Source organism: Rhinoraja longicauda, chromosome 8, assembly GCF_053455715.1.
Source record: "Rhinoraja longicauda isolate Sanriku21f chromosome 8, sRhiLon1.1, whole genome shotgun sequence".
Taxonomy (NCBI): domain Eukaryota; kingdom Metazoa; phylum Chordata; class Chondrichthyes; order Rajiformes; family Arhynchobatidae; genus Rhinoraja; species Rhinoraja longicauda.
The window spans coordinates 37,625,066-37,769,244 of record NC_135960.1 but is presented as its reverse complement, the minus strand read 5'-3'; the positions used below and the strand labels follow the sequence as shown (position 1 = coordinate 37,769,244).

The 144,179-nt window shown below is 44.9% G+C and overlaps 1 protein-coding gene across 2 annotated transcripts; it reads right to left on the bottom strand.

Annotated features, from left to right (window-relative positions):
* Positions 1-26,517: 26,517 nt before the first annotated feature.
* Positions 26,518-123,541, bottom strand: LOC144595863 (neuropilin-2-like). 2 transcript variants are annotated; one of them, XM_078403669.1, is made up of 18 exons: positions 123,465-123,541; positions 120,448-120,557; positions 99,578-99,761; positions 95,469-95,650; positions 87,970-88,200; positions 86,704-86,859; positions 86,151-86,320; positions 81,488-81,643; positions 69,777-69,921; positions 66,531-66,889; positions 62,971-63,115; positions 55,351-55,467; positions 51,285-51,446; positions 50,432-50,694; positions 50,221-50,317; positions 48,353-48,400; positions 28,534-28,611; positions 26,518-27,617 (listed from the first exon to the last, which is right to left on the bottom strand). In XM_078403669.1, the coding sequence occupies exons 2-18, from the start codon at positions 120,524-120,526 to the stop codon at positions 27,310-27,312; spliced, it is 2,880 nt and encodes a 959-aa protein (XP_078259795.1). In that variant the 5' UTR covers positions 120,527-120,557; positions 123,465-123,541; the 3' UTR covers positions 26,518-27,309. The 2 variants fall into 2 exon arrangements, with proteins under 2 accessions (XP_078259795.1, XP_078259794.1); XM_078403668.1 differs by lacking the exon at positions 123,465-123,541 and having other exon boundaries at positions 120,448-121,288.
* Positions 123,542-144,179: the final 20,638 nt, after the last annotated feature.

Here is a 144,179-nt window from a genome sequence, read left to right as displayed (position 1 = left end):
ATTGTCAAGCTTGAAAGGGTTCAGTAAAAGATTTATGAGGATGTTGCCAGGACTAGAGGGTGTGAGCTATAGGGAGATGTTGTGTAGGCTGTGTCTCTATTCCTTGGAGCGCAGGAGGATGAGGGGAGATCTTATCAAAATCATGTACAAAATCATGAGAGGAATAGATCAGGTAGATGCAGTCTTTTGCCCAGAGTAGGGGAATCGCGAACCAGAGGACATAGGTTCAAGGTGAAGGGGGAAAGATTTAATAGGAATCAGAGGGGTAACCTTTTCACACAAAGGGTGGTGGGTGTAAGGAACAAGCTGCCAGAGGAGGTAGTTGAGGCTGGGACTATCCCATCGTTTAAGAAACAGGCAAATACATGGATAGGACAGGTTTGGAGCGATATGGACCAAGCGCAGGCAAGTGGCACTATTGTAGCTGAGACATTGTTGGCTGGTATGGGCGAGTTGGGCTGAAGGGCCTTTCTCCACACTGTATCACTCTATCATTCTATGAGTCTATGACAGTGTATGTTACCACTGCTCCCTCTTCTTTTCATGGGATCCACTTCTCTGGATGTTGTGTTATGTCCTTGCTGCCATTGAGAGATACAGCATAGAAACAAACCCTTCTGCCCACCGAGTCCATGCCGATCAACAACCAGTTATTTCTACTAGTCATACATTCATTCCATGTTTTAGTCACCCCACTTTCCTATGAACTAACCCCCCCTCCCAGATTCTACCACTCATCTACAGAATAGGGACAATTTACGGTGGCCAATTATCTGACTGACCGCATACCTTTCGAATGTTGGCAGAAACCGGAGCACCCGGAGAAAACCCATGCAGTCGCTGGAAGAACATGCAAACGCCATTTGGACAGCATCAGTGGTCAGGTTCGAACCCGGATCACTGGAGTTGTGAGGCAGCAGCTTTACTGCCACTGTGTTCACCCACACTGTATCTGTATGCAGTGCAGTTTAGCTGCAAAGCCATTCACTGCCACAACAGCCAATGTTTCCTTGACACTCTAGGCTCAAGCATTGCCTTGTCTCCGTGTATCTACACACACACGTTTCCTATCAAGTATTTCACTTCTCGACATTACAGTGATTCAGGAGCCCTCTGAGCCCAGCATTACCTCCCAATGTGATGAATGTAGGCACTCCAGCATCTCTAGCCTCAAGGAACTTGATACCACTGTCAAAAAGCAGGCTAATCTCAAGTCAAGTCGAGTATATTGTCTGATACACAAGTACAATGAGGTAAAAGTACAATGAAAATCTTGCCTGCAGCAGCATCACAGGCACATAGACACAGATAACACACAAACACATCAATTACACATAAAATGCACATAAATTCTACAAGTGAATGAAAAGAAAAAGATTGTGCAAAAGACAAGATACTAGTGCAAAACACAACTAGAAAACAAGTCAAATGGTGGTGTGACTGGGGTCCCATAGTGTTCCATTGCCAAGGTGGAATTAGGATTGTGCAGGTTGGTTCAAGAACCTGATGGATGGAAGAAAGTAGGTGTTCCTGAAACTGGTGGTGTGGGACTGCAAACTTCTGTATCTCAACCTGACGGTAGCAGCGAGAAGAGGACGTGACCTGGATGGTGGCAAAACTTCATAGATGCCTCATGTAGATGCTTTTGCTGGTGGGCAGGATCCATGATGGGAAGGTGCTGTCCACCACTCTCTGTAACCTCTCGCATTCATTTGCATTAGAATTGCCAAAATTGGCCATGATGCACCAGCCAGGATACTTTCTGCAGTGTATCTGTAGATGTTTGGTGACGTGCCGAATCCCTTTAAACTTCAAAGAAAGTAGAGGCACTGGTGGGCCTTGTTTGCTCTTTTCACTGGTGCCAGTGTTGGTGGACAGCAGTGCAGCCCATACACAGTAGATGCTTCGTGGCTAGTGTTGGCTGGGTGTTGACAGGTTGTATGTGAGGCGTTATCTGACGAGAGCTATGTTTGCGGGCTCCTTGACACTGGGGTAACATTCCTGTTGGCGTTGTGCTTTGGGGCCAGGCTTAAGGAGATAACAGCGAAGGTTAGGTAGTGGTCAGTTTAACAGTCTTTGGTGCCTGCAGGGCATGGACGATACCCACATCCCTGCGTCTTTCACCACAGCCATGATGCAATCTAATCAGAACTATGATGCCTTACATGGCCCTCCGATAAAATAGGTTAGAACAAAACTACGCTCCCAGCACTGTGTCAGGAAGAGTACCTCATGAAGCCAACCTTACATGCACCTTATGCCTTTCCAGATGGTTGCATCTTTCATATGGCACCAAACTCCCCTGGGAGGGTTGGGAATCAGTCATCGTGGTTTCTCTGCGGCTTGGTGAGGATTTCTCATCACAATCACTTCAAGGTGTTTTGTGATCAGTCTGCATGTACACACACCTCTTACTGGTGGAACCCCTTAAGCTTAAAAACCATAACCAATAGCTGCTTGGCAATTTGGGCATGATATTTTACATCCATGCAATTGTACAATTGTTAACAGTTATACTGACAAGTCAAGCTTCTCCATCATGTCAAAGGAACGTAATTAATACATTATTATATGATGGCCCACTGTCCATCTGAAATTGAACTCCTTCTTCTGCTCTCCCATGAAGCAAAGATCTGTGTTGGTACTTGGCCTCCTGTACCTTGTTCACCTCTTCCATTCCTCTCTTCCTGGGTTCAACAGCACAACTTTGATCTCACCATGCCCTCCCTCAGACAGCTCCCAGGAAGAATCGTCAGTTAGCCATCTGTGAACGGCCCTCATGCCTTCACTGCCACTCTTCCCTTTTCTATCACTCTCCGTTCCTCTGCACAGCGATGAAAAGTGTTTATCCTCTTGTCTTTGTGGCATTCATTCCCAAGAGCTGATGGTCTCTCCTGAATTTGGGCATATCTTCATTGGCTTTTACCAGTTTCTACAGATGCACCATAGAAAACATCCTATCAGGATGCATCATAGTTTAGTTTGGCAACTGCTTTTTCCAAGACTGCAAGAAATTGCAGAGATGTGGACACAGCCCAGACCATCGTACACACCAGCCCCACCTGACAGACTTTATCTGTGCTTTACGCTGCCTCGGGAAAGCAGCCAACATAATCGAGGACCACCTACACCTTGGTTATTCTCTCTTCTCCCCTCTCACAGCTGGTGGGATATACTTTCAAAACGTACCACCAGATTCAAGAAAAGCTTCTTTCCTGCTGATATCTTATTCCTGAATGGTTTTCTCGCAAGCTAAAGAAATGCTCCCGATCTTCCAGTCCACCTCGTTGCAGCCCCTGCAATTTTTAATTTGTATTTTTTGTGCAGCCGTAACACTGTATTCTGCACTCTAGTTATTTTCGGTTTTATATTACCCGGTGTTCTCATGCGTAGAGCAATCTGCCAGGATAGCATCAAAGAAAGTATTTCACAGTATAATGATAAATCAATATTAATACCAATTCAATATTTTCTGCTCCTGCCTGCAGTATTTACATATTTAAACTGTTGTTGTCCTTTCCTACAGGTTGCATGGACAGAAATTTAATGTATGATATTCAGTTCACTGCCTCTAGATTTGATTCTGAAAAGTCGTTTGAAGTTCTTGGCCAGGGCTCTGTCAATTTCTCTCAACGAATGTTCCCTCAAGCCTGCAGCTTGAATGCTGCACACAAATCCCAAGTGGATCGACAAATCCTCCAGTCACAATCTGCAGCCAGCAACTGCAATTCTGAGATTAATTGGATCTCCTCTCGCCTGGCATTCTCTGCAAGCCTTGAGTCCAAGAATCGCCACCTTTCATGAAGGGTTGCAGTGATTCATTTAGTCAGACCACAGTGGGAGAACATTTGGCCCATTAAGTCAGTACTGCACATAAAAGGCCTAGTTCCACTTTCCAGCACCAGCCCTGTGTCACCCATTCCTTTTCTCCAGAGATGCTGCCTGTCCTGCTGAGTTACTCCAGCACTTCGTGTCTACCTTCGAATTACTGTAAACTAGCATCTGCAGTTCTTTCCTACACATCCGAGTACAAGTCTTCCTTGGATTACAAGGGTCTGGTTTATGGACAACCGAACATATAAACTAGGCACAGCAGTCAGGGGCTGGGTCGAGCAGACAGACCTAAGTCAAGGATGAGCAGACTCCATCGCTTACTCGCTGGTGGCCACTCTTCCCACATCTGCCTGCTCTTCCATCACAGCTGTTTCCATGATCCCCTCCGACAGACTGTTTATGTTCATTTCTGACCAACAGTTCGGGTTCCACACCTTCTCATGAACACAACCCTGTCCTAACCTGGGGACTGCCTATTTGGCGTAAACACGATGAAGCTTTCTGCATATCCTTTCAATCTCTCTAGATTTCTGCCTCCCTTTCAGTAAAGAAAAAAGTTTCCTTCATCACCTTTGCAACCCTCCAATTACTTTAAACTACTGCCCCCTGATCTTTCACCCCTCTCCTATCTGTTTATTGTAGTCAGACTCTCACTTTTTCATACACCCACTCTCAGTTTCCCTTCAGCCTCCCGTGTCCCCAGCTCATCCAACTTTCCCTTTGATTAGAATTTACCAGTCACAGTATAATCTTCATATATCTCCTCAGCAGTGTAGTCCTGCCTCACTTGTAAAGTGGTGACCTGACCTGGTGTGAAGAGATGGGAAGATGTGACTATTGGTGGGATCCCATTGGAGGTGGTGAAAATGTTAGAGGATTATGTGTTGTATGCAACGCTGATGGGGTAAAAGTTAAGGACCTGTTGCGACTAGGGGGAGGGGGAGCATGGACGGAGCTGCGGGATATCGAGGAGACACATGTGAGGGCCTCATCAATGATGGAAGAGGAGAACCCCCATTCCCTAAAGAACACCTCATCTTGGGTGCAGATGCGGTGTAGACGGAGGAATTGGCAGTAGGGAATAGAGTCTTTGCAAGAAGCAGAGTGGGAAGACGTGTAGCCGAGATAGTTGTGGGAGACAATGGGTTTGTAATAGACTTTAGTCGGTAGTTTATCTCCTGTGACGGAGACGGTGAGATCAAGAAAGGGGAGGGAGGTGTCGGAGGTGATCCAAGCGAATTTGAGTGCAGGGTGGAAATTGATGGTGAAGTTAATGGCTGCCTCTTGACCTGCTCCATCACTTTGCGTCTTTTTATTTTTTTTACTTTTGGAATCTAATTTGCCTTGCTGCCTTGGATCTAGTGGGGTTTTGCATTTTCAACCAGTTTGACAAAATAAATCTGGTCAATAGGGTGGCACGGTGGCGCAGCGGTAGAGTTGCTGCCTTACAGCGAATACAGCGCCGGAGACCTGGGTTCGATCCCGAACACGGGTGCTGTCTGTACGGAGTTTGTACATTCTCCCCGTGACTGCATGGGTTTTCTCCGAGATCTTCGGTTTCCTCCCACATTCCAAAGACGTACAGGTATGTAGGTTAATTGGCTTGGTAAATGTAAAAAATGTCCTTAGTGGGTATAGGATAGTGTTAATGTGCGGGGATCACTGGTTGGCACGGACCCGGTGGGCCGAAGGGCCTGTTTCCGCGGTGTATCTCTAAACTAAATAGCCTTGAAAACATCTATTTCCATAACATCAAACACCCTAATCGATCCTTGCTGTTGGCTCCAAAAAATCTCAATGTTAGACAGGACTTTCCATCAACAAATCCTTGATCACTGTCCCTGGCTAATTCTACAGACAGGTTTGCAATGTCACTAAGAATTAATTCCTATGATTTGCTCACTACTAATTTAAAACTAACTACCCTGTAATTACTCAGTTTTTCCTTTCCTCTGCAATCCTATTTATTGTGTGCAGTTCTATTCGAGCCATTACAGGAAGGATGTGGAGACTTTGGAGAGGGTGTGGAAGATGTTTACCAGAAAGCTGCCTAGATTAGAGGGGATTAACTATAAGGAGAGGATGGACCAAATTGGATTGTTTTCTCTGAAGCGTCAGAGGTTGAGAGCACTTAGGCTACAGAGAGAGGTTGAACAGGTTGGGTCTTTATTCTTTGGAGCGTAGAAGGTTGAGGGGGGACTTGATAGAGGTTTTTAAAATTTTGAGAGGGACGGACAGAGTTGACGTGGGTAGGCTTTTCCCTTTGAGAGTGGGGAAGATTCCAACAAGGGGACATAGCTTCAGAATTGAGGGACAAAGGTTTAGGGGTAACATGAGGGGGAACTTCTTTACTCAGAGGGTTGTGGCTGTATGGAATGGGCTTCCGGTGGAAGTGGTGGAGGCTGGCTCGATTTTATTATTTAAGAGTAAATTGGATAGGTATATGGATAGGAGGGGATTGGAGGGTTATGGTCTGAGTGCAGGTAGATGAGACTAGGTCAGGGAGAATGGTCGGCGTGGACTGGTAGGGCCGGACAGGCCTGTTTCCATGCTGTAGTTGTTATATGTTATATGTTATGAGAGGCATAAATAGTCTAGGAAATCAGAACTTTTTTCTCAAGTGGAAATGCCAAATATTAGAGAGCATAGCTTTTAGGTCAGAGGGGGGGAAATTTATAGGAGACACATGACGCAAATCTTTTACACAGAGAATGTGCCTGGAACCCGCTGCTAGGTGTTGTGGTGGAAGCAGAAATGATAGTGGCGATTAAGATGTGTTTAGATAGGCACATAGATATGCAGCAAGTGGAGCGATCTGGATCAACTGCAGGCAGAGGAGATTAGTTTAACTTTGCAGCATGTTCAGCACAGACATTGTGGGTGGAAGGGCCTGTTCCTGTATATACTATATATGAAAAACATACATAGAGAACTTCTTCCAATGTCCCTTTTGCTGGTCACTCAAGAGGGACCTTTCTGACTTAGTGGCCAGCCCAGTTCACCTTGGTTTTTTTCCTCCTTATTCACCACTGCTGACTCAAAGCAGAGGAAAGTTTGCTCCCACTATGTTTTACATATTTGGGAAATTATTGCCTCAAAGCCTGGCTCAGCAGTGGATTATCCAAGACAAGGAATGGTAGCCTGGTGTTTCCAGTCAAATGTCCATCTGCCTAACAAGCGTTCACTCGTGGGATTGCATTTATCTAGCATTGGATTACATGCCCCCATTCCTTCATCGATGAATCCAAAATATGCTTCCTTTAAGCCTCATCATACAATTTCTTTCCTCTACAGTATCACTGCAGTATTTTCCAATAGCAAGCACTCAGTGTTCGTTTCCGTAACCGATTTGCAGAGCACCTCCGCTTTGTCCACATAGGGTACCTTAAATTTTCGGTTGCATGCCCTTTCACTACAATACAATATACAATACAATATATCTTTATTGTCATTGTACAGGGGTACAACGAGATTGGGAATGCGCCTCCCATATGGTGCAATAAATTAATTAGCTAATCAGTATTAATTTAAACAACCCAATGAAACAAATTAGAAACAGTTTTAAAACAGAATAAAGTGCAAGTAGATCTGTGCCGGTTCACTGTGCGATGTGACCATCCGGCTCAGCAGGACCGGTTCATGGCAGCTATGGCCCTGGGGATGAAGCTGTTCCCGAGTCTGGAGGTGCGGGCGTAGAAGGCCTTGTAGCGTCTGCCCGATGGTAGAAGTTCAAACAGACTGTTGCAGGGGTGTGAGGAGTCTTGTGTGAATGCTGATGGCTTTTCTGAGGCATTGTGTGTTGTAGATGCCCTCCAAGGCTGGTTTTTCTCCCCTTCTTCCCCTCCCTTAGCCCACTGACTCGTCCGTCCTCGCTCGGCCTTCTCCATTTCTACAGAGTGATCAAATTCAAATTGGAGGAACACTCTCATATTCCATCTCAGCATGGACGGCTTACAACACAATGGTATTGATTTTGATTGTTCCAGTTTCAGGTAATTCCACCCCTGGTGCTCCCCTCCCAAGCACTCTCACCCCTCCATCTATTTACTTGCCCCTCTGTTCACCTCTCCCATCCCCTTCCCCCATCGAGTTCCATCTGCTCATCATCCCCTCCCCATCTGGTTCCACCCATCACCCACCAGTCGCTGCCCCCCTCACCTGTAGCTTTATACTGGCAATCTTTCTGCTTCCCTCTCAGTCCTGATCCAGAGCATCATAGATGCTGCTTGAGTTCTTCTAGAGTTCTGTTCTTTCTAGATTGTACCAGATTCCAGCACCTGCAGCCTCTGTTGTCTTGAAGGTCCTCAAGCTGATGTAACTCTCTCACACACACTTGTCGCATGCTTAGTTATTAGTGTTTTCCCTCCTGCTCTTGGTTCACATGAATAAAAGAATAGTTTACATGACCAAAAAATTCGAGAACCATTCCTTCACAGTTCCCAACACACAAACCTTTCTGAAGTTTAAGTGGAAAAGGAATATATTTAGGGCAGCATAGTGGCACATCTGGTAGAGCTGCCGTCTCGCATTGCTAGAGACCCAGGTTCCAATTTGACCTTGGCCGCTGCCTCTGTGGAGTTTGCATGTTATCCCTTTGATCCCCTGGGTGCTCTGGTTTTCTCCCACATCCTAAAGTCATTGGGTTGGTAAGCTAATTGGTAATTAAATTGCCCATAATATGTAGATAAGTGGTAGAATCAAGGGATATGGGGAGAAAGCAGGTACGGGGTACTGATTTTGGATGATCAGCCATGATCATATTGAATGGCGGTACTGGCTCGAAGGGCCGAATGGCCGACTCCTGCACCTATTTTCTATGTTTCTATGTTTCTAATCTGAAGTTAATTAATGGGACTAGGGGGAGAGTAAAATGTGGGAATTCACATTAATTGGTGCTTGATGAACAGCATGGACCCAGTGGGCAGAAAGGCCTGTGTTAGTGCTGTATGGCTCAGTCACTCAAATGAGAAATTAGGGGAACAGTTGATGGAAAATTTTGGTCTTGAATGGTCCTGAGATGAGCATGGAGATTGTGAATTTGAAATAGGAATCATACGTGCAGCAGTGAGAAGCTGAGTCAGACATCCACTGGAAGCTTTGGGAGCCCCACAAGGGAAATCAAAAGATATCCTTTATCTCGGTAACAGAAATACAAAAGTTAAATGCAGCTTATTAATTCTCATAGTGTAATGTGAGTATTTCAATGAAAGATTAACTGTCAAGAGGCACAGTTTAGTTCAGTTTAGAGAAACAGCGCGGAAACAGGTCCTTCAGCCCGCCAATTTTGCACCGACCAGTGATCACCTCACACTAACACTATCCTACACACACTAGGGACAATTTACAATTTACAATTTACTAAGCCAATTAACCTACAAACCTGTACATCTTTGGAATGTGCAAGAAAACCAGGGAACCTGGAGAAAACCCATTCAGGTCATGGGGAGAATGTACAAACTCCGTACAGACAGCACCCTTAATCAGGATCAAACCCAGGTCACTGGCGCTGTAAGGCAGCAACTCTACCGCTGCACCACTGTGCCACCCCTAAAGTGGGTGCAACTGGTAGGGCCACTCACTGAGACCTTGGTTTGATCCTGACCTCAGGATGTGTGTGTGGATTTCTCAAGTTCCCCCTGTGACTGAGTAGGGATTCTTCCGGGTGGTTTCCTTTTATTTTCTAAAGATGTGAGGGTCAGTCGATTAATTGGCCACTTTAAATTTATTGCGGTTGAGTGGTTCAATTTGGGGATGGGGAGGAGGTGGATGGTTTTGTGTAAAGGGTGGTTGATGGTTGATGCAGACTCACTGTGCCAAAGGACCTGTTTCTGTACTGAATCTCTGTGTGACACCAGGACCATTCCACCAGTCATAAGATCATATGTGATAGGAGCAGAATTAGGTCATTCGGCCCATCAGGTCTTCTCCGCTATTCAATCATGGCTGATCTATCTCTCCCTCCTAACCCCAATCTCCTGCCTTCTGCCCTCAACCTCGGACGGTCGGGGCTATTTACACAAGCTTCTGTTTCCATGGTTACCTATTCCAGGGAATGCTGAGCATGCCCAGAGGAGGAGAATTTCCAGGACAGCAGGAAGCTGAGTAACAATGTCCTGATCTCAAATGATTCTAAAAGGGCCTTCTGCAATACATTCACTCCCAATGCAGACCATGACTCCATCTACAATGTATGCTGCCTCAGAAGAGTAGCCAACATTATCAAAGACTTGCCCCTCCCTGGTCATTCCTTCTCCTTGCTCCCATCGGGCAGAAGGACCAAAGCTTGAAACCGCACACCACCAGATTCAGGAACACTTCTTCTCCTCTGGTATCAAGCTTCTGAACGGTTCTCCCATAAACTAGGGTACTGTTTGATTCATCTCGACCCCATTGTGAACATTGGACTATGTTTATGGAATTGAGGTGCTACAATGCTGAGAACTATAGACTGCATTCTGTATCTTCCCCTTTGCTCTACCCATTTTCCTTGAGTTTGACTTGATTGTACTATGTATAGTATTATCTGATCGGTTTGGATAGCATACAGAACAAGGCTTTTCACTGTACCTTGGTACACATGACAATAATAAATCTAAACCTAAACCAGTGCTGAGGAAGTGCTGCACTATCAAAGGTGCCAACGAGATATCATCTACCCTTTCAGACAGATGAGAGAAGGCGCATTGAGAACTATCTCCAAATGCTTGGTCACTCTCATTAGTGGCCAAGATCAGTGAATAAGATTGTCTGCTTATTTATCTCCTTGTAGATTGTTCTCATTGCCATGGGATCTTGCTGTGGATGGGAGGTTGCTGCTTGTAACAGTGTCAAGCCGACTTTGTTGGCTGTCATGGGTTTAGGCCAGCCCAACAAGGAACTCTAGGGTCCAGGAAGCTGGTTACCACCCCCTCCCAGAGTCCTCTGAAGCACATGCCTGAACCCAATCATTCACCTGCTGTCAGGACTTTTTGTTTCCTGATAATCTGTTCTTCAAAACACAGGCTTGGTGAAAGACAAATGGATGCTGCTAGTTTCCCAGGTGAAAATTATTCCGTGCGTTGGCTTGTTCTTCTCAGGAATCGTGATGAAGGATTGTCCCAGTGGACTGTTGATACCGAACAGCTTTATTAGACAAGCACAGGCGCAAGACTGAGCTGTAACCCACTCACTGTTAAAGTAGCTGGCAGATGCTGTGACCAGGGTAACGTACGCTGCATACTAACTATTCCCATGATCTGCCTGGCATACTAAGTAAGTATGAAGCTTTTTAAAAAAATGCTCCGGTTTTGCTTTGAGGGAACCAGAGTATTAAATATCAAAGTAAATGCTGCAAAAAAAAATGTACTCTGTTCAGCAGATATAATGACCAACTTCAAACAGCACCTTTGCAACCTGCAGTCTCCAGCAGCACAGCAGAGGCATTTTGTGAGAGACGAGCTGCCTGCTTCCACCCCCACACCCCTAGTCATTGCCAAAGCTGAGATAGATGGGCTTTGGCAGAATCAAGGGGAATGTGGACCAGGCAGCTCAGTGCAGTCAAGGTCAGATCAGCCATGTTGTGGAAATACTCCAGTGTCCTTGTGGGCAAATCCTGCTCCTGTTTCTTATGTTTTGGTTCTGTTTTGTTTGCTGTGGAGACTCCCATGGTGTTGTTTGGAAAGAGCTCCAGAATTTAGATTAACTGGCAAAGAAGGAGTGGCAATGTGTGGCTTGGAAAGGGAACCTGGAGGATCCTGGGAACATTCTCAACAGTTGAATCAAGGATTTTTGGAACATGCTGCAAGGAAATGTTGGCGAGTTGCTGCAGCACATTTTGTTGTGGTCAGTGAATTACAGACCAGCATAGAGTCTGAACATACGGTGTGGATGGAGGCAGGATCATGAATGTATGAGTCACCAACATTGGCTGCAGCACTTGAGGTGGCAGAGGGAGGGAGGGAACGGTTGGGGTGGGCATGGGGATTTGTTCTTGGCTTCGAGCTTCCTGAGTACAGTTGGCACAATGCACAGAACTGTGTTTGGCTTTGAATTCCTAAAGACATTGCTGAGAACTAGTATTCTATATAGGTTCAACATTACTAGCAGTCTTGGAGTACTCATGGAGTTGTACAGCATGGAAACAGGCCCTTCAGCCCAACTAATCAATGCTGACCAAAGTGCCATCCTGAGCTACTCCCTAGACCTCAGGCCACTGTTCTTAATGTCCAAGAAATCCAACCACTCTACTGTACTCTTCTGCCACCTTCAATGATTTCCTTATGTATCCCACCATTAAAATGGTCTTGTGAAGGGAGGAACTGCAGATTCTGGTTAAAAACGAAGACAGACACAAAAGCAGGAGTAACTCAAAGGGTCAGGCAGGAGAAAAGGAATAGGTGACGTTTCAGGTCGAGATCCTTCTCCAGACCCATTGTTGTCTCATTTTTGGTGATTGGTATTGGTTTATTATTGTCATGTGAACCAAGATTCAGTGAGAAGCTTTGTTTGCACATTATTCTCTCAAATCATACGATACATCTCTTCCCACTGCTTCTCCTCCATTCCAATGTGCACACATTTCTCCCACCATTTCCCACCACCCTAGACACCCTGCTACTTTCACCTCCTGCTCATCTCCCACCCAATGGTTCACTTAGGGCGACATGGTAGCACAGCGGTAGAGCTGCTGCCTTGCAGCGCCAGAGATCCCGGTTCGATCCTGACTATGGGTGCTTGTCTGTACGGAGTTTGTATATTCTTCCCGCGACCTGCGTGGGTTTTCTCCAGATTCTCTGGTTTTCTCCCACATTCCAAAGATGTACAAGTTTGTACATTAATTAGCTTGGTAAAATTGTAAATTGTCTCTAGTGTGTTTACACCCCAGTTTATGGGAGGACCATTTAGTCGTCTGATAAAAGCAGAAAGGAAGCTGTTCTTAAAACTGGTGGTACACGCTTTTAAGCTTTTGTACTTTTGCCCGATGGGAGAGGGGAGAAGAGGAAATGACCAGGATGAAAAAAGTCCTTGATTATCTTGGCTGTTTTCCCATGTCAGTGTATAGATGAAGTATAGATGAAGTCAACAGTGGGGAGGGTGGTCTGCGTGTGATGGATTGGGCTACATCCATAATTCTCTGCCATTTCTTGTTTTCATGGGCAGAGCTATTGCCAAACCAAGCTGTGATGCATCCCGATAAGATACTTTCTACAGTGCATTGAATTTGGTCAGAGTCATTGGAGACATGCTGGTCTTTTTAAGACTTCTGGGAAAGGAGAGATATTTCCTGGCTTTAGCTTCAATGCGGTTGGTCAAGAACAAATTGTTGGTGACATTTACGCTTGGGAATTTGAAGTTCTTGACTATCTCCACTTCACCAATGGTGATGCTGACTGGGTATGCACCAATTCACTTCCGAAGGTCAGTGACTAGCTCCTTCATCTTACTAAGATTGAGGGAGAGGTTGTTGCCTTGACACCATGTTACCTTACAACCATCAAGCTATTAAACACTACAACCTCCAAATAAGCTGCAAACTGCTTAGACGTGAGGGCATTGTTTTTCTCTTTACCTACATATATATAATAACAATCACAATAATACTTTATTAACCAAGCATGTTTTGCAACATACGAGGAACCATTTGCCATACAGTAAAACAACAGGACACACAAAATACATTTTAACATGAACATCCACCACCGTGACTCCTCCACATTCCTCACTGTGATGGAAGGCGAAAAAAAATTAAATCTCTCCCTTCTTTGTCCTCTAGCGGTCGGGGGCCTCTGACCTTCCATTGACGGGACGGTCTTGACTCCCGTGGCAGGTGGCAGGCCTTCCTCATCGGGGTGATCCAGCTCCTGCATTGGGGGGGGGGGATTTCAGCTCCTCCGTGCCAGGCGATCGGACCCCGGGAGGGGGCTATCAAACCTCGCACATACATAGACATTTTGATATATATTAAAATACACTTAACTTTTCTTTGTTGTTTATTATGGTGTTTACAGAGTATTATGTTTACATATCTGTTGAGCTGCTGCAAGAGAGAATTTAATTGTTCCATTTCAGGACATATGACAATAAAACACTTTCTATCTCTCTCTCTTTCTCTCTCTCTAAGCTCTCTATCTCCTTCCTGTTCTCCAACTCGTCATTGTTCAAGATCTGGCCCATTACTGTGGTGTCATCTGCAAACTTGCAAATTAAGTTAGAGCAGAATTTGGCAGCATACTGTGAATGTATATGAAGTATACTAAGCCTGAGTACACACCTATGCGGGGCACTGGTGTTGAGAATTTGTCACAAATCCTCCCTGGTTTTGGTCTATGGGTCAGAAAATCAAGGATCCAGTTGCAGAGACGAGTGCTGACTTCTAGGTCCAGGGGATTGGAGATGGGTTTGGTTGGGATTATGATGTTGAAGGTGGAGATGTAGTTAATAAATAGAAGTCTGACATAGGTGTCCTCATCTGCGTTTGATGTATCAGCTTTAGCCAGAGCTGAATTTCCGGAAGTCTGGAGGGTGATTTATGTCACACTATTATTTAAGAAGGGCAGCAAAGACAAGCCAGGGGACGACAAGCCGGTGAGGCTAACATCAGAGGCGGGTAACTTACTGCATTCTGAGAGACAGGATCTACCATCATTTCGTAGACCAGGAATGAATAGAAATAGTCGCATGGCTTTGTGAATGGGAACTCGTGTCACACAAATGTTCTAAGAGTATTTTAACGAGGTATCCAAGAGAATTGATGAGGGCAGGGCCATGGAGTTAGTCTGTATGGACTTTAGCGAAGCCTTTGACAAGGTCCCACATGGCAGGACAGTCTGGAAGATTCGATCACATGGGATCCAGGGAGAGCTAGGTAACTGGATACATAATTGTTTTGATGCTGGGAAGCAGATGGTGATGGTGAAAGGTTGTTTCTCGGACTGGAGGCCTATGACGTGGTGTGCCTTAGGGATCAGTACTGGGTCCATTGTTGTCTGTCATTTATTCAAATAATTTGGATGAGAATGTATAAGGAATGATTAATAAGTTTGCAGCTGATATTAAAATCATGCCATTGTAGACAGTGAAGAAAGTTGTCACAAATAACAGCTGGGATGTGATCTGCTGGCTAAGAGGGCCATGGAATTGCAAATGGCATTCGATTCAGTTAAGTCTGAGGGGTATTGCATTTTGTGAAGCCAAACCATGGTGTGACTTTCACAATGCATGAAAGGGCCCTGGAGAGAGTTGCAGATGGACCTAGGAGTACAAGTACATAGCTCCCAGAAAGTGGCACCACAGGTAGACAGGGTAGTGAAGTAAGCATTTGGCATGCTAGCCTTCATCAGTCGAGGTGATGAGTGCAGGTGTTGAGATGAACACAAACTGCTGGAGTAACACTTTGCGTTCATCTCAACACCGAGGGTCAGGCAGCATCTCTGGAGAACATGGATATGCACCGTTTTGGGTCGGGATCCCTCTCCAGACTGATTGTCATTGGGTAGAGAAAGCTGGAAAAGGGGGGGGGGAGGGGGGGGGAAAGCAAAGTGAAAAAGAGACTAAAGGAGACAAAAAGGCAACAAAGGGATAAAATGTTCATAGGGAAGTAGAGGAGTGAAAGAGGCCTGAGGGAGGGATATAGATGGAAGGGGACGGGGGGGGGGGGGGGGGGGGGACGGGGGGAGGGAGGTGGGATATTGGGAGAGTGGGTGTACGCAAGGGTCAGGAAAGTGAGGGGGCGGGGGAGAAGAAGAGAAATAAATGTGGTGAGATGTTTCTTAACATTGCCAAGTTCAATGTCGATACAATTAAGTTGTAAGCTGCGCAAGTGGAACATGAGGTGCTGTTCCTTCAGTCTGCATGTGGCCTCACTCTGGCAATGGACGAGGCCCAGACAGAAACTTCAGTATGGGATGAGAGTTCAAATGTTTTGCAACAGGGAGATCTAGCGGACCTGGATGGACTGAGCAAGTGTTCAGCGAAACAGTTGCCTATTCCACGCTTGGTCTGTCCGATGTAAAGGTCGCCACATCGGGTGCACCAAATGCAGCAGATGTGGATAGAGGAGGTGCACGTCAACCTATGTCTCAACTAGAAGGGCTTCTGGGGTCCCTGGATGGAGGTGTGAGGAGGTGTAGGGGCAGATATTAGATCTCCTGAGCTTCTAAGGGAAAGTAGCTGGGGAGAGGGCAGAAGCAGAAATAGGCACAAGGTGGTATAACAGGCAGCATCTCTGGAGAAAAAGGGTAGGTGACTTTTTGGGTCAGGACCCTGTTTGGGTTGGAAGGGATGAGCCCATGGTGTCCATACCAACTATTGATCACCCTTCGCTACACACGTTCTATCTCATGCACTTACTAAACGCTAGAAGCAATTTGCAGAGGCTAATTAACCTGCAAAGCTGCATATCTCTGGGATTTGGGAAAACTGGAGAACCCAGAGGAAATCCACCTGATCACAGTGAGAATGTTCAAACTCCACACAAACAGTTTCCAATCTGGAGCACTGGCGCTGTGAGGCAGCGGCTTTGCCACTTACACCACTGGGCTAATGGACAGACAACAGTCTGAAGAGTCCCGACCTAAAATGTAATCTGTTCATTTCCCCCCCACAGATGCTGCCTGACTCGCTGAGTCCCTCCAGCAGTTTATTATTTTTTTGCTCAAGATTCCAGCCCCCGCAATTCCCTTGTGTCTTCATTGAACATTGTCAAGTGAGTTGATAGAGGTGTTAAGGTGCACAAAGGGACCCAGAGCTGGAGGGGTTGGAATCAAAAGGCAATTAAGACAATTGAGTGTCAAGGCAACAGGAGTAATTTTTTCCATGCAGTGAGTTGCGATCTGATTGCAAGGTCGGTGAGAGCAGACTCAATAATTACTTTGCTTGGAAGAGAATACATTGTAAAACTGTGGTGACAGTTAGAGGAGTCCACTGACCTCCCACTGAATTTCCATAACATTGAACTGTATCCAATGAAACTCAACCACTTGGAAAACAAAAAAACAAGAATGTTTTTATGATGGCAAGTGGCTGGTGCGGTGAAGTGTTGAGCTGCCCTCTGCTATCTGTGTTTCATTCCAACTCACACCCACGGGATGGAAGGTTGTTGTCTCCAACAATCTCTGTCCAGGTACTTGTGGTGCAGTGCACAGCTCTGAGCTTGGCAATGATTAGGATCACATTGGTTGCAGTGTTCAGAGAGCAGGAGCTGGTTGATAGAGGGAATGGAATCGCAGTGCGGATCCAGCTGGGAATACTCTAGGATCCTCCCCTGCCCTCAGTGATTGATCCTGGGTTTAGTTTAGTTTAGAGATGCAGCGTGGAAACAGGCCTTTTGGCCCACCGATCCCCGCTCACCAGCACTATCCTTCACAGACTAGGGCCCATTTACAATTATACCAAGCCAATTAGCCTACAAACCTGTGCGTCTTTGGAGTATAGGAGGAAATCGGAGAACCCGGAGAAAACCCACGCGGCCACAGGGAGAATGCACCAACTCTGTACAGCCAGCACCCGTGGTCAGGATCCAACCCAGGTTCTCTGGTGCTGTAAGGCAGCAGCTCTATCACTGCGACAACGTGCTGCTCATTTAACTGACACTGTGCTTGATTTGACAATGTCGAGCCAGGCTTTGGAATTCAAACTCGAGTCTGAAGAAGGGTTCTGATCCGAAACGTCACCCACCCTTCTTCTCCAGAGATGCTACCCGACTCACTGAGATACTCCAGCACTTTGTGCCTATCTTCGGTTTAAACCAGCATCTGCGGTTCCTTCCTACACAGAGAGCACTTGTGTTCGGTTGGGATGGGGGGGGGGGGGGGGGGAGCTCGAAAGTAGCAGAAGGGCAGCACAATCCAGCAAACAATCAGTGAATGTGGGTGACAGGGCAGAGCCTCACAGCCAGCCCCAAAACAATGTGTGTGGAGTTTACATGTTCCCACTGACCGTGTGGGTTTCCCCAGGTGCTCCGGTTTCCTCCCACGTTCCACTTATGTGTGGGTCTGTAGGCAGCTTGGCTGCTGCAAATTGCCCCTAGTGTATAGGTGAGAATGTGGAGAGAATAAAAAGAATGGGATTTATGCAGGATTAGTGTAAATGGGTGGTTGATGGTCAGCATGGATTCAATGGGTGGAAGGGCCTGTTTCCGTGCTGTGTCTCACTATGACTCTCGGACTGAGATCATCACCCAGCCTCTCCAACACATCCTGCCTTTCAGACATGGCCACGTTCGTATCTGTGTCTTTATTCCCTTGGCTCAACATCAATGCACTTACCATAATAATCAAGCTCAGCTTGAAGTTATCAATTGGCCCCCAATTGTTGTAAATAAATTTCAGTTTTCCATTCCCCTTTATGTGGGGAAATGGCTACAGGCATCACCCTGAGCAGCTCAATTCTACTATTGAACCGCACTGTGCTGGGGTCCTCCACTAAACTCTATCTCTCTATCTCCGATATCCAACCCACACACTAAGCCAGGCTCAGCCACCTCTGCACCTCACCTAATACTTAAATCATGTTATTTTTTCATTCTTTTTCTTTCCACGAGTTTTTAAAAATTCTGTTTTTCTTAAGATACAGAATGTAGAAACAAAAAACTGTAGGTGCTGGTTCATACCAACGATAGACACAGAGTGTTGGAGTAGTCAGCAGGTCAGTCAGCATCTCTGGAGAAAATGGATGGGCAATGTTTTGGGTTGTGACCCTCCTTCAGGCTGATAGTGTAGAGTGTAGGGGGTTGTAGACAGAGAGAAATGAGGGAAAGGGGTGGGGCAAAAACTGGCAAGTGATAGGCGAAAAATAGACACAAAATGCTGGAGTAACTCAGCGGGTCAGGCAACATCTCTGGAGAAAAGGAATAGGTGACGTTTTGTGTCGAGACCTTTCTTTAGACACGGGCATCTGCAGTGCCTTCTTACACAAGTGATCGGTGGAATTTGGTGAGGGCGGATGACTGGCAGCCGGACAGAGCACACTGATGTAACTATAAAGAAAGCACATCAATGCCTCTACCTCCTGAGAAGATTACGGAGATGTGGTATGTCAGAGAGGATTCTCTTGAACTTCTACAGGTGTACAGTAGAGAGCACATTGACTGGTTGCATCATGGCCTGGTTTGGAAACTTGAACGCCCAGGAGCGATGAAGACTGCAAAAAATTGTGAACACTGCCCAGTCCATCACCGGCTCTGACCTCCCCACCATCGAAGGGATTTACTGGACTCGCTGCCTCAAAAAGGTAGCCAGCATCATCAGAGACCCACACCACCCTGGCCACACACTCACATCACCCATGCCATTGGGAAGAAGGTACAGGAGCCTGAAAACTGTAATGTTCAGGTTCAGGAACAGCTTCTTCCCGACAGCCGATCGGCAATTAAACACCACCTCAAATAAGCTCTGAACTACATAGATTATTATTGTTATTATCACACTATTGCTGGGGTTTTTAGTGTGTACGCATTTGTGTGTGTGTGTGTGTATATATATATAATCTATAGATATGTATATTTGTGAGTGTGTATATATACACACGCTGAACTTGTTTTTCTCTCTTGTTTATTATATTGTTTACAGTGCACTATGTTTACATATTCTGTTGTGCTGCTGCAAGTAAGAATGTCATTGTTCTATCTGGGACATATGACAATAAAACACTCTTGACGCTCGTGACTCTCTTAAGATAGTAACATAGGATGGAGGTGAAGTGGTGACAAAAGGATGCCAGAAGGGTCTGAAGAAGGGTCACGACCTGAAACGTCACCCATCCTTTTTCTCCAGAGATGCTGCCTGAGGTACTCCAACACTTTGTGTCTATTTTCTCAAAATACATGTACTGTAACTGCAGCTCGGTCTGGAAACTGGCTTGATCCAGTTGTGGACTTTACTACAGGATGCCTGCCTGCCGATATCCGCCATTTTGATTTGAAGCAAATCACCTTTCCTTCAATATCTCTGGAACTCAGTACCAAGCAGCACCTCCGTTGCAAAGAATGTGTCAGTTCAAGGTGGCAACAGTTCACACGCACCTTCCCTAGGATCCAGAAGTGAAGTGATGCTTTTTGCCGAAGAATTTCTTTAAAAATTTGATAATGGTTAAATCAAACTGTTCATCCGTGCACTGTGACGCTTCTGGAATTTGTCCTTGAAATGAGAGACAAGAACTCCCTGGCACGTTGACAAGCTGACACTTTCATTCTCTCCCCCTGAAGTTCCCAGTTGATTCAAATCATTGAGTTACACCACTGGCATCTTCACAATGACTACAGTGTGACTTTAATAAGTGTAAATTGGAATAATTCTGCAGCCGGCTCCATCTGACCACTTGGCTTTGATACATGTGTTCAGCTTATTAATGATCTGGCAAATGACAGCCTTCCGGGGCAGTGCTGCATTGACTTCTCCAGTGGCGCAATGCGGGGGTGTTTCAATTAGACCGAGGAGATTGACCTTGTTTATGGATAGAGGGGAGATTGGCTTCGAGATTTATCCCTCCTATACATTGAATCAAACCTTCCTAATGTGTTTTTTCAGCACACCTTACATTACACATTTCCAGCCGCAAGATTGTTATCAGCTTCTTCCACCTCATTAGACATCAGGCTTTCCCCCAGACAAGAACATCTTGAGTTGTAACTGCACTCAGCTCCAGTTCCTCCTCCTCCAGAATATGTCGTATTGTCATTACCCATTCAGTGATGGATTGCACCCATCTTCACAAACTCCCTTCTCATTCCAGCAAGTTGTTAGCTCAGCATCCATCGGAAGGAATCTGATGCTGAGCTGCCTTAAGACATACTCGGATAGGTGACATAAACTTTGGTTAAAATATTTGAGGACTATCTTAAAGAAGAAAGGAAGGGGAGAGGGCCAGAAGCAGGGTGGTGTAAGGTAGAAGGCAGTGTGGACAAGAATTCCAGAAATCGGGTATAGCTGTTACGCTATAGACACCAAAATCTCCAATTTCAGCACAGTGGTGCAGCGGTAGAGTTGTGGCCTTATAGTGCCAGAGACCCAGGTTCAATCCTGACAATAAGTGCTGTTTGTACGGAGTTTGTACATTCTCTCTGTGACCGCGTGGGTTTTCTCCAGCTGCTCCAGTTTCCTCACACTTTCGAAAGACTTACATGTTTGTAGGTTAATTGGCTTCAGAAAAATTGTAAATTGTTCCTAGTCTGTAAGATAGTGCTAGTGTCTGTGGTGATCGCTGGTCAGCACTGAGTCGATGGGTCGAAGTGCCTGTTTCTATGCTGTATAAGAAAATAACTGCAGATGCTGGTACAAATTGATTTATTCACAAAATGCTGGAGTAACTCAGCAGGTCAGGCAGCATCTCGGGAGAGAAGGAATGGGTGACGTTTCGAGTCGAGACCCTTCTTCCGACTGTTTCTATGCTGTATCTCTAAAGTCTAAAGTTTAAAGTTCAGGTTAGCCCCCTCCATCTCCTCCTTTACTCATCTACCCAGTTCTGCCCTGCCCTGTCACATTTCCTTCTCCTCCTCCTTCCACTCACCTCCCATCCCTCCCCACTTTGAGTCCCCCATTTTATTTTTATTTCCTTCTCCTCATTCCACCTCAGCCCACCATTCCCTTCCACCCACTAGTATCTGCCATCTGTCAGTCATCACCCCTCACCTCTCTCTATCACCCGCCCCCATCCCCTCCACTCCATCAGTCTGAAGAAGGGCCCCAGCCCAAAATGTCATCTGTCCAGTTCCTCCACAGATGCTGCCCGACTCGTTGAATTCCTCCACCACTTTGTTTGTTGCACAGATGCTGAAATGGTGCACAGCAGGTGGCCAGGATTGGAAGAAGACTTGTTAGGAAGCCAGTAATCTCTCCCTGCATAGGAAGGAACTGCAGATGCTGGTTTAAACCAAAGATGGGCACAAAATGCCGGAGTAGCTCAGTGGGACAGGCAACATCTTTGTAGAGAAGGAATGGGTGACATTTCGGGTCGAGACCTTTCTTCAGATCTCTTCCTGGCTTCTGCAATTTTCTTCTATTTCCTCAACATTCCTGCTTTGTCTTTCCTTCCCTCCACTTCCAGCCCCAATCTCTCTGCCTGTCACCATCTTGGTTACGCAGGATGTTGGGAGAACTGCTCATATGGGAGGAAACCAGAACCAATGGCAACCTGATTTACATGGTGTATTACCTCAGAGCTCAGCCATCTCCTCCCCTCACCTAACGCTTCCCATTATCACCTTTCTTAGTTCAGTCTGAAGAAGGGTCTCAAACCGAAACATCATCCATTCCTTCTCTCCAGAGATGCTGCCTGTCCCGCTGAGTTACTCCAGCATTTTGTGTCTGTCACCTTTATTTCAGCACTAATAGCCTTAGCTTCTACTTATCAATCTGCAGCCGCTGTCTGCACCCCTTCATCCACCCTACCCTGCACCCGACTCCAACTATCCTTGTCTGCTTCCACCTATCACCCACCTGCCTTTGCCACCCTCCTCCCTCCCCCACCCAGCTCATCTGCTTGTATCCATCACCCCTCAGTGGACCACATATCACTGACTGGCCCCTGTCCCAACCCTCTAACCCCTTTCTCTTTACACTGCTATCTCCTCTCTCAACTCTCAGTCCTGATAAAAAGGTCTCAACTCAAAACATTGACAATTTCTCCCCACAGATGCTGCCTGACCTGCTGAGTTTCTTCAGCAGTTTGTTTTTATGGTCCATTCATTTCCTGGAAGTGCTTACAGTCAGTTGCATACTCTGTCTAGGTGCAGTTTCTGATGATGTGAGGTGAACATGGAGGCCAGTTGTGAAATTTAAACCCCCAAAACCTGTCCACCATCCACAAGACCAAGTCAGGAGTGTGATGGAAATACTCTCCACTTAAGCGCAGAATAGAAAAGTGCAGAGGAATAGATTGGGTAAATGCACAGAGTATCTTGCCCAGAGCAGGGGAATTGAGAACCAGAGGATGTAGGTTTAAGGTGAGGGGGGATTTAATAAGAATCTGAGGGGTAACCTTTTCACAAAATGGGTGGTAGGTGTAGGGAGCTGTCAGAGGAATTAGTTGAGTCAGGTACTATCGCAACGTTTAAGAAACATTTAGACAGGTACAAGGATAGGACAGGTTTAGAGAGATACTAGACCAAGTGGACCCGTTGGGCCCAAACTTCTGCATTGGTGCAGCACCCTCTCCTCCCCCACTCCCCCCCTCCCTCCCTCCTTCCCCCCTCCCTCTCCCTCCCCCCTCCTCTCCCCAACCCCCCTCCCTCCCTCCCCTCCCCCCCCATTCCGCCCTCCTCCCCTCCTCCCTTCATACATTCCTGTATTGAGGCACAGTACCAACTACTGGACGCCTTGCAGTATCTTACCAAGACTCCTCAGACAACACCTTCTAACCCTCCACCTCCACCAGCTAGAAGGACAAGGGCTGCAAAAACATGGGGAACATCTCCATCTGCAAGCTGTCCACGAATCACACACCATCCTGACGTGGAGATCTATCGCTGTGCCTTCACGGTCGCTGGGTCAAAATGTCACCGTTAACAGCATTTAAGTTTATATCACACTACAAGGACTGCAGCAGTTCAAGAAGACAGCTCACCACCACCCTTACAAGGGTAACTAAGGACAGACAATTAAATGCTGGCTCAGCCTGCAAAGCCTGCATCTCCTAAATAAATAAATAAATAAATAGATGTATTGATTGATTAATAGATAAACAAATACATAAATGGATAGACAGATAGATAAATAAATAAATAGATAGATAAATAAATAGATAGACAAAATAGATTAAAAAAATACAATAGATAGACAAATAAGAAAAATTACTTCAATGTAATTGAGACATGATAAGTTGTTTTAGAAATGTTGATTAACTCACTAATATATCGCTGGTTATGTCTTCTAGAAAATAGTGTAATGGGATCTCATACAAGCTTCTGCGAGTGTAGGCTGGTCCTTGGTTTAATGTCTCCTCACAGAGTCAGTACTTGCAACAGGACGGCATTCCCTCAGTGCCACTGTGGGTTTGGGTTTGTGGGAAATGAGCTTGAATCCTCCATTTGTTACTCGGGAATCAAGAGTAGCAGGATGGGTTCAAGACCAATGCTGAGTTATGGGGAAGCTGCAGTGTGTACATGTAATGAGATGTTCAGGCTGGCAATAACCCAGATTACTACATTTTCACACAACATTTGAGATGAAAAAAAAACACTTCAATGTGCAAATCTTCTCATTTCAACATTTTTATGACGACTTTTTTTTATTGAGGCATTTATCATATGGAAATATCTCTTCAGTAATGCATTCAGCTTGTGGAGTAGCTGTTCCATTACAATGACTTTATTAAGACAGTATTTCAAATCTACAAGGCATACGGTCATTTACGTCATCACGGGAGACTGAGTGATGTGGGTACCTCCAGCATTGATCTCGTCATTGCTGCTCTTTCCCATCAGTTGGCAATGGGAGTTCAGAGAAGACCAGCTAAATGCAAATCCCTTGTCAGGGACAAATCTCCTCTCCTGCAGGGCAGGCACAGCTTTGACGATCCACCCAATAATGCAGGCAAGTGCCACCACCCTAATTCACCCTCCTTCTGTCCACCGTTCAATGGACTGCCGGGAAGGCACTGAATGCCCAGTCACGTGGAACTAGAGACATCACCTCAAACAATCCTACGCAAGCACGCTCACTGATATACACACAAGCATCAGTGTACGCACATATATATGTATGCGGACTTCACACACTGAAGTGCACACACCGATGCACGCACACTCTGTCACACACACGCAGTCACGCAAACGGGCTTGCACACACACACTCACATAGGCGCATATTTACATCTGCGCACATTTGCATGCGCACGCATGCACATGAACACATATGCATGCACATCACCTATGTACATGCACATGCATGGACTCACACGTGCGCACACATACACACACACATACACACACACACACAATATTGGCAGCACAGCTACAATTTACATATGGTCTACAATCCAGCTTGAATGTAAAATGGCATCATAAAAAATACACACATACAGTGGCACACAAGAAATGGTAGAAATACGTAGCACTTACAGCACAAGAACAGTCAATGTGGCCCTACAGGTCTGCGACATTGTTTAATGTTTCTATAGAGCACCCACTTTGCTTCATCTCATCCAATCAACACATCCCTATCCCTTCATCCCTCCTGTACATCTAAAATTTCCTTAAAGACATTTGAACTTTGCGTTTCAGCTTCTCGCTGTCGGAGGATTGAACGCATACTCAGCATTTCCCGCTTGTTAAGCAGCGAGATGCCAATCCACTACTGCATTTTACACAGCCTTTTGCCTCTGATGAGTTTACACAGAGCAGGCCACAAGGTTTGGTGAGGTTCAGTGAATCAGGGCCAGGAGACCATGGGTGAGAATTAGCACCATATTGTCTGCACCGTCGGATGTGGTGTGATGGCTGTGTTCATGAGTAATGGACAGTAGATGTGAAATGGCCATTTCAGGTATAAACTGTGCACTATGGATATGTAAGAGATATAACACTGTACACAGTCTCATAAACAAGGATGTGCAAGATATACATGATATAATACACAGTATAGTCCAGGGAAAGTGTTGTGAACAAACTGGATCTTTACATGCCCTTACTGCGGCAATAAATCTTTGAATTGAGTGGGGAAAGATGATATATTAGCCGTATGTGTCTGGGGACCTGTCTTCCAGTCTCCTTCCCGCTGTTAGGAGAAATGAAAACTTTACGAGTCCAACCCACAAGAGTTTGGCTCTCCACACGCACTTCTCAATGGGCTGGGCTTATTCATCGGTCCTGGAGTATTTACTGGTAGGCTCTCTATTTGACCAGATATTGTGTCTGAAAGACGTGCTGGAAATATCTCCCTACGACCTGCTACAAAGACTAAGGCAACTGTGCCAGCTTCTTCTCTGGTACCTGCATCAGCTTGACTTGGAAATCCAAGTCCCTGGGTCAATATCCTGGGTCAATACCCTGGACCGTCCAGCCGAGCAGCCTAGTGAGAACATCCACAACACTGGAGTGCAGTAACACAAATGTGAAGATGACTCACCATCAGTTTTTTCAGTGGAAAGTTGGGGCAGGCAATAAATGCGATCAGTATGACTGATACTCCTAGTTCCAGAATATGTACATCAGTGAGAGGCTTGTCTTCCAAACTCATTGACTGGTCTTCTAACGTTGTTACAGATGAAGGTGGTGCCTGGGCCAAAACACCACAGGAGATGCTGGTGTCTGTGACACCAGGGTCTCTTCAGGAAGGGGAGGTTAGAGAGAAGTTGCAGATTTCTGGGAACGATCAGCATTGTACAAAGGAAAGCACAAATATACCATCGACAGTGGGTTGTTGAATCATTTGACACTGAAGCCTATTCAACCAAATATAATCCTGTAGACTCTCATTTGAACCATGACCTTGCAAGACCAATCTTTCAGAAGCCAGCAGTTCTTGCCTGTGAAAGGCCGATTCTACCTTTCTGGGTTGGAGGCCTTTGCCTTGTGATGAATGAGGGTGGCTGGGCCCATTTTGTGAAGAAGGCCTGGTGAAATGTGGCATTCAAATCTGCCTTGAGCCATCTAAACCCTCCAAACTTGCCTCAGATTAAAGCTTCTGTTGTGCGGTTTCCTTTCCACCATATGACTTGCTCCCAAAAAGTAATAGCCCCCACCCCCCTCCCCTCCCACGGCCACCACCCCTCACAAAGCAGACAGAAACACCATCTGGAATGTCAATGCACTGTATATTAAATAATAATAGATAAAATCTTCTGACCAGGCACTGCTTAGACATCAAGGCAGCGCCCAATAAAACACTCTTCTGTCCCGGACAGGAAGAATGTCAAAACTATTTTGCCAAAGCTAATAGATCACACTTGTCTAAAGGCACTCTGCATATAGTCCACAATTTATTTTAAGCTGCTTAAATGGTTGAGGTTGCTTGACACCAACGAACCATGAAGTTGCAGGCAATGGTGTACATTCCGGCCTATCGGGTCTCAATGGTAAACTTGAGGTGATAGCCGACTTGAATTCTCTTCCAGTTAGGGCCCCCACCAAAGCTTTGCAGGCATCAGCCATTGGGTCGGAAAGTTGAAGGGCGAAAGCAAAGCACGAGAAAGCTACATGGCACACCAGGCCAACTTTGCGGCTGGTTTGAAAGAAATGATGCTTCCCTTTGCAGCACAGAGCAGAATTAACCTCTGTTAACAACCAATGTCTAGTTGGCCCCCACTCTTACGTCACCCCAAAGGTCACAGTCAAGGCAGTAACGATGGCTCATATCCGTGGGAAAATAGTCAAGTTAAGGCTCTTTAGTGCTGACCAAGTGTTAATTAAATAGACCCCTCAATCAACAGGGGGAAATGTGACTTGTTCTGAGCACGTCAGAATATAAATGGTTACGATTCAAAGGCAGTTCTTCACTCACTGCACCTTTGTGTTCGTTGGTTCCAAGTTATTAATAACAACAAGGCCTTCTGCTGTGAGGTGGATCAAGCCTCTGAGCAGCACTTCTGCTGGTTCATCTTCACTTTATGCTTGATCCCGTCGTACAGTTCAAAGTTGTAATTCTCCAGGGTGGTTGAACTCCGGCTGGAGAGGCCAGCGTAGGAGCAGGTGCAGTACAGCAAGAGCCCGGCACAGACCGCTCCCAGGAGGACCCCCACAGAGCTCATGACGATGATCGTGACCAGGATTGGGTCCAGGGAATAGAGCCAGTTCTTGTCTCGTCCTGACGTTGGCGTGACCGACATCCCATTGGAGGGCAACATCGTGCTCGCGTCTCCTTCAAGCCCCATATCTATGAAGCAGCAAAAGTAACCGTTACGTTTTTATATAAACAATAGAAGGAATAGAGTCATAAATATAGGGAGCTAGAGTACTGTGTCTAATCCTTCCAATTCACTATCATCATTACCGATTCAAATTCAGTATCTTCTTCCTGGTTTCTCCCCACATCCCTTGATCTCTTTAGCCATTAGAATTATATCCAATGCCTTTTTGAATCCATTTGATATTTTGTCATTAGATATCTTCTGTAAAAAGGAAATTCCACAAATTCACCATTCTATGGTGAAGATGTTTCTCATTCGAGTTCCGTATCCTCAGGCTGTGATCCCCTTCCTCTGGGTTTCATCTCCATCCCACATCTGGTCAGTCCAATCCCATCAGAGTTTTATAGGTTTTAGTGAGAATCCCACTCATTCCAGTTAGCACAATTGTCCTAATCTCTCTCCATACATCAGCCCTGCCATGCCAGGCATCAGTCCATTGGGCCTTTCCTACAATATCTGCATTGCAAGAGCTTCCTTCATCAGATAAGAGGACCAATGCTCAAGGGCATTGCATGATTGCAGCAAGATATCACTGCTCCAGTGTTTAATTCCTACTACAACAAAGGTTCACATGGCATTTTCCTTCAAATCCCTTGAGCCTTGCCTACAATTCAATAGGATCAGTGACACATTCCTCATCCAACTCCATATCCATTGATTCCCTTTGCATTTAGAAATCCATGAAACCCACTCTTTAGTATACTCAGTGACTGAATCTCCTGGGCCACCTTCACTCTGACCAAACTTTGCATGTTATGGATGCAGACAAGTGACTGAGCTGGTCTACCTATCACAGTTTCTCTTTTAAAATCTTTTGCTAGTCTACAGAAGTGGATTGTATTGACCACCAGTTGGAAGTGCAGGGTCTCAAGGTGAGTTTACCTTTCCTGTAAATGTTGAAGTCAGCTTCCCCATTGGGTTCAAACCGGGTCCCTTCATCCACGGATATCATTTCTTTTGCTATAACACAAAGAGGGAAGTGGAATATTACGTAAGGGTCAGGCTAGGTCATGGAAACATCTCCATCTGAGGTAATATCCAGAATGGCACTCAATTCAGAACAATTTAATAGGAACGGAGGATTTTGAAAAACTGAGAGGTTTCACCGACCAACATCTTCAACATAAATAAAATGAAAAAAGCTGCTTACACTCATTGTGTTAGAACCATGATCTTAATGCATCTTAATTAATCATAATCTTCATTGAATCCATTAAACATCCCTCACCCGTTAAGCAGATTATAGTTTTATTCCACCCATTCACTTTGATTCCACATCTCTCTCTATAGAGAGGACTTGCCTCATAATTCGCAATCTTAAGCCCTGGAATCCTCAGTGTTACTCCTTTTATCATAATTTTCCAGTGTTATGTCCTTAAAGGTGGTGGATTGGTTGTAGATGTGCTGTTGAAATGCCAGAACATACTCTGATCACAAGCAAATGTACTTGATAATAATTCCAAGGAGATGGGTGATGGTGGCTTCCGATCGACAGAATCTTTCACTGTTTCATCAATATTTCCACACCTTTCCCTATCCATCTTCAGGCTTTGCTAATGGGCCTTTTTTCCTCCAATAATCCACGTTCTCCATCCATTGTTTTTTAATCCATTTGATTAGTTGGCCTCAATCTTCTGGAGACTTAATCCCCACAACAATAAACATTTGGCCTCAGATGTAGTGGTTTCATTGGCTAATGGGGTAAACTGTTTTTATTTGTTGATTAGAATGGATACAGGTCTCTCTATCTGATCAGTGTTCTGTATCTTACAGCTACCTTCTTTAGTAACTGCCATGAACTGCAAAACACACTACAAATTTTGGATATTGAGATATACGTTGAATCTGTTAGAAGAGGTGAGTGTTGGCGTGGGCTCTTGAGAAGATGGACCCAAGCAATCATCAATTTACTGCATTTTAAACATACATACGCAAGCTCGAGGTGACATGACTTCACTGTGTCCTAAATCAGATTAACGATCAATTTTTTTGCTCAATCCATTCACCCCTCCCAAAAGCTATGTGGATTGCTTAGCTGCAGCTTCAAACAATGTGATCTTCTAGTCTGGAGTCTCAGTAATATCAGTCTGAAGAAGGGTCTCAACCCGAAACGTCACCCATTCCTTCTCTCCTGAGATGCTGCCTGACCTGCTGAGTTACTCCAGCATTTTGTGAATAAATACCTTCGATTTGTACCAGCATCTGTAGTTATTTTCTTACACTCATCGGAAGATAAAATCAGTCTCAGGGTCTCATTCTCCATTGGATAAAGAAATTGGAAATTACATTTTCAGGCTGTGCATTGAAGTGAACATGAGCATGAATGTGAAGGACACAGGATTCTCCAGAAAGAAAAAGTTGAAGGAAAGTGGGAATAAGTAATCTTGCTAAACTTCATCTGGCATACCGAGCCCAGCCCTGAGTGAGACAGTTTAGGAAGAATATTAACGCCTTGGAAAGGGTGTGGGAAAAATATCACAGGAGGTTCTAGGAATGCAAGGCTTTCATCACATGAGAAGATTTGGATGAATGAGGCTTATTCTCCAGCAGAGAAGGGCATGGAGAAATTTAATTATAGTGGCCTACTGTGATTGAAAAAGTAGGAATTGTTCCCAGGGTAGGAGCATTGTGGAGGCCCAGTCTGCTGGAGATACTGCAATTTGGATCAACAAACTATCTGCTGGAGAGTGTGTCTTCTCTCTTCACTTTCAGCAGAGTGGTTGAATCCTGACGCTGGGTTGATACAGGGTGATTGATTCACTGATGCAGGGTTTCGACCTGAAATGCTGGTAATTCCCTTCCCCTTACAGATGCTGCAATCCTCCAACAGTAAATGGAAACACCGATGCTGGAATATTGACCAAAACACTAAGTGTTGGGGAAACTCAAGGGGTCAGGCAGCATCTGGGGAGGAAATGTAGAGGTGATGTTTTGGGTTGGGACCCTTCTTCAGGCTCCAGACTGAAGGGCCAAATCTATCTATTCCCATCACAGATGCTGCTTGACTCGTTGAGTTACTCCAGCAATTTGTGAATTCCTCCAGAAGATTGTTTTTGTAGGAAACCAGATGAAACAGTTCAAGCAAAAGAAAAGGCTACCCATATATTTTCTGGTTAAATAACACAAAATACAAACATAATCTTGTCCAGTTACTTAATGAGAATGCAGAATAGTACAGCTGTTATGCCAAGTTGAGTCATAATGATTGAAACAGGAGGCCCCCTCAGGCTCAGTCGGGCCAACTATTAGTGAGCAGTTCTAGGAATTAGGGACAATTATGAGCCAGCAGTGAATTTGGCAGAAAACAGCGATCTCTTGGCTAGCAGGACATGAAGACTTCCTATTCATGAGATGTCACTCCAGGTGGATTATGTTTCTATGTTGCTCAATTGGGTTGAGGAACAATATTTCTGGAAGGGCGTGACAACCCAAACCTTATATGGGCACAATAATAAGTGCTTGGTTTACCAAAATATTGTCGACTGAGGTCTGGATCTCTGTGAGTTTGGATACTCTTTTCCTGAGCTGAGATTTTCTGGGATGGACGAATGTATGGAATTATAGATGGTGTGATTCACGACTTTAATACAAGGCAACTGTGGGCACTGGAAATCCATAGATGGCTGAAATAAGATGGCATGAACACAACGAAGAGTCGGAATCACCAACCAAGCAACTGAGTTTGATCAGTGCACATATACTTGACCCAACTTTCAGCAGCCTTTCTTGTCCAGAGGGATCTGGACAAAGTTTGCTCCCCAGGCCCGTAAGAGATATTAGACGGCACATCATTTGTATTAAAAAATAGCATCTTTATTCCATTCCACACAGTACATCTCCAGGGCAGCCAACTTACATTCAAAAACACAAGGAAACAGAGCAGCCCCGCCTGCAGTGTGAGTACATCATGAGGCACAGGCACTAAACACACCATCTCACTGTAACATTCACATTCACAAGCACTTAACAGTCCCAACCGCAGGAGCCTAAAGTAACAAGGACACATGGAAGTGGGGGGGGGGGGGGGGGGGGGGGGGGGGGAGGGGGTCGGGAAGTGGTGGTGCGGGGAGGGTAAGATGTATGCAGCATTGGGAGATGGTGGGGAAGAGTCGGCATGCTGACCGCACACTGGTTGTGAAGGTCTGGGAGCAAAGTCGGAATCGCAAATAACCAAGAACCACATTAAAAGAGGCACAGTGCATCCCAGTTTATGTAAGGCTCCCACTCCAAGCCCCCCACCTCCTTGGGACAAGGCTTTACACATGCAGCTTTGTGAGGATTGCATGGCATTACTTCACCAGGGAGCAGAAGAGTTCTGCCCTGTTGCCTCCGTCCACATCTCCTAACCAACACCCCCACTGCAACACATCATCATCACACTGTTGCTGGTAAGAGTTTGCTGTTAACAAACTGGCTGCTGGATTCCAATAACATTACTTCTGAGAAAGTATTTCATTAGCTAGAAAGTCCTTTTGAGACATTGTGGAAGCTACATTATAAATGCAAGCTTTTCTTTTACTTATGGCCTTTATGTCGTCTCTTGGTTGCATGGGAAACACTCGAGTACCCACACAACTTCTGTCTTCCTCAGTAATTGGCGGGAATCCTCCCGAAGGAGCTGCACTGGCACGGAGGCAAGACCCCACGTGTGTTTCTCAGCCCACCCCATTATGTGCAAGGCTACCATCAGGGGTCAGAGCGGTGAACGAGGGGAGTGTAGCACGTTTGTTAATCAGGGGTAACTAGCATAAGCAAATTCAGAGTACTTAATTGGGTTATTGGCAGGACCGGTAACAAATATTTATCTAGAGGTATCAGATGTGGAGTCTTCGCACGTCAGGCAGCATTAGCTCAGGGACCTAGCAGAGGAGTCACATTAAATACTTTCCACCTTAAGTAACAGGCTAGAAGGCTTTAGATCATTAAATGTCATCAAAACACACACTGTTACATATAAGGATGTTACTAGTGACAATTATCAATTTCAAATGGACACAACTTTTAAGATGAAAAATATTTTGCACAACAATTTCCTATCAGAAGATTATGGTGGACTCCTGTTATAGAGCATTATATTCTCACAGAGAAAGGCTCATTAGTTGATGCCAGGAATGATCCAAAATAACACAGTGGAAAGGGGTTAGGCCATTTAGTCCTTCAAGCCTGTTCCACTATTCAATCAGACGTCACTGACCTCTGCTTACCCTAGTTACACACCTCCTTCACTTCAGGAGAAATCTAACAAACTCGCTTTTGAAAGCATCAATTAAACTCAACAGCTTCATGGAGAGATAAGGCATAGAAATAAAAACTTTTAAACCCTTTGGCTCACTGAGTCCACACTGACCACCAGTTACCCATTTACGTTAATCCTGTTTTATGCTCCACATGTTCTCATCAACGATCCCACCCGCCCCATGGATACAGCCTACTCAACCTCTCCCTATAGCTCAGACCTTACCAGTCCTGACAAAATCCTTGTAAATCTTTTCAGTACCCTTTCCAGCTTGATAACATCTTTCCTATACAACGGTGCCCAGCACGGTAGCTCAGCAGTAGAGTTGCTGCTTTACAGCGAATGCAGCGCCGGAGACTCAGGTTCGATCCTGACTACGGGTGCTGTACTGTAAGGAGTTTGTACGTTCTCCCCATGACCTGCGTGGGTTTTCTCCGAAATCTTCGGTTTCCTCCCACACTCCAAAGACTTACGGGTATATAGGTTAATTTGACTGGGTAAAATGTAAAAAATTGTCCCTAGTGTGTGTAGGATAGTGTTAATGTGCGGGGATCGCTGGGCGGCGCGGACTTGGTGGGCCAAAAAGGCCTGTTTCCGCGCTGTATATATATGATATGATATGATGAACTGACCTACACGCCAGAGGCAATGTGCCCAGAACTCACCTACACGCCAGAGGCAATGTGCAATGTGAGAGAGATATGGAGGAAACCCATGTAGTCACAGAAAGAAGATGCAGTATCTGAGCCTAGGACTGAACCCAGGTCTCTGGTGCTGTGAGGCAACGGCTGTACCAGCTGCATCACTCTACCAAATGGCTTCTGGAAGAGGGTGGGGAGGAGGAGGTGGTGGGAAGGGAGATCCAATCTTTCACCTTAGCTGTGTAACCTGAGGTTCCTCACATGATCTTTATGTGACCTAGCCTCTAATTTTGAGGTTGTGTCCCTTGTTCTGACTTACCCCACCATGGTAAATAGCTTCTATTTACCCATAATCTCTGGACCCGAGGGAAAACAAGACTGGCCATTGTGATCAGCTCTTGGTCATCTCCCACCCGCTCCCTCCACCCCATTCTCGAGGGAAGTGACAGTGCAACGTGAGAATTGAGTGTAAGGTTAAGAGTCCAAAAATTACTGTTTTGACAAGTGCTTTGCACATTCTTACAACATTCTTCCACATTTTCCTTTAAACAGAAGTTAACTAAACGGATTTAAAGCTGAGTTAAAAAAAAGGAGGTGGGATTTTGCATAAATGTGTTAAACATCATCCGCAGGGAATGTCAAGAGTAAATTCCAGGCAACTGTAAATGATCGAACAGCTCTTCTGTTGGAATTAGGGGTCGCAGAATTAATGAGAGCGTCAGCTCTCCTGTGGTGATTTAATCAGCTCTCTTTCTCCATCCTAATATAAGCCCCTTTCAGATCGAATGCTGCAGTCTGACATTTGAATCCAAAGCTTTAATTAACTCTGCTCTGCTATTCCTGCATAAAACCTGCTGTTTAAAAGAAAAATCATGTTGCACAATTCCATCTATCTAGTTCCATGCCAGCTGTGGTCCAATTCAGCCGTACATAACAGGCACTTGCCATCTCATTCCCAATCCACTTGGTGGACACTGTGGCGGTGCCCGGGCATTAGGCCACTCCTTGGGTCATCCCCCTTGGCACTGAGTGGACAGGGCTGGGGAGGGGTCTGGAGCTAAGGGGTTTGCCTGAAGGGGCTAGTTAACTTGTGCGGAAAACTGAAGAGAGTGGATGTTCTGATGCTACATTAAAATTACTGTTAATCCTTACCTGGCGTCTTGCCTGATTCCTGCTGCGTCCAGACCCACTACAACACTATATATAAGGCCAAAAGGTGCCCACTCTGGGATCTGCCACATGGTCAGTGTTGGAGGATCGGTGGTGCTGCCCTTCAGTTGACGGTGTTGCAGTTAAATTGCTGGACCAGCAACCAGAGTTCTAGACTACTGAATCAGAGATGGGTTCAAATCTCACCATGGCAGCCATGGACACAATATAATTACACCAATCTGAGAATAAAGCTAATCATAATGCTGACCATGAAATTACTGGATTGATATAAAAACCCATGCATTTCACTGATGAGAAAGGAAATCTGTCTCCTTCCCTGGTCTGTCCTACGTGGAACTGCAGGCACACTGATGTGGGGTACTCTTAACTGCTTCCTCAGTTCAGGGGGAATTAAAGATGGGCAATAAATTGTAGCATTTCCAGCAATGATCAACTTGCACTTTACCCTGTCCAAAACTGTTACAACTGTTTCGTTTCGTTGGGTTGCTGCTGTCTAAATTACTTAAATTATTGCATCGTATGGGAGGCGCATTCCCAATCTCGTTGTACCCCTGGGTACAATGACAATAAAGATATATTGTATTGTATTGTATTGTATGTCCACCCTATTCAATAAATAAATCTAGAAAATACTTTCTCCTGTTCTTGGCGAGACTTGTTAAGACCAGGTGAAGAAGAGCAGCATGTTCATGTTCATCAACCTGTGTACGTTCATCAGCTAACACAGCAATGCCAAAAAAGCTATAGCGTCAGTGTGTGGATAGGTTATACATGGTGTACATGAAGAAGCAGAACAGCTTCATCCCCACTGCTATCCAACTCCTGAACTTCAGAGAATTCAAAAGGTTTCTGACCCAAAATATCGCCTATTTCTTGTCTCCAGAGATGCTGCCTGACCCGCTGAGTTACTCCAGCATTTTGTGTCTATCTGTCCATCCTGAACCAATTACCTCGTTCACACCCTGTTCATGGAGGCTGTGACCTTCTCGTATTCTTAACTCTATACCTCATTCTGTAATTCCATTACTGTAGTTTAATATTCTTTTGCACCAGTGAGATTTTACATTACACCTTTCTGCTGCTTTGTTCTTATCATTGTATTTATTGTTGTATTAATGTATGTTTGCTGTTTACTCTGTGAACTTCAGATGAACAGGGAATTTTGTTGCATCTGGTGTATGTCAATAAACTAATCTGAGATATGGGATGTCCTGAGATAACAGAAGGCACCAAATTAAAGCAAACTTTTCCCTTCCATCCGTTACCCACTTCACTGGCTTCATGTAAGAGCACAGGCCCACCCCACCTCCAGCCTGTATAATCAACCAGAAGAATATGTAAGACACGAGCTTAGAGACATCTGGGCAGTCATTAACTCCCTAAGTGTTCACTCACACCCCTCTAAATCCAATAAAGTTAAAATGACTTTGAGGTCCCTTATCTCCTAAACCATTGCATGTGACTGTGCATAATTGGTTGGTGCCACTAAAAATCACCTTGTGATCCTGTGTTAAGGTGTGTTGCTCAGGCATATTTTCCACCATTCCCTGTGTTTTCCCAACAACCTTTCACTACACCAAATACCAAGGAAAAGCATAGCCAGAAGTAGCTGAACATATTTCCATTCAATTATATCTTTATGACATAGAAGGAGGTATTTTGGCCCATTGAGACTCTAGGATCTTGCACAAGCCATTTCCCACCAGTTTACCTTATTCTTCCCAACATTCCCATCAACTCCCACATAGTCCATCACTCACCTACACATTGGAGCAGTTTGCAATGGCCAAATAACCTACCAACACTCATGTCTTTGAGATGTGGATGGAAACGGGAGGACCCACATGGGAAACCCACAAGGTCACTGGCAGAACATGCAAACTCCATGCAGAAAGCATCCGAGGTCAAGAATGAACCCAGGTCTCTGGAGCTGTGAGGGAACAGCTCTACCATCTGTGCCACCAAACCCTTTTGATGTCGGTTTGAAATATTAGAAAACTCTCAAGCTAAATTTCAAGCTTTATCTTGACCACAGCAGCAGCTTAGAAATGCCAGCAGTCAAGTCTGACTAGCAGAGATGGGACATGGTTTTACTGCTGAAAAGAGTTACGAGAAGGGAACCTGTAACTTGATGTAGGGGTTTAAGCCGAATTGTCTACAATTCCCCCCCCCCCCCCCCCCCCCCCCACAGATGCTGGTGGACCCGCTAAGGTCCTCTAGCAGATTTTTGTTGCTGAAACTTCCAATTTACTTCAGCCTAGATGTTCCAAGTAAACCATTCAGCCATGACCCTCATCCTTCTGCACAAGAAAGAAAGATGTAGGAAATGGTGGTTGGACAACATTCTGACTGGGGACCCCCAGGATTGGCTCTTAGCATGGAGGATGATTCCATAAGGCAAGTTTGGTGGACAGTTGGCAATTGCTGGTTATGTATGAGATAACAAAGTGAAAAATAGAAAGGCATTTACTCTGAACATTAAGTGTCCCAATTGCAAGAAGCATTCTGCTGGAGGAACTCTGTGGATCAAGCAGCATCTGTGGGGGCAAAGGAATAGTCAACGTTTCGGGACAAAGTCATTATATGGCGACTGAGAGGGAAAATGCCAGTCTAAAATGGAGATGGAGAGTGGTGAGACAGGAACCAGAGGGGATTGATACACTCAGGAGTAGTGAAGGATGACAGGCAGATGGGGCCTTGTAAAGGAGGGGGTTGGGTGTAATTGGGAGACAAAAGCAGGTGGATGATGGACGATGACAAAAAAAGTAGGAAGACTCATTTCCCCTTTTCTCTGTCTGTCTCCATCTATCATTTATCTGCCTCTGTCTCCCAACTCCACCTCTCCCCAACCACTACCTGCCTTGACCTACCCAAAATCCATCAGTCCTCCCCTATCCATTAATCACATCTGGCTCCTGCCTCACTCCCTTCCCCTCTCACCTCTTTAAACCAACTATCTCTTCTCTCCATTCACAGTCCTCATGCATGGTTTCAACCTGAAATATTGACCTCCAGCAGGTTGTTTATTGCTCCAGATTCCCGCATCTGCAATCGCCTGTGTTTGCACTTTTCCAAAAGAATGCAATAGCAGAGATATTTACAGGTATTCTGTATCTTAGAGTAGAATCTATTTGGAAAGATAGGTACCAAATTTTAAGTAATTTGTCAGTGTAAAGCTGGCTTACTCATTCTGTCTATAAGCACCAAATCATTTTCAATTTTTAAGCATTTGGATGTTTCAAGTGCTTTCCCATTGTTTGAACGTTGATCCCTTAAAGCACTCCCCCATCCCACGCTGAGATCACCTTTGCACTGTAAACTAATTGATGGAGGTTGATTGCTCCACTGGTGAATGACTGTTATCTTTCTCAACAACCACCATGAACATTTGTAAGGGTGTATTTTTTTCCACTGTGCATGTACCGCATGTCCCAGAATGTCAATGGGGTGCAATTAAGAAATCTTCTCTGTTGTACAAACGTGGCCTGGGATTCTGGCAAAAGTGGAAATATTGTGTGATGTAAATCTCTTTAGGTTTTGTTGGAACAGATCATGTTGAATTCCCCACTGCAGCTGAGCCATTCCCCAATGGAGTGTTCTGACATTCCACGAGCACTATGTCATCTGGGCTATGACATCATCACTGTGACATCATAGAACAGGGGCAATGTCATAAAATGGGACACTGTCCCTGTGAACTAAAACTGGCCTTGTGTGCATTAATTTGAGTGAATGTTTAAATTCCAAGAGACTTGATATACCATGCAAATGCATGGGCCAGTGCAGGCAAACACAGCAGCAATCCCTCTCACAAGCAGTCACGACTGTTTAAACACAGATTCGATTTTAAATCTCTTAATGGAGAATCAAACACAATATCTATCTCTTAAAGCAAGGATGCCCAAAATGCACCGTGACTTCTGATTTGCCTGAATTGCAGCATGCAGCACTAATTTAGTGAATTAAACATGCATCAGGATCAGTTGCAAGGGAAATGCACTCAACAAAAAGTAAAATAGGTCAGGGCATTAGAAGATGAAACGTCTTATATTCCTATAGTATCTGACTCATCCTCAGAACATCCCAAATCACTTTACAGTCATATTATATTGTTTTATAATATAGCCATGGCCAAAATATAGGAACTCGGTGCATCGCAGGATGCCATCTCGGTGAGATGAAACACTGGTTCAGAACTGTTGAAGGGCTGCATGTTGGTCAGGACATTGAGAAGAACCGAAAATTCTGATGGTAGATGTTCCACACCCCTCCAAGACAGCAGACACTGGTTTAGTGTTAACATTTCACTGAATAAAGTCATTGTACTGACAACGCAGCACTTCCTCAGCACTTCCACACCTGGAAACATCAGTACATTGTACTCTGCAGTCTCACAGGGCCAGGATCAAACCCACAACCTCCTGACTCAGAAGTAAAGAATGCCACTGTGCAGCCACAGCTATCAGGTGGGTGAGGTTGAATTTGCAGAAATATCTCCCTTATCTAATGCTGATGATTATGTGGCAATCACATGATGAGTTAAAGTGTGGAGAATATGAATAAATGTGACATTTGGATTAAGACCGCTTTAGAAAGCACATTTGAGAGTGAAGGATCATCCACTTACTGTGAGTAGTGATTGATTGCCAGGCAGAATCATTAATGGCCTTTTATCAATGGATGGCAATGTCACACTGCTCGCTGCAGACTCTAATTACAGCCAAAATGCAGAGCTGCAAGCGTTTTAAATTCTTTGCTTTTTCTTCTCCCCTGGAGTATATGATTACCATTAGCACAGAGCAAACTCCTCTTCTGGTTAATCGCTGGCAAAATCCTGTTTCAATCAAATCTTTCCCAAGACCATCTTCACGTTGACATTTATTTCTCGTCAAAACTGGCAGTCAGAGTGACATCATCATCTGGTGACAAAAGGCTGGGGAACTGTATGGCCAAGGAACTAAATGGGTGAAATGGGTGCACTTAGCAAGCGGAGAAAATAACTAGCTGTGCCTGTATGCATCTGTATGTGTTCTGTCTGCCTACAGGTGCATTTATGTCTGTGTGTGTCTGTGATATAATGTGTTGGTTTGTGTGTCAATGGATGCATGTCTACTTATATGTGCATGCATCTGTGTGTCTGTCAGTGATGCCTGTGTGTGTGCATGTGTACAGATATATGATAGTGCAACTGTATGTATTGGTGTATGCACACACATGTTTATCTTTCTGGGTGTGAGTATTGTTCTGTCTCTTGTGCGTATTGTGGTGTGAATCTCACTAATGCAGAATTCACCCTATTGTGATTTCAGCATTATACCTGGGTTAGCCACACTTATCATGGACTCAGGTTTCCCTTGCTCTAGCTGAAATCTAACTTGCCCGGGAACATAATAATGAGACCATTCAGCCCTTTTAGCCTGTCCCACCCGATCCTTCATTAACTCGCCTCAGTTCCATGTTGCTTGATTTCCTCACCTATTAAAAATCTATGAGGATGCAGATACTATAACCCGGAACCAAAAAACAAAGCAGTTTGTTGCCAATACAAATCGGCCTTTTGAAATGTTCAACTGATTGAAGAATTGTGGGGAGAAGAGTCACAGGTTTCACTCATATTTTAACAGGTTATCCTCCTGAACAGCCCTCAACAGCATGGCTTTAATTTCTCCCTCACCCCTCCCAACTCTTGTCTCTGACTTCTTCATTAGAACAAATAGTTTATTGGTTTCTGATGCTATCAACCTTTAGATTCCTTGATTAGATCATTTCTACATTCACAAATCCGAGGGATAGGATCCAGTAGCATTTAAATCGACAAGGAGTGATTTGGGACAGTCAGCATGGAATCGTGAGTGGGAAGTCGTGCCTCACTAATGCGTTTTGAGTTTATTGAAGAGGTAACCAAAGGATTGATGAGGGCTGGGTGGTAGCCAGGATCTATATCGGCTTTAGCAAGGCCTTTGATGAGGTCCCACGTGGTAAGCTAGGCAGAAAGGACGAGAGTTAACTAATTGGATACACAATTGGCTTCATGATAAAAAGCAGAGGGTGATGGTGGAAGGTTGTTTTTCAAACGGATGCCTTTGATCAGTACTAGGCATATTGTTGTTCATCATTTAATTAAATGATTTGGACAAGGATGTAGAAAGTATGGTCAATATGTTTACAGATGACACTTAAATAGGTATCGTGGACAGTGGAGAAGGTGATCAAAAATTACAGTGGGATCTTGATCAGCTAGGTAAGTGGGCTGAGTATTGGCAAATGGCATTCAATTCAGATGTGCAAGGCATTGCATTAGGGAAGGGGTTTTATAGTGAATGCTAGACCCCTGGGGAATGTTGTAGAGCAAATGAACCTAGGAATACAAGTATAGACCCCCATGATAGTAGCGTCACAGATATTAAGGGAGATGAAGAAGGGATTTGACATGCTGACCTTCATCAGTACAGGAGTTGCGGTTGTACAAGACGTTGGTAAGGCCGCACTTGGGAGCATTATGTCCAGTCTTGGTTACCTTGCTATAGGAATGACATCTTTAAGCTGGAAAGAGTGCGAAGAAGTTATACAAAAATGTTGCCAGGACTCATGAGCCTGAGTTGTAGGGAGAGGTTGGGCAGGCTCGGACTTTATTCCTTGGAGCTTAGGAGACTGAGGGATGAACGAGTTGGAACCTGTTTTCACGCTGCATTACGCCATGACTCTATACTGTTGCAAATAAATTTAAAATCTATTCAACCTGTCCTTAGAGATTAACCCTTCAGTTCTGGCACCAGTCTAATGAATCGTTGCTGCAATCGCTCCAAATTCCCTCTACCCTTATTCCAACCCAGAGCCAGAACTAGACACGACTCCAGAATAGGTTTTACCAGAGCTCTGTACAACTGCAGAATACCTTCCACCCCACCCTCCGTTACACATTTAAATCTGTCGCATTTCCTGCACTAGTGCCTGCTGGGGGGGTTTGAGGAAGAACATCAGTTTGTTGATTGGCGTACAGATCATCCCCAGGTTACAGACACCAGACTTACAGACAGCCTGTACAAATGATCGAGCATTTGGGAGACCAGAGGGATGCAGGGCATGGATTTGCTGGCTGCTGTAGGGCTGAGGGCATTTTCTACCAGGGGGAATTGGAACATTTCTATGTGCTTTCTCCCCTCACACTGAGCTGCAAAAATCAGGGCCTGGGCTGAGCTGAGAAGAGCTGAGAGGCTGAGCAGACACGTCCGCTCACTCACTGAGTCTACTCCTGCGCCTGCTTGCCCTCCCATCCCAGCTTAGGGCAGCACTGAGTTGCAACCTTACAGCACCAGAGACCCGGGTTCGATCCTGACTACAGGTGCTGTCTGTGCAGAGTTTGCACATTCTCCCTGTGACTGTTTGTATTTTCTGGGGTTCTTTGGTTTCCTCTCACACTCCAAAGACATACAGGTTTGTAAATTAATTGGCCTCTAAATTGTAAATTGTCCCTAGTGTAAGAATAGTGGTAGTGTATGGGGTGATCGCTGATCGGCGAGGACTCAGTAGGCTGAATGGCCCGTTTACACGCTGTATCTGTAAAGTCTAAAGTTGTTTCTGTGTTCCTCTCTCACACAGTTTTATTTAATTTCCGCCAACCAAGTGTTTGGATTATGAACGGTTCTCAGGACTGGGAACCCATCCTACCCGAGGCGAGGGGCTGCTAGTACAGTGCTGCATGCAGTGCACACTGCAGACAATGGATTGGCCTAACGGGAATAACTCATTCCCCTTTCCAAACAGTGTGAGGAGACTGCGGGGAGTTCCCCAGCCCACCTGGGCTGCACTCAAACAATCTCTCACAGGTGACAGATCTGTCTGCTGGCCTGACCTGTCATATTTTTCTGATGTGAAGGAGTTAAATAAATAGCTTTCATGAATTTGTCAAACTCCGGACTCTTGCAAATGCTTAGTTCCCTTTTGCATGGCAGCTGTGGGAATATTGGGGAATTTTCTTCCCCACCTCTTTGACCAAGTTCTCATCAAACTGTCAAAGCATCTGGTCGTCAAGGTTTCTTTGATAATACTCCTGCGTAACTCTTAACATTTTTCCCTGTCAAAGGCACAGTGTAAGTGAATGTTTCTGAACACATGGAGCCAGCAGTTAATGTGCATCACTAACTGCCCCTGAGGAAGATGCTGTTTCTGACAGGAATTCAGACAAAAATATCTGCAGGGAACGAGTAACACTGAGACATGGTAATTATAATCTGGTTTGTTGCTGGTGTTAGATTGGAGGTCAAATTGGATTGGCACTGTGGCACAACTGGTGGAGCTGCTGCCTCCCAGGGTCAGAGACCTGGGATCAATCCTGATCTCAGGTACGATCTGTGTGTAGCTTACATGTTCACCCCTCACTTGTCTGGGTTTCATCCAGGGGTTCCAGTTCTCCCTTTTGTCCCAAAGATGTGCAGGATGGTAGGCTAACTGCCTGTTGTTAACTGGGCCTAGTATATGGATGAGTAATTGAATCTGGGAAGTTGGGGAGAATAAAATGAGATCAGTGTAAATGGGTGGATGATTGTCAGTGCGGACATGGTGGACTGAAGGACCTGTTTACATTGTGTATGACTTCATGAACAAGGCTTTTATAGCGTTCTGCTTCACACTGATGCACAAAAAGCTGCCAGAATTTTAGGAAGGTCGATGGATACCCCATGACTCAACTTTGGCAAATAAATCCAGTGGTAGGACAGGCATGGCCGATGAGGGAATGGGCTTTCTTGTTTCGACTGGGGAAGCCTGTGTTGTTCTCCTGAGCGTCTGGGTGAAAATATACCCGATGGAGTATAATTTGCCGAAGTGTGAGGGGGTGCACTTGAGTAAGAGGAATCAAAAGGTAAGAGGAATCAAATGGAGAGGGACTGCAGATGAGTGAAGAACAGAGGCATCCAAATGTTTAAGTTTAAAGTTTAAATTTAAGAGACACATTGGGGAAACAGGCCCTTTGGCACACCAAGTCCACGCCGACCAACGATCTCCATACACTAGCACTATCCTACACACTAAGGATGATTTACAATTTTTCCCAAAGCCAATTAATCTACAAACTTGTCCATCTTTGGAATGTGGGAGGAAACCGGAGGACCCAAGGAAAACCCATGGGGAGAATGTCCAAACTCAGTACAGTCAGTGCCCGTAGTCAGGATTGAACCTGGGTCTCTGGTGTTGTAAGGCAACAACTCTACCACTGCGCCACCGTGCCACCCTCTAGCATGTTCTAATGCATGAATCACAAGGTCCAACCAGTAGCAGAGAAGTCAGACTGCATTTCAGCCTTTACTTTGAAAGGGTTGTAAGATTAGGGATATTTTGTTGCGGTAATACAGGGAGATGGCAAAGTCACACTTGGAATATTGCGCATAATTTTAGTCCTCAATCTTTAAAAAGGATATAGTGGCATTGGAGGCAATCCAAGGGAGATTCCCCAAGTTTGGTCAATTCCTGAGATGTGAGGGTTATCCTATGAAGAGAGGCTAGACAGTTTGGGTCTATATTTTTTGGAGTTAATTTTAAAAAATGAAGATTTACCTTATTCACACGTTTAAGATCTCAAGGACGATGAATTGGGTGGATATTGAAATGTTTCCACTAGTATACGAGTCATCGACAAAGAGATTTGGTTACAAAATAAGAGACTGGTCATTTAAAACTGATAAGTATAGACATTTCTTCTCTCGGAATCCTCTCTGGAATTCTCTGCCCCTGAGAGTGGTGGAGGCAAGGTGGAGATAGACATTTATTTGAAAGATCGAGGTTATGGGGAACTGGCACAGAGGAAGAGTTGAGCCCAGCATAGGTTAGTTATGATCACATTGAATGGTAGGGCAGGCTTGTGGGACCTGGTTTCTTAGTCCTGCCCCTGTTTTCTTGCATTTTTGTGTTTCCTGTTGTTGGAGCAATGAAGGTTGGATGGAGATTTAGATAAAGTTATACTTTGATCAAACTGGTTTAAATGGAGGGAGGGAAGCTGCTCCCATTAGAAAATGGTTCGCGGATCAGCACACACAAATTTACAGCCTGATATGACGGATATGAGGCGGGTGGAGCTGTGAAGGAAAGATATTTCTGTAGTCTGTGCTATAGAATTCAATTTTAAGATTCCTGAGGCCTACAATTGTTTTACTGCCCTACATTTGGAACTGGGTTTTTTAATCCGATGAAACCATGATATCATATTATAGGTGGACTTCAGAAGCTCCTACAAAAGCTTACACTGGAAGCTGCATTCGAGTCAAGTCTGAAGAAGGGTCCCAACCCAAGACATCACTCATCTATGTTCTCGCGGGATGCTGCCTGACCCACTGAATTATTCCAGCACTTTGCGCCTTTTTTTGTAAACCAGCATCTGTAATTCCTTGCTTCTGCAAGCTGTCTTCCTTCCTATTCCGAGTTTGTTCTGGAAGGCAGGGGTACTTCAGGCAGATTTGTTCCTTTGCCTTCTCATCCTGATTACGTCTTTCAAAGACGTGTCTTTCAAAACAATCAAGCACAAGAGTGATCTCCGTTCAAACATCTAAAGCATTCTTTTAAACATTCGCAGCAATTAAATGTGAATTACTATCCCCTCCATGCAAAACCCAAGTCAGATCATCATATTAATCATACTTCCTGGCTGGAGACTGGAATTTGTCCAACCCCTGCCAGCCACAAGCTTGAGGTTTTCTATTTTCCTCCAGCAAAGGTACCATTCAGCCCATCGGGCCTGTGCGCTCTCATCAGTCCCATTCCCTTACTTATTTCCCTGACACCCAGTCTCTCTCTCATGCAAACCAACTACACACTGATTCTCCCACCAGCCCCCTACACAAGGGGAAATTCACAGCAACCAATTAACCTAGCAAAACGCCTTTGGGAAGTGGGAGGAAGCCCGAGTACAGGGGAAATCCACGCAGAGACAGGGAGGACATGCAAACTCCACATGGACAACACCTGGGGTAAGAACATTTGTGTCTTATGCTTTATCTACCAGCAGCCCTCAGTTTATAGACACATTTGATAATATCTTCAACGGATAGGCTGGGATTGTTCGTTCTGGGGCATAAGAGGCTGAGACTAAAATTAGAGGACAAAGATTTAAGCTGCGAAGGGAAATATTTAAAGGAGATCTGAGGGGCACATTTTTCACGCAGAAGGGGATGGATATATGAAATGAGATGCCAAAGGAGGTGTTAGAGGCAGGTACATTTACAGCGTTTAAAGACATTTGGACAGGTACTTGGATAGGAAATGTTTAAAGGGATATGGACCAAATACAGGAAAGATGGGCATCTTGAAGAGCCTATCTCCATGCCTTATGACTATTATCTCAGTGTTCCATTACCAAATTGTAAGGCAGGTTACCTCAATTGTTTGAAGAACCAAAGTTGCAATTGTGCAGCAGGAGGTTGGACAATGAACACATTTGTCTAGTCTGAATTCAACAATAAGCAGCACAGATCAAGACAAACTCTTCAGTTCCTTTAAACATGAGGATCTTCAGAGGCTAAGTTGTCCAGGTATTAATGGGAGATGAACAAGTCAAAAGACATCATTCCCACAGTGGGAGAGAGAATAATCAGAACCAGAGTGAAGTTAGAAAACAATTGGATGCACAAAGATGTATGCAAGTTTGCACAACATATTTTTGTCATTCATGGGTGTTAAAGGATACAAGGCTTTGATCAGATATGAACAGGCCTTTAGTACCCATGTCCCAATCTGTATCATATCCCACACTCCCTGAATAAGTATCGTGAATTGCTTTGGAGTGTAGGTAAAACCAATCTCATGAAAACCAACAGGATGCCTGACTAATTACCCAGCTATGATGGTGTTAGATGAAGGGATGGAGGGAACAAAAGAGCACAACAGATAAAACAGTTTTATCTATTCCAAATGTTAGAAAGTTAGAAGAGGTAGTTTATAAAGGCTTGTGAAAAATTAAGACAGATAGAGATAATGAATATCGACAATCATGGAACCCAGCATGTATTGCCTAGAATTACCCCGCATTAAAGCAACCACTTTGCCCCATTGTCATTAAATAAAAATGCAGCTTGTCCCTGCAACAAAAATGACCTCAGTGGGAACTGTGATGCAATTCCTCGCTTTCTTAAAAAATACTTTTTCATAGATTATGATGGCTGGTTCTTTTCCACCCAAGATTACAGAGGTATCAGCAAGTCTTCACAAAGCCACTCCTTCCAACACTGAAGGGTTGTCCTTCCAGTCTGCCTTGCACGCTACTTGTGGAGATCTTGCATAACCAGTTCTCTCAGAAGAAAGGGAAAATGTACACGATATATGAGATCGTCACTTTCTTTCTTTTCTATTTATAATCCACAAGCGCGATGTAGAGTAGAGAGAGAAAAAAGTAGCGGTGTTCCCATGGCGATTGCAGTGGAGAGTGCAAGTAGAGCTGGCAATATGATTAACCTTTCTCGGTTTGTTTTTGTTTTTAATTTTAATGGGTACTCCTAGCAGTGTGTTCTCTCAGTTTGAACTGTAATCTTCCTTTCCCACTTTTATAGTGAGCCCCGGCTCCACACCTGTAACACAGCCGTTGGGGAAATGGACGTTTACCGAGTGAAGGCTCTTCTTGGCTGCAAATCCGTAGCGTTGGCGGTACAGCACCATGCTCAGAGAGACACAGAGCAGCACTATCAGAGCACCTCCTCCTGCCATAATGTAATACCAGAAATTGGGCATGGGTTGTGCTGACACGGACTCCACTGTGGGTTCACTCCCCGCAGGGCTCCCCCCTGGTGGAGAGACACAAAATAGCACTGGGACCAATCTCATTGACTGACAAGAGCATGCTCAGCGGGCCCGGTGCATCATGGGAGTATGCCGTCACAATTTACGGCATCCCTGCCGAGGTGGAAGGGGAAGGATGGAGGTTTGGAATTAAGTTTCCACTCTTTGGTGGCCACCTGACTCTGAATGCAGCAGGTCGCCCTTGCATGGGTCGCGAGGTGCTACCCAGCTCATCTGATCGCTCAAAATGGCAGGGCTTCATGGTGATGGCGGTAGTGGGCCTGGGAACCTCCCAGAATCCACCGTAACCACAGCAGGCAGTGAGGCCGAGCAATACCCCATGATGCACAATGGCTTCACTTCTGTTGTTTCTGCGCAATGTGGTCAATGACATTATAAAAGCACATCCTCAAGCACAGCAGCAAACACTAAAGCAATCAGAAAACAATCTAGGAGATTACATTTACCATTGTAGGCCAATCAATCAGAGCCTAAAGTACAGAAACAACACTATGCTGCACACAGTGAGTGTACAAACACTTGGTGTACCTTGCTGAATTTCCTCCCTCTGCTATTTTTCAGAGGGAGCTAACCATTCAAAAAAAATATATATATTAACTGAGATGGAGCAAGGAGGAAAATTTCAGACAAATTCATCAAGTGCTCGGCCCACAGAGTAATTTAAGAGCATTCCTTTTTAGTCAGTTCCAGATTACTTTCCACTTTTGCAACTTTATGTCAAGCCTAAACAGGCCAAGAGAAAGCTTTCAGACATGGAGAAACAGCCCTTACATTTGCTCATGCATTTCCGTGTGGTTAAATATCTCCAACTGGCCATTGTCTGAGAGTTACAAGTATCTAGCAACCTCAGTAAGAAAAATAACACACTTACCTGTTGGTGTCTCACTAGTGTGGATCCCAGGAAAGGCACTGATGGGCTCTGAGAATAAAGTATAACAACTGTTAACCTTCTGGATACCCAGCTATACTTTGCTACAAATGGCCAAGAGATTAACACAGGTAGGAGACGCGTTTATGCCCAGGAGTGGCATAATGGGGCAATTGATAGAGACCTGGATAGAGTGCCAGAGACTCGTATTCAATCCTGACCCTTGGTGCTGCCTGTGTGGAGCTTGCAGGTTCACCTTGTGACAACATGGGTTTTCTCCTCTCACCTCTATCACCCTCCAGCAGTTGTCTCCATGGTGACTCTTCCCTCCACCAACCTGGCTTCATCAGCCTATTATTTTATTCTTTAATTTTCCTCCATCTGTCACCCGCCTGCATCTATCTCCCACCCCACATCCTCCCCTTCCCCTTCTTGGCTCTGTTGGCCCATCATCCTTCACTGGTGCTTAGTCTACCAATCACCTCCGGCTCTTGTCCCACCACTCCCCCTATCCTCTTTGCACCAGCTGTCTCCCCTCTCCACTCTTAGTGTCAGATTAGTGCAACTGCATGGTTTATGTGCATGGTTGATATGGACTCAATGGATGAAGGGCCTGTTTCCGCACTGTATCTATCTATGACATCTACAATGCTGTCTTTGTCATTCTCACAGTGGGAATAACCAAATACAATATATTGGCTGACTCTCCAATGAGGTACTGTGGGATTGCTGTACGCTTGTCATTGAGACATTAAAGAAAAGCCCCATCTGCAGTCAGACAAGCATAAAAGATGCCATAAAAGACCCATCTGAAGAAGGGTCTCGACCCGAAACGTCACCCATTCCTTCTCTCCCGAGATGCTGCCTGACCTGCTGAGTTACTCCAGCATTTTGTGAATAAAAGCATAAAAGATCTCTGCAGTACATCACACTAATGTTAATTTCTCAACCAACATCATGAAAGAATAGACTCTCTGGTCTTAACTTCATGGCTAACCGTGTGATCATGACACATACAGGCAGATTGCCATGTTTCAGATGTTAAGGCACTCATTAAAACTAAAGCTGTTTCCAATCTTTCTACATGAACTTCCAGCTCTGTCATTCACAAGACAATTCCCATGCCCATTTAAAAATATCTTCATTCTCGTTTTGTACCCTAACAGTGTAGCATTCCTCTGGCTTGTTCTCCCAAAGCAGAACACTCTTATCCTGTGTGAGTGCTGGGTATTGTGGCTGCAGATTGTATCCAGCCAAGTTACCCCACACGACCCGTCATATCATAATAATGATATTACTCATATTGTTGGAGTTCAGAGACCTAAGGAAAAAAAGCTCAGAAGGGATGTATAGATGAGCCCAGGTCAGGGGGTGTAACAAAGTGTAAGTTTAGTTCATTCATCATTAATAAACGTGAACATTGTATGTTTTCTCATATTCTACACCAAAGGCAGCCATTCAGCCCATTGAGTTTATGGGTTCCCATCCATCCATCCATTCCGTCTTTTATCCTTTTACTCTTGTGACTTTTTCTTTCTTGCATACTCATCAACTGCAGCCTCCTAAACTATGGGTAGTTTACAGTGGTGAATTAATCTACAAACCAGCCCATCTTTGAAATGCAGGAGGCAACCAGGGCATCTATGGTGAAAGGTAGAATTTGCAGACTCCACACAGTCAGCACCAGAGGTCTGGATCAAAACCAGGATGTGCGACAATAAACCTATCTACTGCGCCACGCTGCGGTCGTTGATACATCAGCTTACAGAAGCTACTAACCCCGTCATATTTTTCCCCTTCTCACTCTTTCCCTTCCAGCCCATAGGTAACAGGAGATAATTTGCAGTTGACGGAGAGACTCAGGTACTTACGAATGCATTGGTCAATCGAGACATGAGATGCAATGGCAATGTCATCAATGGCCATCTCTCTACTCGTGCTAGTTCCTACAATGCCTTCAATGATGACCTAGGAGGAGAAAGAACATACATTAATGGAATATAATGAAACGGAGAACTCCTTCGTCAAACTCAAAAAGGGCTGGTAATGCACAGTGTGACTGCAATGTAAGTGGCAGGTTACCTGATAGTCACTGTTATATCCTGGTAGGATGATCCTTCCCTCTTTCCACTTGTCGCCCTGATCTCCTCTCAATGACCAGAGCACCACGTCATCTGTTTTCTTCCTCAGCAGTACCCGTAGGGTACCTACATTGGCACCATGCATCTGATACCCAAACACCATGCAACGGTGGCTGTTCAGGGGCGGCACTATGGGACTAAGTAGCCTTGCTCGCTGCCCTTCCAGCATCTTATAGGTTTCTAAGTGCAGGTAATTCCATTTATCTGAAAAAAGGGGATATATGAAAGATTCCATGTGACAACAAATTTCTTGCAATCAGTTCACGAGATATTTGGACAAATTAGGTTGTTTGTAAGTGGCGTTAAAGAATGAAAGAGGGGTATGGAGGTGCAAAGGTTGAGAGAAAGGATACCAATGCTTCGGTCTTTGGCCAATGATGAGGGATAAAGACTAGGAATATGCAAGGGTCTAGAAATGAAGTAGTGTAAAGATCCCAGACGATTGTCAAAGGTTGCTGAGTGATTAAGGGAGAAGAGCACAAAAGTATTCAGGTACAGCTTATGGCCTAAAATCAGGCTTGGGAAGGAGAAAATCTAGGTAGACTTTGTGACCGGTCTCTTTCAGGACATTCTGGCATTGGATGATGAAAGGTTGGACAAGAGCAGGGTTGTCTGAGCTCTGCTGCGCCTTCAATGCATTCATGGTAGAGCCAAGCAGTGTAAGGTGAAAGGGTAAGACCAGGCTGCTGCCCAACATCAACAGCAAATGTAAACCCCGACAACCATTAGAAATTATTGAAGAGAGGGACGCTCCAAGTGAAGTTACTCTCACTCGCCTTTGTCTCGCCACTTACCTGCTTGGTGGTGAGAGTTGAGCCCCAGGTCTTCAGTCGTTGGACCCCCAGAGTGGACAGTCCATTTTGTCAGGGCTGAAGAGTCAGGGTACCAGCCACAGAGTTCATTGCCTTGTGTGTCCCCAAAACTGCAGTTGAAGCCCTCGATGCTGGAGTTGATTTCTGCAAAATGATAAGCCAATTCCTCCTCAGGTGATACATGAATTCCATCTCCTGCTACCTCTACAGCTGATCTACCACTTTTGCCCCCGAACAGAGGCACGGAATGAGGAAGACAATATTGTTGGCGGTAAGGTACTAATAATTCACCACTCCTTCTCGACCACGTTAAGCTCCTCTTCTTACCCACTGAGAGGAACAATGTTGATTAAGCAACCACAGATCTACAGGGAGGGGAGTGGAATGGGTGCAAGGAAGCTGGATATGTTTGTGAGGGACATGGGAACAGGGTGAGAAAAATAACGTGTGGCAACACTCCATGGAACATCAACACCATTTCTGTGCCATAATTTCGACAATCCCATGTGGCCAGAATACTTTTTCTACTTTCTCTACACACTCTGAAGGGTCTCGACCTGAAACGTCACCCATTCCCTCTTTCCAGAGATGCTGCCTGTCCCACTGAGTTACTCCAGCATTTTGTGTCTACCTTCGATTTAAACCAGCATCTGTAGTTCTTTCCTACATGTGAAATTCTGCTGTCTGTTTGTTTTCTTTTATGCACTACCTGATGTGCTCATGTGTACGTAGAAACATAGAAACATAGAAAATAGGTGCAGGAGTAGGCCATTCGGCCCTTCGAGCCTGCACCGCCATTCAATATGATCATGGCTGATCATCCAACTCAGTATCCCGTACCTGCCTTCTCTCCATACCCCCTGATCCCTTTAGCCACAAGGGCCACATCTAACTCCCTCTTAAATATAGCCAATGAACTGGCCTCAACTACCTTCTGTGGCAGAGAATTCCACAGATTCACCACTCTCTGTGTGAAAAAAAACTTTCTCATCTTGGTCCTAAAAGACTTCCCCCTTATCCTTAAACTGTGACCCCTTGTTCTGGACTTCCCCAACATCGGGAACAATTTTCCTGCATCTAGCCTGTCCAACCCCTTAAGAATTTTGTAAGTTTCTATAAGATCCCCCCTCAATCTTCTAAATTCCAGCGAGTACAAGCCGAGTATATCCAATCTTTCTTCATATGAAAGTCCTGCCATCCCAGGAATCTGGTGTAGTTTGATTGGACTCGTATATGGAATGATCTGCTACAATGATCAGCTCGCGAAACAAAGATTTTCACTGTATCTCTGTATACATGATAATTTTTTTTAAAAAACTACTGAAGCACTTCGCTGGTCAGTAAAATACCGAAAGCTCCCTCTTCCTTACTCCAATGATGCACAGCAGACCAACATTGGAAAAGGCAACTCTCCCAGTCTCCTTCCGTCATACCAAAACACAAAGTGCAAGAGGGACTCAGTGGATCAGGCAGCATCTTTGGAGGTATAGACAGACGACATTTCGGGTCCAGACCCTTCTTCTCCTCTCGACCTGAAATGATCTCCTATCCAATTCCACCAAAGATGCTGCCTAACCCCCATTGAGTTCCTCCAAAAGGTTTTGCTCAAGATTCCAGCATCTGCAGTTCCATGTTTCTCTATTTTCCTTATTGCTTCATTTTCAGTGGGAAACCCGGATTTACCTCAAGGAAATGTTTCAAAGCAGCCCCCCAATGAAATAAACCAACATCCCTCCAACGAGCAGGAACAGAAAATCCCAAGCAGATCACAAAGTTGATAAAGGACACAAAGTGTTGGAGTTACTCAGCAGGTTAGGCAGCATCTTTGGAGAACATGTTATCCATAGATATTGCCTGACCTGCTGAGTACTCCAGCACTTTGTGTGCTTTTGGGTATGAACTAGCACCTGCAGTTCCTTGTTTCAGGCTGAAACATCCTGCTAATAATCATTTGTTTTACCAGTCATTGAGAAATAAACTATCATCCACAACAAATTTTGTGTCTCACATTACTGCTACTTGGAAAATACCATTAAGTGGAGAGTCTCCCCAGGAAGACTATTTAACGTGACACCTTGAAAGGGGAACATGATCATTAAGAGCTCTTAATGGTAAAGCTCTCTCTTCAGCAAAGGTCCATCAGGAGTGCAACTGAGCAGCCAACCTCTCTTTCTCTTAATAGGTATTGCGTATATAATACTTTCATCGGCTGCAAATCCTTTTACAGTTACCTTTTAAGGTTTGACCTTAAATATGCAGAAAGTGATCAAGCAATTATTACGGGAAGCCTTGCAAACACAAAGCAAACAGGGTCCATGCTTGTGTGCCGTGTGTAAGTCAATACAAGACGTCTGAGTGGTGAAGGAAAGGAGAGCGAGAGAGTGACTAAGACCAGCAAGAGGGGTGGAGGGGGGGGGGGGGGGATGGTGGGGGGATGCAAGAAGGTGGGCACAAAGTAGAGACAAAGGGTTTGAGAGGTAATACTCACGGAACGTGAGAGAGAGAGACCTTGTCAAAGTTCAATGCTTCCTGCTGTCACCATGGAAACAGGGACAAGGGAAGCAAAATATAGAGAGAAAAGTAGTGCAGAGCCTGAGAGATCTTGTGCTGGGGAAAGCTTTATCTAGTCAACAATGAGAGACGGAGTTAGTAAAGCGGGAAAAAAAAACTCCCTGACGAGAAAGGCAAGAGGCAATGAGACCTTTCTTATCCTTCCTTTCAGTGGCTGACGGAGATTTGGCTAGACTGAGGGATGGTCACACCAAGCCTCGCCCGGAATGGGGATGGGCAATCACGGGAACACCCGCAGGACAACAGACCCACCCCGTCATGTGTTTCCCTCGCCTCCCTTGCGTGTGTTGTTCGCCTTCACTGGCAGACACGATTCAGGTTAGGTGCTGTCCGCTCAGGATTCAGACAGGCACCTGACGGTCAATGAGCTGGTTGGTGAGGTGGGACAGGGCCCGGAGCTGGGGAGGAGTCGGGGAAATGCCAGGAATGCCAATGTACCAATGTACCTAACAGTAGCAAGGAGGGGAAGACAAGCAGGAGTGGCAGGAGGGGGTGCTCCAGTGGGAACAGTTGTGTTCTCAATTTTGCACTGAGCATTCTGAAGTTGACTGGATATTGCTTTTCTGACCTTGCTTGTGGTCAGGTGAACAGTGGTCTTACACACATCCCACTCGCCCAGCCTGGCCATTCACACCCTCCTCAATCTATGCTCCCTGCTGAGATTACAAACATAGGTGTTACTACTTAAGTGGACAACCCAGTTCCATGACCGTGTTGTTTTTCCAATTCTTGTCCTGCACAGCTAAGGTCAGAAGTGGCAGGTATGGCTCCCGTTCAGAATATGTTCATTTTAAGTTCAGACCTATCCACAGCTCACTCACTTATGGGGAATAGATTCAGCCCATTGAGCTGTCGTTTCTCTGACTTACAGAATTATTGGCTCAAGTTTCTGTAAACTTTGTTTTATCCTGGTGGATACTTAGATTGGTTGCACTCTTGGATCACTGAATTTGCTGGATTACCAGTCCAGTATCTGTCTGCTTCTTTTAGCTTCCTTGATCTGCTTTCCGTGGTTTGTTTGGAATACTGGCCAGAGTTTCTTATTTTGTTGTCCCCCTGGGCTATTGCCCAATGTGATTGTGAGTTACTGGCCCAGCACTACTGTGAAGAATTGGCCTTGTTTCTCTGGTTTATGAACAAACATTTCTCTGGATTACCAGCCTTGATTATTGACCCAGTGTTTCTCTCGCACACAGGCCAATGTTTTACTAGACTTGGGTCCTGTGTTCCTCAGGATGCTTGGCTCATTGCTCCATGAGGATCTGTCTGATCCACTTGACTGAAGCTGGCATTATATTAAGGAATTGGAAGGAAACAACTGCATTGCACTCTTTATTTCCTGCCACCTTCTGAACATGATTGAAGCTAATACAGACGTAACAAAAGCGTTAATGCATTTATTTGTTGTGATACCGAGATACAATAGGTGGTACAATACAAGAGATACAATACAATACTGAGATGCAATATAACTCACCGAGAACATGGGAGCCGACCATACATGCAGGGTCAGCTTCGTCCACACAAGGAGCCTCCGTGGCATTCTCCGCAGCCCACTGTGTGGACACAACAGTGGCAGCAGACGTGGTGGTTGCTGGAAAGACGGAATGCTCGGTGATCTAATTGTCAACTTAACATTGCTTTTTTTTACCATACACAAAACCTTTGCACATTTTCCCTGTGAAAAACGCTCGGGTTTTCTTCGGGTTTTCTGGCTTCCTCCTACATCACAATGACACGTGGTTGGTGGGTTAAAAGATTGCTGCAAATTGCACCCATGTTACATTGTTACGTTGGACATAGAGGAGTACAGCACAGCAAAGGCCCTTCGCCCCGTCTTCTCTAATCTAATTATTCTCATCTGCCTGTACATGGTCTGTATCCCTCTGTTCCCTGATTGTTCACGTGTCAGTCGAAATACATCTTAAATGTTGCTATGGTATCTGCTTCTCCTGTCTCTCCAAGTACCTTTTTCTCTGTAAAATACTTGCATCGTACATCTCCTTTAAACTTTCCCTCTCTCACCGTAAATCTATGCCGTGCAGTGTTTGATCTTTCCACCCTGGGAGAAAGATTCAATCCATCCTATCTGTGCCTCTTGTGAATTTATATACAGTACTACCAGGAAGGTCTTCCCTCAGCCTCCCACTCTCCAGAGAAAACAATCCAAGTTTGAAGAGAAAGTGGAGAGAATAAAAAAAGGGATAAATGTAGAATTAGTGTAAAGGGATGACTGATGATCAGCGTGGACTTGATGGGCTGAAGGATTTGATTCCATACTATATCTCAAGTATATGACTCAAAACCTGCTGAGATACCTTGTCAAGAAGACATGTTGTGGCAAGTGGAAGGTTAAAAGATTTCACCGCAGCGACCAAACAGAGAAGGGAGGAAGAGAGAGTAAGGGAGGTCAAGAAGTTTATGAATTCTAGAATGTGTGGCCAAAACATGGCGGTACTGGTGGCCAAAAATACTGGGAGAAGTTTAAGCAGCTAGGATTGGAAGAACATAGTGATCTCGATGACCAAAAGAGGTTGCATCATTGAAAGAATATGTGCTTCAATCCATCATTGTGTTGCCAACTCGCAGCGTAAGGATTTCTTATTTTGATTAATCTTTCTGCAAATGCATTTTATATAAACCCAGCATGGATCTTATACCTAATTACGTTATAATAACCCCCTGACAAATTGACAGATGATCACCACTTTGTAATAAAGTAAAACTCTTGCAAATCTGCCCAACACGAAGTTGTTATGAAAAAAGACCTTCTGCAAATGCATGTGTTATTAGGAGACAGTTATTACACACACTCACACACACACAGAAAACAAAATCTGTGACTAATTTAAAACACAATGAACTCTGTTAAACATCTGAATTTATATTTAAAATTAATGTGCCTGGTCTGTGTTTGAACCTCAAGGCATGAAGGGTGGAAGGAATTTAAAAACCAGTTAGTTTGCTGGATAATGTTTATTGTTTCATATTAGAACAATTCTATTTTAAATATGAATTAATCTCTTTATTTCATTGTCCATCTTGGCATTCATTCAAATATTGTCTGCACCAAATCATTACATGATCACAATAGCTTTTTAAAAATGCCTCAGAAGCCTTGTATTAAATCACTGCAAAAAAGCTAACTCCTGCCAATTTCCCAGAGTATCTGGTCTGAATTTTATAACAGAGGTTACATGTCCTAATAAAGCAATGAGAACGAAGTTACAGAAGACTGTACTGCTTGGCGAAAGGAAGAGAAAACACAAACTGACACTTCTGTGCCAAACTGAGAACTTACGTTTCAGAGCTGAGGACTTCTGGATGAACCATTTTCATTTTCCTATTTATTTTTGACAAAGGAGGAGGCAATTCTGCTTATGAAATCCATGCAAGCCCATAAAACCAATTCCTGAGCATTTCCGCTAACCTTCTCCCACTCACATACCCTTGATCTCTTCTCCCGTTCTGCCATCCGCCTAAAGTAGTGATGATTTTATAGTGACCAATCAATCGACCGCACATTTTATGTGGGGACCTGAGCAACAACACTTTGTGTGCACGACTCAACCCTTTGAGGATTTCCCTCCCGTGGACCTGTAGGTGGATAGCAATGCATCAAGGTTTTCATGGGGATGGTCCATGTTAGGTTCAGGGATGACCTTCAGGGATGGGCTCCAAGTGTAGGTCAGAGTTTCTGTTGGGGAGAAGGTGATGTTGGGTGATTGCCATCACTGTGTCAGGTTTAGCCACCAAGACATTGAGGCTTGCCTGGGAGAGGTGATATGGCAGTCTGGGAAATTAGGAAATTAGGGGACTGCTGATGTATCCACAGCAAGGGATGGAGCATGGGGAGCAATGGGTGAATGAACATCTTAAAGCAGAAAATCCATGCACTAGGCACATCATTCACTGTCAGCTAAGGCAGATCACTTTGACTTTCTCTAACACTTTGGTGTTGTTCAGGTTTTGTTTCAGTTAAGCAATATTGGTTGCATTGGTTAGGAGTGAAAACAAATGGTGAACTCCCTACTCTTCTGTGGACAATACCATGGGATCCACCTGATCAGACAGATTCCCTCATCTGGAAGACCATGTCAATAATACAGAACACCCTCAGCACTTTTCAACTAGATAATGTCTTCCAAGTCCTAATGCAAAAATATGAAAATTACATCTATTGTTAAAATGTGGATGGATGCTACTAGTTCAATTAGATGTGGGTGGGAAACTCACAAAATAATGATGAATGGGAATTTAACAATGCTATATTAAGATTTATTCCCAGCACAAGTTTAAAAATGACAATCCTATCCACCAAAGAATCAGGTCCATATTTTAAAATACATCTCCTCATGCTAAACTTCCTTCATGGCCTCAGACCTTTCCTATCTCTATAATCTTGGAGCATTAAATCCTTAACATTTCTCTAGTCTGACCGCCTCAACATCTGTCTCTTGTGTCATTATTGGCGGCCATTGCTTAAATCATCACTGTCCCAAATTCTGGAATATAGTTCTTAAATCTTCCCACCCATCTAAGATCTTTCATGAAGCCTTTCTTTGACTAAGCACCTGACAGGTGGAATTGATGGGCTGAATGGCCTCCTTTATTGTACGAAAATATGAGGAATATTCATATTAACAGGATCAGAGGGTTGGGAATTGAGGGGAGAGAAAACAAGGAAAATGCAATTCAGGTTGGTCCTAGGAGACTCGGGAGACTGCAGATCCTGAAAACCTGAGTAAAAAACAAACTGCTGGAGGATCTCAGGAGATCAGGCAGCGTCTGAGGAGGTAAATGAACTGATGACGTTTTGGGCCGAGACTTGAATGAAATCTTCAGAACTTGACAGAAGGCCTGAGATATCGTCTCTCAATTTCGTTCCACAGATGCTGCCTGACTGCTGAGTCCCTCCATCACCTTGCGTTTTAGGTCAATAGACAATAGACAATAGGTGCAGGAGTAGGCCATTCAGCCCTTCGAGCCAGCACCGCCATTCAATGCGATCATGGCTGATCACTCTCAATCAGTACCCCATTCCTGCCTTCTCCCCATACCCCCTCACTCCGCTATCCTTAAGAGCTCTATCCAGCACTCTCTTGAAAGCATCCAACGAATTGGCCTCCACTGCCTTCTGAGGCAGAGAATTCCACACCTTCACCACTCTCTGACTGAAAAAGTTCTTCCTCATCTCCGTTCTAAATGGCCTACACCTTATTCTTAAACTGTGGCCCCTTGTTCTGGACTCCCCCAACATTGGGAACATGTTTCCTGCCTCTAATGTGTCCAATCCCCTAATTATCTTATATGTTTCAATAAGATCCCCGCTCATCCTTCTAAATTCCAGTGTATACAAGCCCAATCGCTCCAGCCTTTCAACATACGACAGTCCCGCCATTCCGGGAATTAACCTAGTGAACCTACGCTGCACGCCCTCCATAGCAAGAATATCCTTCCTCAAATTTGGAGACCAAAACTGCACACAGTACTCCAGGTGCGGTCTCACCAGGGCCCGGTACAACTGTAGAAGGACCTCTTTGCTCCTATACTCAACTCCTCTTGTTACGAAGGCCAACATTCCATTGGCTTTCTTCACTGCCTGCTGTACCTGCATGCTTCCTTTCATTGACTGATGCACTAGGACACCCAGATCTCGTTGAACTCCCCCTCCTCCTAACTTGACACCATTCAGATAATAATCTGCCTTTCTATTCTTACTTCCAAAGTGAATAACCTCACACTTATCTACATTAAACTGCATCTGCCATGTATCCGCCCACTCACACAACCTGTCCAAGTCACCCTGTAGCCTTATTGCATCTTCCTCACAATTCACACTACCCCCCAGCTTAGTATCATCTGCAAATTTGCTAATGGTACTTTTAATCCCTTCGTCTAAGTCATTAATGTATATCGTAAATAGCTGGGGTCCCAGCACCGAACCTTGCGGTACCCCACTGGTCACTGCCTGCCATTCCGAAAGGGACCCATTTATCCCCACTCTTTGCTTTCTGTCTGTCAACCAATTTTCTATCCATGTCAGTACCCTACCCCCAATACCATGTGCCCTAATTTTGCCCACTAATCTCCTATGTGGGACCTTGTCGAAGGCTTTCTGAAAGTCGAGGTACACCACATCCACTGACTCTCCCCTGTCAATTTTCCTAGTTACATCCTCAAAAAATTCCAGTAGATTTGTCAAGCTTGTTTTCCCCTTCGTAAATCCATGCTGACTCGGAATGATCCCGTTACTGCTATCCAAATGCTCAGCAATTTCGTCTTTTATAATTGACTCCAGCATCTTCCCCACCACTGATGTCAGACTAACTGGTCTATAATTACCCGTTTTCTCTCTCCCTCCTGTCTTAAAAAGTGGGATAACATTTGCTATCCTCCAATCCACAAGAACTGATCCTGAATCTATAGAACATTGAAAAATGATCTCCAATGCTTCCACTATTTCTAGAGCCACCTCCTTAAGTACCCTGGGATGCAGACCATCAGGCCCTGGGGATTTATCAGCCTTCAGTCCCATCAGTCTACCCAAAACCATTTCCTGCCTAATGTGGATTTCCTTCAGTTCCTCCAGCACCCTAGGTTCTCCGGCCCCTAGAACATTTGGGAGATTGTGTGTATCTTCCTCAGTGAAGACAGATCCAAAGTAACGGTTTAACTCGTCTGCCAGGTCACAGAGCATCTGCCCAGCTTCACCTCTCAACATGGATCCTCAGCTGTGTGGAGCCCAGTTCATGGAGGTGACCTTGGCCTCCTTTTTAACCGCGACTAATGGAAACATAATTACTGAGCGGGAGGGAATAGGAAGCAAGGAGTACGGGGGCTGGGGGTGGGGGGTGGGGGGAGGTGGTAGCAGGGGATAAAAGAAAAGAGGAGGCAACAGAATGTAAACTGATGAAAGAGAATAAAAATAACTAAGAAAGAGGGAAGAGGATGGGGGTGGGTGGAGGATTACTCCAGGATCTGAGGAGCTACTACTGAAGTCTGACAATGGGGCACAGTGCTGTTGTCTCACACAAATCACAAGCAGATGGCTGGGAGTTATCGCCAAAGGCTAATTGAATGAAACCACAAGGCAGTGGCCCGTTGCGTGTGGTGTTGCTTTCATAACAGCGTGCAGGGATAAATAGACTGCCCTCACTGGTGCCCCAGCTGCAACGTGTCACAGTTCAACAGCCTGCATGCTGGCCGTGCAGTGGAAGAAGTGGCCTGAAGGGGCAGAGGCAACCGTGACTGGTGAATCAGGGGTGACAATCTTGTAGCTGGAAAGCTTGTTCGAGGAGTGCATAACCAACTCCGTGCCTGATTAGGAACAGACTCTTTCTCTTGATGACTTCCTGCACTGGAAACCAAGAGCCAAGTACTTGAGATTTCATTCCACACCCAAACATCTGGAGAGCAGCCCCAGGCATGAACTTCACTGTTTTTTTAAAAGAAAAGTTTAAATTGCCAATCCATAATGCAGCTAGCTGAACTTCAGAGTGAAATGTAAGGGGAAGAAAGTTGCCTTATTATGCTTTTCTAAATGTGATAAGGGCTGCACATTTTTCTCATCTCCAAATATCCATGACACCAAATTTTGGAAAGGAACTTAAAATCCACACCCACCACGGCTTTGCATGTTTAGCACAGGCAGCCAAGAACAATCTTGAATCCTCCTCCACCATTTTTTCAAATGATTAGAAGATTCATTCCACACACCCAATGCAAGTTCTTGCATTAATCAAAATGCCCAATCATGATATTGTTACGATGTACTGTAGGAGAAGGCCATTCAGCCTGCTGAGACCATACTGGCTCTGTTCAGGTCTATCCTCTTGCTCCTTCCACATCGCCCTACAAATTACTTCCTCTCATTAGCCTATCGCATTGTAAAACTTCAGGTTAACTCTGAGTTACCAATTATTACCACCCAATGAGTGAAAAATAATTTTCCTCCAAGCTTATTATGTATTTTGCTGATCGTATAAATATCCCAGCAACTTAGTTTTTAAAGATCGTTTTGGAAGTATTTTTTACAAGACTACTTGGAGTAAGAATGTCCAAATTATGGTGTCCATATGGAGGTAGCCATCAGTCAACTGTCCACAAACAATTCTCTCTCTCTCTCTCTCTCTCTCTTTCTCTATTGCTGGCAAGAGAAATGGTGTGCAGGTAAGATTAGAGTGAGTGGAATTGTTTAAGTTCATCCAATGTACATTGAGTAAGATATATGGCGAGTAATCCTGTATTGTAGATTGCGTTGTAGACTGTGAGCTTGTATGCATTTCAAGTGCATATGTGAGAGTTTGGTGGTGAGTGGGAGATTACGGTGAATGAAGATGTGTCATTGGGTTTACAACTCTGAGTGTGATTATTTAAGTGTGTGCATGGCAATGAGTGACTGTGTCTTGGTGCTACGCGTGGGATTGCTTTCAGGTGCTCATACTATGTCGAAAGATTACAATGTTGTGTGCAAAGAAGAGTGAGATCCTATGTGAAAACATTACATTGCTCTTGATGCTAACTGAGCTGTGTGAGCAATTACTGAGTCTGCAGAGCACTGCAATGAGCTAATCTCACTGACATCGATCAAGATTCTTGTCTCTTCACACAGATGAAATATGTCAAGATTGTAAAATGTTATTTGTGGCTTAACCTGGGGCCACTTGTTACTGCTACTTTGTTGAACAATTTGAACTACTAAGTGCTGAATCCCGTGCAGAAAACAAACACAGACACACACACACATGCAAACATATATACACACGCAAACCACACAAGCATGCATATATATGCACACACATGTCTACACGCATCTGCACAAGCACACACACACAAATACATACACATTTGAACAATTTTAAACTAAAAGGGTGTTGAAAGTAAAGCCTAAAGTCTCAGTCTAAAGTAAAGTCTAAAGTATAAAAATATGTACGTATGCATTAGCCAACAAATGCACAAATGTAATTACATATATGTAAACATGCATGCACAAATATATGTACATGTAGAAGTACATACACACACACACACACACACACACATTCAAACAGCAGGGCTCACCACACATCTGGGGACATCTCCCCAAGGCACCTACCCAGTAAATCACAGCCCTGCAACTCCAAACGCATCCCAATTCCAGCAGGAGACCACCTCTCCGGATGCACTCGGACAAACCGTGCAGGCACAGGATCAAATCGTCGAATCTCGGGAGTGTCGTAATTCATGTTCCCTTCAAACATCTGAGGAGGAGGAAGAGAGGCGGATTAGGGGAAAGTAACCAAAATCCCACCATGAGTCTCTACTGAACAAGCTAATCTCCTGTTGAATGACGCAGGTTAATAGAGGGACCGACCCTTGGGCTGAAAAAAAAGAACACATTTGTTTTGTACAATATCGTTCATTTGCTCAGGATATCCCAAGCATTTTACAAACAATGAAGTAATTTTTATTTAAGTAATCATGACTGCAATGAAGAAAATGGACAACTAATTAAACTAATTTGTAAAGGAATATGTGACCAGAAACTTAATTGGTTGGGAGAGGGAGAGGGTTAATATTAGCCAGGGTACTTGACTAATCACTTATCCAGAAGTGGTGGCCGGTAATATCAGGTTTGTGTCCGGGAGGAGCTGTTGGGGTTCAGTTTAACATCTGAGGCACTCCCTTGGTCTGGCCTTGGAGTGTTGGCTTCAATCAAGTCTCCAAGGCAGCAAGGATCACCCCCAATGTTCAGGCTGGTGACTAAACACTATGGAGAGACAACATCACTGAAGGCAATAGATCTGGTCACAATCAGGTTGCTCTGGGCGGAGCTGTACCTTCATCGCAGCACAGATTGCACGATGCAAAGGGTTTTATAGCTTGGAAGACACTTTGTGGCATCTCTGGGACATGGAGTTTGTCAGTGGAATGGAAGGCTCTCCTTCCTGCCTTTCACTGTTGCCAGCGGAGAGTTTGCAAACATTATCATCCCCTCTGGATGTTAGACTTGCAACAAGTTGAAAGTTAAAAGCAATAAGCGGGAAGTCGAATGAAAACAAATGTTATAATTGATTAATTAGCAAAAACAAGGCAACCAGTAGGTTTATTCCTCTCCTCTGGTATCAAAAAGTCTTTATTTTTAATTGAGAAAGGTATTTTTCTGCTTGCTACTTGAATTCTTCCTCTCTTGGTGATGTTAACCCACAGCCACCATCTCCAAGCCCTTTATAACTTACTGGAGTCTTGAAAGCACTTTGATAGAATGATCCAATTAATCCCGCTAACATGCCCTCTCCCCTGAAAATGTTCCCCAAACACTATAACTAATTCCATTATAGGAGTTAGTGTTGGTGCTTCTTTATCATTCTTTGGAAACTTTGAAGTGGGTGCAGAGGTACCAGGATAATTCCTAAATTAGAGGGTATAAGCTATAAGGTTAGACTAACTTGGATTGTTTTCTCTTCAGGGTTGGATGCAGAGGGGAGACCTTATAGAAGTACTGTATATAAAATTATGAGAGGCATGGATAAGGTAGACAGTCAGAACTTTTTTCCCAGGATAGAAATGTCACATTCTATAGGTGTAAGGTCAGAGAGGGAAGGTTTAAAAGGAGATGTATGGGCAAGTGATTTTACACAGAGAATGGTGGGTGTCTGGAACGTGCTGTCAGATGTGGTGGTGGAAGCAGACACAGGGGTGCCATTTAAGAGACTTTTATTTGGACACATGGCTATGCAGGGAATGGATGATATGCATCAGTCCATAGGCATTGATGTCATGGAGTCATAGCGTCATAGAGTCTTACAGCATGAAAACAGGCCTTTTGGCCAAGCATGCCCACACTGGCCAACATGTCCCATCTACCCTAGTCCCCCTTACCAGCGTTTGGCCCATAACCCTCTGAACCTGTCCTATCCATGTACCCATCTAAATGTTCCCTAAACGTTGTGATAGTACTTGCCTCAACTACCATCTCCGGCAGCACCCACCACCCTTTGTGTGAAAAAGGTACTGCTCAGGTTCCTATTAAATCTTAAACTACGTCCATTGGTTCTCGATTCCCCTATTCTGGGTAAGAGACTCAGTATGTCTGTCCGATCTATTCCTCTCATAATTTTGGACACCACCATAAGATCAGCCCTCATCCTCCTGCGCTCCAAGAAATAATAATCCTAGTCTGCTCATCTGCTCCCGATAACTCAGGGCTTGGAGTCCTGGCAACATCCTCATAAATCTTCTCTGTGCCCTTTCCAGGAGATTAGTTTAATTTGGCAGCATGTTCAGCACAGACATCATGGGCTGTAGGGCTAGTTCCAGTGCTCTACGGTTCTATGTTCTTCTTTAGAAGATGTCTCCGTTCAATCTCTATCCATCCAGTGTGAGGAGAACATCTCCAGTTTCTCCAGCTCCTGAACATAACTGAGATCCCTTCGCCCAGGTTCAGCTTGGGAAGGTCCCCTTGTTCCTTCCCCCTCCCCCTCTCCTTCCTCTTCCCCTTCCCCTTTCCCCTTCCCCACCCCCACCCGCTCCCTTTCCAAGGTCCTCACATTGCACGGCAAACCAGCACGTTTGCGAAAACACACAGCCTCGATTCCCAAAACAGCTGTTTCTGCCCAATATCGATTGCCTGTAGATTTTAAAACCCAGCATATTATTTTAATTATTATAAAGAGGTAAAATCACTCAGGTTAAAATTCCAAGTTGCCTCTTCACTTAATGCTCAAATTACTTGAAATTAATTTAATTATGAAGTGCTTTGATAGAGTAATTAAGGAGAATCTGCTTCCACTTGTAACTGGGTTGGTAACCAGATGACACAGATTTAAGATAATTGGCAGACGAAGCCAAGGAGATTTTTTTTTGATCTGGAAAACATCGATTGAAAGAACGGTGGAAGTGAGTACAGCATCCTGTGACATCCCAACCAAGTTTAGGATCCAGAGAGCATCTCTTTACTGGCAACCAGTTAATTCAGCAAAGGTGAGATGGGTCCATAAGGCTATCCCTGCATTACCCCACCGAGAGAAGCTCATGAGTTTCAGGGAGGTGAGGATTCATCATAGTTTATTTTCCAACAAATGCTGTCTATTTAAACAGAATTGCTATGCAATCTGTTTGGTGAGCAAGCTTGAGTCATTTCACACCAGTGACTTGATTCTATGAAGTACAGCAAATAGAACTAATGCTGAATCCACAGCAAATTTTCCAGATAAAAGCGGGATAGTGTTTTCAGTAAGATGCAGTGAGCACAGGATAGCTTCATACTTCACATTAAGTGTGTCAGTAGTCACTTACAGCAGGCCTCCAGCCATGCATCCAATCATTCCCTCTACAAATTGTCGTGTCAATGGGTGTAGTTAATGGGTGGGCTGGCACGCAAATACGTGCAAACACAGATGCACATGCACACACATGCATGTGCTCAGATACACAAACACACATGCACTGATGCATACACGCACACATGCATAACGGACAGACACAAAGGCACACACAAGCATGAATGCACACACATGCAAACACACATACACCAGACCCACACGCATGACACACATGCACACACACGCAGACACAAAAAGGCATACACACACTTTCATATGCATGCACCCAGACACAATCATACATCCGCACACTTGCACATAACAGGAAGGGGAAGTGGATGGAGGAGTGTACCTTGTGCTTCTGTCCTCCGGATTCCTTGACGAAGGTCCAGTTGACTCCGTTCATGCTGTAGGCTAATTTAAACTTCCGCACAAAAGCCTTATTGTCCCCGCCCATGCCACCACCCACGGATGATGCTCCACGGGCCCCCTGGATGATGATGGCACTGACGGCCTTGGGGGTGGGTAGGGCCACCTGAATCCACTCTGTGCCAGATAAGGGGTGGGATTGCCGTGGGTACCATCCGGAGCGGCTGGCAACGAGCCGGGCACTGCCTGATGACCAATGATAGTCCCGCGTGGAGGAGGAGGTGATCAATGAGTCAGGGATCAGCCCGGAGATCATTCCCAGCATGTCGGAGCAGGGTGCATCTGGTAGAACAGAGGAAATCTGTTAGAAACGGTGGCATTTTCGCAGGGTTTGCAAAGTCTGCATTGGCACTAGATCAAGGAGAAAAAGCCATCTTCATCCCACTTACTAATCTAAATCATGGCTGATTATATCTGCCTTATCTTCATCATCAACTCCCTTCCTACATTTTTCTGTGATCTTTATTTCAATTGCAGACTCCACAGACCATCAGCATGTCTCCAATGACTTTTACAATTGTTTACAGATACACCAGAGAAAGTGTCCTATCAAGGTGCATCACAGGTTGGTTCAGCAACTGCTCTTGCCCAAAACCCGAGAGTTTTTATGGTTGCATGCCCTCCCGCCCGCACACACTCACACCCTCCCGCCCGCACACACTTCCCACCCTCCTGCCCACACACCCTCCCGCCCACACATACTCACACACTCACACCCTCCCGCCCGCACACCCTCCCGCCCACACACACTCCCGCCCGCACACACTCACACCCTCCCGCCCGCACACACTTCCCACCCTCCTGCCCACACACCCTCCCGCCCACACATACTCACACACTCATACCCTCCCGCCCGCACACCCTCCCGCCCGCACACCCTCCCGCCCACACACACTCCCGTCCACACATACTCACACCCTCCCGCCCACACACACTCCCGCCCACACATACTCACACACTCCCGCACGCACACACTCACACCCTCCCGCCCGCACACCCTCCCGCCCACACATACTCACACACTCCCGCCCGCACACCCTCCCGCCCACACACCCTCCCGCCCACACACCCTCCCGCCCACACCCTCCCGCCCACACACACTACACACTCCCGCACACACACACTCACACTCCCGCCCACACACCCTCACACCCTCTTGCCCACTCACCCTCCCGCCCTCACACCCTCCCGCCCACTCACACTCCCGCCCGCAAACACTCCCGCACACACACACTCCCACCCTCCCGCCCACACACCCTCCCGCCCACTCACTCACACCCTCCCGCCCACACACCCTCACACCCACACACACTCCCGCACACACACTCCCGCACACACACACCTGCACACCCTCCCTCCCGCACACACTCCCACCCTCACACCCACACACACTCCCCCATCGACTCCATCTACACTTCCCACTGCCTTGGGAGAGCAGCCGACATAATCAAGACCCACTCGTACTCTAGTCATTCCCTCTTCTCCCCTCTCCCTTTGGGCAGAAGATACAAAAGCTTGAAATTGCGTATCATAAGAAGAGCTGGTGCCAGACTCTTGAATGGACCTTCCATAAGCTCAGAGTGTATTCCTGATCTTCCAATCTACCTCAAAGCGGGTTTTACACTTTTTTAAAGTGCATTTTATCTGCAGCTGTAATGCAATATTGTTTTCTCTTTATGCAATACCTGTTATACATATATGGTTTGATTGTACTAATGTATAGTATGATTTGTTGGATAGCACGTAAAGCAAAGTTTTTCATTGCAAATTCTAAGACAATAATAATAGATGGTGGGGCTGTCATATGAGGAAAGATTGAAAAGACTAGGCTTGTATTCACTGGAGTTTAGAAGGATGAGAGGGAATCATAGAGACATATAAAATCATATAAAATTATAAAAGGACTGGACAAGCTAGATGCAGGAAAAATGTTCCCAATGTTGGGGGAGTCCAGAACCAGGGGCCACAGAATAAAGGGGAGGCCATTTAAAACTGAGGTGAGAAGGAACTTTTTCACCCAGAGAGTTGTGAATTTGTGGAATTCTCTGCCACAGAGGGCAGTGGAGGCCAAATCACTGGATGGATTTAAGAGAGAGTTAGATAGAGCTCTAGGGTCTAGTGGAATCAAGGGATATGGGGAGAAGTTGGGCACAGGTTACTAATTGTGGATGATCAGCCATGATAACAATGAATGGCAGTGCTGGCTCGAAGGGCCGAATGGCCTCCTCCTGCACCTATTTTCTATGTTTCTATGTTTAATAAACAATGACCCTACTTTTCTCAGCTCCGCCTGGTTGGCTGAACTTCCAGTTGTGATGCCATAAAAGTTTTATGTTAATAGATGGATTGAACTCTGATGTAACTTCTTCCTTGAGCTTCTTTTCCTCTCCACTGTTCCCATATTTCTGAAATTGTGTCAGCAAACTCACCTGATTAGCAAATCGTTTGGCCATCCCCTTGTGTACTCTGTAGTTTAATTTATACTTTTGTGAGGCACCTCAAAATCCTTCACTGTTAAATTCTCCAGAGGCACATACGATAGTGGTGTTTGAAAGGCTCCGAGATAAGCACGTGGATGCGCAGAAAATGGAGGGGTATGGATCATGTGCAGGCAGAGGAGATTAGTTTCACTTGGCATCATGCTTGGTATTCACATTGTGGGCCGAAGGGCCTGTTCCTGTGCTGTACTGTTCTATGTTCTAAATGCAATCATATTTTAATTCTGGGCCCTCACTGAACAAATATGCTTGGGAATTCAAATTGAATTTAACTTTTGGCTGTGTTTTAGTCAAGTGATAGCACTTGGATGAGATACAATACTGTAATCCTTTCTAGGATATTGACAAAGTCAGGACGGAAAATCCTGAAAGCAAAGGAAAACCCCAGTCCATTCAAAAGTCTCCACATCATTTTGTGACATATTTGCTTTGATTTAACTCAGAAAGAAAATCTGGAATTCATGATCTCTGAACATTGCAAAATGATTTACAGCAAGGAAATACCTTTGAAGTTTAATGCTATGATATCTGCCTGAATGATGTTGACACTATGGGATAAGTACTAGAGAGAACATCAGTGAGAACACGAACTAAAGCCATTAGCTCTCCCCAGCTGAAAGGTCACTGGGGGGACACTGGGGGCAGCGAAGGGTCCGGGTGAGCCGACCTACTTGTCATCTGGCAGCCGTAGACTTCGAAACGCATGGAAATGCCCTTTGTCCAGACCTGAGGCCTAATACGAACAAAGCGAGTGACCACAGGTGGGGTCAGCGTGTTCATCACCACCTCGTTACCATCCGTGTTGGCCGCAAATAACTGAGGGGGAAAAGGTATGCATTAGTGCACTCACAGACACATGGTCCCCTTTTCCTTAGCTGGTTCTAAATCATGGGAGTTATGCAGCACACAAACAGATCCTTCTGCCCAGTGAGTCCATGCTGACCCATTAAATAAATCCCCTTTTACTCTCCCCCCGTTCTCATCCATTTGCCTTTCCCCACCCCCCCCCCATTTCTATCACTCACTTACTCACGAGGAACAAATATTATCAAACAGCCACACCACCCTGGCAGTGCTCTCATCTCACTTCCAGTTCCACCATTGGGAAGAAAGTACAAGAACTTTGAGAACTGTTACCGCCAGGTTCAAGAACAGCTTCTTCCCCTCATCCATCAGGCTCATGAGCCACCCTGCAAACCCTAACCACAACCCTACCTCAGCACCAAAGTATGGCACAGTGGTAGAGTTGCTACCTTACAGTGCCAGAGACCCAGGTCTGATCCTGACCAAAGTGCTGTCTGTATGGAGTTTGTATCTTCTCCCTGTGACTGCATGGGTTTTCTCTGGGGGCTCACCACACACTCCCCGCACTCCAAAGACGTGCAGGTTTGTAGGTTAATTGGCTTCTGTAAATTGTCCCTAGTGTGTAGGATCAAATTCGTGCATGGGTGATCATTAGTCGGTGGGGACTCAGTGGGCCAAAGGGCCTGTTTCCACGCTGTATCTCTAAAACTAGAACTAAAACTACCACGGACATTACACTACTAAGGTTACACTATGACAGACATTCCCAAGGGAATACTGTAGGGTGCATTTAAACAAGCGCCTGTAACCCCTCAGGCCCAGTTTGCCCTTTACTAAAAATGTGGCACCAGGACCTGGGAGTGGTGGTGTCTCATGCACAAAGCATCAGCAAATGTGATGGCTAGCATTTTGTCATGATGGTAATAGTAAGACAGCATTGACCCATAGTGATGGAGTTAGAACAGCATGCTCCAGAGTACACACACAAGCAGTTAGAAGCAGAGATCTGGAAGATGTGTTTCTAAGTAACATTAGAATTGATGAGTTCAGCTTAGTTTAAAGATACAGTGCGAACAGGCCCATTGGCCCACCTAGTCCGTGCCGACCAGCGATCCCCACACACTAACGCTATCCTACATACTAGGGACAATTTCACAATTTTACCAAAGCCTATTAACCAACAAATCTGTACGGCTTTGGAGTATGGGAGGAAACCAGAGATCCCGGAGAAAACCCACGCTGGTCATGGGGAGAATGTACAAACTCCACACAGACAGCACCCGTGGTCAGGATCGAACCCAGTTCTCTGGCGCTGTAAGGCAGCAACTCTACCGCTGCACCATTGTGCTTCCCGTTAGTTGGTGGCCGTTAGAAGTTTGGTGGGGATGTGCGGGCCTGGGACAGAATATTAGGAAAGGTGCATGATTGGTGGGAGTAGGATGGTTTATAGATTGGTGAGTTCAGGAAATGTAATTTTCTGATTATGTTTGACAATGTTTGTCTTCCTGATGTCTCCTTGTTGGGGGCCCCAATCCCTTGGAGAAGGAGGTTTCCTAATCATTGAGGCCTTCCTGATTGTGGGATCCATTGCATGGAGGATTTGTCTTGATTGTGGTATGGGGGGTCCAGTGGTGGTTGAAGAACCAACAGTAATTGAGCTGTGCAGGTGGTGGTTCGGATGGGGGAGGTGGAGGATGGGTGGTTCGAATATTTAATGGAGGGGGTGTCAAAGGTTCTGCTGGTGAGTTAAGAGAATTGGAGATTGGATGTGAGATAGCTTTTTGAGTCTGGAAGACAGTCCTTTCCTTCTCCCTACACTATCCCACAAGTAGAAGAGACAAACTTCCAACAGTGTCATTGGATATCTGCAAATCAAGAGAAGATTAGGGATGCAGAGTTTAGGTAGATCTTTGGGAATGGCAGAGCCAGCTCAAGGAGCATGCACCCTACTGCTGCCCCTGTCTCTTATGTTGCATTCTCAGTTTCCCTTCACCACCATGTGAAGGAGAGGTTCCCAGTTCATGAGAGGTTGTCACTGTTCATTTTATTGGGTGCACACAACCAATTGAGTGACCGCAAAGGGTGACAGATGAATCAGGATGGCACAGGTTGGATCAGCTTGTTTAAGTGGGGTGGAAATGGGACCGTCCAGGAGAGAGTTGCAATCTTAACTACCCACTCATTTGCAACCCCATTCATCCCCTGCTAACTCACCCCCAACCAATAACTGAGCGGTCACAGGCTGGAATGAGAAGGGTAAATTGAAAGTCCATCGCTTAATCTACAAAGACACCTATACAAGTATGATTTCCCAGCTAAGAGTCAGACATAGAAACATAGAAACATAGAAAGTAGGTGCAGGAGGTCATTTGGCCCTTCGAGTCAGCACCGCCATTCATTGTGATCATGGCTGATCATGCACAATCAGTAACCTGTGCCTGCCTTATCCCCATATCCCTTGATTCCACTAGCCCCTGGAGCTCTAACTCTCTTTTAAATTAATCCAGTGAATTGGCTACCACTGCCTTCTGTGGCAGAGAATTCCACAAATTCACAACTCTCTGGGTGAAAAAGTTTCTTCTCACCTCAGTTTTAAATGGCCTCCCCTTTATTCTTAGACTGTGGCACCTGGTATGGACTCCCCCAACATTGGGAACATTTTGCCTGCTTGTCCAGTCCTTTTATAATTTTATACATCTCTATAAGATCCCCTTTCATCCTTCTAAACTCCAGTGAATACAAGCCCAGTCTTTCCAATCTTTCCTCATATGACAGTCCTGCCATCCCGGGGATTAACTTTATGAACCTACGCTGCACTGCCTCAATAGCAAGGATGTTCTTCCTCACATTAGGAGATCAAAACTGCACACAATATTCCAGAAGTGGTCTCACCAGACTGCAGAAGGACCTCTTTACTCCAATACTCAAATCCACTTGTTATGAAGGCCAACATGCCATTTGCTTTCTTCACTGCGTGCTCACACTTACTTTCAGTGACTGGTGTACAAGGACACCCAGGTCTCGTTGCATTTCCCCTTTACCGATTCTGACACCATTGAGATAATAATCTGCCTGCCATACCCTGCAACTTCCTAACATCCTCTTCACAGCTCACACTGCCACCCAGCTTTGTGTCATATGCAAACCTGCTAGTGTTACTTCTAATTCCATCATCCAAATCATTAATATATATTGTAAATAGTTGCGGCCCCAACACTGAGCCTTGTGGCACTTCCACTCGCCACTGCCTGCCATTCTGAAAAGGACCCGTTTATTCCTACTCCTTGCTTCCTGTCTGCCAACCAATTCTCTATCCATGTCAATACCCTACCCCCAATACCATGTGCTCTAATTTAGCCCACAAATCTGTGTGGGACCTTATCAAAGGCTTTCTGAAAGTCTAGATACACTACATCCACTGGCTTTCCCTCATCCATTTTACTTGTCACATCCTCAAAAAATTCCAGATTAGTCAAGTAGGATTTCCCTTTCATAAATCCATGTTGACTTGGACCAATCCTTTTACTGCTGTCCAAATGCGTCGTTATTACCTCTTTAATAATTGACTCCAGCATCTTCCCCACCACCGATGTCAGGCTAACTGGTGTGTAATTCCCCGTTGTCTCTCTCGTTTCTTTCTTAAAAAGTGGGACAACATTAGCTACCCTCCAATCCACAGGAACTAATCCTCAATCTATTGAACATTGGAAAATGATCACCAATGCATCCACGATTTCTAGACCCACCTCCTTGAGTACCCTAGGATGTAGACCATCAGGCCCTGGGGATTTATCAGCCTTCAGTCCCATCAGTCCACCCAATACTATTTCTCGCCTCATGCTAATTTCTTTCAGTTCCTTTGTCTCCCTAGATCCTCTGTCCTCTAGTACATCTGGAAGATTGTTTGTGTCTTCCTTAGTGAAGACAGATCTGAAGTACCTTTTCAACTCTTCTGCCACTTCTTTGTTACCCATAATAATTTCACCTTTGCTGCCTTCAAGGGACCCACATATGTCTCTACTAATCTTTTTTTCTTAACATACCTAAAGAAGCTTTTACTATCTTTCTTTATATTCTTGGCCAGCTTACCCTCTTACTTCATCTTTTCACCCCGTATTGCCCTTTTTGTTACCTTCTGTTGACCTTTGAATGTTTCCCAATCCACTGGCTTCCTGCTACTCTTTGCTATCTTATTCATCTTTTCGTTTAGTTTTATTCCATCTCTAACTTCCCTTGTCAGCCACGGTTGCCCCTTACTCCCCTTAGAATCTTTCTTCCTCTTTGAAATGAAATGATCCTGCATCTGGATTATGCCCAGAAATCCCTGCCATTGCTGTTCCACCGTCATTCCTGCTAGGATCCTTTTCCAATCGACCTTGGCCAGCTCCCCTCTCATGCCTTCATAGTCCCCTTTGTTCAACTGCAACACTGACACTTCTGATTTACCTTCTCCCTGTGAAATTGCAGATTAAAACTAATCATATTATGGTCACTACCTCCAAACGGTTCCTTTACCTTGAGTTCCCATATTAAATCTGGTTCATTGGACAACACTAAATGCAGAATTGCCTTCTCTCTGGTATGCTCCAGTACAAGCCGCTCTAAGTATCCATCTCGGAGGCACTCTACAAACTCCCTTTCTTGGGGTCCAGAACCAACCTGATTTTCCCAGTCTGCCTGCATATTGAAATCCCCCATAATCACAGAGGCATTACCTTTGTTACATGCCAGTATTAACTCCTGCTGCAACTTACACCCTATATCCGGGCTACTGTAGACGACAAATGACTTTCTAAACGTACAGCACCCGTTTTGTTTTGGCTGCCGCCGATAACGTTTATGGGGAAGAGTGAAAACATTACAGCTCGTGGTCCCAGTAATAAAACTAATCTCTTCTTTTAGGGAGCAGTTAATTCAGGTTTGGTTCTAGCAGGCTGTGTGAATATAAATGGACCAATTATGCATTTGAATGCTGCTGGAACTGATGAATTTAACTTACAATTCTAACCTTTCCAGCACAGTACCTCTGGGGATGAAAGGAATTCAAGGAAATCTAGTGGAACATTAGTCTTATTCAAACGAGCAGGGCTGAGGTTAGCCAGCAGTGAGATTTACTGACTTTTCCTTTTGTTTAAATTAGAATGTGGTGCTGAGGAATTTTCCATGAGAATTTCTAGCCCAGCCCCCACTGTACACGCTCTTTCTGGAAAGGGTAATCTACCTCTGGTTTCATTCACGTCCTTGACAATTATTTTAACCTTTCTGAAACCTGGGATGCATTGAACCTTTGCTCTGTATGTTGAGTGATTGGTTTCTGGTTTTACGCTGGTCTTAGCATTAGATGTATCGCAGAGCTAGAGTGACATGCAATTGGATACTCTTCTTCTCTCTCCCAGGCGGTTCCTTGGGATCAAGAACAACTTGCATCAGCTCCAATTCTGCAGCCACTGAGGTAGCTGAAATGGTTACTGTGAAACCACAGACTCATTGGTGATACTGCACTTAGAGTATCGCGCACAGTTCTGGTCGCCAGGCTGTATGAAGGCTGTCACTAAGCTGAAAAGGGTGTAGAAAAGATTCACAAGGATGCTACTGAGATGGGATGGCTTCATTTATAAGGACACCCTTACTTTGATTAGTAAAGGTGTCAATGGATTATGGGGAGAAGGCAGAAGAATGGTGTTGAGAACAGAGATCAGCCATGATTGCATGGCAGAGTAGACCTGATGGGCCGAATGACCTATTTCTGCTCCAAGAACTTATGAATTTACAAGAGTGTTTTGGCCGTGATTTTTCCCCCTGGAGTGTAGGAAGCTAAGGGGTGATCTTATCGAGGTAGATAAAATAATGAAGGGCATAGATAATGTCACAATCTTTTTCCCAGGGCAGGGAATTCTAAAAGTAGCAGACATAGATTTAAGTTAAGAGGGGATTCATTTAAAGGGGACCTGAGGGTGGTGGTTATGTGGAACGAGCTTCAGGGGAAGTGGTAGAGGCACTTACAATAACATTTAAAAGATACTAAGACAGGTACACAGATAGGAAAGGTCCAGAGAGATATGGTCCAAATGGGACTAGATCAGATAGACATCTTGGTCAGCATGGATGAGTTGGACTTAAGGGTCTGTTTCAGAAATGTACAGCTCCATGACTCTGCAACAGATGCATAGGAGATGGCTGATGGGTAGTTTTTGAGATGGGATGCTCTTTATTCCACTCGTACTGGGTTCTGTGTTCTCCTAGTGAATGGACTCAATATCCTCACTGCAATTTCCAATGATCCTTCTCTGCTTTATGAGCCAAGGATTCTCCTGTCACTGACTGCCGTTAAAATGATGCAATTGTACCCGCCTCTACCACTTCGTCTGCATCTTGTTTCTCATGGAAACAAATATTTAAATGCACTCAGGAGGCGGTGGGGGACTTAGGCAGCCCTCCCGAGATAACAAGGAAACTTAGGAAGTCTCGCCATCAGTACCACAGTTTAAAGGGGTGATCTCACTATTGTGGCGCAGCGGTAGAGTTACTGCCTTACAGGCCCAAAGACCCGAGTTCGATCCTGACTAGGGGTGCTTGTCTGTACGGAGATTGTACGTTCTCACCGTGAACTGCTTGGGTTTACTCCGAGATCTTCGGTTTCCCCCCACACTCCAAACACATACAGGTTTGTAGGTTAAATGGTTTGGTATAAATATAAAAATTGTCCCTAGTGTAGGATAGTGTTAATGTGTGGGGATTGCTGGTCAGTGCAGACTTGGTGGGCCGAAGGGCCTGTTTATGTGTTGTAACTCTGAACTAAACTGAATTAAACATGACCTCACCTTCCTGATCCCCTTTCAAAGGGCTGAATTCAGCTTCCATAATTCCAAACCTAAGAGTTGAAGACATCACATGGATCCTCAAATGGATGGGGTGCTCATCATTCATGCCCCTACTTGGTGACAATCTCATCAAACATTCCCTCAGTAGAGGAGTTGGTCTTTCCATCTGAACTCCAATTTATTGAATTAAACGTTGCTATATTTTATAAACTGAGGTAAACGGGATGGGAATGGGGTTACTATCTTGTTTGGATTCCTGACATATATTTAGTCACCTCCCACCAACATCCCTCCCTCTGACTTTACATTTCACTCCTCTCCTTATCTGATACGCTTTTGTCCCCTTCTCTTCTCTAGCCTATGTCATGTAAACCCCCCGCCCTCTACCTGTATCCACCTATCACTTGCCAGGCTTTGTCCTAACCCAACCTCTTTTCCAGTTTCCTACCCACTACTAAAATCAGTCTGAAGAAGGGTCATGATCTGCAACATTGCCTGTGCATTCCCACCACAGTTGCTGCCTGACTGGCTGAGTTACTCCAGCGCTTTGTATTTTGCTGTACATTTTTTCACTTGTTTTCAACTGAAGATTAAGCAATGACAGTGATATTTTACATGGAGCATTCCCAGAACACTTCAGTGGATCATGCTCTTGTCTAGTCTAAATATAAAGCACATAATTAATTCAGCTCCATGGGAGAGGAGATGTGATTTCCCCCCCGAGACCTATTTTTCACAACCACCTGCTACAGTAAAGGTGTGTCAATGAAAATTGTGTCATGAATGAAATCTTGCTGCCTTGTGTACAGATGTCCCTAGTTACCCAAGGTATTTTGCAACATGTGTGCCAGAAAGCTTTGGCAGTTAGCCTGATCCTGCCTTTAGGGTCTTGTTTGGGTCATGTTTCAATGGACTGTGCTCTGATTCCTCAGCTACCCCAGCTCTACCCTCACTAACTCAGAAAACTCAATCCAATTTAGTTCAAATTATTTTCTTCTATGTTTTAATTCCAAAGCATGTTACAGTGGCCAGTTACAAGGTGGTGCGGCGGTAGAGTTGCTGCCTAACAGCGCCAGAGACCAGGTTTGATCCTGATTACAGGTGTTGTCTGTACAGAGTTTGTACATTCTCCCTGTGACCTGCGTGGGTGTTCTCCTGGTGCTCTGGTTTCCTCCCACACTCCAAAAACGTACAGGTTTGTAGGTTAATTGGTTTCGGTAAAATTGTAAATTGTCCCTAGTGTATGTAGGATAGTGTTAGTGTGCAGGGATCGCTGGTCAGCCCCGGACCCAGTGGGCCAAAAGACCTGTTTCTGCGAAGTATCTCTAAACTAAAAACTAAAAACCTAAACTACAGTCAGGGTTGCCGTCTACTGTACATATCATAGCCTCTTAAAATTAGAATTGAGATATATTAGCAATTTTGAAAGAATTGACACCAAACCAATATTGCAACAGAAAATTGAGGGAAACACTTACAATATATATACTTACTGCTATCAATTCTTTCATTGCTAACTAACGTCCAGTAAGTTTTTTTAAGGATGGCAGTAATGTTGGGAACTGTTGCAGACATTTTGAAATAGATAGATATTATCAGTGAGCTACCTTAGAATTTAAAATAATTTGTAGCACGTAGATGAAAGCAAACAAAGAGTCAGGAGAAATAACAGATTATTGTCTGTAACACTGTTCTGTCAACCTTCAATCCACCTTAGCCCCTCTCAATACCTACAGGCATTCTGGGTCCCTTTAGGTTTCAGAGCGCAAGGGAAAGCTTTAACTCAGGAGCAGTAAGGATGGGAAGGAATCCCAAAGGGTTCCCAGTGCAAAAATCCACTGAAAGCTGATTACACTTCAAATTTATCTGCCTCCCCAGAGCATGGAGTCTCTTGGGTATTAATCGCCACGATGTTCCCACAAGCAAAAGCCCCGAAGGAAAAAAAAAATCCAGAAGAGCTTTTGGCTAATTCTGCTCATCATTTCTTTGAATCCTTTTATTTATGACGATTGAAGATTGAGGTAGTTTGATGAACAAAGAAAGGTGGGGAGACACATGTAGATCCTTTGGAGGGGTGGCAGGTGGGTGGGGCGGAAAGTAAAATGGGGGATGTGGAGTAGGGATGGGTGAGTGATACCAGGTAGAGGGGTGGAGAAAGGGAATGGGTGATGGGGGCAGGGAGTGTGTGCAGGGTGAGGGGGAGCTGGGTGTATGAGATGGGGATGAGGTTACCTAAAATTGATAAATTCAATGTACATGCCTTTGGTTTGTAAGCTACCCAAACGGAATATAAGATGCTGTTCTTCCAGTTTGTGTGTGGCCTCATTTTTTAATGGCGGAGGCCAAGGATAGACAGGCCAATATGGCAATGGGAAGGGGAGCTCAGCTGCTCCCTATCCACCTCTCCCTATTTTGGTTCCAGGGTCCCCATTTTTCTTCGTTCATTCCAATCTACCCACTATCCCTCCCTTTGGTTCTACATTTCTTATCATATTCCACAATTTGCACCTGTACTTATCATCTCCAGTCATATCATCTCCACTTATCACCTCCAACCTTCGTTACTATCTCCACCTTTCTCTCCCCCACTTGGCTCATTTGCCAATCGACTGTTCCACCCAGATCAATCTATCGTTTGTGTAAGAAGGCACTGCAGATGCTGGTTTACACCAAAGATAGACACAAAATGGTGGAGTAATTCAGCGGGTCAGGCAGCATCTCTGGAGAGGAGGAATGGGTGACATTTCGGGTCAAGACCATTTGTCAGACCTTTCTCGACCCGAAATGTCACCTATTCCTTTTCTCCAGAGATGTTGCCTGACCCGCTGAGTTACTCCAGCAGTTATATAATATATATAATATAAGAAAATAACTGCAGATGCTGGTACAAATCGAAGGTATTTATTCACAAAATGCTGGAGTCACTCAGCAGGTCAGGCAGCATCTCAGGTAAGAAGGAATGGGTGACGTTTCGGGTCGAGACCCTTCTTCAGACTGATGTCAGGGGGGCGGGACAAAGGAAGGATATAGGTGGAGACAGGAAGACAGTGGGAGATCTGGGAAGGGGGAGGGGAAGAGAGGGACAGAGGAACTATCTAAAGTTGGAGAAGTCAATGTTCATACCACTGGGCTGCAAGCTGCCCAGGCGAAATATGAGGTGCTGTTCCTCCAATTTCCGGTGGGCCTCACTATGGCACTGGAGGAGGCCCATGACAGAAAGGTCAAACTGGGAGTGGGAGGGGGTGTTGAAGTGCTCAGCCACTGGGAGATCAAGTCGGTCCAGCAGTTTGTGCCTATCTCTATCTATCATTCACCAGTTTTGCCCCACCCTTTCCCCTCACCTCTTTCTACCAACCATTCCGCCAGGCTGATGAAGGGTTGAGACCTGAAATGTCGTCCGTTCACTTCCCTCCACAGATGCTACCAGACGCACTGAGTTCCTCCAGCAATCTGGTTTTTGCTGAGATATTAAACTGAATTATGCGCATAAGCAGAAAGGGCATTTTTTTTCCTTCTCTCACTGTTTTGGCCTTGTTCTTTCCTGTCAATCAGATACACTGTGCGGGACTGATTGTGGAACATTACGTTGATTTTGACAGAGAATAGCTACAAGGCGGCCCCCCTTGTGTGAAGTGATTGCTCCCTGGTGCACTGCTACAGACAGAGATCACCAGATCATTATCACAGTGCTGCTTTACAGGAGCTTGCCACACATAATTTGGACATCTCATCTCCTGCACCACCACAAGAACGATTCCTCTACAAGAATCTCACCAATTTGACACGTTGTATATAGAAACTCAGGATTTATTTTCCCTTTTACCTCTCATCGGTTATTTGCTGTTTTGTTCCTCCAAGGTCTCAAATGTCACCGGGTTCTGTTGACAACTGCACATTAACAATGAGGTGGGCTTCCCATGGGGCCCAAAGCAACTGCAGCTCTAAGTAATATTCCAGCTGCCACCATTTGATCAGGGACATTACTGCAGAGTGCCTCTCCCTGCTCCCTCGACCTCTGCCCTCTCACCCCATCCCATGACTCGGCAAACTACAGGTCGACACCTACCCCTCAATACTCTTGCACGCAGCAGAATTAACGGCAGGATTAACACTTTAATTGGGAATGTGAGAGAAACAGCAGGTGAAGTTCTACATTTCACATTCCTCAAACTATTTACCGAGCTATATTTCTCAAAGAAATCCTTGTTGTCTAGACGAAAGATCAGCGGCACAAGTTTATAATTCCTGCTGTGTTTTGATGCGTCATATTATCTGGGATCCTTCAGATCCAAGGAAAATTCTCATCCTTGTAAGGTGACTGAAAAGCAAACAACTCAAAGGGAATGTAAACAAACTTCTCACATCTCATTCCTTATTCCCACTTAAGTTGAAAAGAATGATTTTTGTTTCGGTGACTGTAGGGATTGATTTATTGTTACTGAGCTGAGAAAGTGGACTAACATCAGCAGATTAAAGTCCATGATTAACTGTTGTTTAGTTTTAAATTAGAGATACAGCAAGGAAACAGGCCCTGTGGCTCACCGAGTCCACACTGTTCATCGATCACCTGTTCACTACTATATTATCCAACTCCATTATCCTGTAATGTTCTATGTACTATGTTCCATTTCCTTCTTGCCATGCACCACTACTGAAAAACAAAATGCAGGGCAGAACAGGTTGGAACAGGACACCAACCACCCTTTCCAACTGATCCACACGTTCAGTTCAGACGTTGTTGCACTCCTCGGCCTCACCTTGTGGTTCTTCCCTTGTCGGTAGGTCATCCAGTCCTCACCGTTGGAGCTCACATCCAGTTTGTAGCTGCTGACATAGTAAGTCTTGGACGTATCCACAGAGATCGCCCCCTGGGTGGCAATGCCAGTCAGGATCTTTAGAATCCCCAGGTCCACCTACGTGAAGAACGGAATCAAACACCAACACTGTAAACAAAAGAAAAACACATTCTTCTAAACTCCCTAAACTCTTCTAAACTGTTCGTAGAAAACAGTGAAGTCAATTATTAGCAAACTCGCTCGAAGAAACACTTGAGCAAACCTGGATCTGAGACTGTACCAAAGTTGAAACAATTCATCAACAGTAACTCGCAAATAATTTTGTCCTAAAATGTTGGTGGGCGGTGACGGGGGAAGGGGGAGGGGGCTGTGAAGTGGAATTATTAAACCACACATCTCACTGGAAAGCCTAGTGGTGAAGCTAATAGAACTGTTGGCTCACATCAACCCCAATTAACCGGGTTCAATGCAGACCTCCACTGCTATCTGTGATGGCTTTGCACGCTCTTTCTATGTGATAATGTGTGTTTCCACCGGGTGCTCCAGTTTCCTCCCACATCCCAAAGATGAGCGGGTTGGTAGGCTAATTATCCATTAGTGTATAAACGAGTATTAGAGTCGGTGAGAATGTGGGGAGAATATAATGGGATTTGTATAGATGTGTGGCTGATAGTAGGCACAGTCTCAATGGGATGAAGGCCCTGTTTCTACATTCCATCTCTCTCCATGATTCCTTGACTCATTCATAACATAGCCTCTCTCTCTGTGCTGCTGTTCACCCTCCACTAACCTAAGCATCGCACAGGAGTGTGTAACCGATGCAGGGTGCATGGCCTCTAGGAATCGGAGCCCTCCAGTACCACAAGCTCTCCACCAGGAGCTTTCTTCACCTCCTGCTCATGTCTGCTGACGGCTAATTGATAGAGTTTGGTTGCTACAACTAGCCGACAATTCCAGGGCTGGTCTGACTGTCAGGATGGTGAAAGTGGACCGGAGCCACCTGGTCCTATTCAATGAGCTGGATATATTGCTCTGCAGGAACTGTGGTCAAACAGCCTCTGCTGTTCACCGATGAATGAGATGAACACACACAAACGCAAGCCACTTGGTCCAATACATCCAGGATGCTACATATGCTCCACCCTAATCTCCTCACCATGTCTTTTATTCACTCGATTGACACATCGTTTTATTCTTTTTTCTCTCGTGCATGTATCCCAAATCTTTTCAAAAGTATTTTCCCTGGCTACACTACATTATGCAATGAATTTCCCATCCTATTGTACTCTGGATAAAGAAAAGACTTCTGCGTTGCTTATTGGAATTATAGGTATTAGTCATAATATATTTGTGGCTCGTAATCTCTGGACTCTCCTGCAATGGGAACATCATTTCGCTGTTTATCCTTTTGGAATCACTCATAAGCTTATGATCCTCCCTGATATCACCTCTCTTCTCGGTTATTCCCAACACTTAAAGTACCAAGTTCCATTACTGCATTATTAAATTCAACTCACAGCTTTAAAATTATGGGTCAAGAGATACAGATGTTGCTGGCAATTGCTCAGCATTCATTGCCCGTATCTAACTGCCCGTGAGAAGATGGTGGTGAGCTAACTACTTAAATCAATGCGGTGGGTATTGGTTCTGCTGGAGGTACTATCAGGGAGAGAGTTTCGGGATTTAGATGCAAAATTGTGGATGGGTTCCCAATCTTAGCGCTCACTGTCTTGGAATGGAAAGTCTGACGTGTTTAAAGTTGCATGCATCAGCTATCTCTGCCCTTCAAGGTGCTGGAGGTTGTGGGTTTGGCAGACTTCAAAGAAGTCTTGCCAAGTCGTGCATTGTCCAAAAATTAATCTGCAGTGCAGCTACAATGCAGTATGGAGTGGGGGAGCGATGTTGAAAGAGGTGAGGGAGCTGATGCTTGGAGTAATGGGGTGGGAGGGGGCTAATGAGGCGGGGTGCAGTAATAGGGAGAGGTGTTTGAGGTATTGTGTAGGGGTATGGAGAGGGCGAATGAGGAGATGGGGGGGGATGTTCGAGATAATGGAAAGGGGTGAGGTGATGGGCTGGGGTGTTTCAGGCAATGGGGAGTGGGAGGTCTGAGGGATGGGATGGGGTGATTGAGATAATGGGGAACAGAAGGGCCTTTGAGGATGTGGGGAGGGGTAGCACTAATTGAGGTGATGGAGTGGAGAAGATGGATGAGGTGAGGGGTGGAGGATGAGAGTGTGTGAGGTGATGGTTGGTGGTGCTTGAGGTAGCAAATGAAGAAATGTTATTGTATGGATTGATCGTGGATTCGGTGGGCTGAAGGGCCTGCTTCCATGCAGTATCTGAACTGAACTGAACTGAAAGTGGTGGGAGGTTGAGGTGATGGTGATGTCGGGGTGTAGTTAAGGCCCAAACATATCTCAAGGCCTTTGGGAAGCAGAGATTCCCTATCACCATACTACACACAATCAATTTTGTTGGTGATTTCTAGCCAGTTTCAGCTCCCTATGCACCACCTATGACTTTGGCAGAGGTAGTAATGTCTGGAAGACGCAATGATGAGACAACATTTCCATCTGGAAATATCGCTGGACGCACAACCACAGAACCTCCTGCCTCCAGCCCCAGCCACATGCCCATCTTTGGCCACCCAACATGTCCTCCCTCCCCAAGACCTGCCGTCCCCAACATGATTGGTGAAAAAACACTCTCTTCCGAACCTGAATGGTTATATTTTAACAGTCACTCAAACAGACATTTTTTTTCCATCTACTTTTCTAACCAATGAACAATGTTTTACAACTTTTTTAAAAAATCATAGAGATTGGCCGTTAACTGCACGGTGACCCAGTGGAGCCAGGAGCTGATAGGTGGGAATGGAGAGGGTAAGAGGCGGGTGTGTTCAGTCTACCTGATGCTGATTCACCCTGCCTGAGAATAGAGTAAGGACTTGAAGATCAATACAAGAGTCGATTCAGCCAAACAAGTCACTCAGTTTAAAAGCTGCAATGAATCTATTGCCAGTTTGCACAAAGCCCACAGTCTGGAACTCTTAAGTACTATTGGTTAATGGAAATGGATCAATGCTAATTTAAATGTTGTCTAATGGATGAAGCATCCCAGTGCTTTACTTAACAGTCAGACAGCTAGGATCTCATGGAGAGAAAGAGAGAGAGTGGGAGAGAGAAACAGAGAGACAGAGAGAAAACACGTGAGAGAAAAAAAAACAGAGACAGAAAGAGAACGTGGGAGGAAATCTGAATACCAGGGAGGGGTGGGGGGAACTCACCCGGTCACAGGGAGGATGTGCAATCTCCTCACAGACAGCACTGAATGTCGAGATTGAACTGGACCTGTGAGTCAGTGACTGCACCATTGTGCTGCCCAAATAAACACAATGGATAAACACACACACACGTGATAGAAGGTTTTGTTAAAAGTGTTGGTGTCCAGAGATTCATGTGCAACAATACCTCTGCATGGCCATTAGCACCAAATGGTTTGTGTTTGTACTGTGTATCCTTTTATAAACCCCAGCACTGGAAATGTCAGTATAGTCATTTATAGTCATTAAGTCATACAACATGGAAACAGGCTATTTGGCCCAACTCATCCATGCCAACCAAGATGCCTATCTACGCTCATCCCATTTGTCCACATTTGACCCATTACGTACTAAACCTTTCCTATCCATGCACTTGTCCAAACGTCTTTTATGTTGTTATATTATCTGCTTCAGCCACTTCCTCTGGCAGCTCTTTCCATATACCCACCGTCCAGTGAGTGAGGAGGTTGGGCCTCGGTTTCCCCTCTCATCACATGTTCTTGATTCCCCAACCCTGGGCCAAAGACCAGGTGAATCCACCCTATCCATACCAATTATTATTAAATAATTAAAGTAAGGAACTTGACTTAAGGGAGCACCTTTCATCACTGCAAGACATCCCATAGCACCTTCACAACCAACGATGCACAGCCATTCATGAGAGGTAGGTAACATCGCAAGTTGCTGCAAACCTTCACACTGATAGTATCAAGGGTTGCTGGGCAAGGAATAATGTTGGCTGGGAATCTAGACAAACTTTCTAGTTCCTCTTCGAATATTGTCACAGGGATCTTAATCAACATTTCAGAGGACAGATTTAAGTAATGTCTTCCCTGAAAAGACAGTCAATATCAGACGTGCTGAATTCTCTGGAGTGGATTATGAACATTCAGCCTTCTTACCATAACCCAAACAGTTCTCAAATTGGATGTGCGACTGTGATGTGAGTTTTTACACAGCAGAAGATACCTGCAGCCCCTTGGCAGCCAGCAGGTTCATTCCTGCAAGTCTCCCAAACATCTGTTCAAATGTATGGGCTGTGCATAAGTTGGGAAGACCTACTGTATATACTTAATATTGGCAAACACAATACGATTTTTCAATGTGTTGGGAGTTGGTTTGTAGTCTCAATTGCCTGTCCTTCACTGGGATCTATGACTGTTTCATTCAACCAGCTCAACAACCAACATGCTGAGCAGATCATTGGTCAAGGAACATTATCTTTCCCTACATTTAAGACTGTGTTGGGATTCTACTCTTCTAAACTAAACTAAACTAAATTCAGCTGGCTCCCTGACTTACCTGGATCCATTCCCTGGTGTTGTCGTCACTGGGTGTCCAACCGTTGATGTGGTGATTGAGTCGACCTTGGCTGGCGTCCCAGTTCCCCAAGGTATAGGAGGACGAAGCCGTGATCTGCATGTTGCTGATCTGACCAGACTCCATACCCAGCGGGCTATTACACTGGTAGGCTGCAAATACAATGAAACAACTGTAACCTTTGGCCCAGCATGTGGCTGAAGTTAAGCACTGTGGATTAATGAACATCCACAAAAGATGTCAGGAAACTATTTGGTAAACTACAGTCACATGAGATGGCTAGCGGTGCCTTAAAATGACATTATTTGCATATGTGTGGGGCAAAGCGGTTTCATAACAGTTGCCCCATTTGCACCTAAACACTAAACAGTAGCCATTTGACACTAAACTCCTTACAGAGTCAATAAGAAGACCCAAAAAACAAAGTGCATGTAAGGATGAGGCCTATGCTGTCGATCTTCTCCCTGGGCAGATTACTTTGTCAGCGCCCCCTACCGCACAGTTTAATCGTGTCAATGCCACATGCTCGACTCACAATCCTGAGTTTCTTTCGTGGTGATGTTGTACTCAGCCGAGAAGCCGTCTTTCGCCACAGCCATATCTGTGTGGAACGTCAGCGACATGATTCCAGTATCAGAGCGGATCACAGCTGGGATCTTTGAGCCACAATAGCGACCGATCAGAGGACTTACTGTGGGGGAGGTGGAGAATAAAACAGATGAAGCAGCTTCCAAAAATTATTTCCTTTCTGCACTTGAAACCTTTTCCAGATGCCAGAAATGCACATCAACTTGAACTGTAAAACAGGTTGACACATCAGGTGAGATCCTTTGGGGCATCTATTCTTTGGCAGGGTGGAGCGGGCGTTAAACTGCAAGTACTTTTTGGAAAGAATCAAAATGAGCAGTATTGGCAAGTTGCCTCACCTTCCCCCAACCCAACCAGCAATCTATGTTTAGGAATGTGCAGGAAGGAACTGCAGATGTTGGTTTACACCAAAGATAGATGCAAAATGCTGGAGTAACTCAGCGGGTCAGGCAGCATCTCTGGAGAGAAAAGGAATAGGTGACGTTTCAGGTCCAGATCCTTCTTCAAACTGAAGGGTCTTTCCACAAAATGTCACCTATTACTTTTCTCCAGAGATGCTGCCTGACCCGCCCATGAGTTACTCTAGCATCTTGTGTCTATCAGCAACCTATGTTACTCTATAGCCAGTCCCCAAAGTGACCAACCTCCACTGACCCTTCACCTTTGCACACCCCAGGAGTTACATGTGATTGTTTTCCTTGCCTGGCAAGCCTGACCTTTAACCCTTCACCTCACCATAACATTGCAATTGAGATGTTGAACCCATGATCCCTCTGAGGAAAGGCACCTGGGGGGGGGCAGGCATGGTGGTGGAACTTGATTCAATCCAGCACCTGACTGTAATCTGAAAGAGCCCAGTTTTAATGACGACATACAGGGGTAGGGGTAGTAATGAAGGCATACAGGGGTAGGGGTAGTAATGAAAGCATACCGGGGTAGTAATAAAGGCATACAGGGGTAGGGGTAGTAATGAAGGCATACTGGGGTAGGGGTAGTAATGAAGGCATACAGGGGTAGGGGTAGTAATGAAGGCATACAGGGGTAGTAATAAAGGCATACAGGGGTAGGGGTAGTAATGAAGGCATGCAGGGGTAGTAATGGATGTAACTCCAATTCTTTGTTTTATTAAACAATATTTAAATAGAAGCGTAAGTGGACAATGCAACATTTCCTGCTGTTTCTTTGGCTCTTCTGTGACTACCAACACTCTTACCTTCAGGAAATCCATCCCAGATATCAAGATGGTCGTATTTGCAGTCGGTTGGGCTTATCTGCAGAGGGTCAAACTCCAGGTCAAAGATCAGCACGGTGAGGGTCACCTCTGACCTGGGTGGAGTCAGGATGATGTAAGTGCAGTACAGGTTGTGAGGGTACTTGTCGGGAAAACTGGGAGACTCGATCACGCCACTGAGAGCCGTGAAATTCTTGGAGCAATCATCTGACCCTGCAAGAGAAAGTAAAAATCAGGCAACTAATCAGAATTACATTGTACCCAATAAAAACAGGCATTATCTCTGATATCTCCAGATAATATCAATGATTTTTCCCATCGAGTCAAGGGTTGTACAGCACAAAAACAGGGCCTGTGGATGGCCATGTTCATGCCAAACTTTCCGCCCACTGTTTGCCTGCACTAGGAAAGTACCCTTCTCTGCCTTGCATATCTAAGTGATTGACTATATGCCTCTTAAATGCTGTAATTCTATCTGACTCCACCAGCTCCTCAGACAGTACCTTCAACCACTCTCTGTGTAAAAACATCATGGAGCCTCAGGGCACTGAGGCCAAATCACTCAGCTCAAATGGCCTATGTAACTTGATGATGCCAGCTCTTCCATGTCAACTTGGCCTGAAGTCAGACCAGCTTCCAAGACAATTAACTTATCAAGCTGGACAATTGCTGGTGAGTTCAACACTCAAATGCAGTGGGTTCCCCGTTTATAAGGCAGACACTGTGGTGAGGTGCTACAGAGTTACGAAATGACACAGCATAGAAACAGGCCTTTCAGCCCACCGAGTCCGCACCAATCATCTGCCACCCAGTGACACTCTTCCTACGTTAATTCCACATTTTATTCTCGCCACATTCTCACCAACTCCCTCCCTACAGATTCCCAACACACACCTGGGGCTATTTACAGTGGCCAATTAACCCATTGACCCGCATGTCTTTGGGATGTGGGAGGAAACTGGAGTACCCAGAGAAAACCCGTGTGGTCACAGCGAGGATGTCCAAGCGCCTCACAACAGCGGTTGAGGTCAGGATCGAACCTTGGCCTCTGGCCGTGTGATCCAGCAGCCCCATTGACTTGCCCCTAGGTCGTGTGTGCAAAGCTGGCAACCTAGTAAACTGACTAGCAAGGTCTTGCAATTTGCAACCTGCAACGTGACTCCCTGATGGCTGATTTGAGCATTAATGACAGGCAGCATCACGAACAAGCTGTTAGTTTGCAGCAAGACACAGTCCATTGACTTTGCAGCCCCACCTCCCACTGCTCACACATGTTAAATACAAAATGCATTTGTCTGGCAGCCCAGCAAAGTTGTGTCTCATTGACTCTTAACAACATAAGAGTCTGCCCCATTGTCACAGCATATCACCATAATTGCCACTGATCCCTCAGGATGTACAGTTAAGTGTGTTTGAGTTGAAACGTTGCACAACACAAAGGAATTGAACCCTTTATAAATAACACCAGCTGGCTTGGATCTTGTGCTACAAGAGTAGCGCAGTCACCGACAGTTCAGGCAACTTACAAACCAACTTGAGTTTCAGTCTTTATGGCCTGGCTACTATTCCATAAACTTCTGTTTTTCTTTTGACCGATCTTCCTAATAGTGCAATAATAGTAATAACTCTGTGTTTTGAATGACCACAATATCACATACACTACCACATACACGTAAGCAGCAACACACACATGTACACACACAGGCACAATTTATGAGATCTCCATCTGGGTACATTTGGTAGTTATTAGCTCACATGCATGGCAACATAACAAGAGCCGGCCTATTTCCTGCTGCCGGTCTCTCCCTGGTGACCCTTGCTGGGAGTGTGTTTGCCTGAGCTCTGGAAATGGTCAACAGCAACAACCTGTTCTTCACTCTGCCTTCACCAGTATAATGTCCCTCACGAGGTATAGGTCAGACAAAATATAACATCAGACCTCGCAGAAGGGCAGCTGACAAACTTGGTCAATGAGATGGGTTTTAGGCAGCATCCTGAGAGCGGAGAGAGAACAGTAGGTGGGATTTCCAAAACCTTAGGTGCTGGACAGCTGAAGGCACACGCGCTGCCAGTGGTAGGGGGATTAAAAATGGGAGGGCCAACAGGCCTGAGTTGGAGAACTTCCAGAGACAAAGGCCTGGAGGAGGCTTCAGGGTGAGGCAGCGGGAGGCCCTGAGTGAAAGTGAACACAACAGTGTGGAGATTAACCTCTGCAAACCAAGATCGGATGGATGCAAGTCGGTGAGCAGAAGGGGACATTTCTCAACTCTTGGGCAGGATTAGCCTTGGTTGCAACACTTCCCTTGTTCTCGTTTGGAGCAAGTCATACATGCTGGGAGGTGGCCTTGGTGCTGTGGAGAGTGGTGGATGAGAAGGGTTGCTTGCCCCCCCCCCCCCCCACTGAATCAGCCAGTCAGCGCCCCCCAGTTACTCTCCATTGTTTCTGAACCCCCCATATGCTGTAAAGATATGTGATTCATTTTTGAAAGTGGCAAAGTACTTTTGTCTCAGAACAGAAGTGTGAAACATTTCCACTCTCTCCTCACTAATCTGTCCCTCCTCTCTCTATAACCATGTATTAATGGCTTTCTGATGTGAAGAAACATGGTTCATTTCTGAAAATGATGCTTTAGTCTCATGATAGAGATGTGATCTCTTTCCATTCTCTCCTATTGTCTGTCCCTCCCTCTCTCTACCAAAGCATTTATGTTTTCTCCATACATTTCTCTGCCTTTATCTCTCTCTGATTCTCCCCCTCTCTCTCTAAAAGACACAAACTGGTGGAGGAACTCCACGTGTCAGGCAGCATCTGAGGAGGGAATGGAGAGGTGACATTTTGGGTCAGGACCTTTCCTCAGACTCTGAGGTCTCCCCTCAGATGCTGCCCGACCTGTTGGTTTCCTCCAGCACTTTGTGCTATGCTTTAGCTTAAGGCATCAGCGGTTCCTTGTGGCACTTTTCCCCTCTCTTCATCTCTCTGTCTCTGTGCTCTCTGCCTCCCCCCCTGGCTGTTCAGCTGCTCTCCCCATTACATCTGCTTTGGGCTGATTTTCACTCTAGTTTTTTCATAGAGGGGAATGTTTAGAAATAAATAATGATTCATATTCCTTGGCTGCCAATCGGCCACAGAACATAAACTCAGAAGTACAAGAAAATTCAAGGAAAAGAAGCGCGAGGTGAGATGGGTCACATATTTATCCCCCCTGACTGATGGCGGTTCCACGATTAAATAAACAGAAGCTATGTTCTTGGCTTAAGCTTCAAGCACTGAACAGACCAATGAGTAAATCCAGCTCTCGACTGCCCTGATTTGTTATAGTCTCTCATGACAGAGGCACAATATGCTGAGCTTTCCAAATATTATTTCTGTTGATTATCTCCCCCTTTGTTTTGTTCCTGCCTTGTCGAGCTCACAACTTCCTAGGGCGCTCTACTGTTGCCATTCTGGTGGTAGAGTTGCTTCCTTACAACGCCAGAGACCCGGGTTCGATCCTGACTACAGGTCCTGACTGTACATAATTTGTACGTTCTCCCTCTGATTGTGCGGTTTTTCTCTGGGAGCTCCAGTTTCCTCCCACACTCCAACGACCTACTGGTTTGTTAGTTAATTGGCTTCAGTAAATTGTCTCTAGTGTATGAGATTGTGCTAATGTTTGGGGATCACTGGTCGGCATAACTCAGTGGGCCGATGGGCCTGTGTGCTATATCTCTAAACTAAACTAAAACTAAACCTGGTTCATCTGCAAATTAAATAAACTTTATTAAAAGGAAACGCCTTTGTTTTTAAAACAAATTCGGTTTGAACACTTCAATTTGGATGTTGGAGGGATGGTGAGGTGACGGATAATTGGGATTAATCTAAAGTTACCTTTTCAATTGGCTATGCAACTGGAGGACAAGCCAAAGAGGGAGTTTGTGGTTGGGTGGATCGAGGCAGGTCATTCGATCAGAAGAACACAGAGATGGCAACAAGACGACCTAGTCCCAGCATGTATACAGTATACTGTATATGATCTATATATATGTGTATTTGTGAGTATATACACATTCAACTTGTTTTTTCTCTCTCGTTTATTATATTGTTTACAGTGTACTATGTTTACATATTCAGTTGCTGCAAGTAAGATTTTCATTGTTCTAATTGCGATATATGACAATGAAACACTGTGTGCCTGGGTCCTGGACTTTCTCACCGCCAGGCCCCAAGTGGTCAAGATGGGGAGACATACATCTAACCCCCTCACCTGGAACACAGGATCCCCCCAGGGCTGCGTCCTTAGCCCCCTACTGTACTCCCTGTACACACATGACTGTGGGGCCAGGTTCAGCTCCAACTCCATCATCAAGTTTGCTGACGACACTGTGGTGGTGGGCCTGATCTCCAATAACGATAAGAAGGCCTACCGGGAGGAGATGGCTGATCTGGCACTCTGGTGTCAGGACAACAGCCTCCCCTTGAATGTCACAAAAACTAAGGCGCTGATTGTGGACTTTAGAAGGGCTCAACATCCGAGGACGTACACGCCACTGGAGGCAAATGGGATTACTGTGGATAGGGTGAGCAGCTTTAAATACCTGGGAGTCCACATCACAGAGGATCTGACATGAACAACACACATTGCCGCACTGGTGAGTAAGGCAAGGCAGCGCCTTTAGCACCTCAGACAGTTGAGGAAATTCAGAGTCTCTCTGAGGATCCTTCAGTGCTTCTACTCTGGGGCTGTAGAAAGCATCTTGTCCGGAAACATCACAATCTGGTTTGGGAACAGCTCTGCCCAGGACAGGAAGGCTCTGCGGAGAGTAGTGCGTTCGGCTGAATGCACCATGGGAACTACACCCTGCAGGACCTATACATCAGGAGGTGCAGATCCAGAGCCAGCAACATTATGGGGGACCCCTACCACCCCTGCAACGGACTGTTCCAGCTGCTACGGTCAAGCAAACATCTCTGCTGTCACGCTGTGAAAACAGAGAGGATGAGACGGAGTTTCTTCCCACAGGCCATCAGAACTGTTAACTCTCATATCACCAGGGACTAATTTAATTTACTGCATTAATTTATTTTTTGTGTTAATTTTTTTTTTTCTATTCTGTTTTGTAGTTTTAGCACAATCCGCAGGCATTGCCACTTTCATTTCACTGCACATCTTGTATATGTATGTGACAAATAAACTTGACTCTCGTGACTGACCCTTGTCTGCTCACTCGCAACCAAGTGCTGACCGAGAAAGATAGTCACTGAACCTGTGACCAGTGGTATGGACTACCGACCCAGACACATGTTTGTTCAAATCCCACTGCAGCGGCAACGGAGCTGAAATGCAAGCGATCAACTAAATCTTGAATAGATAAGCCAGCCCCGGTGTCAACATACATGGCAGCACTTGATCGTGGTTGAAACCCTGTTACGTTCCCAAATGTCCTTCAGGGAAGGAAAATCTCCTATCCTCACCCCACATTCTCCTAGCAACCTATTCTCCCCACAATCAGATTCTATCACTCACACATGTAAAGGACATTATGGTTGGTGAGACAGGAGAGGCAATTCAATCCATCGTGTTCAAGCTGGAGAAAACTGAGCTCTTTAGAATAGTCCCAGTTCTCGGTCCTAAATATTCACCCTGCATAAATTAGCAGGTCCCAACCACGATAGTGCAAGATCCATTGCTATTAGAATGGTTCCTCACTAGCTGGTGGTGAGGACGGGATGGCACCAATAGAAGAACTGCTGAATGCCCCTCATTGCTTCACAAGTTCGCAAGTTATAGTAGTAGAATTAGGCCATTCGGCCCATCAAGTCCACTCTGCCATTCATTCATGGCTGATCTCTGCCTCCTAATCCCATTTTTCTTCCTTCTCCCCATAACCCTTGACACCTGTTCTATTCAAGAATTTGTCTATCTCTGCCTTAAAAATATCCACTGACTTGGCCTCTACAGCCACCTGTGGCGGTGAGTTCCACAGATTAACTACCCTCTGACTAAAGAAGTCCCTCCTCATCTCCTTTCTAAAAGAGCGCCTTTTAATTCTGAGGCTATGACCTCTGGTCCTAGATTCTCCCACCAGTGGAAACATCCTCGCCACATCCACTCTATCTATGCCTTTCATTGTTCTGTAAGTTTCAGTGAAGTCCCCCCTCAACCGTCTAAACTCCAGTGAGTCGAGGCTTCAGACTCTTGAGTGCAGTCACTTCACAATCAGCATGTCACATGGACTATACTTAATCATCTTAAACACCTCAACTCGACCTCCATACTGAGACATTCATGGATTTGATAGGTCCGATAGAAACCATTTTCCCCAGCAGGACAATCAGAGGTGAGGGACATAATCTTTAACATTAGAATAAGGCTATTTTTTTGTTGTCTGGGAGCATTTTTTTGTGAGGGTAATTGAAAGCCCCTTACTCTAAAAAAGCTGCTGAGAGTCATCTGAAATTGTAAGTGGCCATCAATAGATTTTTACTGGATAAGGTAGTAAGATAGAGTTTAGATGTCGATCAATGATAATCTGATTAAACTGGAAACCGGATGCAAGGCTGGGTGTTCGCATCCTCTCAGGGGCCAATAGGTGGAACTTGTGTTGTTTTGGACTTTAGAAGGAGGGTGATCTTACTGAACATAAGATACTTAGGAGGTTTAAGGTTTAACATGGTCAAGGTTTTCACTGGTGGGAAAGAATTGAACGAGGAGACATACTTGCAAGTTAAGAGATGGGCCATTTAAAGCAAGGTGCGTAAAGATTTCTTCTTGAATGTCCGGCCCTGGGAGCTGTGGAGGCCGGTTCATTAGAAGCATTTAAAGGTGGAATTAGATACATTTTTGAAAGATCGAGGGAGGTCTGAAGGGGTTCAGGCTTGGGGAAGATCAGCTGTGATCATATTTAATAGCAGGTCGAACGAGGGGCTTGGGGACATCCACCTGCTACTGTTTACTTGTAGAGATATCTCATTTTCACACCTTACCCATCCGTATGTCTCCCTCTCGCCTGACTCAGTGCGAAAAAGGGTCTCGACCCAAAACGTCACCCATTCCTATCCAGTCGTGCCACCTGTCCTGCTGAGATTCTCCAACATTTTTGTGTCTTTCTTTGGTGTAAACCAGCATCTGCAGTTCCTTCCTACACTGTTTACTTATATACTGTACTTGTGTTCCCAGTTGAAATGTGGGCTTTGAAGGTGCCTCTTTTTGGTGACTGAGATAGAGATATGAAAGGAGAGAACATTGCTACATGTGTGACTTTTACTATCGGACAGGAACTACTGTTCCTGTGACTGTTACTACTTCCCTATAACTTGCACCTAGTCCCTTCCTGTTCCACCTGTGAAGTACACCCTTTCAATTTTATGCTGCCTCTGCAAACCTTTCACGGGTCTAAAGTCACGTGAAATGCTTCCAGGAACAGGTGAAACAATGACAAGCCACCTGGAATTATATTTGGAAACGTTCATTGTGGCCTTAACACACAAACATGAAGCCAACCTGTTCGGAAGATCTCGTAACGCAGCGAGAATCCTGCTCCCTGCTGCGCATAGTCCGACACAAACTTGATGTAAAGCGCTGCGCCCGAGGAGATGATCGATGAGGGAGCGATGTTTCCACAGTGCTTTCCCAGCAAGTCCGCACTCTCCCCATCTCCATCCCGGATTTCAATGTAGTCGTACCTAAGGAGGGTGGGAAAATGGGAGGTTAAAAGGTGTAGCAGGCACAATGGTCATCTGCTCCCATCACAACCAGAAGGTTCTGGTTTTGGTACCGAAGTCCATGGAATGTAGAATCCCTCACTTGATCTCAGCAAATGAGAGGCAACAGGTGGAGCTGAACGTCCGATCATCATTATCCGATTACATTATCCACCAAAGTCACGTTACCTCTGAAATATACAAGCCAAACACATCCACTTCCCCGATGGAGAATATCATCATCCAAAGAAGGTAGACACAAAATGCTGGAGTAACTCAGCGGGTCAGGCAGCATCTCAGGAGAGAAGGAATGGGTGACCTTTCGGGTCGAGACCCTTCTTCAGACTGATGTCATGGGAGGGGGCGGGACAAAGATAGAATGTAGTAGGAGACAGGAAGCCAGTGGGAGAACTGGGAAGAGGGAGGGGAAACAGAGGGACAGAGGAACTATCTGAAGTTGGAGAAGTCCCATCATCTAAAGAAATCCCTTCTTGGGAATTGTTGGTAAGACCAGCGTTTAACTGCACTCTTTGTTACCCTTGAGAAGAATGACCAGTTGAGACACTGCCTCACAGTTCTGGAGGCCTGGGTTGGATCCCGACCACGGACACTGTCTGTGTGAATTTGGTATGTTTTCCCTGTGGCAGCTTGTGTTTCCCCTGGGTGTCTCAGTTTCCACACCCATCTCCAAGACGTGTGGCTTGGTAGGTTTAATTGGCCTCTGTAAATTGCCCCTAATATAGTGAGAAGGCGAATCTGGGGGGAAACGGAGTCAATGTTTCAGATTGAAGAGCCTTAAAAGACATTTTGACAAGTATATGGATAGTAAAGGTTTAGAGATATATGGGTCAAATGCAGGCAAATGGGACTAGCGTAGATGGACATCTTGGTCAACATGGAGGCTTTGGGCCGAAGGGCAATGTCCATGCTGTATGACTTATTTCTCTCATCTTCCTCTTCAATACATTGTCACTGGTCACCTTAGCTGCACTTTGTGAGCTCCACACTTCACCGTTTAATGGCTTCTTTTGGGCTCTTCACTGGATTTATAATCAACTGCTATACATCCACAGTTCTCACGTTTAGATTTCGACAAATACTTTCTCAGTGCCTTCATAATGTAAGACATGTTATACAAAATCCCTCGGCCTCCCCTGTCCGGCGTGAGTTGACGGGTCAGGTAGGCAACTGCTTTTCCTTTGTGGGGAGAGTTGAGAGAGCGAGGAGGTGCAAGATCCATGCTAATGCAGTCCAAAGTAATTGCGGCAAGTCTGCTCTGCATAAAGGGCCGCTCCCTTGGTGTATGTGTGCAGGAGTAGGGAATATCAATATCCTTCAGCCAAGCTAAGAATATTAAGTATTAAGGTGGAGTCGGGAAAATAAAGCCTCACTAGCTGGGAAAACGGAACGAGGGAATTTTGCCCTGTGGCTCTTTCAGATGTGATGCTGATCATCAGGCAGACATAAAGCTTTCACAGCATTATTAGGAAAAGGAGCAAGGGCATCACCCCAGCACCCCAGACATACTTAGGCTGCGACAACATTAGAGTTGGTTATTTGCCTGTGAGCACTGTGTGGGAACTGGCACGTCCTGCAGTTCAGCAGTAAGTACTCAGCAGTATATATTTGATCAGCTAGGTTGTGGTTTGAGACATCCTGAGGTTGTGGAAGCTGCTGAATCAATGCAAATCTCCTTCTTTTATACTGAGAAAGCTGAGAGCTATAGACACTTCAGACTGTTGCTCGTCCTGGGACCACAAGTCCCTAAGGTGTAAACCTCATCTGCCACCAGCAGAGGACAGCAAAGACAACATTGTAGCCTTCACTATAATTCAATATATAATTCAACAGCTGGTAGCAATGTGTGTGTGTGTGTGTGTGTGTGTGAGCTCGTGCGTGCCTGTTTGTGTGTTTGTGTGTGAGTCAGTAGTGTGTGTGTGTATCTTTGCCTGTGTATTTGTGTGCTCATGTATGTGTGTATCTGTCTGTGTGTGTATGTATCTGTGTGCATGTGTCTATCTGCGTGTGTGTCTATCTGTGTGTGTGTCTATCTGTGTGTGTGTATATCTGTGTGTGTGTGTGTGTGTGTGTCTGTGTGTGATCTTTGTGTGTGTGTGTGTGTACCTGCGAGTGTATCTGTGTGTCTGTATATCGCCACTATCTTTCCCTGCACTGAGCTCCGATTTATTTTTTCCAAAACCCCTCAGCCTTCTTTCTTCTCTGTCTTCATTGAAGAAGCTCTTTAAAACCTACCTCTTTGATGAGGCCTTTAGTCACCTGCCTACGCCTTAGTGAAGGTCAGCACCAACAGTCATTTTAGGGACTTTCTTCAAAGATCAAGGATTCCTCTTTATCCTGTCAAAATTATTTTGGAGACTGCGGCACTTTGGCTGTTTTACTGCGATACAATTACACATTCTTGGAAACACTGGAAATATTGTGAACTTGCTTGAGGGTGAAGTGAAATCAAATACTTTTTCTTTCATAGATAGTGCGAATCGTCACTGCTCAGTGTGTGGCCAAGATACTACTTTTGCCTCCGTAAAGTTCACTTGCCAGTGAAATCCACAAAAGCAAGATAGCAAAATACATTAGTCCAGAGACTGTGGAACTGCATGGAGTAGTTATGTAGAGGCTGAATCCTACTGTTTCTGTGTGTTCTTTGACCCCAATGTTGAGTTTCTCATGTTTCCTTATCATTTTAAAGACCCATTGGGTCCACGCTGTGTCTCAGATCAATCCCATCATTCGCAATTCTCTACTTATTTTCCTGAAGCTTCACCCATGCATCATGAGTTGGGACATCATGTTACAGCTTCACAAAACATTGGTGAGACCTGGAATATTGTGTGCAGTTCTTGTCACCATACTATAGGAAAGACGTGATTAAGTTAGAGAGGGCATATAAGAGCTTCACAAAGATGTTGCCAGGACTGGAGGGTTGACATAAGGGGAGACTGGACAGGCTGGGAGTGTTTTAGCTGGAATGATGGAGACTGAGGAGGGCATAGATAAGATGGATTCGCAGAATTGGCCCCACGGTAGGTAAGTCTAAAACTAAAGGACATACTTTTAAGGTGAGAGGGAAACGATTTAAAATGATCATGAGAGGAAAGTTTTTGATGTCTGGCGGTCAGCACAGACCCGATGGGCTGAAGGGCATGTTGCTATGCTGGATCTTTGAATAACTCACTTTAATGGCTATAGTGCCATCGGGATCTACAGTGGAGACTCCCTTAAACAAAAGAGAGGGAAGTTGCTTAAAGGGCTCACACAGGAGTCTGGTAGTTAACCTCACACTCTGATAGAACAAGAAGAGAGAAGAATGACAGCCAGCCCTTCCTGATGTGAGAATGTGAAGCATTGCTGAACACAAAGAGCTGTTGAGTCTAGGGGTTAACTGACAATATCAAGGCCCAACACCAGGTCCACCAAGTCCATGCCAACTATCATCCACCCATTTACACTTGTACTACATTAATCCCATGTTTTATACTCCCCACATTCTCCATCAACCTACCCCAGATGCTCCCATCCACCTACATACAAGGGGCAATTACAGCAGCCAATTGACTATCAACCCAACGTCATTGGGACATGGGTGGAAACTGAAGCAGCCGGAGGAAACGCGTGTATTCACAGGGAGAACTTGCAAACTCCACCCAGACAGCTCCAGAGATCAGGATCAAACCCAGGTCTCCCACTGTGAGGCAATAGCTTTACCAGCTGCTCCACAGTGCCACCCGGGTGTTCAATGTAAGCTCATTGAGAACTCAATTTGCCCAACATATCAACAGGTATCTATAAACAGACATAAAGTTCATACACAATTAAACTGGAGATAAAGAGAGACATTGACATTACATTTATTGTGCACAGCCATTAAACCGCATTGGTTAGCGCAGTTACCTGCAGTCATGCTTTTCCAGTTCAAAGTGGGGGTTAAAGTTCAGCAGGATTTTCTGGTGGTTCTCGGGGGCTCGGATGACCCACTCACACCTCTGGTGCGGTGTATAGTCATGGGGGTATCCTGGTGAGGTGATGTAACCTGCTTCCCTCGCGTTCAGCTGCCCCTCGCCACAAGGACCGTTTCCTTCAAGAGAGACAACAATTAGCATTATCGCCATCGGGGCTTGGATGGGACAAACATAACCATAAAAATCAGGCTCTTTGCTCATTCATTTTCACCTGCTGACCAAACTGAGGAAAAGTGATGTCCAGGGTTGGGGGTAGGAGGAGGAGAGAGCTGAGAGCAAGGGGGGGGGGGGGGAGGGGCGTTATTTGATGCAGTAAGTGAAAAGAAATCACTGCAAATGGAGACACAAGAGATTGCAGATGCTGGATTCTGGAGCAAAAAATCAGAGTCTCACAGTCATGACATTTTACAGCATATAAAGTGGCCCTTCGGCCCAACTCGTGCATGCCGACCAAGATTCTATCTGAGTTAATCATGGGTCAGGAGTTATGAGGAGAAGGCAAGAGAATGGGGTTAGGAGGGAGAGATAGATCGGCCATGATTGAATGGCAGAGCAGAAGCGATGGGCCGAACGGCCTAATTCTGTTCCTGTCACTTATGACCTTAACTGCATTTACCATGTTTGGCCCATATCCCTCTCAATCTTTCCAATCCATGTGCCTGTCCAAATGTCTTTTAAAAATAATTTAGATGTCTTTTAAACACCTCAACTACTTCCTAAGGCAGCTCGTTCAACATACACACCATCCTGAAGAAGGGTCCCAACCCGAAACATAGACTGTCCATGCTCTCCTGAGATGCGACATGACCCACTGTATTCCTTCAGCAGTTTATGTTTAACTCGATGATAGACTTGATGATTGATGTAAAGAAACCCCTGTTCTGTTTTTTTTTAAATTTCTTGTACATCCTGTTTTGTGAATTAAGTGTACTTTTGAAATAATAATAGAAATTGGGAACAGCAAAGTCCCCTCCAGAGATTTGATTGTAAACGGAGGGAATCTTTTCTGTATATTACACTGCAACAAAACCTCAAGACTTGATGTGAAATTCTTTGAGACGTCCTGAGGCCATTAAGGGTGCTAGGTAAGTCAAAGGCTTATTAAAGAAGAAGTCAACAGGGTTGATGTGTCAAGGGCGGATGAATGAGAGGAAGCAGCTTCTGGGAGCTGCACAGATGTGACTGACAATTGACGACCTGTCTTATTGTAGAGTTTGCTTCCAGCAAGTGAGTTGGTGAAAGACTAGAGTCGCAGAGGAAACCAACACACAAATATATCTCCCAATGGTCACACTAAGTAACCGTTGACACAGGGGAATCTGTACGGAGGTGCAGACACAGACGTGATGAGAGTAGAGACATCAGTCTCTCCCACAACAAAGGGACTTTGAAGGTGGATTGGGGGAAAAAAACTTCCTGTTTCAGTGAAAGGCCAAGACTAAATATTTCCTTGCCGGCTTTCCTCAACAAAAGGTTTTTTTTCAGCACAGTCCATGCTGAACGAGCCCCAGTGTTCACCTCTGTAAATGCTAATCCTTTCAGTGTGGGTCAGGTCTCTGCCTGTGTCAATGTTAACACCTCATTATTCATTAGCAGCCCTGCTGCAGCCTGTGTAAAGGTCACCCTCTTGGTGTTCCTTAAAGGGCACGTTGTCTTGGCAACATCTCCTTTACAAGACACCGTGCCACACTTTAACATGTGAGGGCAGTGAAAGCGTGACAATATCACTGTCCAGCCAACCGCTTCTCCTCTTTACACCTCTCCAAAGATCTGTCTCTTTGCCCTCATGTGAAAGCAAAATTAAGGGTGCAGATGCTGGAAACCGGAAACAAAAACAGAGAATGCTTAAGGACTCAGCCGGTCAGGAAGCATCTGTGGAGAGAGGAACTGTCAGCTTGATGCTCTATCATCATTCCTCTGATGATCTTTCATCATTCCTTGGGCATTCCAACACATTAAAGGCATTACATCTTTATCATGTATCTGTACAAGGGAAAGGCCTGCTCCTGCACCTCATTTCTTATGTTTCTATGTGAATGGGTCGATTTGTATTGTCTTTCAGCTGACTGGTTAGCGCGCGACAAAAGCTATTCACAGTGCCTCGGTACACGTGAAATTAAACTAAACTAAACTAAGATCCATGCCAAGAATAAAGCAATATAAGGTATAGGGGCTGTACCAACAGACGATTGGCACTGGGTTGCTTTGACATCTTGCCGTGACTATTACTGATACTGTTGTCCATATCAGAGGGCAGCACAGTGGCACAGCTAATAGATACACAAGCTCTTAGCTCCAGTAACTCAGGTTCAATCCTGACCTTCGATGCTCCCTGGGAGTTTGCACGTTCTCCCTATGACCATGTGTGTTTCCTCCGGGTGCTCTGGTCTCTCTCCTGCATCCCAAAGTTGTGATGGCTGATAGGCTAATTGGCCACTGTAAATTGCCCTTAGTGTGCATGGGTGAGTGATGGAATCTGAGGTGAGCTGATGGGAATGTGGGGAGACAAAAATTCTGCTTAGTGTAGGATTAGTGTACATGACTGGTGGATGGTCAGCACAGGCCCGGTGGGCCGAAGGGCCTCTTTCTGTGCTGTCCCACTGTGGAGAAGAGATGGGGATCTCACTCCAGCAAAATGCTAGAAATACTCAGCAGGTCAGGCAGCAGGTTTATAGTTTAGAGATAAAGCGTGGAAAGTAGGCCCTTCTGCCCACTGATCCCATGCCAACCATCGATCACCCGTACAATAGTCCTATGTGATCCCATTTCGCATCCTACACACTAGGGGCAATTTACAGAAACCAATTAACCTGCACGTCTTTGGAGAGAGATACAAGCTAATTTTTCAGGTCTATAAACTGTCATTTGTTTAATGGTGTCTTTCCACAGTTACTGCCCGATCTACTGAGTGTTTCCAGGGTTTTTAATTTTTATTTCAGATTTCCAATATCTGCAGATTTAGCTTTTTGAGTTCCATCCCATCACTCACATTCACATCCACCCATACGGCCCACATATGTAAACATACACACACGAATACACACATTCTCACACACACGTATATACACACATACAATGTGAAAGGAACACTTAATTCTATGAACAAATATCAGGAAAGAATTTAACCTCAATAAGGTGCTTTGGACTGTAACACGCCTGCTGAGTTCTAAATGCATCATTTAATTGAAGATCGGGTGTAAAGATGTGAATGCAGGAGATTTGCTTGACTTATCATGCCTTACTGATATGTTTGTTTAAAGATGAGTCACTATGAAGCTTTGCTTGCCCCTAGTACCCCCTCCTGCCCCTATCTGGGCTATGGGTTGGGCAAAATGACAGGAATGTCTTGACTTAATGACCTCACTGAAGAACTCTACCTGCTGTAGCCATGCATGCAGACTCATCTTTATTACCACACTCCTGCTATAAACAGTTTGATTCAAATAATACCTCTCACCACATAGGACATGATAAAATATTTCACACCAAATGAAATAGTTTCACTGATGTGAAAATGTGAAGAAGAGCAGCTAATTTCATGGTTATCATCGAACTGAGAACACTTGTAGAGGCAATGTGCCTGAAATGTCCTGGCCAGAACGTGCACATTGAAAGACCTCACAAACATCTAACCCAAGATGTCACCCATCCTTTTTCTCCAGAGATGTTACCTGACCAACTGAGTTACTCTAGCACTTTGTGTCTATCTTTAGACTGACAAATAACTTTGATTTAGGAATAACTAGAAGGAAAGTTTGGTTTCATTGAGGGATAACTAAATTATTCATATGTGAAATAGAGACACTGAATATTTCCAAAGGGTATTTCACAAGCAGCACCCTGGAGGCTAACAATTCTGACATCGCAGCACTCCCTCTATGCTGCATTTGCATCACACATGGTTAAACACGCTCGGCTCGATTGAATAGTTTGAACCCACACATCTCTTGGCAAAAGCTAAAGACGTACCTTGCCAAGTGGATGATTTAGTTTGTATTCAAGCAGAGTTTTAGCCTGCACCATTTGGAGGCTTGGATGCTGGCACTGAGTGTGAAAAATGCAAATGTTCTATCCCTTATCTCAAGAGTGGGAAAAGGCCACCATAAACGCAAGGGAAAATAAAAAAATATTCGAAGAAAGACCTATTCAAAGGCATATTGTTTCGGGAATCTCTTGGATCAATGTGATAGCGTTTTATTTATGATGCTGATAACAGTGTGTAACCTTGCTGAATGCAAACCAGCATATCTCGGCATCAGCTTCATGGATAAGGGAGTCTAGTGATGACAGGAAGCATTTATGTGCTAAACAGCGGTCCTTTAAACAGAGAAAGGCCTCCTGTCCTCAGTGAGCTTCCCTGATGTAGAGATTAGTTTACTGCAGTCTGCAGAGTGGGCAGAAACCGAGCTAGTGAGGGGGAGCGACACCATCAGGTTATTAACACTGCTTTAGTTTCACTGAACCCTGCCCTGCTTCTGCAGTTTTGTCCTCCTATTCCCCGCAACCAACATTCAGCTTAACAAACCAAGTAAAGAGTGTAAGAATGAACTGCAGATGGTGGTTTAAACCAAAGATATGCACAAAAAGCTGGAGTAACTCATCGGGACAGGCAGCATCTCTGGAGAGAAGGAATGGGTGACGTTTCGGGTCGAGATCCAAAGAGATGGGGCAGCACAATGGCGCAGCTAGTAGATCTGCTGCCCCACAGCTCCAGCTGCGCCACCTTCGATCCTGACCTCAGGTGCAATCTCCGTGAAGTTTGCACATCCTTGCGGGTTTCCTTAGGTCTTCCAGTTTCTCTCCCACCTCCCAAAGACGTGGTGTGGGGGGGGGGGGGGGTAAGGAAGGGGATCGGCAGTTTAATAGACTGATGCAAGCTGCTCCTTGTATGTGTGAGAGGGGTAGAATCTGGAAAAAAATAGCAGTCTGGAAAATATAGGGTTAGTATAAGTGATCTGTCATTGATGGGCCGAAGGGCCTGTTTCCATACTGCATGAATCAATGAGAGGATTAGACTCCTGCACTACCACTGATTGATTAGCTGGATCGGAACACAATTCTCCCTAGTTTCTTCCATTGGGTCCACCCCAAACATACTCTTGACTCATGTTCCTTCCCACATTGCCTCCTATCCAGTCCTTGGGCAGGGGATGATTTCACTCCTCAGAAGTGACTGCATGGCCTTGCAGGGGAAGTGGAAAGCTCCCGGTGACACTGTCTGCACACCAAGTGCATCCCATGACCTGTCAACATGTGTAGGAAGGAACTGCAGATACTGGTTTACACCGAAGATAGACACAAAATGCTGGAGTAACTCAGCAGGGCAGGCAGCAGAGAGTTACTCCAGCATTTTGTGTCTCATGAGCTGTCAGCTCTTTATGTCACAGGGCTGTTTAAGTACAAGCCTCTCCATCCTCTGTCTCTCCATTTCTAATTATCCTGCATGAGTTCTCACGTTCACAGCAAAGGGCAGAGGAAGATCTTGCACTGAACCGTGCTCATGGATGAATGATAAAGAAAGATAGCATCACATTAAGCGTGATTTATGATGTTTTATAAATGGATATTGCAAACAAAATCATTGGGTTGATTGTAAGATTAATCAAAATGACGACCATAAATAATTTTTATTGCTGAGCCAGCGCACTCGCATCATGTGACCGCGCGGTCACACATCTGGAAAACCCATCTGTTTGGAAGCTCCTCAAAGGAAGCTTGGCCTCTAGTGCTCCACAAGTCAGGTACCAGAGCTACTGCTCATAACTCAGTGGCAGCGCAGACATCAGCGGCCAGCAGCCCTGGGACCTCTGACGCTTTCCTCCCGGAAGGTGGAGGGGGGAACCAGGAGCCTGTGGAGCATCAGGCCGAGGGGCTCCTGACACAAGGACGACACTCCACCCTGTCCACCTGCACTGGGCTTAGAGGAGTCATCTATTTAATCGCATCCCGCTGCTCTTTCCCTGCACCTCTGTGCGTCTGTCCATGGCACAGTCCCCGACTGTTAAATTACTATGAAATCTCCTCCCACTGCCATTTCAGAGTGCATTTAATGTTGTAACGATCGGATTTTCTTATGATGGACACAAAATGCTGGAGTAACTCAACGAGTCAGGCAGCATCGCTGGAGAAAAGGAATGGGTGACGTTTCAGGTCGAGACCCTTCATCAGACATAGGATTTTCTTATCTCGCCCTTGTCTTAAATCTGTGTCTTCTGGTTATCAACCCTCCTCCCAGAGGAATTGTTTCATCCAATGTTCTTCATCAAAAGCCCTCCCGGTTTTTGAAAGCAACTACCAACTCTCCAATTACTGCGAGCCCCCTGCCACTATGGTCTCTCTGGAATACTGATGGTCCAGGGAAAAGAATGTGATCGGGGAGAAGCTGGTTGAGTTCCAGAGACCCGTGTTCCATCCTGATCTCGGGCGCTGTCTGTGCAGAGTTTGCATGTTCTCCCTGTGACCATAGGGGTGTGGGTTTCCTCCAGTTTCCTCTCACGTCGTCATTAATTGGCGCCTAAGGAAACTGCAGATGCTGGAATATTGTGCAAAGCACGATGTGCTGACTAGCTCAATGGGGCAGGCAGCATCTAATTTTCGACTGGAGGCTGTAGATGGTCCCGACCCAAAAATTCCATTGCCTCTAAAACTTTGTGGTAGATTAATTGACCTGTGTAAAATGCCCCTTGTGAGTGGGAGGGGTAGTTAATGGGAATGAGGGGAGAATAACTAGGGATTAGTGCAGTGTTAGAGTAAATGGATGATTGACAGTCGGTGGGGACTCTGTGGGTTGATGGCTTATTTCCATGCTGTTTCTCACTATGTCTGAAGCCTTGTTCTCCCCACCCCTTCCATGTGCAGAGCTTATGTTGCCTTTAAACCCTCAACAGTCCCCAGGAACTCACTGTAATATGTATGCAAACCATGTCTGAGTTCAGCTGTTCCATTGCTGGTGGTGGAAGATTTGACTAAGATATATAAATGGTTTCAGGTGACTCTGGCTGTTGGTATCCTCTGCTTCTCTCTCACACTTGAAAGAAAGGGACAAGGTGCAATGTTGCTGAAGGAGCTGGTCTTCTCCCAGGGAACATGCGCATTCAACTTTTAGTTTAGTTTAGAGATACAGCGCGGAAACAGGCCCTTCCGCCCACCGAGTCTGTGCTGTCCAGTGACATCTGCACACTAATACTATCCTCACACTAGGGACCATTTACAATTTTACCAAGCCAATTAACCTCCAAACTGTACATCTTTGGAGTGTTGGAGGAAACCGGAGCTCCTGGAGAAAACCCAGGTCACGGGGAGAACGTACAAACTCTGTACATTCAGCACCCATTGTCAGGATCAAACCTGGGTCTCTGGCACAGTAAGGCAGCAACTCTACCACTGCGCCATCATGTTGCTCTTATGCACTCAACCCTGTTGACAGGGTGGAAGGTTTGGTGGCAGTTTGTGGAGGTCTAATTGCTCAAAGTAAAGTAATACTATTGAAATGAAAGGTGGCCAGAGGGTTGATGACAAGGGGCAAGCAGGGTGGTACAGGAAGGGGGTGGGGCTCCCAAAACATAGAGCTAGGATGACCGAAAGAACAGTAGGTGCAAGAGTTGGACAGAAAGTTAAAGACGGGTCAGTAGTTAACAATGAAAAAAGACACAAAGTACTGGAGTAACTCGGCACGTCAGGTAGTACCTCTGGAGAACATAGATACTGTAGATGATATTTTAGGTCGGGACCTTTCTTCAGACTAAAGAAGGTTCCTACCCCGAAACATCACCTATCCATGTTCCCCAGAGGTTACTGCCCGACCCGTCAAATTACTCCAGCACTTTGTGTCCATTTCTGTAAGCCAGCATCTGCAGTTCCTTGTTTCTACTGGTAGTTAATAATGACTGGTTAAAGCGGCAATAATGTGCCCGGCATCTAGTTCTCATTTTGCAATCCTATTCTATTGAGTGTTTTGCAGTCATTTGTGAACCAACTGGGAAAAGTTAGTTAAACAACCTTAAAACAACACGATGAGAAGGGGTGATTTCTGGAATGAAGCAAGTTTCAAGGGTAAATAAGGCAGGCAAAGATGGAAAGATGCTTGCTGATCCAACAAGATCTTTTCCCACACTGGTAGATTAATTAACCTCAGGAAAAGACTTTTGCTTTGGGAATGCAAAAACATTTCGGAAATAAATTACCAAAAAATATATAGAAATTACAATTTAAGAAGCTGAGAAAATGTGTGCCGATATTTTCCAATAAATCAAAATGAATGACAGGAGAAGAGGTAACAATAATCATGCGACGAAAGGGAATTTGAATAAATAGTGGGGAAAGGGAAAAGGAGTTGTTAAGTAATGGGGAAAGACTGAGACGAAGACTTTGGTTTCAAAGAGCCAGATTGGGAACGTGGGCCAAAACGTCTCTAAGACTTTGACAGTATTACATGATAATAAGGGGCAGAAGAATGCCACTTGGTCCATCAAGGTCTCTGGGTGCTGCCTGATTCATGCTTCCTGGAAATCATTGGCCAAACACCTTCTCACAACTCACCTACTCCGACACACTGCATTGCCCCTTCACTCTGGAGAAGTGAAAAAAGCTGGGAAAATCCCTTGGCATATAAGGGAACACATACTCCAAAATATTCCTTCCCAGACAGTCTGAAACAGGAGTGTACATTTAACCACCGCCAACACATTTCCAACTGTTGAGTAATTCATGTGGGACTTCCCTGTGCTACACCACAATGTCAAGGAATATCGTTGGGCTATTTGACCTTAGAGCAGGCAGGAGAAGCCAATTCCAGGCTCGTTCTCCTCACTTGAGGTGGAAGACAGCACCGGCCTCAACAGAGTGGAGCCATTCAGGGGTGATCGTTTGAGTGTGTCGCACACTCACAGGGAGGGGAGCCCAGATGGGAGTGAGAGGGCGATTCAGGTTGGCGATCGGCAAGTGAGTTCTTTGATGCAATTTCCCAACCCGAGTCTGGACCGACATCACACGGGCCACAGACAGACGGCAGCAGCTGTTGGAATGAAGCATGTTTTTTTAACATTTTCCTTGGGAAGGTAGAATCATTTGGTTTCTTGCCAGCTCTGCAGATGCACACTGGCCTTCTATCAACAGCCTTGTCACTGCTCTCTCTCATCCCCTCTCACCCACACCAAGGCTCTCATACACTCCGAGCCACCCCGCTGGAAGTGGGAGGGAAGGGTTCCAAGAATCCGCAGAAGGAAAATAAGCTGGAAAGACCAAAAGAGGAAATACCTGCATAGTTACAGAGAGCAGGACTGATTGGAAAAGCCTGTGAGAGGGATTTGACAGTGGTACAACAGCTAAATTGTCAGTTTAGTCATCTTAAAGTGGGGAACCAACAATCCAATGACCTGAATTCAAAAGAAGGGTCTCGATCCGAAACGTCGCCCATTCCTTCTCTCCAGAGATGCTGCCTGTCCCGCTGAGTTACTCCAGTTTTTTGTGTCTACCTTTAACCTGAATTCAAATTCAGCCACAGTTTGAACTTGGTTAATACTGCGGAATGTTGTGAAAATTCATCATTAGTAACGATGGCTGCAACCAAGCGTCTGGTTGTAAAAACCCCACCTGCTTTGCTAAAATACTTAAACAATCTGGCCTACAGGTAGGTCTAGATCTCAACTACGTGGCTGGCTCTGAAATGATGGAGGAGGACATTAAGCTCACGTGGAATTTAGAAATGGGCAATAAACAGTGCCCCGGCTTGTGTTGTCCAGATGCTGTAAATTGAATGAACAAATTGAAAAGAAAGCTCCAGCCTCCTCAGCCGTGGTTTGGTTTTCTCATTGCGTGGATGCTCCCAGCTGGGATTTAAAAGTGTTGACACCTGTGGGGAAGGCTCCTGAGGAATCACTTAACTGGCCCAAAGGAAACTCTCCGCACGCACTCAGTGCTTTCCAAAAGGGGTTTGAGGAAAGCCTTAGAGGCCGTGTCAGCTGCGGCTTAGTTGCAGCCCCCTTGAGCCAGAAGGCCGTGGGTTCAAATTCCAAATTGGAGAACCGGTACCAAGGTGTCACCTTTCAGACAACATATTAACCTCAGCAATCAATTGCCCTCTTAAGCTGAATATAACAGAGCCGGCAGGATAATCGGGGCCATCCCTTGGGTATACTGGCCTCTATTTGTCCCTCGGCCAAAGCCATTCAAACATATGATCAAGTCATTGCCATTGTTGGAGTCTTCATAGTAAACCACAATTACCTTGAAGTTGGGTGCCTACCTGATTTGAGTGATTCCCAACTAGTGTGGTGCATGAGATAGGATTTACTATTACGAGGATGTGTCACAGATTTCTTAAATGGGTGCAACATATCATGTTTATTTGCTGCCATTAAGCTTGATAAAACATTCCACGACCTTGGTGGGTGAGTTATCACAGAGCCACAGGAGGTCATAAACAAACATTTGGGAAAGGGGAAGTGGAGCAGAACGGCTGATTCCAAGACTTGATGTCAGCAGATTAAGGCCTGACTGCAAGCAGAGGGGGTTAAAAATGGGGCCTGTACACAAGACCAGAAGCAGAGTGGCACAGAGATCTCGAGGGTGTGCCTCTCTTAAGGAGTTGCAGGGTTTAGGAGGGAGGAATGTATTGTTGGAATGGTTAATGTTGGAACTGTCAGGTAGTATCTGTGGAGGAAGATGCAGAGTCAATGCTTCAAGGTGAGCTGATCCCATTTTGGATGCCAGAAGTTCTACCGTGGGTCTCAGTGACATTTAAGTGGGGTAGGATTCGGGGAAGTCTGATCCTGCTCTTTGTCGCCACCTGGTGACACCTCCTGGGGCGAGGGGACCATATAGAGGGGTCTGCTCCATTCTTAGCTTCAGCCCCAAGGAGTGGAAGTTGAACAAAAAACAAAGGCTTGGAGGAACTCAGCGGGCCAGGCAGCATCTATGGAGGGAAAAGGACCTACCACATTTTGGGTTGGGCGGTTCTTCAGACTGATGGGAGCAGAGGGGAAAATACTGGGAGAGAGAAATGAGGCGAAGGGGGCAGAGCAAGAACTGCCAAGTGATAGGTGGATGCTGGTGTGAAGGGATCATTGGCAGATGGTGCAGATAGTAACCAAGGCTGAAGGTGATGTGGAAACAAAAGCGTGCAGATGTGGATTATGATAAGATGAAAGATGCAGAGTCGGGAGTGAATTTTAGAATCTGAGGGAAGGACAGTGGGTGGAAAGGAAGGGGAGAGGGCAGGAGAAAGGGGGACAATAGAAGTGTGGATGGAGGAGGGAAAAGAACTTGATCTGTGCAACAGGGTATCAGAGAGCAATTGTTGGCTTTTGAAGTGAGGGCGAATGATGGTTATCCTCCATTAGGCGTGGGACCAGGAACAGTGAACATCAATATAGAGACACCATAAATTGTAGATGCTGGAATCTTGAGCAAATAACAAACTGTTAGGGAAACTCAATGAATCAGACAGCATCTGTGGAGGGAAATGGACAGACAACATTTTGAGTTGGGTTTCCTCTTCATTTTCCTCCACTGATAATGTCTGATCCACTGAATTCCTCCAGCAACTTTGTTTGAGGTTCAAGGTTCAAGGATCTACAGTCTCTTGTGTCTCCATTACGGATCCACTTTGGCGTCTGCTAAAAGTAGCCTACTTCACATCAGTCTGAAGAAGGGTCTCGATCCGAAACGTCACCCATTCCTTCTCTCCTGAGATGCTGCCTGACCTGCTGAGTTACTCCAGCATTTTGTGAATAAATACCTTCGATTTGTACCAGCATCTGCAGTTATTTTCTTACACTACTTTGAAGAGAAGTATCCTCCTCTCTCCAATGGGAGTTATGTGAGATGCCCTCTCATAGCGCCCCTTCTGTGACCAGCTTTCTGGTCTTTCTCCCCTCCACTCCATCAGTCTGAAGAAGGGTCTCAACCCAAAACATTGCCTAAACATTTCATGAGTTCCTGCAGCGCTTTGTTTTTTTTTCTAGCTGAATACAAACATAGGCATCACCTCAAAAATGAAAGGAAGAAATCTGCTTTATTTTACTCATAGCACAGAAATTTTCACTGATCAAATTTAACTCAGGGGAGAGAACATAAAGTCTGTCAGTTCAGAAAGATATTTTTCATTCCACAGTATCCAGAGGCAATACTATTCCTTTTTGATGGTGCCAAGCGTATTCAGCACTGCAGTTGATCTTGGGTAACCTTGTGTACTCTCCATACCCACTACCAAATAACATGTCAGGGCCTGAAGGGGTCTGCTCCCATGCCTATACTGTTTATATTCAAAGGATCAAATTTCCCTTATCTATTGTAACTGGTCAGCAATCGCGAACACAAGTCTAAGTGACCTGCAGACATTGTGGGCCGAACGGCCTGTTCCTGTGCTGTACTATATTCCATGACCCCAATCTTTTAAACTGGGATCAACCGACATCATTGGACAGAGGAGGCCATTCAGCCCTTCTATTTTGTTTTGCTGTTCAATTAGGTCAAGGCTGACCTGTATCTCAACTCCATTCAGCTGAATGCAGGTTTGCATCCCCTCATTCATTTACAAAATAATGGACTTCTTTGTGAAGTCATCATCTGAACTGCGGCCTCAACAGTGGATCAGAGGCAGTGATCTCTCCTTTTTCCTTGCCAATGGTGCGACGTTCCAATATTTGAGAGCTTCCCAGTTTTTCTTCTTGCAAGCTACAGGTTTGTGTAATCCTTGTGGAGTTGTTAACAATGTGGTCCATTGCATGAAACTCTCCCAACCATCATTAGCTGAGCTTGCATGCATTTATACAGTGCCAGTCACAAACAGGGCGATCCCAACATGTTCACAGGCAGTGCAGTGATTTGAAGTGCAATTACTGTCATAGCGTCACTAATTTGGCATTAATATGTGTGCAGCAGGCTCCCACAAACACCAATCTGATCATATTTTTTAATGATGTTGGAAGAAGAGTAATTTAGTCACGGAGATATACAGCACAGAAGCAGATCCATCAGACCATCATGTCCACACTGATTATCAACCACCATTTTATACTGGTCCTGTTTTATTTTCTCCACAGATTCCCATCACCTCTCCCCAGATTCTACCAACACACTAAGGACAAATCTCAGCAGCCAATTGACGTACGAAGCGCATGTCTTTGCTTGGAAACTGGAGCAGCCGGGGAGAACCGGACACAATCGCAGGGAGAACGTGCAAACTCCACACGGACAGGAGCTGAGGTCAGGATTGAACCTGTGTATCTGGTGCTGCGAAGCCATGGCTCTACCAGCTGCTCCACTCTGCTACCTTTACACGGAAATGAATATCAACCGGGACACTTGGGAGAATTCATTTGCTGTTCTTCAAAGTAGTGCCATTGCATCTCCTGAGAGATAGGACATTATTTTAGCACTTGCTCGGTCACAAAGTGGTGGATGCATTCCCTTCACCAGAATTTTGGGGAGAAAATCTAGGCTGGCATTCCAGAGGTGTGTGTAGCACCAGGCAACCAGCCAATGCACACGGAGCAGGGACACGGCAGTTCCTCAAGGGGGCGCCTGCTGCCTCCAGTTGTGTGAGGAAGTTGGTGGACCAGAGGATGTTTGGCTGGGAAGGTGCAAGGAAATGGGTCAAGCAAGGAGTCCTGGGACCACAGAAGGAACTTCAAATTTTCAAACGAGCTATTTTCATACAGTTTTAAAAGAAGAAAACAAGCTTCCGATTTCAACCTCTCCAGTGGTCACCCCAGTCTTGCCCACCACCGAATGACATCAGCCACATTAGCCTATCACTTCTCAGTGTGTCTATGCGTGGGGAGAGGGGAAGAAGAGGAGGAAATGCTGTAATTGGAATTGGACAGTTTATACGAAACTGATTACAGCTCATTTGTTCAGGATCTGTTATTAACCAGCGTTCTGAGTCATTTGAATTTAAGACGAGTTATCAGAGTCATGGCCATGGTTACCATATTTAAATGTGTACAGTCCTCATCAGTTATGCTGTGGGTGCACAGTCTAAAGCAAGTTATTATTTTGGTTTTTTTTAAACACCCTTTGATGTTTAGGTGTTAGGGGAGTTAGTGCATCAATAGAACTGTTAAAATCTTCCATTATTATGTACTGACCCTTTTTAAAAATTATTTCCTCCTCATAGAAGGATCTAGTGTCCTTTATTTGATGTACAACGCAGCAGTCACATCCCAAACTGTCCACTTGGCCTGACGTGTGAAAGTCTCACAACAATCAAAAACCTCCACACCGCCCACGTTAAAGCTACCCATTTGATCGACAACCCACCCTCCCACCTGCATCACCTACTCCCCATCTCCACCATCTCCCATCATCAGCACACTACAGGGATTAGTGCGCACCAGCTATGAGATAAACTGAGACAGCTTGCCAAAACTTCCAAAGTAGCACCTCCCAAACTATGACAGGCTCGTCTACGGAGGCAGGGAGCACAGGCTTGTGGAAACACAGTAAATCCCTTGTTCCATTCACGTGTCACGAGTGTTTTATTGTCATATGTCCCAGATAGAACAATGAAATTCTTACTCTGACTTGCAGCAGCACAACAGAATATGTAAACATAGTACACTGAAAACAACATAATAAACGAGAGAGAAAAAAAGTTCAGTGCATGTCTATATACACATGCTCACAAATACACACATATATATCATATATATATATATATATATATATATATATATATATATATATATATACACACACACACACACATTCGCACACATACGTAAACACAAAAAAAAAAGTAATAATACATAATAAAAGGACAATGTAAATTGAAATTATCCCCATCCCTTCACTGATGCTGCATTCATATACTCTGCTAATGGCAACAGACACACAATGCTCTCAAATTAATGCCATGGAAAGGGGTGGTCTGATTCACACTGTTCGTGAGAGCTTGCTGTGTACAACTGAGCTGCTCAATCTTAACAGTGGCTCCACTTCCAAAGCACTTCACTGACTTTGAGGACATACTGGGTTTCTGAAAGGTGTAACGTAAATCCAGACCTCAGTTCCTGCGTGTTTATTTCCCAGGCAGTGAAAAGTACTGTAGCTGCAATTGGTACACAAACACTTCACAGAACTCGGTGCCAACGGTGGATGGGACGGAGGCTTATTTTGACAGACAAGGGTTGAAATGCACTCTGCCATGACTCACGTATTGAGACAGAGCTGCCAACTAATGACTGTCTCGGACCAAAATATCCCATGCAGCTCTAAACATTCCTTTGTAAACTAAACACATTCCTAAAAAGGTAGGGAAACATTTAATTGTTGGTGTGGAAATAGAGCGAGGGGAAAATTCTCTTTCACTGTTTTTATTCGCAGCTATATTGCATGAGGAGAAAAACTGACAGCACTGTCCCACTGAGTGCCCACCGCTGCAAGCAAGGCAATCCTAACATAGGAGACCATTCAGCCCATCAACTCTATACTGGCCACTGCAAAAAGTCCAATCAATCTCATTTGCACACATATTTCTTTAACTCTTTAGTGACCCTCGGACTATCCTTGATCGGACTTTGCTGGCTTTACCTTGCACTTAACGTTATTCCATTATATGTATCCATGTAAATGGATCGATTGTAATGGTGTATTGTCTTTCTGCTGACTGGTTAGCATGCAACAAAAGCTTTTCACCTTATCTCGGCACACATGACAAGAAACTGAACTAAACTATTGTGTTCTCTCTCATTGTAGAGATCCAGCTTTTGTCCATGCAATAGGATGAATTTAGTTTGAGAAGAGTGAAGATGTAGTGTGTTTAGACCATGAGCTTTACGAGTTGGATGTTTGTAGGGGCAGGGACAAGGTAGGGGGGAATAACTGGATGTCCCACTGAACTCCTTGGGAAAAACTGCCCATGTGCCGAGTTAACATGGTGTAATTTATGGTCTGTGGGATGAGAACTTGGGAATACGAGGGAGCCGACAGAAGCACAATGACTGAGTGATGCTTACATGATAACGACGAAGCTGATGCAACTCATCCATTAACTAAGAAATAAATTCTCAAGAAGCTTAACAGTCGCATGAAATGCGTTCACCAAGTTTCAGGCACAGACAGTTCATTTAGGATTTCAGGATACTTGTAAACTGAACTTTTTGAAATAGTAAGAAAAATCTTAAGGGAATTGGGACCATACCATTACTGAAGTTGACATTTGCAAGTTTCAAGCATTATGAGTTTCCAGAGACACCTGGGACATTTTTGAGCCATGCTTAAATCTTGCTTTGAATGCAGACAACTCATCATGACACACGTTGTACAAGTACAGGTACCTGCACATGGTACCAGTTCTACTGATGCAACCCGCCGCCAGATAACTATTCCACAGGTGAGGCCACTGAATTCCAGAAGCTACAGACTAGAACAGAGAATAGTTCAGCAAAGGAACAAACCCTACGGCCCACAGTGCCTGTGCTGAACATGATACCATATCACACCAGCTTCTTGTTTTCACCCAACAAACAGCTAACAATGGCCTGTTTCCTTTATCATCGTAACTTTTTTGCATATCTTTCATTCATTGTTATTTATCTCTCTACATCATTGTCTATGTCTCTCGTTTCCCTTTCCCATGACTTTCAGTCTGAAGAAGTCTCGATCCAAAACGTCACCCATTCCTTCTCTCCAGAGATGCTGCGTTACTCCAGCCTTTTGTGTCTATTTACCATAATAAACATCACTTCTGCCTGCATATGGACCATATCCCCCCATTCCTGGCATATTTTGGTACCTATCTAAATGTCTATTGAACACCACTATTATATTTACTTGTACCACCACCCCCGGCAGCATGAGTACCCACCACCCCCTTTATTACTGTAAAATACTTGTTCTGCGCATCTCCTTTAAACGTTTCCAACATTAATGCCGCAAAGTTTTATAATGCATGCAAGAGTCTTCCTGACACTTATACTTAATACCCCAAAGAATGAAAACAAGCATACCATATGCTTCTTTACCGATCTACCTAATTGTATTTATTCACAAAATGCTGGAGTAACTCAGCAGGTCAGGCAGCATCTCAGGAGAGAAGGAATGGGCGACGTTTCGGGTCGAGACCCTTCTTAATTGTATTGTTACTTTCAGGGAGCAATCAGCTTGGATCCGAAGTTCCCTTCATATATCAAAGCCATTCAGCCCTGCCATTGACTGTATCCTTTCTTCTAATATTTGACTTCCCAAAGTGCAAAATCTCGCACTTGCCCAATATAAACTCCGTGCCATTTCTGCGCTCATATCTATAACTAGATTTCTTGCTAGTGTATGATGTTAAATTGGTCTCAGCTCCTATGGAGCTGGTGTGATCTATTTGGTCTTGCAACCCTGGTACCAGAGAGAGAAAATCAGCAGGGATTTTAGCTCCAATGACTACTACTGTCTTTGGTTTCCAGTTGAAGTGCTTCTATTAATTAATTTGACTGCAGTCACTGATCCCGGTCCTTTTGCGTACACTGTAGCTTTAGAAACCCAGCTTTAAATCTGACCTCTGGTTCTGCCAGTGTGGAGTTTGCCTATCTAAAGGTTTCTCCCGGTGACTGCATGTGTTTCCTCTGGGTGCTCCGGTTTTCTCCCAAAGATGCATTGATCGGTAGGTTAATTGGCCCTGGTGTTAGGTAGATGGTAAGAAAGCTGAGGTGGCAAGAGTTATTGGGAATATGAGCGGGAACGTGGAATTGGAGTAGAGTTGGTGTAGATGGGTGCATATGTTCCTTTACTCTACCACAATATCTACCTGCCTCCAATGTGTAGGGAGGAGCTGCAGATGCTGGTTTAAACCGAAGATTGACATAAAAGGATGGTGTAACTCAGCAGGACAGACCTATTCCTTTTCTCCAGAGATGCTGTCTGGCCCATTGAGTTAGTGCAGCCTTTTGTGTCTATCTCCCTCCAACACATGTCACATCCTTCCACAGATTCGCCCTGACCTACTGAGTATTTCCAGCGTTTTTCTACATATATTTTAGGATTTCCAGCATCTGCGGCTTCTTTGCACATTTCATCCACCCTATCCATCTCCCACAAGACAACCATGTCTCCCCCATCCCATACACACTTTATCCACCGGCTTCAAGCACTCTCTATCTGTTCCTGCGGACCACTCTACAGGGCCGTTTCAGGGTAAACACACCCAGCGACAGCAACCAGCTGCCTTCCCTGCAGAATGTAAAGATGTCAGACACAATCCCACCTCACAAATTGTCTCAAAGGGAATTCGTTTTCCCGCCGCTGCTTTGAACCTCTGTCCTCAAGCGTCTGTACCCAGTTTACCGTGGCGTCGGGGGCCCGTGTAAATACTGGAGAGGGCGCCTCGGCGGGTCGCACTTGGGTGCTTTGGTAACTTTTATGTCGAAACTGTCCCGTGCTCAGCATGAAGGCTGCTTTTGGAAAGTGCTGGGGTAGCTCGGCGCGACAGACAGCATCTCTGGAGAGAAGGGACGGGTCCTAAGTTTGGGAGCTAAACCACAGCGTCCTCGCTGCCGAGGGATTCCCCACATTCCTCCTCCCGGGGCTGGTGCTGGGGCTGGTGCTGGGGCTGGTGCTGGGGCTGGTGCTGGGGCTGGTGCTGGTGCTGGGGCTGGTGCTGGGGCTGGTGCTGGGGCTGGTGCTGGGGCTGGTGCTGGGGCTGGTGCTGGGGCTGGTGCTGGGGCTGGTGCTGGGGCTGGTGCTGGGGCTGGTGCTGGGGCTGGTGCTGGGGCTGGTGCTGGGGCTGGTGCTGGGGCTGGTGCTGGGGCTGGTGCTGGGGCTGGTGCTGGGGCTGGTGCTGGGGCTGGTGCTGGGGCCGGTGAACCGCAGCAGCCCGCTACATGAGGGGGAGGACGTGAGCGGGTTTTATTTCTCCGCATCAAGACGCAGATTGAAGCGGCGCAGAAAGGGAAACAGACCGAGACCGGTGTGGACAGCGGGTGGTGGGGCTGGAGCCCGGAGCCGGGCAGTGGTCACTCCCTGTGTACAGGAGCCTGGAGCCCGGAGCCGGGCAGTGGTCAGTCCCTGTGTACAGGAGCCTGGAGCCAGGAGCCGGGCAGTGGTCAGTCCCTGTGTACAGGAGCCTGGAGCCTGGAGCCGGGCAGTGGTCAGTCCCTGTGTACAGGAGCCTGGAGCCTGGAGCCGGGCAGTGGTCACTCCCTGTGTACTGGAGCCCGGAGCCGGGCGAGTGGTCAGTCCCTGTGTACTGGAGCCTGGAGCCCGGAGCCGGGCAGTGGTCAGTCCCTGTGTACTGGAGCCTGGAGCCTGGAGCCGGGCAGTGGTCAGTCCCTGTGTACTGGAGCCTGGAGCCCGGGCAGTGGTCACTCCCTGTGTACTGGAGCCTGGAGCCCGGAGCCGGGCAGTGGTCACTCCCTGTGTACTGGAGCCTGGAGCCCGGAGCCGGGCGAGTGGTCAGTCCTTGTGTACTGGAGCCCGGAGCCCGGAGCCGGGCAGTGGTCAGTCCCTGTGTACTGGAGCCTGGAGCCGGGCAGTGGTCAGTCCCTGTGTACTGGAGCCTGGAGCCTGGAGCCGGGCAGTGGTCACTCCCTGTGTACTGGAGCCTGGAGCCCGGAGCCGGGCAGTGGTCAGTCCCTGTGTACTGGAGCCCGGAGCCGGGCAGTGGTCACTCCCTGTGTACAGGAGCCTGGAGCCGGTCGCTGCCGCATGGAGCCCGGGCGAGTGGTCACTCCCCGTGGCCGGAGCTCCGCTGGGGTTATGTGCGGGGCGTGGACCCCAATCTGGCCGGCCGGTGCATTAGAGTTGGAGCGGGTGGTCTCGGTTTGGCTGCCCTGTGGGCGATGGCATCAGTCCGGGGGGCCGGGGATATCCGTCCAGCCGCAGTAGGCTGAGCCACTCTCTGTCCCGGTTATATTATTACTCCTGGAGAGCGAGTAGATGCAGCATTACCCGGTAGACCGGAGTAACAGGTATCATCTGTGGGAGTGGGAGAGAGCGCTGTGGACCCAGGCAGAGAGAGACCCCGGGTACCGGGCTCCGGCTGACGGGAGACCCACGGGGGGAGAGGGGGGGAGAGAGAGAGAGAGAGAGAGGGAGAGAGAGAGAGAGCCTCTCACTTGTACGTGACGGAGGTACTGATTGAGTGAGTGTGTGTGTGTGTAGCAGAGAGAGAATGAACGGAGAGACCAAGGCAGCCCGTCAGTGCTCCACACAGGCAGAGAGAGCAAGGCCAATTTGAAGTAGCGGGTTCCAATATTTCCTACCACAATCATATCTTCCTCTCTATCCAGTCCCAGAATAAAATTCTGCTGAATTGATCCCCCCCCCCACTCTCCTCTCCCCCCCCCCCCCCCACTCTCCTCTCTCTCCCCCCCCCCCCCCCCCCCTGGTTTATGGCGGCTCGGATTACGCCTCTCCCTCTCTCTACCTGTAGAATCAACCGAGAGACGGCGGCGGCCGTGAAAGTTACACGCACTCCCCGGCTCCCCACCAGAGATCTGTCTGGCTGTTTTTATGGGCTTGAAGACAACGTAACTTCGTGTCTTAACCCCCTTTTGTATGTTTTCTCTCTCCTTACAAAAAAAAATCCCTTTTATTTAATCCAGATGTTTTATTAACACCCGCCAGATTCCACATCTGCCACCGGTCTCTCCGAGGTCGGCAGGCAGGGAAAAGAAACGCTTCCACAGTTAAAACAAATAACGTGGCGTTGTTACAAAGTCCCATTAAAACGGTGCGATCCACAGATAAGGAAATCTTACTGATGTGGAATAATTAGGAATGATTAAGACTGCACAGGAGGAAAACTATTACAACAGGAACAGTAGTCATCCACCCAGAGACTTGGAAAGTTTTAAGAGATTGTATTCTTACCATTCTGCTCAGCTCCAAGTTTGAGAAAACAACTGCAAGTGATCCACAGGAGGGCTGCCAGACCCGCACTCCCGGTCATCTTCTCTCCGCGACCCTTCCCCGGAGGGTTCCTGTGGGTTGGTTTTTTTAAATTGTAAATTCCAATTCAGGTAGACTCCAGGCGTGATCAAGTCCCGTTATATTCCGTGCGTCCCAAGCTGTGTCTTGTCCCACTCGGAGGTGTGCGATGCCCCTGTCTCTCTCTCTCTCTCTCTCTCTCTCCTCTCTCCTCTCTCTCTCGCACACACTCACTCACAGAGGCTTCTATCACGCTTGATACTCCGCACTACAATCTCTCTATATCAAAAACGATTACAGAACGAAAAAAATATGCCCTCTTCTCTTTAAGCATGGGTTGGTGTCACTTCCTCTGTAAGCTGGTTTGAAGGTTTCCTCTCTCTCTCTCTCTCTGCCTCCGTGTTACATCCTTGGGGATGTGGTAACACTGAATGAGACGCGGTCCGAACAAGAAGCAAATCTCTCGGCAATACAGGGGAAGAGAGATACTGAGAGTGGCGTTAGGTCGGCGATGATACCGGCGATTCTTTGTAAGACGCACAGAGTCCTCAAACAATCTCCCGCCCCCCTTAAAACTTAGCTCCGTGCCAAGGGAGACCTAAGTTGAGAGAGGGAGTAGCTCTTCTTTTTTTTTTAAAGTGCGGCCCACCACTTTAGTGTTTCTTGGGATGTGTTAAAAAGATCTGTCGCCTTTTAGCTCCTGTTCCAGTCTGCGCGCTTTCTCTCTCTCTTTTTCTCGTTCTCTCTCTCTCTCTCTCTCGCCTCTTCCCTTCCCTTGGACTGCTCTACACGAATGAGGAGGGCGAAGGCATAAAAACGGAGACTATCGCATTACACACACACACGCCCTCCCAGAGCCACGATTAAAGCGAGCCAGACTTTCAGCGTAAGACGCGCTCCGGGTCACACACACACACACGCTCATACACACACCCACGGTAAGTTTTCACACGTTGCCCTATTTAAAAATCCAGATCCAAATCTTTAATAAAGGCATTTTCCTCCCTCGAGCAAAACAATCAGCCGTGCAAAGTGATGAGTTTGCGCAACAATTTAATTGCTGGGGTGTGTATGTTCGCAAATATTTATGTGCTGCAGTGTTTTTCTATCACAATAACACATTACTAATAAAAGGCATAATAATTATTTGATTCACAAGGCGGGAGAGTCACGAAGGAATGATCTGAGGAAACCGCCACTTTCCAGAGCAATCTTTATCGTGTTCGAGAGCACATCGCGAATTCTTCCCCCCTTCAAGGCGTAGCAGTAATTTAGCAGTTACATCGGGTTGTGTTACAAATGCAAGTGGATTGTAAACAACACGCGCTTGCACCTCATACATTAGACGGGCTATAGGGAGGCATATTCTCTCATGTGTGAATCTTTATACATTCTCACCACGTGTGCATTCTCAATGTATATCAGTTTCGCGCACTCGGTCTACCTTCACTCGCTACATGTACCCTTGTTCACCATCAACATTTCCCGCCACATACTCCCCACTCATAATGTACGATCTCATTCATGTACATTGTTAATTCTATCATTAATCAGACATTGCGGCTCACCAAATATATACTAGGTTCCAGCTTCACATATCCCCACCAAAGCGTCCTTGCTCGCTAATTATATACACGCATATATGTTGTCTTTCCCTTCTACAGGCAGTGACGCTCACAATATATCCCCACAATATCTGCAATGATCATCGTTTATACATCGCATTATCAGTGGGCCGTTAATTCCTACATTTTTACTATCCACCGTATATTTTCACGTTTCATTCTCACACTACATACATATTCTACCCCATTATATATATATATATATATATATATATATATATATATATATATATATATATATCTGCACATGACATTATCACCTACATACAATCTCACTCACTGGATATGTTAGCACTATATATAAAGTCACTTTCTATATTTGCCCGCACGATAGATTAGCAATCCCTCACGGTATTCTCTATCCCCACATATAGTGTGGCTCTCTTTCTGTAAGATCTACAATCTTGCGCACTCCCCTTCACTATATGCCCCCATCTACCCTATTCTCAGCCTCGTTATATATAAGGACACCATCAGATCATTATATATTCACCCCCGCAAACATCATTTTTCACCCATTATATCGCGTTTCTCACTACATTATGCACCAAACAATCATATACATCCTCCCTCATTTCCCCCACTTTATTTATCCTAGCTGACGATTGGCGTAGTCTCCAACTCACGTTCTTGCTCGCCACAACTGAATTATCTTACTATATATCGTCGCTCGCTGTGTATATATTGTCTAGTTAGTCCCCATTCTCGCTGTTCATATATTTCCCTTGCATGCTGTCGCTCGGATAATAACAAATCCCGTATCTCCCTACACATGCTACGTTATCTGTCGCTACAGATGCATGTTCTCTCTCCCTGATCTGATGGTCTTTACACAAGACACAGAAGTCCACGTTATACGAGGGCCCCGTTTAATAGCCGTGTTATGTTGCGGCTGTGGAGACCGCATGCCTGCCCGTCCCGACCCGACCCGACTCTCTCTTTCTCGGCGAGGAAGGAGCGGCGCCGCAGGCTCTGGAGAAACCAAGAGGCGAATCACACTCTCGGACAGCCAATGCTGCATCTCTAGATATGTCCAGCAGTTTTTATTTAAATCTCGGGGCGGGGTGGACTTGAGGAAAGTAGATTGGGACCGCTGCGGGCGTTAAGGCACACATTCGCAACTGTAATAGACTGTATTTGTAAGAGCGCCTCGCCTCGCCTCAGCGGGAGATCCCAACGCAAAGAGCTTTCCTCTATCAGGGCCGAGGAATTAACCAGCCCTTGGAATCCAGCTACCAGCCCGACCGTCTCTCTCTCTCCCCCGGATTGCACCAATACTCCCCAAGGCATTGCAATGCGCACGCCAACCTGCTTAATGCAACATCCTAAACTCACTTCCGCAAACTGCTCCGAGCGGCGGCGCATTCTGCCGCTGTAACGGGTTATTTATCTCCAGCTTCTGTCCACTCTCACGCCCAGGGGATACTGGCTGGGCCAGGTGGCAATTCAACTACGCTCTCACACCGACGAGCCCTCTGAAAGGTCGGGCTTCAGAGTTCACTATGAATTAAGAAGATATGGGTTATTAACAACCACAGGTTGATGCTGTGTTTAAGGCGAAGTGTTTGTGTAAATTATGCCTGGGTCCTCTGTGATACAACCTGGGTGCACGTGGGCAATAACAGATTGAGACACCCGGGCCATCTCAGCGTGCTGTAACACGCCGGGATACCACAATTAGACAAAACTCCTTGATGTACTTGGGTATAACACAGTCGGAATTAATACTCTAATATTCATGGGCCGCATCACTTTGAGGCATCCATAATGTTACACCATGCAATATCTGGGATCTGATACTCTGTTACACCATGCGAGGTTATGGAGAGAAGGCAAGAGAATGGGGTTGAGAGGGAAGGATAGATTAGCCATATTGAATGGCGAGTACTTGATGGGCCGAATGGCCTAATTCTGCTCCTATAATTTATGAACACTCTGGTGTTAACATCTTGAATTAGAAGGGAAATAACATGCTAATGTACATGGTGTAATTGTCATGAAACTGGGATTCACATGTTTGGTGGAAAAATACTGATGCACCTTTGATAGAACACTTTGAAGGTTCTGGGACATTTTACCATGATACACCTGGAATATAACACTGTGAAATATCTGACTCATAACATTGTGATATACACTATATATATTTAAATATTCATGGTATATCTATATGTAAAACACCCTAATATATTTGAAATGTAACATTATGATGTGCCGAGGATATCACATTTTATATCCTTGTAACCTTCAAATCCCTTTGATATGGTACCACGATATATAGACAATAGAATAGACAATAGAAAATAGGTGCAGGAGAAGGCCATTTGGCCCTTCGAGCCAGCACCGCCATTCAATGTGATCATGGCTGATCATTCTCAATCAGTACCCCGTTCCTGCCTTCTCCCCATACCCCCTGACTCCGCTATCCTTAAGAGCTCTATCTAGCTCTCTCTTGAATGTATTCAGAGAATTGGCCTCCACTGCCCTCTGAGGCAGAGAATTCCACAGATTCACAACTCTCTGACTAAAAAAGTTTTTCCTCATCTCTGTTCTAAATGGCCTACCCCTTATTCTTAAACTGTGGTCCCTGGTTCTGGACTCCCCCAACATTGGGAACATGTTTCCCGCCTCTAACATGTCCAACCCCTTAATAATTTTATATGTTTCGATAAGATCCCCTCTCATCCTTCTAAATTCCAGTGTATACAAGCCTAGTCGCTCCAGTCTTTCAACATATGATAGTCCCGCCATTCCGGGAATTAACCTAGTAAACCTACGCTGCACGCCCTCATATACCCAGGATACAACATCTTGAAGTACTCATGATTTAACAGCATGATATATCAAGGATATAATAGTCTGATATACCTGAGATTATAGTCAAATTCAGTTTATGTCCAAGTAGGGTGAGCTACAGGTGCAATAAAAACCATGCTTGCAGCAGCATTATGGCACACAGACTTAGCCAACACACAAAAACATTAGACATAAATCACAGATAGACACAAAATGCTGGAGTAACTCAGTGGGACAGGCAGCATCTCTGGAGTGTAGGAATGGGTGACGTTTTGGGTCGAGATCCTTCTTATATATTCTGGGATATAATACATATGCTTTGTGATATATTTGAGATAGAACATGTTAATTTGTAATTCAACATCGTTATATTATATAACAAATATAGAATATATTATAATATAATATATATTAGAATAGTGTTATAATAGAATATAACACTAAGATGTATCTGGGATTTTGCACCTTGATAAACCTGTGGATTTAACATTATGATGTCTCTAAGATATTTCACTGAATCCTATGGACTATAACATCTTGGAAAACCTAGGATTTAACATAACGATGAGATGCAACTGATACAAATAAAATTCACACAAACACAAACACACACACACACACACACACACACACACACACACACACACACACACACACACACACACACACACACACACACACACACACACACACACACACACACACAAATAATAATATGGAAGATACAATGACATACCTGCATACCTGGCAGGTGATACTATTATCCTTACTATATAATACTGTGATCTAACACCTTTAGCATAAAATAAATATTTAAAAATATCTGAGAGGTCCATTTTATACCTGTGATATGATGACAGACCATTGCTGAGATATACACATTTGTCTGTAATATTAACCAATTTCATACCTGGTGTATGACAAAATGATAGCTAATATATGGCATTATATGAAACATGAAATATAAACAAAAAATAGCCTTTTATCTTCACTAGGTCAGTAGCCAAAGGCCTCTCGTTTAGATGAGAAGCAAGAATATCCATATTAGATTCGAAAGTGGCATAAAAGATGAGTTTTCAGAGAACGGTTTTGTTAGAATGAGTTTCCTTTCATAGAAACATCGAAACATAGAAAATGTTTCATGCTCTTTTTGTCCTCCTGAAGTGAATGGCATTGGGACAGTGATGTCTCCACCCATTAATACAACAAGGTTCATCACAGTCAGGCCATATCCTGGCCTCACTCACTCTGTGTGCCTCTGCATTTCCTGCAGTAGCTAATAGAGAAAGGTAGGGGGAGGCAGAATTCTTCTCCCACTCTTGGCCATTTGCAACTGCTCTGTAGATGGCCTTTATAAATGGGACCATCGTTAAACTCACTGTTCTCACTGTATATGTGCATTCATTTTGTGTATGTTCTCTCAGGCTAATGTTATATTTAACCAAAGTGTAATCGTTTGGGTGTATCATAAACAGTTTTAAAAATTTTGGCCTGAATATGTCACAATTAAATTACCTCCATACGATATACATCTCTAACCATATCAATGATTTAGATTCCTACCCCAAGATACCCTCACAAACCCTAACTAATAGTTAATGCACACAAAATGCTGGGAACAGATAATGGATCAAATTCTGATAGTCAAGAGTTAACAGCATGTTTATTGTCATATGTCCTGAACCAGAACAATTAAATTCTTACTTGCAGCAGCAGCAAAACATGGTGTAAAATAGTCAATAGATCAGAAGAATTCTGAATGGATCTATGGAATTGCCTCTATTCAATTTATGGATGCAAGTTTCCAACATTAATTGGAAGATCAGAACTTTCTGCAGATTTTAAAAATTATTTTATGTTGCAATGCATCAGTAAACAAGAACTGGGTTGAAGGGTGACTGAGGTGGCATAAGCTAAAACATGTTGAATCAGGGTTAGTTGTTGAGGTAACCAGGATTGGATTGAAGAGATGGATAAAGAAAAGTTCTTAATTTTTTAAAACTTGCATTTCTAAAGTGGGTTTCAGGCCCTTAGTATGTCACAAAGTGCTCTGGAGCCATGGGTTCCTTTGACATGTTGACCTTGCCATAGGCATAGGCAAGAGGGGTGCCAGTGGGGGCAAACAGAGGTGTATCCCCCAGTAATAATTTAATAGGTGCAAAGGTTTGTTCATATGTGCACTTGTTTGCAGTCTAAAACTCAGGGTGCATGTGTGTGCTCTGCCAAAACCCAGCTAGTATTTGTTTCTGCATTGCGTTTCTGGCTCATCATTGTAGTTATGGAAAGATAGTATCAGTGTTTGGGCCCATTGCTGTTTATCATTTATATCAAGTTGAATAAGATGTACAAAGCACGATTAGTAAGTTTGCAGATGACACTAAAATGGATGGCATTGTAGACAGTCAAGATAGCTATCAAGAATTACATTGGGACCTTGATCAGTGGTGGCACAGTGGCACAACAGTAGAGTTATTGCCTTACAGCACCAGAGACCTGGGTTCGATCCTGACTTTGGGTGCTGTATATATAAAGTTTGTACATTCTACTTGTGACTGCATGGGTTTTCTCTGGGTGTTCCTGTTTCCTCCCACACTTCAAAGACATACAGGTTTGTAGGTTAATTGGCTTAGTGAGTTGTAAAATTGTCCCTTGTGTGTGCAGGTTAGTGTACGGGGTGATTGCTGGTCGGCGTGGACTTGGGCCAAAGGGCCTGGCCTGTTGCCATGCTGTGTCTCCCTATCGCTATAAAGCTGAGCAAGTGGGGCGAGCGAGGAATGGCTAATGGAATGTAATTCAGATAAGAGTGAGGTGACCCATTTTGGGAAGTCAAGCCGAGGCAGGACTTTCATAGCGAACAGCAGGGCCCTGGGGAGTGTTTTAGAGTAGAGGGATCTAGGAGCACGTATATAGTTCCCTGAAAGTGGGGTCACAAGTAGATAGAATGTGAAGAAAGCTTTTGCACATTAACCTTCATCAGGCAGGATAGAAAACGCTACATTTATGCTACAGTTGTATAAGACATTGGTGAAGCCGCACAGGAGGCTGAGGAATGATCGTATCGTGGTACACAAAATCATGAGAGGCATAGAAAGGGTTAATGCACAGTCTTTTTCCATCAACCCCCCCATTTACATTAATCCCATTTTATTCTTACCATATTGCCATCAACGTCCCGCTCTCCCATATTCTACCCCTCACAGTCACACAGGGAGCAACTTACAGTGGCCATTTAACCTACAAACCAGCCAGGATGCCTTTGTGATGTCGAAGGAAACCAGAGAACCCTCTTTCTCAACTTCAGCAGGACAAAGGAGCTCGTCAATGACTTCAGGAGGCAAGGTAGAGTACATGCCCCAATCAGCATCAATGGTGACAAAGTGGAAAAGTTGAGAGCTTCAGGTTCCTGTGTGTAAATATTATCAACAATCTATCCTGGACCCACCACATCAAAGCTACAGCCAAACAAACATACCAATGCCTCTACTTCCTAGGAGACTGCGGGAATTTAGCATGCTTCCAATTAATCTTACAAACATCTGTAGATCACCCAACAAGGCATTCTGTTGGGTTGCATCACAGCTTGATTTGTGAACAGTTCTGCCCAAGACCATAAGAAATTGCAGAGTTGTGGATGTAGCCCAATACAACACACAGACCAAACTCTCCACCATTGACTCCATCTACATTTCACGCAGCCTCGGAAAATTAGACAACAAAATGAACATTCATTTCTTCTTCTCCCTGCACCCATCGGACAGAAGATACAGAAGCTTGAAAGTGTGTACCACCAGACTCAGGAACAGCTTCTTCCCCTCTGTCCTTCCATAAGCTCCTTTGGTAATAAGGCTCCGTTCATTTCTATTGTTGGTGTGTGGGATAAACCTAAGGGTTAAAGATTTAAACTCACCCAGCAACCCCCTCCACACCTTGCTCCTGTATTTGCAGTAAACACTATCATACTGTAGATCTTATCTCTGACTAAAATGAGAAGGGAGCTTCCAGACAAAAGGAGTGTTGTAAAGGAAATATTTAGACAGCACTGTGGCTCTAATGTGCTTTGAGGACATGATGTCACAGTGTACCTAACCCCCACTGTTATCTCCCACAGCTGTGAGAGAGAACAAGAGGACTCCTTTGTTGACCTTATCTCTGGATGATCAGATAAAACACAACTCATCCTTCCACCCACTAACGGAAAAGCTGCCGTTTCCCACCGTCTGCATGAGCACATGATCCCTCACTCATTCTGCATCAAACTCAGTGCATTTTTTTACTGCATTTTCTATTTTTGTTCAAACTATAAGGGTTTTTTTTACACTTCAGATGGGGTGACGGGGACAATAGGGAAGGAGGCAGGGTGTGTTTAAGGGTGTGGATCAAGAGAGATGAAATGTCCACAGCATTAGTGGTGATAACAGAGGGAGAAATGGGCACTGAGCTGCTGAAGAAGGATTTTTGATTTGGAGGGAGACCACAGACCTTCATGATTCTCTGCCTATTAAAACATGTGAATGTTACATGCATTGAGCCACAGGTGTACATGTATTGGGACTACTGTATAAGTATTGTATTGGTTTATTAAACTGCAAAAAATAATAAACCAATACCAGTAGCAGTACCAGTGGTCCAAAGCATGTAATAATACCGCTGGGATGGTATCTACTATCAGACTGGTGCTGCCTGAAAAATAATCCCTTTCTCACTCTCATCCTAGTTTATCTCATTCATTGAATTCCATATTAAAGAAGGAACACCAGGCCCGCCATGTCTGCATCGATCCTTCAAAAGGGCAATCCAATATATCCTACTCTCCAGCTTCTCATTCATAACCTTTCATCATACACATCAGTTCCTCCTTTGTAAGTTACGATTGAATCTGCTTCCACCAATTGTTTAGACATTGGATCATAACATTCATAATATAAATAAATGCAAAGTATCAAAGTACATGTCAAAGTACAAGGTTGTGCAATATAAGAAGTAGTCTCCTTTGATTAACATGGGAACCTTCGTAATCAGGATAAGAACATTTTTATTTCAAAATTATACTTTATTCATAATATCCATTAATAATAGAGTATATTCATATTCTGCCGAGTATTCCACTGCTTCTAAGATTTACATGGTGTCAGTGTGACATTAATGTTTCTTTTGCATACTTTCCAGGAGTGATGTCCAAGGGGTCTCTTAGATGAGCTCCAGCCCCTCAGTGTGCAGTGAAGGCCTTAAGCTGTGGTCTTTCCCAATGGAGTCACCAGTTATTAATGTGTTGCTCAGCATATTGCTCTGGGCCATCGATTGTGCCAGTCTGCAACTTTCTGCCGACGAAATGTGTAGGAAGGAACTGCAGATGTTGGTTTAAGCCGAAGATAGATACAAAATGCTGGAGTAACTCAGCAGGCCAGGCAGCATCTTTGGACAGAAGGAATGGGTAACTTTTCAGTCTGAAGAAGGGTCTCAACCCAAAACGTCACCCATTCCTTCTCTTCAGAGATGCTGCCTGTCCCGCTGAGTTACTCCAGCATTTTGTGTCTACTTTCTGCAGACTAGAGGGATCCACTGACAGAATTTATGATCATCCAGCATGAGGGAACAGCTCGTTGAATGCAGAATCATGTATTATTCACCTGTTGGAACCTAACAAAGACCACTCCATCTCTTTCCAGGCCAGTCTAACAAATGCAACCGACCAGGTGCAGATGGAAAAGGGTATTCTTGTCACTATAACAGCCTCAGGGGTAATGGTGATGCTGAGACTTTGGCTGTATGTGAAGGATAAGACCTGATGGACCCTCCTCAGCCAAACAAGGTGTTCACTTTGGGGACAAAGAGACTGCAGATGCTGTGATCTAGGGAAACAAAAACAAAGTGCTGGAGGTACTGAGCAGGTCAGGCAGCATTTGTGGAGGGAATGGGAAGACAACATTACAAGTCGGAACTTTCTTCCAACAGATCAATCTTTCGAATGGCCCCAACCTGACACCACCTCCAGCACTATGGTTTTTGCCTTAGGTGATCAGTTTGCTGCTTTGATCTGGTGGTGATGCAGAATGACTTTGACAGTTTGCTCAGGGAAGCATCTGATAGGATTTGCCATGTAATTTCCCCACAGAGCTTCGAGAATGTTCAGCAAGGGATAGTTGCTTGATGGACTTGTGGCCAAAGGTGTTCTTCTGCACAAACATTACTCCAAAGAACAGGTAGTTTGGCATGCTCCAGCTGAATGGAATATTCACTGTAACAAGTCTGGACACTTCCTTCACAATACCAGGGTCAAGTAGATCCACAACACATAGTGACACTTGGTGTTTGCATAGCTGAGTTAATACATCGCCCGTCTTGTGCCACAGAGGCAATTACAACTCAGCCAGAAAGCTGTTGTTTCCAGGAGCTTTATTTCTTCAGTGTAAGAAATAGGAAAAGGCAGATCATTTTGTCTCAACACCTTCCACTAGATCCCACTCTCTTTGTTTGACGAATGAAAGAGGAATGAACTGGATGTCTCAGGTGCCTTCTCCAACTTCAGGACATTGTAGCTAATTAAATATTACTAAGAAATGGCTAACGTTGTAGCCTACGTAACAGTGCACTATCTGTACACAGCAAGATCCCATTGACTGCATGATAATAACTCAGGAACCCATTTTGTTGATGTCCACCTTTGACCTGGGTCGGGCAGGTTTCATCATCCTTTGTTCTAGCCTGGTCAAAGGTTGCCATGTGTAATGTGGAGAAGTCCGCTGCTCATCTTCAGAGTGGCATTTTGAGATTTTGGGATAACTTATCAAGAAGCCTGAAGAGGGCTGGATATTACCGCATCAATAGAGGAATGGTAATTAGAATGTCTTTTGCTCAATTGTAGTGCCCCTTTAAAAGTTGTTAGAAGGAAGTGTACAAACAGGGCAGCAACTGAATGTATAGAGTGGGGGAATTCCAAATGGATATCAAGGATTGGGTGCAGTCGGAAAAATAGGTTCGCTTTACCAAAAGAGGAACATTTCATGTGGTGGGGTAGAGTGAGATTATTTGTGTTTAGGAGGGACTCTTTCACCAAGCCCACTGAGAATTCTCAGCCACTCCCTGTACACTACTGCAAAATAAGTTATTGCTTTATATAATTTTCTGGTCTCACTGAGCACTGCACAACCTTTGAAGTGTAGATACTGTTGGCATGTAGGACTCATGACTTTACAAACAGCAACACGATATCAACCAGCGTCTGTTTTCAGTGACGGAGAATGCTGAGAACACATACTAGGTCAGGCAGCATCCGTGGAGAGAGAAACTGAGCAAGCATTTCAGAATGATGTCCTTTCACCGGTTTGAAAACACTTTCCAGGCACACAGCTGTTTTTTTTTAGATTTAGATTTAGATTTAGATTCTACAGCGCGGAAACAGGCCCTTTCGGCCCACCAAGTCCGCGCCGCCCAGTGATCCCCGCACATTAACACTATCCTACACACACCAGGGACAATTTTTACATTTACCCAGTCAATTAACCTACAAACCTGCACGTCTTTGGAGTGTGGGAGGAAACCGAAGATCTCGGAGAAAACCCACGGGGAGAACGTACAAACTCCATACAGACGGCGCCCGTAGTCAGGATCGAACCTGAGTCCCCGGCGCTGCATTCGCTGTAAGGCAGCAACTCTACCGCTGCGCCACCGTGCCGCCCTGTCATCTGTATAATTAGCCCCTCCAGCTCCAAATCATTTGATCATCATATCATTGCTGTTTTTCAAAACTTGGTTTACTGAACTTGGTTCTAAGAAACATAGGAGCAGTAGGAATAGGCCACTCAGCCCCTCCAGCCTGCCCCGTCCTTCAATGTGATCAGGCCCGACCTGTCTCAGGCCTTACTCACACATGCTCTGGTGAATGTGTCACCGCTGGCCTGGACTGGAATAGAGAGCAGGAAAACTTACATCTCACACTGCCTTTCATGACCTTTGTTTCCCAAAGCAGTGAATTACCTTAATTTACATTCCCCTCAATGCCTTGTGAGGACTGGCTACACATTATGAAAGCAGAATGCCGCAGAATGCCAAAGAATGGACCAGTTAGGTTGATTATCCAAAGATCTAGGCTGTTGTGTAAAGGCAGCTTAATCTTTGGCTGAAATCTTACACAGAATGGCATGAAATAGTTGCACAAAACCAAGTGAAAACTAAAACAAAACTTTTTGTGAATTTAGAACTACCACAAATATCTCTGTAAAGGATCTGGAGGATAAAATATAGGGAATTGGTTAAAAAACAGGAGAGCACAGGCATTTCTGTTTTCCTTTTACAGTCTTCCATGCCATTCTTGTAAGTAATTTAAAATTACTGTTCTTCCTGAATACACTTTGGATGTATACATAATCACATATTCAACCCAGTTTTAATAGCGATGCAAGGCACCCACTCCAGAGGTGAACAGGCTGAGTGGAAGTCTGGACCAAATTATTAGGTACTTTGTTTTCCACAGTCTCCTGCACAAAGCACAAAGTGCTGGAGTAACTCAACGGGTCAGGCAGCATGTGTGAAGGGTGACACAAAAAGCTGCAGTGATTCAGTGGGACAGGCAGTATCTCTGGAGAGAAGGAATGACCCTTCTTCTGATTAATCAGGGGAAAGAGAAACGAGAGATATAGAAAATGATATAGAGAGATATAGAACAATGAATGAAAGATATGCAAAAAAGTAATGATGATGAAGGAAACAGGCCATTGTTAGCTGTTTGTTGGGTGAAAACAAGAAACTGGTGCGACTTGGGTGGGGGAGGTATGGAGAGAGGGAATGCCGGGGGTTACTTGAAGTTAGAGAAATCAATGTGCCAAAACATCGCCGATCCATTCCCTTCACAGATGCTGCCCAATTTGCTGAGCTACTTACTCTTGAACCACATTGCACAACCCACATTACAACTCTTGAACCACATTGCACAACCCACATTACAACTCAACCTCATCAACCATTTAGTATAAACATTGTTTTCGATTGCACTGTGTTCTTTGTTTTGCACTATGATATTCTAGTTACCTCTTATTACTGATTATCATTGTATTGCGTCATTGATTATTTTACATATATTTGTTTCATTACTGCATTAATGGGCCAGCAAAACTGTAGCAAGTAAGTATATCAATGTTCAGTTCTCTGTACACATGACAATTAAACACTTGACTCTTGATTATTGAACTGGAACTCACGAGTATTAATGTGTAGGCCAACTACAGCTTGTGCCTTGTCTAACACAATCAAATGCAGAAATGCATCGTGCCAGCTAGGATAGGCTCCTGCTGTCCTAACCTCATTAGGGACTATGCTATTGCCAAGGGACACAGTGATCCTGGTTGAGGTTCTTCCCAAACGGCTGCATAACGCAGGACTCTGTGATCCATGGGCTGTTCTCAGGGATACACTCCGGGACAAACATCAACTGCTGCTAGAAGGTCATCAACTCAGTGAAAGTTGCGCTTCAGCCACCTGTGCAGGAGTTCGTGCTGAGGGAGGCACTGAAGTTTGGTGCTGCCAGCATTAATAGTTACAGTTCTAGGTCCTGCCACATTTGCCACTAAGGGGCTGAATCCTGTTTAACAGCCTCAAACTTCATGGATGCAGTTTTTAAGGAGGAAGCATGAGGGGTGTTGATGCATTATCAGGAAATTCATTAAAATTATGTTATAATAAATGTGGGAAAGATGTATACTGATTATATTTACTGTATACATAATGGATAAAGCATCATCTTTAACTTTGAGATATGGATGTTGTTTACATTTTCAAGGCTAGAGGCTCGGGGTAAATAATCCACCTTTGAGTGCTGCACTGCTGTTTGAAAGACAGATCAAACTCCAACGCTGAATCTTTTAAATCATTTTTGCCTCACTGACCATTCTAGACACTGACATTCTCATACGTGAACTTTGGCATTTAGCAGCCAATTCATTTATTATGTTTTGCTTTGATACAACTCCAAAATTGCCTTGACTCATATTTTAAGTAGAAACAAAACAAAATCTCATCAGCAAGAGATAAGATGAACAAATCTCTTTCGCTGCTTCTTCTGAATGATGTGGAGCCCCAGAAATTAGGTCCGGTGGTTAGCAGAGAAGAAAACATTTTGGAATGAATCGAGCGCTTCTGTTGCTACGATCTAAGGAAATGCCAAAGCAACCTTGGGCAGAGCAAGCTCCCATGCGTGCCAGAATGTGAATGACCACATTGTCTGTTTTTCCAAAGCTAGACATAGAATTCTGGAGTAACTCAACCGGAACAGGCAGCATCCTCAGAGAAGGAATGGATGATGTTTCGAGTCGAGACCCTTATTCAGACCGAGGGTCTGGGGAGAGGGAAACTAGAGATATGGAAGCATACAAAGAGAGTGTAAGGTGTGAAATGGGACGTATCAAAATATCAAAGCAGATGCTGATCAAGTAAATGTAGAATGGTCCGTTAACGGCTGAAAGGAAGGTGACAACGAGGCATACAAACAGTAACATTAATCAGGGGGACAGTGATATTAGTAGGAGAACTAGGGTGGGGGAGGGGGCTGGAGACTGAGGGAAAGCATGTGTGCTTGAAGTTAGAGAAATCAATTTTCATACCTCTGGTTGTGAGCTGCACAAGCGAAATATGAGGTGCTGCTTTTTTCCATTGATCTTAGCTGTGGAATAAGATGATGTTAGGAGGAGAACGATCATTCTCGTAGGTTATCCATGTGATCTTCCACCATATCTCATTGCAAAGATATGTGTAACTTTAGTTTACCCTTTGCATCCTATTTCCTTTTGCTCTAATAAACATAGAACAGTAAGTATAGTTTCAGCCCCTGTGGCCGAAAACGGGTGTTTAAACTAATCCTTTGTGCTTCATATTCCCTGCATATCTACATACCTATCTAAAAGCTTGTTAAATTGCATTATTGTATCTGTTTCCACTGCTGCCCCCGCCCGGCAGCTTGTTCCAGGCATCACCACCCTCTGTGTTAAAAAGGTTTTCCCTCATATTTTGGCGTTTGGAGGAATGAGAAGGGATCTTATTGAGTCTTGTGGGATTGTTAAGGGATTGGACACGCTAAAGGCAGGAAACGTGTTCCCAATGTTGGGGGAGTCCAGAACCAGGGGCCACGGTTTAGGAGTAAGGGGTAGGCCATTTAGAACAGAGATGAGGAAAAACTTTTTCAATCAGAGAGTTGTAAATCTGTGGAATTCTCTGCCTCAGAAGGCAGTGGAGGCCAATCCTCTGGATGCTTTCAAGGGAGAGTTAGATAGAGCTCCAAATGATAGCGGAGTCAGGGTGTATGGGGAGAGGGCAGGAACGGGGTACTGATTGTGAATGATCAGCCATGATCACATTGAATGGCGGTGCTGGCTCGAAGGGCCGAATGGCCTACTCCTGCACCTATTGTCTATTGTCTATATCTCCTTTAAATTTTCCCCATATTAAAGCCATGCCCTGAAGTATTTGACATTTTCACCCTGATGGTCTACGCTGTCTATGCCTGTCATAATTTTGTAAACGTCTATCAGGTCTCTTCTCAGCATCCAATGTTCCAGAGAAAACAATGTCTGTGCCAAACATGATGCAAGTTAAACTGATCTCTGCGGCAGGTTGTAACTTACTAACTTGATTACGTTTTTGAGGCAGTGAAGAAAGTGATCGATTAGGGTAGGACAGTGGATGTTGTCATAAGTTCATTAGTTATAGGAGCAGAATTAGGCTATTCGGCCCATCAAGTCTACTCCACCATTCAATCATGGCTGATCTATCTTTCCCTCTCAATCACATTCTTCTGCCTTTTCCCCATAAGCCCTAACTAAATAGCTGCAACATTGTCTTTTTGACAGATTTTACAAGAGGAAACAAAAGACTGCAGGTGCTGTAAAGTTGAGCAAAAATCAAAGTGGTGGTGGAACTCTTGCTGTCTGGCCTGCTGATGTTAGCTGACTTTGGGAAGGGACCCATCTTCACAAATTCACAGGCAATATCCTTTTGGAGTCAGCACCAATGACATCAAGGTCCGGAAAGCGCTTGCATAGAAAGCCCTCAATAACATGGAGAAAATCTGGACGTCTCGGTTGTCTGAGGGTTTCAAACTGAGATTCATCCATGCAACTGTAGAGACAATATTATTGTACGGGTGAGAGGCATGGACTCTCACTTGAGCACTGTCCAAGTCTCTCGATGGCATCTACACCCGAATGCTCACAAAAAGTTCAAAATGTCAGTTGGAGGGACCACACCACCAATGCCCAGCTCTATGGGGAGATTCTACCTCTGACTGCGAAGATCAGGTCGAGAAGGATGAGGTTCACTGGTCATTGCCACCGCCACCCAGAAATACCAGCAAACAAGATTGTGCTGTGGGAACCCACCCATGGAAGACGGAACCCGGGACGACCAAACAAGACCATGCTGAAGGCGTTGATGGAAGACGCACATGTAGAGACAAAAGAGGAGCTTGCTCACCGTGCCCGTCGGAAACCAGCACCACTGCGTCGCTAATGTTTTCAACGATTTTAAATTAAAATTAAATTAAAATATCAGCACCAGTGAAAAATGGCAAAGGAACTTAAACTCCTTACCCTCACAAATAAGGGGGAATTCCAAAGGATCAGCCCTTGTCTGCTTAAAGCTACAGTTAAACAAAAGGACCCTTTAAAATATTAATCACTAATGTAAAATGAAAAGCATTTTCATATTGACTTGGTATTGATTCAGTGAGAATAATTGGAAAACCCAAGCGACTAGAAGTTCACACAATATAGTATTTCAACAGCTCTGTTTTGTGTACAGCAACACCTGGGAGAAATTAGTGTGTGAAAACACCATGAGTTGGATAAGCAAAGTTAACAAGTAATGGAGTCAGTGTGACCAGGACTGCCTCTGTTTATATCCTTGGTTTGTCCTGATTTGCTTGGACTCAGTTTGGAAATTTTATTTGGTCTTTGATCTCATACCATTTGTAACATTTATAGCACATGGAATCTTAAACATCTTTATCCATTGGGCCGGTGAGAAAGGAGACTTTCTAAAATTTAACTTAAAAACAATAATAATAATAATATTCATTTATTGTCATTGCAACGAGTACAACGAAATTAAAAAATAGCCAATCCTGACGGTGCGTACAAACATATATGCAATAAATGCAAAAACAAATAAATACAATTATATTAAGTACAAGATTTTTTAACGGTGTTGCCTAGTGCAAAGGTAGTGTTCAGTTCTCGTATGGCCCTGGGTTAAAAACTGTTCTTAAGTCTGTTTGTTCGGGATTTGATCGACCCGAAACGTCGACCAGAGGGCAGCTGAACAAACAGACGGTGGCCGGGGTGGGATGGATCTTTTATTATTTTGCCTGCTCTACTGAGGCAGCGTAGGCTGAACAGGTGCTCCAGGGAGGGCAGTGAGCAGCCGATGATCTTCTGGGCCGTCGTGATGACCCTCTGAAGGGCCTTCCTGTCCTTTTCTGAGCAGCTGGCATACCATGTGGTTATACAGTATGCCAGCACACTCTCGATGGAGCAGCGATAGAAGGACAACATGAGCTTCTCCTGCAGGTTGGTTTTCCTGAGGATCCTCAGGAAGTGGAGTCTCTGCTGTGCCTTCTTTACTGTGGTGATGGTGTTGGTAGACCAGGTAAGATCCTCTGCGATGTGCGTACCCAGGAACCTGAAAGCGGGTACCCTTTCCACACAGACCCCATTGATGTAAATTGCTCTGTTAATGATAACCTCTTCTTCTTGTATTAATCCAGTAGGTTCTCTAAACCCTTTCTCTACAAAATAGATATCCTTTTGTGATATGGTGATCAGAACGAGTTACAAAGTTTTTTAACCAAAGTTATGACTTTAACATGGGTTTAGATTTATTATTGTCACATGTACTGATGTGTACATGTACATGTACAGTGAAAAGCTTTGTTTTGTATGCTATCGAAGCAAATCAGAAATACTATGCATGAATACAATCAAGCCAAACTCAAGCACAATAGGCAGAGCAAAGAGAAAAATACAGAGTGCAGCATATAGTTCTCAGCATTGTACACTAATATTTCCAAAGACTAAGTTCATGATGACAAAGTCTTATGTTCGATGTGATATATGTTGGAGAATCAGAACTGTGGTCCTTACGAAAGGACCATTCAGAGGCCTGATAAGAGACGGAAGAAGTTGTCCCTGAGTTTGGTAATTTCAAGCCTCTGTAACCCTTCCAGTGTCCTTAGCCTACTTCAAGACATTTAGCCCTATCTGCAATAAGTAGGTAAAAGTACTATTGGGAGGGTCACCCTCCCAGCATGGGAGGAGATACTTCTGGCAAACAAAGCAATTTAAACAGAGTTTTATTTTTAAATGAAAAGGATTTTTAATTACAAGGAGTAATTTCTAACAAAGATTGTAATTTGCAAAGGATTTCCAAAACACAAGTACAATTCTTACAAATCGGAAACGTCACCTCTCCAGGCACTCCAGAGAGGCTGCCTGACTCGTTGAGTTACTCCAGGATTTTGTGTTTTCCTTTCTAATCTAGCATCTGCAGATTTTTGTGTCTAGAAAAATGAGTTGCAACATGAACATGTCATCCATCACTGAGACTGAGACTGAGCAATGGATTCTGTGTATTTATCTCTGTAACTCCTGATTACCCTTACTAACATTTATACTGTTTTTCTGTGAGGTCACCTGCAAGTAATGTTTGCAGTTACATTGATCAGGTCAAAATTGATGGAGTGACTTAATTAGGTCAACTTGGATCCTATAGTTTTTCATAATGACTTCACAGTCTTGATGAAGTTAGCATGGACCTTATTATTTATTTTTATCAAGTCAGGAGGATCTTAAAGTCATTATAGTTAGTATTGTTTCTTTTGATCATGTCAAGTTTAATTTAAATAGCATCAGCATCTGCAGTTTCTTGTTTCTTCATTTCAGTAATAGCCTTTTGGGGGCTAGTCCGTGAGTAGTCTTTTTTGGGCTTGGATAATGATTATCACATTGGCAGCAACATTTCCTCCTTGCTGACCATCAGCGTAAGGGAAGGCCGTGAGCTGCTCTATTTTGTCTATATTAATGACTTTGTAGCCAGACATAGTTTCAACACCATCTTTAAATCCACTGATAATACCACTGTTGATGAATGAATAACAGGTAATGATGAGTGAGAGTACAAGAGGGAGATCGATAATCTGTTTGAATGGTCCCAGAACAACAATGTTGCTCTCAACATTAGCATGACTAAAAAGGTGATTTTGACTTTGGGAAGGGAAAGCTGAGCATCCACGAACCTATCCACATGGACGGAACAGTAGTGGAAAGACACTACAGTTTCTAGGTGTGCATATGTATGAAGATCTGTTCTGGGGCCAGCACATTGATGCAATCACAAAGAAAGCTCAATGTATCAACTTTCTCTCAACTTCCTCAGCTATTTGAGGAGATTCGACATGACGCTGAATACTCTGCTGAACTTCTACAGGTGTACGATAGTGAGCATGTTGACTTCAAGATTCAAGAACAGTTTCTTCCATCAATCAACAGGCTCTTGAAACACACTACACAACACTAATCACAACCCTATCTCAGAAACAAACTACTATGGTCTTTGTTTAGGTTGTACTACATAATTCGGCTTGCAACATTATGGTCTGATTACCTTGTATTACTGATAATTTATTGTATAATTGATTATTGTATTTCAGATAATTTATAGTATTATTGTAGTATTGATTATTATATATTTATCTGTCATGTTATTGCATTTATGGCCAGTCAAGCTGCAGCAAGTAACACTTTCATTGTTTCATCCCAGTGCCCATGACAATTAAACACACTTGACTCAATTTCTTGCCCACGGACATTACTCTACAGTGTGGAGAAGGATCATTTGGGATCACATTGATACACTAGGGAGAGCACGGAGTCCCCGCATCAGCGCTATACCCACCCCCCAGCAACAGCTTTGGATGTCTGTGGATCCCATATTGTGACACCAGCCACATCAAAGCCTAGAAAACCTGAAAGGACACAAATCATCCCGAGAACAGGCTAAGAAGCGAAAATTATTTAATGAAAGGCCTTTTAAAAATGAAAGAGTGTTACTTTCCCTATATTAACCGTCCTTAGACTTACCCTGCTGCATCTCAGCAGGGTAAGTCAAACGTTACACTTCCTTTTTAAATCTGCTGCCTGTTGTATATTATATTTTCAGCTTCTAGATGTTTGTCGATTAGATCTTTGAGCAAAGACCCCCTATCTGTTCTACCAAGGACTTTAAGTTAACTGGCCTAATGTTCTCCAGACTTGCTTTATCTCCCTGTTTAAATACAGGAATAAATTTAACTGTCTGCCAGTCTTCTGGCACTATTCCCTTTTCTAATGAATTTTTATAAATACATAATTGTGCCTCTACTGTCTTGTCCCTAGCTTCTTTTATTATGCATGGATGCAAACTCACCTTGGTAGTTTCATCCACTCTCAGGTTGATCAGTTTATCAATGACCTCTCACCTTTCCATCTTTAGAATCGCGATATCCTTTTTCAATCTAATGTCACATCTGCCATGTTAATCTCCCTTGTAAATATTGATGCAAAATAACCATCTATTGCTTCTGCATTTTCTTTATTTTACCTATGACCATCCCACATCTCTCCAGCCATTCAGTCCTTCGAGTCTGTGCTGACTCCCAGAACAATCCCATTCCCCCAATTATTTCCCACTGCCATATCCTCTCTCACATTGCCATCAACTCCTTCCTGATTCTCCTGCCAACCAAACTCAGATTGTTTTCTCTCTAGCTTGGAAGGTTCAGGGGAGACCTGATTGATGTATACATAATTATGGGAGGCATGGCTAAGGTAGACAGTCGGAACCTTCATGCAAGAATGTAAATGTCAAATACTGGAGGTATAGCTTTAAGGTGAGAGGGGAAAGGTTTAAAGGAGATGTGCGGGGCAGGTTTTTTTTACCGTGAGTGGGTGCCTGCAATGCACTGCCAGGGGTGGTGATGGGACAGATACAATAGTGGCATTTTAGAAGATTTTAGATGGGCACATGGGTATGCAGGAAAAGGTGAGACATGGAGCACATGCAAGCAGAATGGATCCATTTAAATAAACATCGTTTATCAACATCCTGCGCTGTACTGTTCCATGTTCTATGTTCTACATACACTGAGGGAAATTTGCAGTGATCATTTTACCTACAAGCATGTCTTTGGTATGTGGGAGGAAACGGGAGCACCCGGAAGGAATCAGCGAGAACCTGCAAACTCCACTCAAGTTCAGAATCGGATCTGGGTCACCAGAACTGCAAGGCAACAGCACTACCCGCTGCTGTACTGTGCCGCCCTTTTACACGTCCATGGAATTGGGTGTTCCTATCCCTGTGCTGATTTGTCCTTTCTTATAGTTACATCTGCGGAAATTCTTTCCCTCTTTTCTTTCCCTCAGTAATTTTAATTTTCTTCTCAGTAATTCAATTTGGAAATTTCTCTTTGCAGTCCCGATCTTTGTTTTAAAACTTCTTTCCTTATCTCTTGCCTTTTGCCAGTCTCTCTTTATGATTAAGGAGAGGAGAGTCAAGCTGCATTCTTACCACAATTGATGATACTTATAAATATTAATTCTTGCCCTCTACCAGAAGAATAATGTTGTAGCCACTCCCTGCGTCACCTCCCTTCCCAACCACTTCCCCCCAATCCCAGCAAGCCAGCACTAAGTCAAATGAAAAGTGCCCCTCTCCTCTAGCCTGGCCTAGAGTTCACACTAGGGAATAATGCATACTGCACATTACACACGCTAAGTATAGTAATCTCTCAAAGTGCACCAATAAAAGGTCAGGTTCTCGGTCTGGGTTAATGGATTTGATTCTGTTAATACCCAGTGGGCTTCGAAAGATGTCCAGCAGTTTCTTCCTGGCGTTTCTTCCACGAGTGGCCCGTCAGAAATACATTGCTCCGAACACTGGCTTCGTCCAGATGTGGTAATTTGTTTGTGTTAATTTTTCTTTGATAAAAGGCAGGCGAGGTTTTATTTTTCGATGAAGTAATGCTGTTGACCTGCGGGACACTACCTCAATTCATAGGAGAGGACGTTCAGCTGGAGTTGCCTGTACTGGCACTCCAAGCAGCCACTTGATAGGCCCCAGCGGCCTGCTTTCCCTCCCTAGACCCTATCAACTAGTTCGCCAATTAATTTATTTCTGCAAGGCACTATTGCATTTATTATTACAAATCTTTCAGGCAGCACCTTCCAGATCACAGCGCTCGCTGCATATAAAAAAACACCATCTCCACCTCTTATTCTTTTGCTAATTACCTTAAATTGTTCTCTTCTGGTTACTGACCCAACTGTCCTTGGAAATTGTAATTCCTTCTCATTCTTTGAAACCCTATAAAACATCAGACATCCCCATTGAACCCTCCCATTAACCCTCCTGCTTTGAAGAGAACATTTTCTGCCTTTAATCTCTCTGCCTTCAGCACTTCATTCCTGTTGGCCCTCCTCTATGTCACTGCTAATGGAAAATCAAAATAACTGCAGATGCTGGATATCTGAAACATAAAACATTGGCAACACACAGCAATTTAGGCAATACCCCTGGAAAGAGAAATAAAGTTCATCTTTCGGGTCAAAGATGTCTGATCAGATAAAGGGTGTTTGAGCAGAAATGTTAACTTTGTTTCTCTTTCTACATATCATGACTGAAACAACCTCTAGGTTCTGATATACAGATTGAGGGTTCCTTTGGTGATCTTTAAACTGTGTTTTGCACTAATGCCTTGTTTTAGCACAGTCTTTTTCTTTTCACTGTCTTGTATAGTTTGTGTATAACTTACATTTTTGTGTGTTGTCTGAGTCCATGTGTCTGTAATGTAAGTAATGTGTCTGTAATGTAATGTAATGATTTTCATTGTAAGTGTATTTCACCGTACCTGTGCAAATGATAATAAACGTGACGACTTAATAGTGAGAGATAAAGTACCACCTTGGGAAAGTGATATTCTAAATGTTGACCATATTCCACTCTCCATGGATGCTGACTGGCCTGCTGAGTGGTACCAGTACCGTCTGTTTTAATGCCATACCGGGCCTGTAATGTTATGGATGAATGTTGCTCCATGATATCCCAAGAGTTCATAAAGCTGGAATTCCTGATGGGAACAATCACTCCAGCTGGCGGGACCATTTTGACCACAGTTTTGCCTGAATTGGCAGGTGCATAATGAGGACAGTTAACGCAGACGTTGACTCCAATGGAATATTG

Coding starts and splice junctions, on each gene's coding strand:
- LOC144595863 (XM_078403669.1), bottom strand. CDS start 120,526: ATGACCGGGAGTGCGGGTCTGGCAGCCCTCCTGTGGATCACTTGCAGT. Junction 63,116..66,530: donor CCGGAGGACAGAAGCACAAG/GTACACTCCTCC, acceptor CCTCCTCCTCAG/ATGTTTGAAGGGAACATGAA. Junction 27,618..28,533: donor CTTCAACATTTACAGGAAAG/GTAAACTCACCT, acceptor GCTGCTTCATAG/ATATGGGGCTTGAAGGAGAC.